The 144,179-nt window shown below is 39.5% G+C and overlaps 1 protein-coding gene across 1 annotated transcript; it reads right to left on the reverse strand.

The window, feature by feature from the left end:
* Nucleotides 1-2,840: 2,840 nt before the first annotated feature.
* Nucleotides 2,841-102,453, reverse strand: Homer1 (homer scaffold protein 1). Its single transcript, XM_075976305.1, has 10 exons — nt 101,617-102,453; nt 63,389-63,545; nt 56,199-56,330; nt 55,094-55,186; nt 46,165-46,304; nt 18,769-18,804; nt 17,339-17,495; nt 13,701-13,811; nt 12,906-12,986; nt 2,841-5,722 (listed from the first exon to the last, which is right to left on the reverse strand). Exons 1-10 carry the CDS (start codon nt 101,619-101,621, stop codon nt 5,534-5,536), a joined length of 1,101 nt encoding a protein of 366 aa, XP_075832420.1. The 5' UTR covers nt 101,622-102,453; the 3' UTR covers nt 2,841-5,533.
* Between the last annotated feature and the right edge of the window lie 41,726 nt (nt 102,454-144,179).

Consider the following 144,179-nt stretch of genomic DNA (forward strand, 5'->3'; position numbering starts at 1 on the left):
CACACCTTTAATCCCAGCACTTGGAAGGCAGAGGCAGGCGGATCTCTGTTGAGTTCTGGGGCAGCCTGCCTGGTCATGCAGTGAGGGCCAGGCTAGTCAGGGCTACACAGAGAGACCCTGTCTCAAAACAAACAAACAAACAACAGAAAAACCCCAACGAAAACAAAATCAAAGCAGCATCAAAACAGGGATTAAGGTTGGGGGAGGACTTTGTGTCTGGCCATCCTGATATGCCTCAGGTAAACACTGGTTCTGATGCTCCTGGTTGCTAGATCAGGATTCATGATAGGGACAATTCTCCATCCCTTTTATTTATTTTTATAGAGACAGGATCTGTATTGGCCCAAGTGGTTCCCAATTCCTGCCTCAAATTATTCTCCAGCCTCGGTCATCTGGACAGCTGGGACTAGGAGCATGGAGAGCTATGCTAAGACTTGAAGTACAAGTGACCAGCAGAAGAGAAAATCCACAGGAAGTCTTCGGGTGTTTTGGTTTTTTATTCTAGTACAGATGCAGTTTTTTTCCCCATGGCTCACATGTCTTTAGTAATGACCTAAAGAAAAAAATTTCTCTTATTTTTCCATTTCTTGTTTTGCTAAGGATTTCATGCATGTCTTAGCATGTGCTTAAGCATGCATTCTATCTGTACACAGCACCTGTGGCTACCTTGAAAGGTGCCTTCTCCAGAGTCCCTTACGCTGCATGCTGCTGGGCTGTGTGTGGGTCTCTGTGCTAATCACTCCTACTGCAAGGAGAAGCTTCTCCAATGAAGGTGAGCAGCAATGCACTCATCAGAGGTCACTTCACTGCCACATTCATCTAGCAGAATAACAGGAGTAGGCTTTCCCTAGGGCCGTGACCCAGCGAGTCCCAGGTTCTTGCTTCCATTAATACTATCTCAGCCCTGATCGGGTGTCTTTATCACACCTCTCCCCTCTAGACTCAGGATCTATGTGAAAGATTTTAAGAGTCAGGGGTGGTGGATGAGTTTAAGGAGAAGGAAGACACATCCTAGACACAACAGGGCTGATGGCCATATGAACTCACAAAGACTGTGACAGTACAGTAAGACCTGCACAAGCTCAAGCAAGACAGAGTCCAAATATTGGGCAGGAGAAGTGGACACAAAGTCCCACCACTCACCGAGAAGCTACTGCAACTGACAGCTGCGGGGAGAGGGACGGTTCTCCATTGCAGTGACAGAGTACATCAGCTCAAGTGCAAGGCAGGCCTCATGCTCAGGAGTAACTTAACTGGCCAACACGAATCAGATTCCATGTTTTCAGGGGCTTCTCCTCTTCTTCTGTCTACCCCATTCTTTTCTCTCATTCAAAACAAAGAACATGAGGTAGGGTAGCTAGGGAGGGGGAAGATCTGGGAGGCGCTGGGGAACATGAATGAAATTCTCAGAGAATTAGGGCGGCAGAGATGCTCAGTGGTTAAGAACAGTTGTTGCTTTTGCAGAGGCCCTGGGTTCAGTTCCCAGCACCCACATGACAGCTCTGTACTCCAGTTGCAGAAAATCCGATGCTCTCTTTGGATCTCTGAGAGCACCCGACATACACTTGGTAGATACATATGTATGCAAAACACTTATATGTATTCCTTTGTTTGTTTGTTTGTTTTAAAGCCACCCTTTACCTGGTGGCCTAACGGATTGTCAGGCAGTGTGGTGCTGACTCGGAATTTCTTGGGTGAAACTGTCAGTGATTTGGACTCCCTCTGCTTATTAGGTGTAAACTTATTTTTCCTTTTTTTTGAGACAAAGTCTTACTATATATAGCCCAGGATAACTCCAGCTCTCAATCCTCCTGCCTCAGCCTTCTCAATGCTGGGATTAAAAGAACGATGCTTCCCAGTTTAAAACAGTTTTTGTTGTCTTTAGGACAATGGAATGAGTGAGTCTAAAATTATATATATATATTCTTAGCAATACTTATTATTACTAACCATATGGTGTGGTATTCTATTAGAGATGTTTAAAAAAACATGTGTCAAAGTCAACTACTTCTTACCTGGAGTTTTCTTCTTTGTGATTTTATATAGGGCTGGAAGTAGCTCAGTGACACAGAACTTGCCTAGCATGTGCTAGGTCCTGGGGTTGACCCCCAGCACCATGAAAGAAAAAGAAATTATGTCAGTTTACCTCATGAATGCTAAAAGATTATGCTAAAAGGTTCAATGAAGTCTGTTTTAAGTCTTTAGGCACAAATTTTCAAATGCTAAAATTATTTGGTATCAAATAAATGAAAGGCTCAAGACAATAACCCACAGGTTTTCCCCAGGTCCTGCCTTCTATTCCAGTTCCAGAGACAGTAGGGGTCAGGAGGCAGCAACCCAAGCCCACACTCCAGAGGCAGACAAAGACATTGACGGCAGAGACACACCTGCTAAAGGATACATTTAATTTGAACAGAGCAAAGACATGGCTTTTTAAAGGTATGTGGTAGCTTACCATTTCAGTGCCACCTGAAAAGATAAGGGACAAGTTCTTCTCTAACTGCTCCAACAGTTCAAAGACAACAGAGCATCAGAGTTTGGATGGTGCTGCAAACTTCATTTAGGGACAAGAAATAATACAATATCATGAATGTTCGTTTTTAGTCTAGAGAGGCAGAGCGAGAGGAGGGAATGAGGACAGAAGAATAAAAACTAATTTTCCAGGCAGGGAAATACTTATAAAACCTTTTATGTCAAAGTTAGGATTTTAAAACATCACATACTAATGCAAAATCCAGTAGCACCTGTAGGATTGAAGGAAATGCTGCCATTGCTTAAATGCTTTAAATATCCTTAAAAGACTGAGAAAAAAAGAGGAAGTACATTCTCCAGAGAACAACTGTATTTCAAAATAAAAACTGTATTTTTGTTTTTTTTCCAGTTTTTGCTTTTGTACAAGATTTCATAGTTGTAATAACTTACACACAAATGAGAAAGACCTCTGCTCTCCTCCTGGGTCGCTGCAAGTCCGCATGTTCAGGCTATCATCCCCAATATTAGTTCTGATCAATATATTACCACAGTCTGATCTAAATATAGATACATTATATAATATTTATCTCTGGGAAAAATCAAATTTTAATATGCAAATGTTTATATAATACAGCAATGGAAAAAGCTACAGTAGGCACACAATCTATGACTTAGAGGCGATGAGTTCTAGATGCTCCTCTAGTGTAGTGAATGTTTAAAATAGTCAATAGGAAGGCTTATTTATATGTGCACTTGTGTCCACCTCATCCCAAGTACTGTACATGTCTACTGACAAGCTGGGAAGTTATAGGTGCAGCCCTCAAGAAAGTGTTAAGTTACTAAAAAAAGAAACAATTAGGCTCTATTGGACATGGAAAACACTCACAAAATTTCCAATTTTAAATTTCACAGCAGTAGGAAAATATTAAAAATAATTTCTGTATATACATATAGGTATATGTATATATTGAATTACACATATGCCTCACATTATCAGTACAATTCAAGTGGAGACATTTTGGTGAGTTATTTTCCCATTAAATGATCACTATGCCAAAATTTAAAAATATTTTATTACATCATTAAAATAATTCCCTTACCATATTAACAGCTTACACTGTTTTTTTTTCTTTTTTTTAAGATTTTTTTTAAACTCTTCATAACTAAATTCCCTGATCCCTAGTATTAAGCCTCTACTTAAATTAAAACCTGGTATTCTTTGATATTCAGAAACTCATAGATAAAATCATATCTGTTTTCAAAATTCTGTCCATCAAATAAATTTTATTACCTGATTTATCAGAGAAATATCTCAGCTCTGAGCATGTGTACCTAAATTATTCTCTCTATAATAAACAGATAAGGAAAATACCCTAAAATAGATGGGGGTGACTGACGTGATGTTATAGGACATATAATACATGATGATTATATGTGTGTCTGATACAGATTTTTTCAGAGATACCTCACTGTAGAAACTAACTTTAGAAATAAACCATTTATTTTTCACTCTAATATAAATTGATATATATGTATGTATTTACATACATACACATAAGTATAAAACAAAACTAGTACTAAGAATCTGTTTATGAGTGAAAAAATGGGTTAATCTGCTTGATTTGTACTTAACAATTCAATCATTTGGGGTAGAAACAAAACCTAGTGCATTCATTGACTCCGGAGTCAGGTACTCAAGCATCCACTGAAAAGAACTCTCTTCAAAATCACAGGCATTGTACAGCAAGAATATATGTATTCTGATGCAATCCCTACTCGGGCAGAACAGACAGCACTTGGCTTGCTATTAAAATAGCTCTGTAAAAGAAGTGTATCATATAAAGAAATGCATGTTTGCTAAATGTCTTAAAATTACATCAAAACAACACTAAAACTAGCTCTCCGAGAAGAGACTGTTGAAGGTATTTCCCGTTTTGAAACGCCTAGTTAACAGTTCAAAATATTGCCTTGTGAAGTGTGAATAAAGACATGGTTTCGGTGAAGACCCATCTGCCACAGTCACAATTTAGACACAGTCCTCTGATTGGCTGCTAGGTGGAAGTGGACCTCCTTGAAATCAGCTATTTACCTTAAAGTTATCTATAATAAACAGTGCCCCCATAGCCATTATTTCTCATAAATTGAAATTCACTGAACACTCAGAAAAGATTTCTTGCCAAATATATAAATAAGTGTACCTGCATATTTTCTGTAAAGATACTTAACATTGCTAGCCTACACCGCCAAGGACGGACTGCTGCATTTCAGTTCTGTGTGTCAAATTTACTATAAATTTAAAAAGAAAAATATCCGAGGGACTCAGCTGCCTTTGTTTAATTGGCTTTAAAGTGTGTAATATAATGGGAGACAGTATCTTCTCATAAATACACGAATCAATATGGAAAAGTAAACTATACAGCAGACAAGATTGGAGAACAGTAGAGTGTACCAGAGTAGTCACGAGAGTGAAAACACTCCCAGTAAAAAAAGGAAGAACTCCAGACACCCATTTCTGGTGATTTTCAATTGAAGATGTACCTCTCTCCCACACCTGGCAAGAATTAATTGGTAATGGCCCTGCTTCTCAGCAGTGCAAAAATATCCTGAGAAATTATTCAGATAACAACAAAAGACAGGGCTTTCATTACTAAATTTTTGCACAAAACACAGCTGTAGATATCATTAATAAATTAATTTAAAAAGCAGATAATCTTCACTGTGTTGAACAAAAAAAAAGAAGAAAGGACCCAGACATTGTTAATTCTCCCATTAGCTAACATCAGGGGAAGATTGCAGTAAGTGTCTACTTAGAACTTTCCAGTTAACTATGGCCAATATACATGGAGGTAATTTGTAGTTCAAGTTTTTCATGTCTTTTTTTCCCCAACTAACTACAGGCTAAATTCTAAAATTTACTGAAATATACAATTCCAATTTTCAAAACACCTCCTCCTGGAGGGATGATATTCAAAAAAATTTGTGCAATCTTGGTGCAAAGCCCAAACAGTCCTACGAAGACAGACAGTATCTTTTCCTCATTTGGCACTGAAATTTACTCTCCTTAGCTGCATTCTAGTAGTTTGGCCAGATTATCTCGTAATTCTGTTAGTTCAAATATCTTTCCATCCAGGATTTCTAAGAGTGTCTTCAGGTTACTGCGGAAAGCTTCCTGCTCACTCTGGCTCTTCTCCAGGCGCTGCTCCAGGTCAGACAGCTGCCCCTCCAGGTCTTTATTCCGAATTTCAACTTCCTTCAGAAACAAAAGTTAACACGCACGTCCATGTTAGTTCATTTTTAGATAACAATACAACTTTCTGCTGTCCCTCATATCTTCTAGTAAGCCTGACGTTCAAGTTCACACAACTTACGGAGATTTGGAGTCAGCCACCCCAGAGAGCCAGGCTTGACTAAGAACAGATCTATCCTTCCAACAAGAAAGGGCCGCTAGTCACTGCTTCACTCCAGGCAAGGCTTCCGGACTTCTCAGGGCAGGCAGAACACCCACCAATGCTTTATTTACATCTCACTTTTATTGCTGCTCCTTTGTAACTGACAGTAGGCGTTCCCCTGACCCGTAACTCTAAAGAAAGAGTTCAAAGAAAAGCAACAACTCCCTAAAATGAGATGGTAAGACTGTCTGATACTGACCCTGTATTCGGGATTGAAGGAACATGTGCATAAAAACATACAATTGCTCAGATCTAGAAGCTTATACTGAAGATACAGTAACTGCATGTATCAGAAGAATAAAGATGACAAATTCAGGCTGAAAATCCAGGAAGGAACAAAAAACAAAAAGAAAGAAAGAAGGAAGGAAGGAAGGAAGGAAGGAAGGAAAGAAGGAAAGAAGGAAAGAAGGAAAGAAAACAAAACTTTAATACAATACAAAAATATTTAAAATTTTTATGTGGTCTAAATGCCAGCACATTAAGAATTATGGCTTTTAACAATGTTTCTAAGGATGACAAATATTTCTAAACATTATATAATGAGCCAAGTGCAAAAACCCAAAATTACATGACTAATGATTTAAATTTAGTTTTAAAGGTCAAATTTAAAGCTGGAAAGATGGTTCTGTGGTTAAGAACGCTGGCTGCTCTTCTAGAGGACCTGGATTCAATTCTCAGCACCAACAAGGCAGCTCACGTCGATCTCAACGTGAGATCTGATGCCCTCTTCTGGCTTCCACAGGCACTGCGTGCATGTATTGCACAGGCATACATACATGCAGACAAAACATCCATACACATAAAAATAAAGATCTTTTTTTTAAAAAAAGGATTCTTGGTTTTGAATTATGAATATTTTTCTCCACATTAATTTTTCTCAAGAATAGAAGTTTTTAGGGTCAAAAAGATAGCTCAACAGGTAAAGACACTTGCTTCCAAAACTCACAATTTAAGCTGGTATAATGGTGCACTCCTTTAATCCCAGTCTACGGAGGTCAAGACAGGCAGATCACTGTGAGTTCATGGCCAGCCTGGTCTACACAGTGAGACCCTGACACAACAACAGTAACGATTCCCAACCTGAGTTCAATCCCTGGACACACATGGTGGAAGGAGAGGACAGACTCCCAAGTTATCCTCTGACATCCACACACCTGTGGCACATACACATAATAAATACATAAATCTAATAAAAACACTGAAGTTCTGAGAAAAAGATGTGGGTAAATTGACTTGAGAAGATGAAGGAGAGTAACTGTTTATAATTCTGAATATAATCACATGATTTGACAGTGATAATTCTGAATAATACTGAAGCCACATTATAATACTCCCCAGATAAGCTGCAATGTGTGGGAGGACTAAGAGAAACAGTACAATTCATAAATGAAGAGTGTAAAGACCACATCTAATCTCAAAGCATTTTCTAATTGGTATTGGCCACTTCTATGTTAGCCACATATGTTTTTAATCATTCTTTGAATAATCTGTGAAGTGAAGATAACTAATAAAATAATCAGAAATTGGTATTTATAAATTCAGAAGCTAAATCCACGGAGGCTGTAAACTATTAGGGAGGAACAGATCCTGTGGTCAAATGCAACAATCCCACTCATGACTGCACAGAGCGCTCTCTTGCACTTGGGCAACAAGCTTAAGGACAGAATGTTTCCAGCTACAGAAATAGACCAAGTGTCATTCGGCATCATGCCCACTTCACAGCCGAAGCCCAGTCTGCCCTCTGCAGTCTTCCTCAGACATGAAAGGCTCCCTCGTTCTTCTCGCCAACTAATGAAGCACCCAAACATTTGAAGTGGAGCCACACAGTTGTGAAAATAGCATCATATTCTCTATAATCAATGTCCAGCTCCGACATGTGTCTCTGTAAGACTTTTACTAGTTAAATAACCAAACAGCACTAGCACAACACAGAACTGGTCTATTCTCAGGTGGGGAGAATAGACAATCTAGAGAACAGGGGCCGACTAGGTGTGACCAGAGCCTCAGCCAGCACCGCTCCCGGCAAGCTTGCCGATTCCCTTTCTGGCCTTTGCTTCTCTCTGCAAGCATGTCTTCAACCATCATTGCTGTCTATTAATTTCCTAGTCTTTTAAGGCATGTGAGGGGCACCCATCTCATGGTGTAGATTTAAAAAAAAAAAAGAAGCACTTTATAGGTCAGAATTTCAAATTCCTTTCAGAGTACTGTAATGGCCAAAACCTGAAAGTACAATCTCTGCAGGCCTGTTTCTCAAGCTGTCACTTTAACCTTTCCAGAGGGACTGTAGGGCTGTGCAGCGGACAACACTGTGAGACAGGAAGACCTCCATGGAAGCCCACACCTGGAAACAGTGGCTTGGTAGAACAGAACAGACTGTACATTTGAGGGACTTGACTGCATGTGAAACCTGAAGAGGCAGTCTTGGCAAGGCAACACTGTTTCAGAAAAGAGCAAGAGGCAAGGAGCCTTTAGGAACAGCAAAGGGGAAATCAAGACAAAAAGCTTTAAGCTCTTGTTATATAAAGAAAAATTAAAACACTGAAGCATACACATTGTCCCTGTCTATTATTGTCCCTCAAAAGAGGGTGTTTGAACTATGAATTTAATCACCTTAAACTGCCCTTTTGTCCACAAAAATGCAGAGGTATTTTAAAATAAATATGTTCATTTATAAAACAATCAATAGAAAATACTAAAAAGAATTCAGTTAAAAAACAAAAACAAAAAAACCAAAACATTTCCCCAACCAATTACAAAGCAGAATTTTTTTTTAACATGATATCCCATGCTGAGTTAAGGTTTACATAAAAGTATGCAAAAAGGAGCTTGAATTAGGCCCCCATATTAAGGATACTGGGCTGGAGACGGCTCAGTGATTAAGAGCACTGGCTGCTCTTCCAGAGGACCTGGGTTTGGCTCCCAATACCCACACAGCAGCGGACAACAGTCTACAACTCCAGTTCCAGAGTATTCAATGCCCTCTTTAAGAGTACTGCAAACATGCAATACACAGGCGCAACATACAGGCAAAACACCCATAAATAAAATAAAAACAAATGAATCAAAAGACACAACAGAAAGTCCCAGAAAACTAAACATGCTACACTGAAAAGCGGGAGTCGATTAAATTGTTGAAAGAAACAGGAAACAACAACAACAACAAAAAAACCATAAGAAATTAAGTATAAGGTCCTTATAAAAATAAAAAACAAAACAAAAACAGCTTTTATGAACACTTTTAAATTCATTCATTATTCCTTAATTATATAAAAAAATTAAAGAGAATAAAAGCAAATTAAGTAAGGAAAACAAGAAAAAGATTGGAATAGAAGACAAAAAAATTCAATTACATATTAGATATGCTGCAGAAGAAAAATAACATATAAGGACAAATTTTTAATTTTATATGTGAAGCATTTCATAACCTTTTTGGCACTGGGGATGTCTAGAGAAATCTACGTGAGGCTCTTTCTGCTGCTCACGATTCAGATACTACAAGAATCAAGAGATAAAGTACTTGGATATACACTATTATTGCTGTTGATATTATCTGACGCAGGGTCTCAGTATGTAGCCCTAGATGGCCTGTAATTTGTGACATAGATCAGGCTAGACTTGAGTTCACAGAAATGTGCTGGACTCAGGATTAAGGGTGTATGTCATGCCCAGCTGGATAAGGAAATTAAAATGGCCCACTAATACTTGAGAAAAATGACTTCCAACAATCACTTTATGAAATATCTTGATAAACATTGTTTTTTGAAAATAAAACAAAAATCCTCATAGCACTTGAGTAAACCAAGCCCAAAACTTATTAAGGCAAGAGAATCAGAATTAGAACAAGACTTCTCAAAAGTGACATCTAGGGATTGAACAGTTAAGAGCAGTTAAAAGCACAGGCTGGTCTTCCAAGGACGTAGGTTTGATTCCAGCGCACACTCAGTAGCTCACAACCATTTCTAACTCCAGTCCCCTTTATGGACCCCACGGACACCTGGTGTGTACATGTGGTGCACAGATATATACACAGGCAAACACCAACATATCTACACTAAAATGTAAAAAAATAAATAAATAAAAATTTTAAAGCGACATAAAAAGCCGTAATAGAGTCTAGATTGGTGAGTACTATGATTTGATTTTTTTTTTTAAATATTTATTTAATATGTATACAATATTCTTTCTGCGTGTATATCTGAAGGCCAGAAGAGGGCACCAGACCCCATTACAGATGGTTGTGAGCCACCATGTGGTTGCTGGGAATTGAACTCAGGACCTTTGGAAGAGCAGGCAATGCTCTTAACCGCTGAGCCATCTCTCCAGCCCCGAGTACTATGGTTTGAATTTGCTTCTCTAAAATTCAGGTACCAAAGCTTCACAGCCAATGTGATGATAGCTGAGTACTGAGAGATCTAGAAAGAAGGGCTGGAGAGATGGCTCAGCAATTAAGAGCGAAGTTCCATTCCCAGTACCCACATCAGGTGGCTCAAAATCTCCTGTAACTCAAGCTCCAAAGGACCTGAATTCCTCTTTTGGATTCCATGGGAATCTGCACATATGTGGTGTGTACACACAAAGACACACATACACACATCTTTAAAATAAAGAGAAAAAAGGGTGATGGGTGGGGGAGGAATCTAGGGAGATTATTAGCTCCATAGTCACTAAAAGGCCATTAACAAAATTCAACATTTACTCCTCATAAAAACAAAATAAACAAACAAAATACTTTCAAGAAAATAAGAATTAAAAATAAGTGAAAAACACGAGAGGCATCTTCACTAAGAACAGAAATGCTGAATGAAAGAAAGACTCAAGAGTACTGATACTTTTGATACTAGATGTCCTATGTAGAGTGTTTTCACCACCATATTTGAAATTAAACTAAAGAAGAGTTAACAGCTGATAAAATTTTAGGGGCCTGCTGTAAAATTAAACTATTACTCAATAGTAATAAAATACAATTAGAAATATCAACATAGATGTTTAATGTGAGTTCAATATGCTAAGAAGATTAAATAAACATCTCCACTTTTATTTGGAAGTGGATCAATGTCAATATGAGAAAAATTTACACTGACAGACATTTTGAAAAGAATCATTATGGAGGTACTGTAAGCACTGTGACAGTCTGAATGAGAATGGCCACAGGCTAATTTCTGTGATTGCTGGTCCCAGCTGGTGGAACTGTTCTGGGAGGGGTTAGGAGGTGTGGCCTTGCTGGAGGCAGTTCATCACTGAGGGTGGGGTTCCACTGCCTGTGAATAAGATAAAAGTTCCAGCATTTTGCTTGCCGGCTGGCTGCCCACGTTCCTTACTGCGATGGTCATGGATTCACCTCCTGAAACTGTAAGCCCTCAATTAAATGCTTCCTTTCGTAAACTGCATTGGTCATAGAGCAACTACAACACACATAAAGAGCAAACTAGAATCAAACAAAGTGAGGCTTCAGCACTTGGTAGCTATGTGTCTTGATTAAACACGTTAACACTTCTGAACTTAAAATGGATACCCAACCTGTCAACATGAAATGTGTGTCAGTGGGTAGCTTAGCCAGCAAGTGTTAAGGTACCACAAAGTACTCAAAAACCAAAATAAACAGGAGGGAAACTAGCTTGAACTACCCATTCTCTTCCCTCTAGTCCCAATTATATGTATCATACACAGCCATACCAGCCTGACATTAAGGGTCAGATGACCAAGCCCATTAAGAAGCGCCACTGCCTTGACTACTAAGAGATGGTGACACTCTCCTAGTGATGAAGATATAAAATGCCTTCACACATTAGTAAGTGATCTTTACGATACAAAACTGCCAGCTGAGAACCAGTACTCTACACAGAGAGTTAAAATCTAGAAATAACATTTACCAGGATAGACCAAAACAAGTAATCTTGCCTCTTAGACTGATGAGGGATGTAACAAGAGAAGCAAGGGGGCAGGGATGGGGCTATACCATGTAAAGAACCTATTTTCTTGTTCTCCTTTTCCTTGAGACAAGGTCTCTCTGTGTTCCAGCTATCTTGGAATTCATATGTAGAGTTTGAAGCTGGCCTCAAGCTCACAGAAATCCTTCTGCTCTGCCTCCTGAGAGTTGGGACTACAGGTGTACAAAATTATGCCTGGCCAAAAGTCTGTTTTCTTTCTGAAGAGTCACCGCAGTTGCAGAGTTTTGTGGTCAAGGACAGAGGCATTAGAGTTTGTCTTGATCTAAACATAGGTTGGTCAAGTTACTTTTCTTCAGGCTCTGGGTTCCTCTGCATTGTACTGTGATATTCCGATAGAATATGAAGAGTGCTTGGCACAGTGTCTGTACGCAGCAAGCACTGAATAAGCAGTGCTGAGTCTTCTTATCAACTGGTCCTCCTTCTACTCCCTGGCTCCCAGGCTCCTCTTCAGAGGCCTCTGCAGACTCCTCACTTTAGGAACATTCTTGTTTCCCTTCTTGAGACAGCTAGCTTAAGCTGGCAAAAGGCAACTTAGTAATACATTTTGAAAAATTTTTTCACATTTGACTCCCAGCAACACAGGATGTATGTATGTCAACTAGAATCAGGAAGTATGTTAGCTATGCAGGAAAAAGTTGACAAATTTGCTTAAGACTGACAAAAGGGAAAAGGCATTTCCCTCTGTTCCGCTAGGGCTCAAGGAATGCCAGATTTCAAACAGTAACTTGGCACACAAAACACCAGCAGGTCCTTACACTAAATGAAATCCATTTGAGATATTTTCCCTGAAGTTTAGGGTACCCTTTAATGATAAAAGCAGAAATTTCCAAATTACTGCGCAACAACCCTTTCTAAATGGCCATCGAGGATTACACACTACCTAAAGGAAGTCATCAAGGAAAGTCTACAACACTGGGCAGTAGGCATGAATCAGAAAAAAGAAAAAAAATAAAAGTGAAAGCTTAAAAAGTCACTATGATGTGAAAGAATGACTAGTACTTTCTGTATAGAACCAGTAAAGTTTTACTTAGCTTACCTGTAGTTTTTGAGTCAAAGAGTCCCTCTGTTCTTGGAGTTCTCTGGCATTATCGATTTCTTGTTTCAATCTTTCTATTTCCTGGAAAAGGTAAAGTAATGTCTTTAACAACATTTAACTTATTATAAGGAGAGGGAAGAACTAATTTTCCTCCGAAACTATTTCCTAGTTCGGAGGAAACAGTAATTAAAAGCATCCCTTATTGACTTTCAGTGGGATATGAGTCCTGTAGAGGCCTGCTCCCTGGAAGAGTCAGGTTTCCTTCTTTCTTTCCTGGAGATGGGGCAGGGTCTTTTACTCCATTCCTTTAACTCATTATATAGCAAAGTTGGCTTCAATGCAGGATCTTCCTGCCTCGGCTCCTAGTCCTGGGACTACAGGCACAATAGCACATGCCAATTCAGAATGATTTCTAACAAAAGTATAATCTGATGGCTTCAGCATAGCGCTAAATAGCTTCAAGTTTGAGATACAGTTCTTCCCTTGGTATATGAAATAGCCCTTTTTGACTAAAAATCAAAGAAAGCAACAACTTGCAAAAATTCATTTAATCTCTAACTGTTTCCTATTGCTTATATAAGAACAACTCTCACACAAAAGGCAGCCATAGTCGAACAAAGTTAATAATAACAGAAACATGAGGGGGAAAACATGAACAAGCTTTATAATATTCCATAAAAGTTTTATCTTTAAAACAGAAGCTCACAATCTCACTTTACCGCAGACGGTAGTCCAGACCTCCTATGCTGTACATAATGCTATCTGGATATTAGAGGGCTATAGAGTGGGGCCTACCTCTTCCTTCACTTTCAGTGTCTCTTCCAGTTCTTGTACCGTCTGATTTAGCTCAGCCTTGTGGGTGTGCACAGCATTTGCTTGACTACTAACACATTCAAGCTCAGTGACCTGCAATTAAATGAGAACACAGGTTAAATTAAGTGGCAGTTTCAAAGAGTTTCTTGAAGCCCCTGAGAAGTTAATGAATTTTGAAATACTATATGAAAGGTTATTTAGATTCTTGGCATAAAATAAATTCTTTAAACATAAATATTTTAGGCAATGGCAAAAACCAAAGGATTACTAGATAGTTTGGGGACAATGAATTTTCAAATGCTGGTCAGAGTCGGATTATGGAAATCAAGTGATTAATCACTACAAAAAATTCCAATAAGGAAAGTTCCTTAAAATTCATACAAGTATAGCTAATGACTGTCTGCTTCCCCCATTTGGAGCATTCTGGTAAATATGGGTTCTGAGAACTGACCTTCCATAAGTAAGGATTCCCCCCAACAAATACGAGAAAATCTGAAATAAAAGATATGCTTAAGAACCACCTTAAAAACTTAGAGATTACAATGGCTTCACATCAACTGTGCCTCTTACGGGAAGGACAATAGTTTTTCAGTCACTAATAATTTACCAAGAGCCAACAAATAATATTATTTTTTAATGAGTGCCTGACACCTTTTAAAGATAATAGGGAAAGTTCAGTGTCCTTAAAAGTTATCCACCCCAGTTAATCCAAGAAGAAATCATGCAAACATTTACAGACACCCTCCACAACTTTTCATATGCCACACTCTCAAAGTCCTGCTGACAAAGTAAGGATAAAGCAAACCTGAACTTTCAATAGCAAATCACCCTCTATTCTTCAAGTGTTTCTTTCACACCCTAGCTTCGTTTCTACTTAGTTACTAATATGCTTCTTTGCACAGACCTTTATTACTTAGGTCTGAACAATGCAATGCTCCTATAGAAGATTTAATCACAATTGTGGTCTCTCTTCTTATGTATTTTGGAACCGCTCACAAATGAGTCTTTCATTGTATGATGCTCAAAGTCTTCCAATTGCTTTTTATAATATATAATATTTTCTTCTTCTTTCCACTAATGAGGATGAATCCAGGGCCTGAGTGTGAAGCAAGCACTGCACCACTGGGCTGCAACCCCAGACCACACTGGTAAAGTCAATCTAACTAACCCTAACCCAGTGTCTTTCAGTCACTGGCTGCAACCTATATAAATCATCTATTTGGCCAAGATGTACACTTCTAACAGTAACCTAAGAATAAATGGTGTTCGTGTCCAACTTTTTTTTTTTTGTTGTTTCCTTGACTGAACTAGAATGTCCCTCTGAAGATCATTCTGATCTTAACGGGTAGTAAACTCAGCACCTATCTTCTGAAAGCCGATCCCCTCTGCTGGAACCCTCAAAGCTCTCTTCTCCCTTGTTCATAATGCGGAGCATCTAATAAAAACTACTGGGAATGGGCTGGAGACATAGCTCAGCAGGAAAAGCAAGTACCACACAAATATGAAAATCTGAGTTCAGTTCCCAAAACCTCAACAAGGGAAGTCACGGCACACATTCGCCCACAATCACATGCAGATATTTTACACAAACACATGCACACACTCTTGCAAATGCACATATACACATTAAAAAAATCTTTGGAATCATTGTTTAATATACACCAGTTGTCTTTGTTTGATTAACTAAAAATGTTCTAAAAGGAATTTGAATGTTGATAACAATGCAACGGGTTTATTGGACTACTTTCTCACAGATCAAAAAACAGTAAATAGCCTGTAGCAAAATGAACAAAAAATAACAAAAACAACAAAACCCCAAAACAACCAACTGTAGAAAAGCAGTCACTAGCCGGGTGGTGGCGCATGCCTTTAATCCCAGCACTCAGGAGGCAGATCTCTGTGAGTTCGAGGCCAGTCTGGGGTCTACAAGAATTAGTTCCAGGACTGGTTCAAATCAACACAGAGAAACCCTGTCTCGAAAAACCAGAAAAAAAAAAAAGAAAAAGGAAAATCAGTCACATAGGTGTCAGTGACTCACACATCTCTGTCTAAAGGTACCTGCTGATATAGTTGGACAGCTTGATGGATTCAAACTGAAACATTTAGCTTTATTTTCCTGAAGAGTTCAAGAACTTTTAGATTCCTCAGAATAGATGGAAGAGCTAGAAACTGGGATAATTAAATGAAAGGCAAACAGACCTCCCACAGGTCTTTAGTGGACTCCATAGCTGAGTGTACACATAAATGGTCAGGGAGTATGGGGAAGGGGGTGGGAGTAGGTGTAGGCACAGAAAACGCTGACCTTGGAAGGACTGAGCTGTGGTGGCATTGGCCATAGAGAAGACATTGTGAAATCTTCTCAGATGAACAAGACCGTAAAAACACTTCAGGCTTTCCAGTGACACCTCAAGAGGGCTACATCGTAGGGGAAGAGACTGCCTGGACTACACTAGGTGATTTTTCCCAAGGATAAGTGAAAATTGAAATAAACCAAATCTACCAGTATATAAATTCAAGAGATGTATTGCCTATTGCTGCTGCTGATAATAATAATAATAATAATAATAATAATAATAATAATAATAGTGACAGATAATAATAATAATAAATAAATAAATTGTAGACAGACCACCGGGTTCCATAGCCATTCAGTTCCAAAGAAATACACAGGGGTTTATATTAATTATAAACTGTTGAACCTATTAGCTCAAGCTTATTATTAACTAGTTCTTACAACTTAAATTAACCCATTCTTATCTATGTTTAGCCACATGGCTTGGTGCCTATTCTCAGTGAGGCATTCTCATCTTGCTTTCTCTGCCTTTCCTCTTCCCAGAATTCTCTTAGTCTGGTTGTCCCACCTATACTTCCTGCCTAGCTACTGGCCAATCAGCATTTTACTAAACCAATACAAGTGACAAATCTTTAGAGTGTACAAAGCATTATCCCACAGCAAATAATGATCACTCTTCAAAGGAACTAGAAGACTTTACAAAATCTCACTTATAATGTCCAATATGTGTCTAAAAAGGACCGTGAATGTGGAAGACAGGAAATGGAACCAGTAGTCAGATAAAGGAGAGCTAACTTGTTGCTAGCATCCCCACAGCATAAACAATCTTAAAGGAACCAGATTACACAGTAAGAGAACAAAATATATTGTCAATAGATATTTAACACCAGTGATTTGTCATAAGTTAGGTTTCTATTGTGATAAAAAAAATAAAAACTATCTTACTAATAATTAAGTATATTCATATATTATAAACGGAGCTCCACAATTTTTCACCTTTCAAATTGAAAGATAACTTTTATATACAGGAGAGTATAGTATCTGTTCTGTTCTAACCTTGTCCCCTTTTCTCTTCCTTTCCTATTTACATCTTTGCCATTTTGGCACACAGCTAATTGGCACAGCTGAAACTACAATCAGTTCATTTGCTTTCAAAAGCTATATAGTCTTCATTGCCATGCAACTGTGAGAAATATTTTTCTTTAGCCAGTATATTAAGAAACTTAGCTCATATACATTCCTGACAACTAAAGAGTATCCCAGAAGATTCCATGTGCTCCCCCCACAGAAACCTTTATTCCCTGTGCTGGCACAGCCCTGTCCTTACCCGCTTGTGCAGCCGCTCTGCTTCTTCCTGATATGCGGCAAGTTGTTGCTTCCATTGTTTCACATTGGCAGTGGACTCCAGCAGGGCTGCGGTGAGTTTGGCATTATTTCCTTTGAGCGTAGCTAGTTCAGCCTCCCAGTGTTTGCTGATTGCTGAACTAAAACAAAATAAGGAGAAAATTTTATCATTTCACTGAGTATTGTTTCTGAATGGACAACAATATTTAATTCTATTATCAGATGTATAGTCAAAGACAACCCCAAACAATAAAAACAAAAAAGTATGTTTAGAATGGAATACTTGTTTACAGGAAAGTGTGATACACATATATATTAGTATATATTATGCACATATAATATACCCAGTCAAAAGTATTAACAATGCAGTATATTGTTTAAGGACACAAAAGTCTACTACAGTTTCACTCCCCAGTGGGAACATATGAGGATTCTTACACGACAGTAAGGTTGTGTAATGGGTGGTGTAGTATTTTTTTAATTACTATTTTTATCTTTATATTCAGAATTTTCCAATGCTCCAATATAATTATTACAGTAACTATAATAAAATGATATGATAAGCTAGATTAAGAAATTGATTCTAATAACTTCTATTACAGAAGAAATTCTATTCTTTGGGAAGACCCTTCTCTTGATAATTACTTTGTTAACTTTCCAATGGAGAACTATCTGTGGCTTCTCTTTTTCATTACTGAACTTTATTTCAATTAATGAAATTCTACTAATTCTGTCCCATTAACCAGTGATGCCTATAGCTTTCTTTAATCAATGGTTGCATATGTAGTATCAGTTTGTATCACAAGGCATCTTTTTATAGACTGATATTTTATAGTAATTATAATATATTAAAGAAGGCAGTTTCCATCATCAAAATTTCTAAAGCTTAATACCAGTTTTAAAATATATCCACACTGGGGTTGGACAGATGGCTCAGCAGTTAAGAGCACTGGCTGTTCTTCTGGAGGTCCTGAGTTCAATTCCAGCACCCACATCCACAGCCATCTCTAGTGGGATGATGCCCTCTGCTGGCATAAAAGTTGTTCAAGCAGAGAGAGCACCCATACACATAAAATAAACAGATTTTTTTTTTTAAAGATACATCCACACTATAACCCCCTAGCAGGAAGACAGAGAAGGGTAGCAGATCATTTCCAATGACAGTTTTAAGAGAAGCACACAAATTCAAAATTTTAATCAAACAAATAAAAAAAATCAAAATCATATAAACCCAAATTTAAGGACATTCTTAAAAATAATTAATCAAAATACTTTTAAAATATGAAGAAAAGACCAAGGACCAGAACAGAGACTGGAGATAACAATGAAATACACTGAAGAATCCTTGGATATGTTCCCAAAACAGAAAAAAACACTGAGGTCGCAGGTATAGTTTAGAGGTAAAGCACTTGCCTCGCATGGGAGAGGCCCTGGGTTCGATCCCCAGCACTGCCAAAGAAACAACAAAAAGAAGGATCATTAGTGAAAGACCGAGACTTAGTTGGTATTACTACATAGTGCTGATTCCCAAGGTTTGACAATCATACTGCAATCATATAAGACATTAATTAAGAGATATCAGGAAAGGGGTATAGGACACTGCAGTTTTTATAACTTTGCTGTAAATTTAAAATTAGTTCTAAGAGTTCCTAAAGTTTCCCAGTGAACAGCATCTCATCAAAACACTAAAGGACAGAATGAAGCAATAAAGGAAGCTATCAGTTTAACAAACTATTTTTAGTCTCAAAAAAAACCTTTTTTCAAATTCTTCTTTTGTGGAATGACTTTTTAGATTTAGACTTTAGAAGAAAAACGTTAGACTATTCACCTGCTCTAAACGAATTAGTTTTTATTAAAACTCTCTACTAGTATGGACTCCAATCTGGTAACTGAAAACTTACTGAACTAATTTGAACATCTGTTATATGCAATTATCAAAACTCTTTAAAATTAAAAATGAAAATGACTTTAAAGACTTATTCTCAAATCTACCTGTCAAAAATCAATACCATTCTAAAGACGAACTACATCTTTATAAAGAAAGAATGAGGACATTTTAGTGCATTATTATCTCAATGTTATTTTATAATCTATTGGTAGAAACTCCATTAAGAATTTGGTAATTTATTGGGCAGTAGTAGCACATGTCTTTAATTTCAGCACTCGGGAGGCAGAGGCAGGAGGATCTCTGTGAGTTCGAGACCAGCCTGGTCTACAAGAGCTAGTTCCAGGACAGGCTCCAAAGCTACAGAGAAACCCTATCTCAAAAATCAAAACAAAACAAAACAACAAAATTTGGTAACTCAATATGTCTATTTATTTAAATTATTATGACTGTGGTACTGAACCCATATTTTAACTATAGTGCTCCTCCATCTTTGCATGTTAAATAGATTGGTCAAGCATTAAAATGTTAGCCACTGTTGCATATGGTTATTTACATTTCTTAATATTCATAATATTCATAAAATTAAAAATTCGCTTTTCAGTCTCATTAGGCACAACATACATACAGTCAGTAGCCACAAGCTTCACATGACTATTGTTTATCAAAGACACAGAACATTTAATTGTACCAGAAGGCTCTGCTGGACATTGTCATCCTGCAAGATATGTACATTTGAACTAGGTTTTCAGTGTATTTTATTACAGGTTCAATGGTAACCCAACAACCTAAATTTATATACTGAAGTCCTAACTTGTAAGAGTATCACAGTATGACTGTATTTAGAGATAGGCTTTTAGAGAAGCAGGGTTAAATGAGTTCTTTAGGATGAACCTAATTCATATGACCAAAGTACTTATTAGAAAAGATAGGATCATCTAAGTATATATTTAAAGTAGGTTAGCAACGTTTTCCAATTTACCCTAGGATTTTCCAGTGTCTTAGTTATGGTTTCTATTGCTACAATGAAGAACCATAACCAAAAGCAAGTTGGGAAGGAAAGGGTTTATTTGGCTTCCACTTTTATGTCACAGTCCATCAGTGAAGGAAGTCAGGGCAAGAACTCAAGCAGGGCTGTAACCTGGAGGTGGGAGCTGATGCAGAGGCCATGGAGGGGTGCTGCTTACTGGCCTGTTCCCCATGGATTGCTTAGTCTGCTTTCTTATAGAACCCAGGACCACCAGCCCAGGGATGGCACCACCCACAGTGCTGCCCCACCTTTAATTATTAATTAAGAAAAATGCTCTACAAGCTTGCCTATAGTCTGATCTCATAGATGCATTTTCTCAATTGAGGTTCCTCCCTTCAGATGACTCCAGTATACATCCAGCTGACATAAAACTATTCAGCACATCCAGTATCTTCAGATTTGCTGACTGTTTAGATTAAGGAGGCTTGGGTTTAATATATAGCCATAAATGTTCAGTATACTATGATTAAACCCAGGTAAATGTATTTATTCTCTACGTCAACAAAGTAAGTATAAAACTTCACACATGGAATGATACTTGTTTGTGAGCAAGAAAGCTATTACAAAGTATTTCTAAGATCCTTGGAAGGCACACACACACTCTCCTGCAAGCTCTTTACCACAATCTTCGGCTGCGTAGGTGAACGCTGTAGAATATTATTTTAAGGTGTGTTACTTTTGTTTATGCTGTGGAACATTTGTTTAGCAATGTAAAGATGTGTTGCTGTTTAACTCGGTGAGGCTGTGATTCTTAGCCTGTCTAAAATACCTGATGGTCTAGTAAAGGGCTGAACGAATAGCCAATAACGAGGCACAAGATACCAGAAGTAGGTGAAAGGATAAACAGAATCAAACTCTAGTTTAATCCCTAAGCAGAATGACCCAACTCCTAAGCTAACATAAGAAAGATTCATGCCCAAGTATAGGAGGAAATACAGAGGCTGGCTTTCCATATCTATGTACTCAATCAACTACTGGCTGGAAACAGTAGGAAAAACTTATTTTGTCTATACTGAACATAAACATACTTTTCATTATCATTACTTCCTAAATAACAAAGTGTTAACTACTTATATAGCATATGTACTGCAACAGTCTACTTCACCTACAAGTTAAGTGTATAGTAGGATACATATGTAAACACCACGCCACTTGACATAAAGGACTTGACCCACAGATCTGGGTCTTGACAAGGGATCCTAGAACCAATCTTAAGAGACAACTACTCTAAATTGCTGTTTTTTATGTAATAATTGATATTCAATACCTTATGTGTACCAAAGTGCAATAAATGAAGCCAATGTCAAAAGAGAAAGCAACTCAGGGGTTCTTACTCAGAGATGCAGGGCACACTAAGCAAGGATGGCGAATAGCCTTCTGAGGCTTTACTTGGAAAAGGAGACATCAGGCTAGATCAGATTGTGAATTTCAGCAGAGAAATGAAAACTACAAGCAAGAATCAAGTGATAGTGTCAAATAAAATAGAATGGTTCTGACAGAGTCAGGGAATTTGACATAACTGTAGAAATTTTAGAAACCAGTTTCACTGAAACACAAGTAGAAAAAGGAAAACCACAAAACATGAAGGTTAATATTGAACTACCTAACAAAATATGCTACCGTACTAGTAAAACAGGGTTAAAGAAGTATTTTAAGATATAAAGGCTGGAAAATAAAATACCCACTCTCACAACAGGGTTAGTCATAGTAGCCAAACGGCAGAAGCAGCCCTGTGTCCTTCAGTGGTTGGCTGACCAACAAAATGAAGTATGTAGGTACATATAACAGAAGGAAATTCTGAATGTACTGCAAGGACATCATGTTACGTACAAATGGCCAACACCCCAAAAACAAATACTGTATGTCTCCACTCATATTTGAGGCACATAGTCAAGACCAAGGAACACAAAAATGTTGTCAGGGAGTATGGAGTTACTTTTTAGTGAGTATTGTATATAAGATTTGCAAAATAAAAAATAAATTACAAAAAGCCAGTGGGGTTGACTGCAAAAGAGCACACACAACTATAGAACAGATAACCTAGTGTTTGTTTACAAATGTATAAACTACTAAAATATATACAAATTTATACGTTAGAAAGGGGAAATGCCACTGTAACGAAGTTATGCTACTATCAAAAATAGAATGAAAAGTTTTCTATGTGCTTTTGTATGTCCTTTCTGTGACCGTATGATGATATAATTGGAGGAACTGGTAGGACTTTCTTCAGCTTGGTAGACTTGTCTCAGAACTGTTCTGCAAGCCCTGCTTTCCTGGCATGGGAAAAGACTAGGTGGGTAGGAAGCAGACCAGCTGTGCTACCGGATAAGAAAAGGAGGTGTACAAACCACTGGAGACGGTGGTAAGAAATAGAATGGGGAGAAGGATTCAAGCAGCAGGGATATGCAAAAGGAAAGTGACACAGACAAGGCACAAGGAGCAAGTGGCTGGGGTGGGAAGATACTGAAGTTAAGTCACAGAAATAGGAGAGAAAAAGTTAAAGGCACCCAGTCTCTTAATGTGCTTCTATTTCCAAGAGTGTGTTCCAATGTACTGAGTGGTGAGCCGCGACACAGTCGCGCTGTCTCGGGGATTTTCGTTAATCTTTTCTTACTCTTCAGAGCCCCCAAACACTGCACAGTGCACAAGGCCACAGACTCGGGTAGCCTGGAATGAGCACTATAGGGAAACAGTTCAGTATTTAGTTCTGTTTTTACGTTTTCTTCCTTACTGTCTTATGTGTCTAATACATGTATATCTGTGCACCACTTACAGGAAGTGCCCAAGGAAGCCAGAGGAGGTACCGGGTCCCATGGACCTGGAAGAACTTAGCTAGGATGCTAAGAATCAAACTAGGGTCCTCTGAAGAGCAGTTAGTGCTCTTAAGTGTCGAGCCATCGCTCCAGCCCCCAGTGACTACATTTTCTTATGCTGATCAAAAGGTAAATGAATGCATGATCTATAAGTTATTATCACACGGCAAGCCTGACTTGTTCAGAGAACATTCCTATTTCCCCCAGCTGCTCCGTGGGTCACTGCATTTCTAAGAAACAGTGAAATACAATTTAGTGTGTGCTTATCGATCTTCTTTGTTTTCCTCCTGCGGCTATGCACACATTCCTTTGGCTACCAAGTATGTAAATGCCTCTGTTATAATGACTTACATAATTTCAACTTCTATAAATGCCAAAGATGTCCTACCAAAGGGAGTTCTACAAGTAAGCTATCTCAGATTCTTATATGCATTTATGTTTTAATATTCTTTCCAATTTTAAAAAAAAGTATGTTCCTTTATCTTCAACCCTAAGATACTGGTTTCCTACCTATTCGATTGATATTTAGTAGTAATTGATATCTTTGGGTTAACTTTATAGTGTAATTTTAAGTTGGCATTTTACATTTTAGATAAAAAAGTGTTGGGGAGGTAGCTCCCCACTTGCATGTGCAGGGTCCTATGTCTGATTTCCACCAATACAAAAACACTGTGGGTGTTCTTGAGGGTGAATCTGTCTTTTATCATCAACACAGCTTTGAAGGTTACACCTTAACTACTCAGGAAGAAAGCCAATGTGTTCAGTGATTCAGAGACAACTGAAACACTATGAGTGCTGGGAGAAGGCAAAATAATCCTTCATTCTTGTGCGTGTGTTTGAGTGTTCAGTAAACTCTCCCTTCAGAAAGGACCAGTTCGTTTTCTCTTGGCTTCTAATCTACAAGGCATTCAGAACACTTCAAAACCATCACCAGAGTTTCCTTATGCTGGATTTCAAATTCAGTGTCCCTTTATTTCAACTCAAAGTTTTGTGAGGAAAGTAAAGTATTCAAAACAAGAGTCTGATGCATGAGAAGAAGCCACCATGAGTGGTTACTTACATGCTCTAAGATAGGTTGCCAGGCTCTGGGTCTGTTATCAGAGTCTCTAAAATGGTCACCCCTTCTTTGTACTCCATACATATTAAATAATGTAGCACTAAGAAAAACATTTAGATAACCTTTTTTCAAATACTTAAAAATAGGGTAAAAACAGTCTTTTTTTTTTTCTTTAGTGTTTCTTTGTATCAAGAATGAAGCCAATCCCCAAGTGGAAACAATCCATAGCACTACCTGATTTTAAGTCTGCCTGTTTCACACCCCACCCCAAATGGAAATAGAAGTCACCAATACTGATCCAAACATGCTTGTGTTCTTTCTCGGTTAGGTTTGTTAGGTTATTGGTGCAAGCTAGTTCCACTTAAAAACAACAAAAATGCATTCAACAGTTTAGGGTTAGGATTTTCATTTTATTCATTCTTCATTCCTTTCTTCTTTTCTTAATTTTAGACAAAGTCTCTCTACACAGCCCTACTAAACCAGGCTGGCCTTGAATTTAAAAGAGCTCTGCCTGCCTCTGTCTCCAGAGTGCTGGGATTAAAGGTGTGTGCATGCATGGCAAATTATTGTTTCCCCCTTTACCTCCTTTCCTCCCTCCCTCTCTTCTCTCTTTTTCTTTTCAAGACAAGGTTTCTCTGTGTAGTCCTAGCTGTCCTGAAACTTATTAAAGATTAGATCAGGCTGGCCTGAACTCACAGAAATCTGCCTTCCTAAACCTTCTGAGTGCTGGAATTAAAGGCATGCACCACCACCGCCCAGCAAATTTTTGTTTCTCTGTGTTTGTTTGTTTTGAGACAGGGTTTCTCTGTGTAGCTTTGGTGTCTCCAGGAACTTGCTCCGTAGACCAGGCTGGCCTCGAACACAGAGATCCACCTGACTCTGCATTCCAAGTGCTGGGACTAACGGTGTGTGCCACCACTGCCCAGCAAATTTTTGTTTATTAATAAAAATTGTTTTTTTTAAAAAAAAGGACAGAAATTCCTACTTAATGAAAGCATAGTGATCTTCTTTATAAGTAAGTAATACATCTGCCAAAAGGAAGTGCACGAGTAAGGGTTTTGGGGTTTGACAGGTAAATAGGCTGAGATGTGAAGGGAATTTCCTACTACTTTCAACCCAGTAACCCGTCTCGTACTGTTTACTATTATTAAGCAAGGCACTTCTTTGGAGGCTCTTCCTCCAACCTCAGGGCAGGGGTGTCAAACTCTTGCTATGTAGCCCCAACTGACATTAAGCTTGTGATCCTCTGCCCCAATCCTAGTACACCAAGGCTGAATCAGAAAGATTCCCACAAGCCTGAAGCTGGCCTGGGCTAGAGTGAGTTTCCAGCCTGCTTAAGCTATGTAATGAGCTGCCTCCAAGTAAACAGATAGGTAGGTAATTGATAGACAGATGATGGATGGATGGAAAGAAAAAATGAATGAATGAATGATGACATCAAAAAGTGAATCAGAAGACAAAAGAACAGGACTCTGCACATGATAAAGTCCTAAGAATTCCTAAAACCATTTAATATATCTCACATGTGTACAGAAGTAGCTAGCATGTACTGGGGATATTGCTCAGTACTTGACATGAGGATCTAAATTTGGATCCTTAGTAGCAATGTGAAAAGCTGGGCACAGCTATGCATGCCTGCAATCCCCAAGTTGAGGAAGCAGATCTTGGTGACTAGTCTAGAAAAATGGGGAGTTCCTGGTTCAGTAAAAGACCCTGTCAAAAATTGAGCTGGAAAGCAAAACAGGAAGACAAACAATATAGATGTCTGGCCTCTGTACTCCCACATATGCATGTACCTCCACCACCACAGGTATGCATAAACCACACACAAATTTAATTTTTAAAAGTAGCTTGATTTAATGTCTTTATTTATCTAATAGAGCTATCATGTTAAACATTTTAAAAAGACTCTTTTTGATCTGTGATGTAAATGACCAAAATAGACATAATTTAAGTCAAATCAACACCAGGCATTCACTGAATGATTTAAGCTTTCTTCCTTGGTACTGTAGATATATTATTTATGACAAGTCTAAGCCTTTGGTGCAGAACTCAGTAACTTCAGCAAGTTAATGAAGAAGAAAATAAGTAAACAGAACTCAGTGTGGGAAGTGCTGCCTGTGATTGAGTTTTGATGGCAAAAGGGGAGACAGAGTGAAACCTGAATCTGAATCACATGTGTTCAGCTCATAAAACATTCAGCACTACTGTGCTGTTTCCCACTAGCTTTTGGAGAACACAAAAATATCTAGTTCTTGCTCACTTTGACCAAGATGAAGAGAGTCATGGTGGCTCTCAGAAATGCCCTGGATCCCACAACTGTGCTCTGTGGAGTGTAAACAATGTTTCCACATAGCTCTCTTGAGACATGTACTTCAGATGAGTGCCACATCTGTACACTCCCGGCCTGGCCTGTGGTTGGAGCTTTCTGTCCTAATGTAGCTGTGGTTGAGGGAAGATGTTAAGCTAAAGGACCACAGAAAGTCCCAATTTTATGGTCTCTCTAGTCTCACTGCTGGCTCCTAATATGAGGAGTTAAATTCCACAGAGATTCCTACTGAAAATTTACAACAGCCTATTTTCTGTCCGGAGCTAGATGAGAACACTAAACTCTTTCTCAACCATATTTACTTGTAAAAGACCCACTTTTTAATTAAGTATTTTAAACACCTTCACATAAAAATAGTTTTCCTGTATCAGTGGATTTAGAGGGCTGAAGAGCCCTGCAGAAGAAGGCACTAACTACTCACTTGCAACAGAGCCCGAGAGACTTGGCCCAAGCTGGTACTAGAAATTACAAGTCTATCATAGTAATATAAGTCAGTGCTTATGTTGATTTATCTTTTGAAAACAACAAAAATAACTAAGAGCTTTCTTTAGGAACTTTCCCCCAGAATTCTCTACTGAGGAGGTCTCCAAGACATGAGCTTTATTTATTAAATGAAAAATGATGTTTCTTTCAACTCTTTTGAACATGTATTTACTTTTTGCAAAAGTGAGGTTTATCTACTAAGTTCAAGCTTGTCCTCCATTTGCTAGACTATAACTTATAGTCATAACTTATTCAAGATAAAATAGTTTAACTATATGCTGACTTAGTTTCCAAAGGACATGAAAATAAATATCCTTGCAAAGCAAGTCCTTCAGAAAAATCCACTGTAAAAACTGCTTGGTGGGACTGGAAAGATTAACAGAGATTAACTGGAGAGTTAACAGCACTGGCTGCTCTTACAGAGGACCTGAGCTCAAGTTCCAGCACCCACAAGGCAACTTACAACCATCTGCAACTTAATTCCATAAAATCCAACACTCTCTCACAGACAAACAAGCAGGCAAAACACAAGTGCAGCCCCCAAAGCCATACATTCCAAGCCTATGACAGCCTTCTTCATACGCTGTATTCACCCATATAAACACCTGCTGGAACAAACACCCTGTGATAACTGACTACCTACTTCTCCACCAGGTTAACTGTACCTCTCTAATTGCCAGTGATTTGGAGAAGACTTCAGGGGGAACTATGTGATCAGAGATCTGGATGTCTAACTGCCTTGCTGGTCCTTCAAGAATCATGCAACTGAACGTCATTAATCTTAAGTTTGCTGGGGACTGAACCCAGGGGCTCATGTATACTGGGCAGATGCTCTGGCACTGAACTCTACTCCCACACCATAAAAGCATTTATCTTTTGAAAGAAAAACGACACTTTCAGATACATTTTTATGAAAGAAAATAAAGAAATGCAAGAAGATAAACTTATTTTATATTGTACTTACTGATACTACTTATAGAATACCCACAGAAGACCTCAGTAGTGCTAAATGATTTTCATGCTTAATGTAATCAGAAATGCCTCTCCTTCACAAAGTTTCAGAAACTTAGAACTGTCTGACAAATTTGATGAAATTTGGGCATTTATGTATTTTGGCTTCTGAGTTTTATATGAAAATGCACACTATCTAAAGAGATTTAGCTCAGTTAGTATCTACATTGAAGATTTGCATCTGAGAAGGAAAAGAGCATGCTGCCAAAATCTGCTGGGAGCCAAGATGCTATTATCAGAAGCTGCAATGGTTTGATGGGGAGCTGCAGAATTTGATATTTGCCCTGCTGGTTTTGGTCTGCCTGGGTAGAATAGGAACGTTTACGCCACTGTAGGAGCCTAGCAGGTAACTTGTTTTTTATTTTACAGGAGCTCACAGCTAAGAGTCTGCTTTAAGTCTCAGCAGAGATTGTGTGGACGATGGCACATGTTGGAATTGTAAGAGTACAGAAACTTCACAACTTGAACTGAATGCATTTTGCATTAGGAGACGGTCCTGAGCCAGGTGTGGAATGCTATGGCTTGAACTTGCACTGTTCCCCATGGGCTCAAGTATTCTAATACTCAAGCTGGTTTTCTGCTTTGGGGACCTTTGGAGGTAGGGCACAGCTGGAGAAAGTAGACTGTTGGGAAGGGCACATCTGGGGTTAGAGCCAGGCTATACTTTTATCCTGTGCTCCCTCCACCTCACCCCCACCTGCTGAAGTGCTGTAACCAGCAGCCCTTAGGTTCCCTCCCACTTCCAGTGTCCTGAGCTGCTTCTGCAGTTGTGCTGTCTCTGCCATGGTAGGCTGTACACTGTCACGTGGTGAGTAAGCACAAATGCTTTTCCTTTCAGTTATTTTCATGTAGCCACGAGAAGGGTATGTCAGCCAAGCACCCTGCCTTTCCTTTCCTCCTACCCGACTCCTTTCATCTCTTTCCTCCCTTTCCTGCCCCTCACTTTGATAATGGCAATGCAAGTTGAAGTTGTACACTGATTTAGACTTAGACTTGTAAAGTATGGGAGGAAAATAAAAATGATTAATACAACAGATTATATTACTCTGTACCTGAAAACAAAAGGCAAAATGAATGCTTTTATCCCTGCAAGTACATTTCCTTAGCATGTATAATTCAGTTAAAAAGATGGATTAAAATGGAAGTTTCTGATTGCAATTTCCAGGACAACTCTGGGTAAATGACTTATACTCTGTTCTGCAATTTCTCCTGTTTGTAAAGTGGAAACTATACTTATTACAAACTACAATTCCTACTTATGCTGTAAGGATTAAAACTAATGATTTAAAGTTTAGATAACTGCAACTACTCAATATGCATTTGAGTGCCATTGTCACACAATGACTTATGTTTTATTTTATTGATCTATGATGTTACATTTTGATGATTACCATGTAGTCAGTCTACCAGTACATATATTTTACAAATTTAATTCAAGCCATCAATGTATTAAATGTGGTAAGTCAATAGGATTTTCTGATATTTTTCAGGTGGAGGTATCCTTAACAACAGGGGAGGGAAAAGAGGTCTGATAATGAAGAAATAACTGGCCACCTGCTCAGCAGATGTTTATTAAGCCTTGACAGTGTTTCAGGCACTGTAACAGTGAGATTCAAGGATGAATAAGCATGGCAAATCCTCAAAACACTTAAGAGGATAGAAAACTTAAAAATACATCTTTCCTCCTACTCTTTTACTCTTAAAGCTAAGTAGGAAAGAATTCTTACTTCTTCCAAGTTTTAGCTTTCCAGATGTCATTTCTATGATCTCAAGATGAGGGCGAAACTACCTTGAACCTACACAAACATCATACACTGGTCAAGTCCAGTCAGGCAGTATGCATTCATCAGCCCATCTCAGTACTCATTTGATAGAAATCATGTATCAAGCATCTATAAAGGTGGATGAGATTGTTCTTAGGAGCACCATGAGGGCAGGAGAATATGTAAGCCATATGGATGACGACTTTGCACTTACAATGTGTCAAATGACATCCAATGCATGAGGTTATATATGCAAGTGAACATGCACACACGCATGAGCACACACCACACACACACACACGCTATATACCACACAGACATAACTGTGCCTTCCAAATACCCCTAACTTCTAGAAATACTCATTTTGCATAATATCTTTGCAGCTATGTTGGAAGATTCAACTTCTTATGATGTTTCTCTAGATGCACATGGGTTGCAATATGCTTACACAAAAATCTGAGAACTCTCAGGACATGAGTACCAATGTTTGCCGATCCTATGATTTAAGGTATGAATTGCTTAGTTCTAAGCTAAGATCTAAGATCAACAGCTAGCTACTTGGTAAATATGCAGAATGTAATCTTAGTATTACATTACCTAATAATAGAGCAAAGGAATCATGTGTAAGGACATTATACTGTGGCCTACACTCATACATTATGCAAACAAAGATCCCCTATAATTCTTTGAAAATATAATCTATCAGATACTCAAGACTATTATGACTACAAACACCTAAGAATATGCACTAGACTCTATGACATAAGTCAATTATAACATGAATACAAAGGCAAGCCATCTTCTAAAATATTTATTTATACCCAGAAATTAATGGTGTTCTCAACCTGATACTAGACCAATTTTTTTTTCAGTGGGCAGTGGTTAAGGCAGAACCTTCTATCTGGTCATGGTGCCGAGGGTGACTGCTCAGTGTTCAGCTCAAAATGGGACCTCTTTGCACCACCCTTCCACTAAGGGTCAGTTAACATTAAAGAAGGCAATAGAAACAATTCAAGAGACAGAAGATGGAGAGAAATATTGTGTCTTCTGGACATGGCATGGCCACTGCCTTGTAAGTGCAAAGGCAGTTATGGGTTATCTGTACAAATCGAGCCTGACGAATTCCAGGGGCTGTCATATGAGGCAGCCCCCAGGTAATGAGTCAATGACCGCCAGGGAAGGACGAGACATTTTCCCTCAGGGGTGCAGCCACTGGTAAGCTACCCATGATCCAGTAAATAACTCTATACCCATGTGCAAATACTCTTTATTAAATTTTGTAGGTTATTGGAGGAAAGACAAACCCCTGAAAGCAGGGGGACAGTACTGGGAAGAAGTGCTCCAGAGAGACTGGGAATAGGGCTAAGAGAAAGGGATGAAGGTGAATATGATCAAATACATTAATTGTCAAGAATAAAAAAAAGACTAAATAAATGAACATGATCATATGGGTCTAGTCTAAATTCATTTCATGTCCTCAAATGAATACATGTCTACAGGCTCAATACTCACTGCATTTCAATTGTACCTTTTAGGCAATCCTATTTTGTCCCACATAATGACTAAATTCTGTTAATTATTTGTTTTTCAAGTCTGGTGTCCTTTAGAGACTTAAAATTTCTTCACAGCAGACCAAGGAAAAGACTGCAGAGGATCAGCCAAGTTCTAATTCTTATTCCTTTAGATTTGTAAAAGTTCCTTAGCCTGGGTATGGCTACCGGTATGTTGCCCAATCTGCTATGAATGGCCTTGCAGCCATGCTCAGGGAAATGAGCTTAGTGGTTGGGAAGGGGAGAGAGGGAGGAAGGGAGGGATGTAGACAGACAGACGGATAGAAGGTATAAAGGGGAAATTGTGGATTGATATGACTAAGATATATTATATACATGTATGAAATTTTCTAAGAATAAAAAAAGAATAGCTTTTCTTTTTTAAATCCCTAACACTTCTATGCTTCAGATTTTTTCCCTCTGGGGGAAAAGTAGGTAATGGTGCCTGTTCTATTTCTGATGAAACAACAGAAAACAAAAATTTACAAAAACGGGATAAATATAAACCCGAGCAACTTCCACATACCCCACTATTACTTTAGTTCTTTAAAAGGACTAAGAATACTGCATGTGATTTGGCATTCAGACTCTGAAACTAACATTCATAAATAAGTCATTACAAAATATCTCCCCAGAAAAAAAATTAAAAAATAACAAAAATGCATTTCATTTGATATTATTGAATTTCAATAAATTAAACACAAAGGGTGACCTTTGTTGGCCCCTGTATAAAATACTTTACTTCTCTAAACTAGTATAGAACTTGTGCGGCACAGGTAAGGTGTGGCTCACATGTAAAGCATCAACTGGCACTATTTAGGGTGCTAGATGTCCATACTGCTTTTCCAGATACAGTATTCTATCATTCACTAAAGGTTCACAACTTGCTTGCCCAAAGAATCTGATGCTATCATATTCCATAAATTTGTAAAATGATGCTAAGAAAGCCACTTTAGAGAACAAATTTATTTTCAGCTGGCCAGTTAATATTTGTGTGTGTGCACGTGCACAAGTGTGTGTGCGTGTGTTTGTGTGTGTGAACATGCGTAGGATAAGCCCACCTAGTCAGGACTTCACTGAACTATATTCCCAGGCTATTATTAATACTGCTAAACTCGGGCTGGAGAGATGGCCCAGTGGGTAGGAGCACTGGCCGCTCTTCCAGAGGACCTGGGTTCAATTCCCAGCGCCCACTTAAGCTCAAAACTATAACTTTAAGCTATCTATAACTCCTGGGGATCAGATACCCCACAGACATGTAGGCAAAACACTAATGCACACAAAGTAAAAATAAATCATTTTTAAAATTAGTGCTAAACTCCAAATTTTCAAGTATAAGAGATTTAATTCAACCTATAACCTATTTTATCAACCTGTTTCCAATCTTTAAGTCTAGTTACCAGATAAACGATATGCTTCTGAAACTTATCTCATTATAATAATCCATTCCAAGAGCTTATGAATTCATCTGATATCTTAGGAGAGTGCTCTAATTTTACATGAATCTATTGTTGAAAAGTAGTAACTGATATACACTTTGAATCTGTAGTGCCATCTGGAAGGAATTTAAATAATTTCAATTATGTGTGCACATTATGCCAAAGCATAGGATACTCCTTTTCCTAATGTTCTATTTAAAGGCAGAGCTAGCTAATTTGCTGTATGAAAAGGGTTCCTTTATATAGCACAGTAACATTACATGTCTTAGCAATTACAAAGCCAATACTGACTCTCAGATGCAGCCACCGAAGACAGAGGATATATTTACTCATTTCTTTTTTTTTTAAAGATTTATTTATTTATTATGTATACAGTATTCTGCCTGCATGTATGCCTGCAGGCCGGAAGAGGGTATCAGATGTCCTAACAGATGGCTGTGAGCCACCACGTGGTTGCTGGGGATTGAACTCAGGACCTCTGGAAGGGTAATCAGTGCTCTTAACCTCTGAGCCATCTCTCCAATCCTATTTACTCATTTCTTGACTGAAGACAGGGTCACATTAAGGAAATCAAATCTCACTTACTTAGAAATCACATCCTAGCCTTTCTCTTTTCCTAACAGCTGAAGACAACATTTGCTGAAGTGATAGTACTGAAGGCAGAAGAACCCAAGTGCAATCCCTATATTCTTGTTAAGAACATTCTGTACTTTTAGAGACCAAAATGATGACAAAACCATTTCACTACATTATCCTTATTTAAAATACATGGAACTAGAAGTGTTCCAGATTTAAAAAAATTTTCATATCATAATGAGGTATCTTGGGTGTGAAATTCATGTATGTTTTATATACATCTCACATATACAGTCTGAAGATTATTTTATACAGGATTTTCGGTTTGTCTGAACGAACGTTGACTATAAGTTACCACCTGTGGTCAGATGAATAATTTTCCATTTGTGGCATCATACTGAAGTTTCAGAGTTCAAAGTATTTTATATTCCAAAATTCTTAATCAAATTCGTATCTCCCATAAAATTTATTTCTTGAATTAAATTAGGCTCAAGATGAATCCTATAAATTATTCACACAATAAAACTGGTTGAAGAAAGCATTGTTTTAAACATTAGAGAAATCAACACCGCTAAGGTACCATTGTATGTCTCCACTGTTTCCGAAGCACATGTTCATAAGCTTTTAACACTTGTTTCCATAACACCTCAGCCAGAAAAGCAATATGGGGGATACTTTTTTTCCCAAATACAGTTTTCTTAAAAAAAATATTTACTTATTATATATTCAGTGTTCTGCTGCATGTTTGCCTGCACAAAAGAAGAAGGCATCAGAACTCATCATAGATGGTTATGAGCCACCACGAGGTCGCTGAGGATTGAACTCAGAACCTCTGGAAGAACAAGCAATGCTCTTAACCATCTCTCCAGCACTGGGATACTTTTAAATAAATATCTTAAAGCAATAACTGATGTCTTAAAATTAAAATTACATTTTTGGTATATAAAAAAATATTCAGATTAATTTTGAGGGGCTTTATTAATTCTTATATAGTTTTATTTATTATTTAATGATTGCTATCAAATTCATTGCATTGCTCACTGTTGATATAATTTTTAATAAGAGAAAAAAATTCCCCCTAATATGTTTGTTGAGTATTCAAGTGTGGATAGTACAGTGGAATTGGAAAACTACAGTATGGACCACTTACGCCTACTGAGAGCAACAGATATACACAAAATGTTTAAATGACTGTGGATCACAAAACTATTACATGAGCAATCAGGTTGTGAATAACCCTCACTAGTAACAAGCTTGCTTAATATGTAAAGATCCTAGTTTGGTTCTCAGCACTGCAAAAACAAAGCAAACAAAGAAACACGCACATGCACACACAGGTTGTGGGAGAGAATGGAACAGGAGGGAAGGAAATTCATTATAGTAATTTATTAAAGATGCCTTCTTTAGCTCCCATTCCTACACGTTTATCCTCTGAGTAATCTAGGGTATATAGGATGGTGAGGTAGTGAAGTTTGTAAAGTTTATTAAAAGGTATTATGTACAAGGGTATGTCTCAGTGTTAGGAGTGTCTGCCTAGCACATGTTACCTACTGGATCCTACATCCCCAGCACTGCACAACCAGCCAACAACCAGACCAACACATGCAACTAAAAGCAGTGGTTCTCAATCCCCTTGTGCTGTTACCCTTTTATACAGCTCCTCATGCTGCGGTAATCCCCAACCATTAAATTATTTTTGTTGCTATTTCATAACTATAATTTTGCTATTGTTATAATTGTAATGTAAATCCAATGGTCTTAGGTTACTCCTATAAAAGGGTCATTGGATCCCAAGGAGTCATGACCCACAGGTTAAGAATCACTGTCCTTTCCCCCTTTTTTATAGTACATAAGATTTAGTCATCAAATAATATTTCAACGATATAACTGTACAGGAAAGAATTTTTATTTGTTTGTAAGTATCAGTGTATAAGCTTGAATCCTTCAATTCACTTCCTTATTTTCTAATTAAAAGATACAAATTTTCTTTCAATATATTATGAAGTATTCATCAAATCTTTATTTGTATAGTAAGAGCAATTAAATAAAAGGAAAACCCAGACATTTTTACCATAGCTTTTATTATTATTGTCTAAAGCTCATTAGTAAAAGAATCACTTTAACACCTTATGTAACCAAATTATTCTTTGTACAGGATGCTCACTGATGGATCAAACACAATGCAATTATCTTTCAAAAGGTTACCTAATATTCATTTATAGATATAATATGGCAGTTAATAGATTTTTAAATAAACAGAAACTATCAACAAAGAAATAGGCATGAATTACCATTTATAGACATTTTTTGAGAATTTAAACTTTGCCTCACAACATCCCTGTGAGGTAGGGAGGTGAATACATGACAACATATGTGCTTGAGCAATGTTACATGTGTCAAGATTACATGGGAAAAGTTGCTATATTAGCTAAATTTCAAAAGAAATAACATCTGTACACCAGTTCTGTTTAGAAGTCCAAGAAAACCAGGTTGCTTGGTTCTTTTTTTTTTTACTATCTTCATCAGGAAGTTATTTTGATTTTCAACAAAGTTTTCCTCCTCCATCAAGGGCTTTTCAGTCTTCTGAAGCAAATATTATGTCATTTCCCAAAGTTCTAAAATAGGAAATGTTTTCTCAAGTGTCTCTTCTTTCTCTAGATGGCCACACAGGATCCAGGCAGGTGTCTTCTTTAACAGAACTACTCTCTTTTCATTCTTCAATGCTAACAGTGTATGACTGGGTCTTTTAAAGCTGTCGTGTTTCTCCGAGGAGCTTCTCTCAGTCAGGGATCATTTTATCTTTTCCACTAGAATATGCTGCAGATCCTCTTCTTCCAAGGGAAATAGTGACTTCACTCAGTTAAAAAAATAACCAAGGCCAGAGAAGTTCTCCAGTAAGGAAAACTGGCTGTCTTCACAGTAGGGGGAAAAAAATCCATCTTGGAGAACTGATTTTTTTTTTTAAGTTGAGAAAATCACTATCCAATAAGTATAGGATAAAAGGGAATAAAGAGTTCAACTTTTCCATAAAAAGAAAAAATCTTCAAGTAGAATTTAAAAAAAAAGTAGTGGGGAAAAGGATAGGAATCTCTTTAGGTATGTAATGTTTTGTATTTATTTCTCTCTACCCAATATATCTTTCTCCAGCAAAACTCAAACATTCTCCTCTGTCTAGTCTGAGTTCAGGGTTTGACTACTAGCAGGCCCTATATGTGATAAGGCTCCTAAAATCCCATTAAAGATCGTTCTTTCTTTGTCATGGAACCTAAGACTTTGTGGCCACTTGTAATGGTGACAAAACAGTTAATACCTCTTGAAAGAGGCATGACTACCAGCTGGGTATGGTGGTAAGCACCTGCTAAGACAAGAAGAAAGTTCAAGGCCAGTCTGAGCTACAGAACCAGATCCCACCTCACAAAACAAAACAAAACAAGGCAAGGCAAAGCAAAGCAAAGCAAAGGGCATACACACCAGCAGTGAGCTTGGAATTAGACATCACACATCATCTATTTCACTGCATAATTAAAAAAATTAATACTACTCATTCTCTGTAATGGTTGGGGGAGTGCTATATTTTGTAGAACATAAGAAAGTCCTTAGGTGGTCTCTTTAATAGTAATTTAGCTTACAAATAAGCATATCCTAGAAAAACTTAGTTACAAAAATGTATTAAGCCGTAGGATCAAGTAAGTTTTTTAAAAACATATTTTCTAACAGGCCATGTCATTAACTTCACATTTATAGACACTAAAGCTGTGACTCTGTATTAAGAAAAAAAGCATCTTGCAGAACTGTCCAAGGTTACAGTTCAAGAATGTCATTGGGGGCTGGAGAGATGGCTCAGAGGTTAAAAACACTGACTGCTCTTCTAGAAGTTCTGAGTTCAGTTCCCAGCAACCACATGGTGGCTCACAAGCATCAGAAGTGAGATCTAATGCCCTCTTCTGGCCTGCAGGTATACATGCAGACAGAACACAGTATACACAATAAATTAATCTTTTTTTTTTTTAAAGAGTGTCATGGACTACTTTTATGTTGAAAGTTTAAACAAATGCCTTTGGTGTCTCAGGTATACGGAAGTAAAAGTTTTTTAACATTAATTTCTTTAGGACTTCTACTATGCATGCAAAGTTTTAAAAATGTCCTATGAGATAACCACAACATTCTTGCATTCCTTGAAAATAAATGCAGAAGTTTACTAAACTCTTAAAATGCCTATGCTCCAAAACACAAAACCATCCAAAGTAAACCTGGTGGAACACTGTCAAAATAAGTAATCATTTAAGTGATCACTTAAAATAACCAGCTGACGTCGTACCATAAGGAAAAAAATACTGATCATATAAGTGATCATTTAAATCAACCAGCTGACATACTGCAATAACAAAAAAAGCCATTGGTAGAGCATTAATTATATGACAAATCAATAACTTTAATATTCAAAATAACAATAGACCTTAAAGATCAGGTAGCAAGTGAACTTTATTCATATTCTCCTGTATAAGAATTACTTCCTGGGGGCTGGAGAGATGGCTCAGTGGTTAAGAGTATCGCCTGCTCTTCCAAAGGTCCTGAGTTCAATTCCCAGCAACCACATGGTGGCTCACAACCATCTGTAATGAGGTCTGGTGCCCTCTTCTGGCCTGGAGACATACACGCAAACAGAATATTGTATACATAATAAATAAATAAATATTTTTAAAAAAATTACTTCCTATATGATGGAGAGAGAAAAAGAAAACAAAAATCTTCACATTTGAATATAATAAAAGTGATGACCATGTGACCATATTATATTCTTTAACAATATTAGTATTTTTATAAGATTTTTTCTTATCAAGTTTCTTTTTTTCCTTTGAAATAATCCATAAATATTGTTGAATTTGAAAATACATAAAGTAGTAAATCTATCACACTGTAGAGGCATAAGAGAAGAAATCACTAACAGGAATTAGTATGATGAAAAAAATGCTAAAAAATCTAGGGATACAAGAGAACTTGTATTTATCTACAAAACCTGCACAGCTGACATTTGATGGAAGACCCTGAATGTTTTGCCTAAGATCAGAAGCAAGGTAAGGGCTTGCATGTTCTTAGTACTTACTACTGTAAGTACTACTCTAAGCTAGGGCTATTAGGCAGAAAAGTGAAATGCAAGGCACCTAGATGAAAAGTAATACAGTAAAGATATATCAATTTGCAGAAAATTAAATTTTATCCACAGAAAATCCTAAGGAATCCACTTTAAAACTACTAAAGTTAACACATTAATTTTAATAAATCCTTATCAGAATTCCAAACAGTTTCGCTGTAGGAATCTAAAGGGATTTTCTGTAGGATAAACTTTGCTTAGAGATTTTAGAGACTCAAAAATCAAACCAAAGGGCCGGGTAGTGGTGGCACACACCTTTAACCCCAGCACTCGCGAGGCAGAGGGCAGGCGGATCTCTGAGTTTAGGGCCAGCCTGGTCTACAAGAGCTAGTTCCAGGATAGGCTCCAAAGCTACAGAGAAACCCTGTCTTGAAAAAAAAAAACAATAAATAAATAAACAAATGAAAGGAAAAAAGGAAGGAGGGAGGGAGGGAAGGAGGAAAAAAACGGAAGGGAGGGAGGGAGGAGGAAAAAATGGAAGGGAGGGAGGGAGGGAAAAAAGGAAGGGAGGAAGGGAAGGAGGAAGGGAGGGAGGAAGGGAAAGAAAAGACTATACAAACATATATCCCAATTTTAAAGATTAAAATCTTTAAAGATTAAAAAGCTAAAACTATGAAGGCAATGTAGTACTGGTATAAGGATAGGACTTATCAATAGGCAAGAAGAAAATTCTATTTTTATGGTCTTTGTTTAGAATGTTAAGGTATTTTCAATGGAGAAGGAATAGCCTTGAAAAAAATAGTGCTAGAAAAACTAGATAATCATTTAAAAGAATGAAGGCAAGTCTCTACTTCATATCTACATGCAAAAAAATGGATCAGAGATTAAAATTGAAGAGCTGAAACTTAGAAGAAAGTGTGCTGCAAATCTTTTGACCTCAGACAATGATGCTAAAACTGTAAAGCACATCAAAATAAGAGACAACCTACTAAATTAGAGAAACCATTTGCAACTCATTTATAAAAGTTTAATATCTAGAGTATATAGAGGACTCTCACAAATCAAAAATAAAGAGACAAATCTTAACTGAAAGTGGGTAAAGGATCTGAGTAGCATTTCTCTGAAGATATACAAGTGGTCTACAAGCGTATCTAAAGATTTCCATTAGGAAAATCAAAATCACAATAAAATACAAATTCATCCAAGAAGATGTCACTCATAGGAAAGATGAGGGGAGGGAGAAGGGTGTTGCTCAGTGCAGAATGCTGACTCAACACACTGGGGGCTCTAGGTTCAATGCCAGTACCAGGAAGGTTGAAGGAGACAAACAAAAAGAAGTCCTGGTGCTACTTATACTCTGGTGAAGGAAGTGCAAATTGGTGCAGCTGCTTGCCACAACAGTCTGGCGATTCTTTTAAATAGTTACCACTGAATGAACGTATGACTCAGTGCATATTATAGAGTTCTTATACATGAAATGTAAGTAAAGAAACCCACATAGGCAGAGTAGATTCCTGATTGTTTAGTGTTGGAAATGAGAGTATGTAAGCATAGGCAAACGGGGTAATTTCTGATGGGTAGAGATTTGTTTTCATCTTGGACAAGGGACAGGAGAGTGGTAAAAATTCATTATAGTTAAGGCTGTAGTACTGTGTAAATATATTTAAACTGCTGTATTGTACATTTAAATCGTAAATATTAAATAGCACATTAAACATTGTTTAGCATGTCAATTACTGCTATAAAAAGTTGCCAATAAAAATAGTAAACGGAGTCCAGCAGCGGTGGCACACACCTTTAATCCCAGCACACAGGAGGCAGAGGCAGGGGGATTTCTTTGATTTCAAGGCCAGCCAGGTCTACAGAGTAAGTTCCAAAACAGCCAGAGCTACACGGGAACTCTGCCTCAAAAAAACAAACAAATAAGTAAACAAATGGGCAAACAAAAAAATGAATAGCAACGGGACTATTAACAGTCTTTTGCTGGAATTATGACATTAATCCTCAAATATGTATCTTTGCTAGTTCTACTAAATATGTGTCTGTTAATGAACAAGTTGAATCAACTTGATGTACCTTGTTCTATTATCTCAGTTACCAATAGGAACAGCAAAGAGCCATTTATTGGTTCAAAAAACTATTCATTATTTACTGTTTGTCTGAAATAAGTAGAAATATATGACAGATAGTTAGAAATTCAAGTCAATGAGGCCTACTTGGAAAGCTGAGAATTTCTGAACAGGGAGTTACACATGAAGAGGCAAGCATGTCAAGCGATAATAAAAATGAGGAGGGTGAGTGTTTAAAAAGAGACACTTTCTTATGTTAGACTCTAATGAACCAAATTTCTGGAGGTCTCTCTGATGATCTTAGCAGATAAGGTTACTCTGATTCTGTTCCCATGCTTGTAAAATGAAATGGCTTCTAACTACATAATGGCCAAAGTTCCTTCTACTGGTCAACAAGCTAAATTGCAAACAGAAAAATGGCAAAGTGATATAAACATATACAATGTATGGTCATTTCAATAGCTTTTGCTTCTATACTTCCTATATTCCATAAGAAAGGAAGTCACTGGAGCACACTTTCAACATACTTTAGCAAATTGTCATTGTATTTTCATGGGAAGTGCGAGTCTAATGGAAGAAACAAGCATTTATCTGTTACAGGTTGGTGAGGTCTAGATGAGAGATCAGCTGATCACTAGATAACATCCCTCTGCTTTCACTTCTAAAACCTTCAATATCTTGCACACTCCACTTAACCAGAGCTCATCATTCTTTACCATCACCCATATCACAAATTTCACCTATGCATGCAGCATGCCTGCTTCTCCCTAGGTTTGTTTTATCTTGGTCTTAATCTTTAATTCTCTAAAAAGTAAAGTCAAATAGAAATAAAAGCATTTTCCCTTATGTGCCAGAGCAGACCTCTCTCCAATGGAATCCATGCAATGGTTTGCTAAGAACAGAAAGAGAAAGGAGGAATTTTTAAAAGTCCTCCAAGGGAAGGGATCATAATCTACATCAATCTCATCTATGGCCAGTTACCACATAGCTAACTCCAATCAGACAGCTGCAAAAAGAAGCTGACAGCATAAGAGATGAACTAGCAATATCTTTCCTCACTAACAGTAACAGCAGGGAAGGGAAGGGAAGAGGAAGGAACTAATCATACACTGGAAGTAGCTTGGAAATGTCTGGATCTCACAGAAACATTTCTTCTTATAAATAACCTATACAGAGTGATGATGCCTTACAAAAGGCTTTAGCAAATTTTAACATTTCCACAAAATCTTAGATGACTTCAGAAGAAAATGAAAAGTAGTTTTCCAAAAATTTAAGACAGAAAATTAGGTGTATCCACTCAGAAAACTACTTAACAATCTTGGTGATAAAACTATATTCTTTGTTGCATTTTATTTTAAAAGACATAAATTGCTTCTCAGTTCCCAGAGAACGCAGCTCAGTATTAAGTAGCGAATTAACAAGACAGCACTTGTTATAAAATGCTACCCTTTTACAATTATGGTAAAGTAAATTCTGTATCTCTAAATTGCTGAGTTATGATCTCAAGTTATCTTAGCTTTCATATTAACCTTAAAAAATCTAGTATAATTTTTAAAGTTTGACAATGCAAAGTCAAACTGTAGCAGATAAGGGAATTGTACAATGTAAAATTTTTGCCTATAATTTTATCGGTGATAAAAAATCACTTCTTATAAAATTAAACTCCAGTTTTATAGATTTATCCAAACAAAAATTACCTACAGCAATTATTTTTACTTTAGTCCATACATATAATCTTCTAGGTTCTCTTTACTACTAGAAAAGGAGAGAGATACACGCCTGGATATACACAGTAAGTGGTAAATTAGACCCGTTTTTGAGACAAGGTCCCCTTGTATAATCCTGGCTGACCTGGAACTCATGAAATCTACTCGCCCTTGCCTCCAGGGAGCTAGGGTTAAAGGCAGGTGTCAGCACAAAAGGCAGAACTTAGGCCTATGAACAGCACTCACTTTTTTTCTATTTGTAACATCTGCAAATAACTACAAACTGTATTTAATTTATAAAAAGTACACTTTGGTATACTTTAGCTCATTTAAATATAAATACTTTAATTTTTAAAAAATTGGTTAAAATGTTCCTTAAGACAGACAATGAAATTTAGCTTTTAAAACTGCACAAAAACGTCTAGATGTAACTTTAATCTAGTCCCTTTCTGAAGCTTAGATAATAGATAAAAATGGAGCGGATCAACCCAGGTTTACTATTATATTGTTTTATAGTAAAAAGCAATATACTAGAAAATATTTCTGTATATACCTTTTAATGGGTTATTGCAAACACACAAGAAATGGCAAAAAAATCTCTAACAGAATAGAAGATACATGCAGTACCTCCAAAATGCAAAAGTCCAGCAGCACCATAAGAATGTACTATCCAAACATTAGAAGAATCCAAATATAATCAATCCTTAAAAGAACCTATTTTCCATTATGGTAGCCAAACCTATTAAAATGTCAGTACAAAAATAGCTTCACAAACTGCTGATCTGTGTTCTGAACTCTTAAAAAGATAGCAGTTATTTATCAATATAAATACTGCATCTGAGAATCAAAGTTATAATTAACAAAATAAAATTTCTTTTCAGTAATATATTTCAATATCACATTCCAGCAGCACTACAATAATATAAAACTAATTACTTCTAAGAGAATTAGGTTGTCTTAAATCTTAATTTAAAAACTCCAACCACTTATTGTAAGAGATAACACATTCCAAAATTCCACACAAATGACACCAGGAAGCAAACAATTACCTTGTATGAGATAGGAAAACGTTTTTACACACATACATACAGGTTGGTCTATTAGGGTATAACTACATTTTAGTTAGCTAGTTTAAGACTATGGTCTCAAATTACACCCTAAAAAGTCACTTCAGCTGTCAATGCATTTTTGTTCAACCCCAAAAGGATAAACAATAAAGTTAAAAACAATTTTAAAGAAAAAAGTAATTTAGAAAAGATTTAATAACATATCCTCACAGAAATTAGCCAACATTTACCCTTGTGGTCTTCCTGTTTTACATTTCTGAAGTTTTTGAAAGCACTTATGGAAGTAGACTAAAGAGTGTTCATTCCTCAAAACATATTTGATTAGACTATTATTGCATAGTTTATGTCAGGGACATAAAACAGTACTATAGCACTTAACTAAAGAGTACTTAAGAGCCCATTTAGCAGTATACTTTCTAAAAACCAAAGAAAGTAGTAAATGATCAAGGTATGGCATTATGACACTGAATTAGGTAAAATAAAAACTGTCCTAGCTTAGTCATATTCCCTTAAAAGTTCAAGAAACTATTGTAGATGAAATTATGTATCTAGAATTTGCTTTTAAAATAACACAATGAAGGAAGGCTTGAGAGTTGGCTCAGTGCTTAAGAGCACTTGCTGCTCTTGTAGAAGACCAAGGTTGAGATACCAGCACCTGCATGGTGGCTCACAACCATCTAGAACTCCAATTCTAGGGCACCTTACAACCTCTTTTGGCTTCTATGGGTACCAGGCATGGACATGCCTGCATTTAAAACACTCATACACATAAAAATTTTTAAAAGTTATTATGTATGTATTATGATATGTGTATATACATACATACATACACATATATACTAGGGCAGAGTCAGAAGAACTGAGCCATCGAATCACAGTAATTATTAATGAGCAATTGGACTTAGGACATATAAACTAAATTTTAGGATTTAGTTTTCTCTAAGTCAAAGGCATGTGCTTTCAAACTGTGATGCTTTACACTGTAATTCAGCATGCACATATATATGCATAACGCTGACACTACAATGAGTTTAACTGATGTTTTCTGCTTGCCTTCTTTTTCAGAAGCCATGGAAAACCTACTAAGTTGATCTGAAACTACCATAGTTTAGGAAATCTTGAATAATACCATCTTCTATCTTTTTGAAAAGTAGAAATTCTTGCAGTACCTGTAAATAATCCATCTCCCATGAAAATCTTTCAGTCAAGAAAGTAGATGAATGCTGAATCATATACCATTGAATTCAAAGGAATACTTTTTTATAAAATCCTATACTGAGAATTCTTAACATATTAAGAAAAACTGTCTGATTATAAAATGCCTTCAACATAGACTAAGATGAAATTAATCTCCCAGGTTTCCTATTCAGAACACTGTCAAATCCTTCATGACAAATCATGGAAGTCACAGAAGCAGTATCTTTAAGGTAAAAGTGACTCCTCACAGACACTCATGAAAACAGGAAAAAAAAATCATTAGTGAGGACCTATTCTAGGGAAGCAATGGCAATATTAAGGATTAGCAAAACAGTGGACATTGTGAAAATTTAAGTGTATAAACTAGAAGTAGCTTCTATAGATGTTAAATTTAAAAGTTGTTATTTCTAAATGCCACAGTATTCAGTACAGAGAACTCAGCTGAGGTGTTAAGTATATAATTACCATCGCTACAGTTCAGTCTTTTAAATGCAAATGTTAAATATAACATAATAGAAAGGAAAATTTTCCTTTCCTTAATATAGTTAAAAATTTTTAAATTCTATCCTACAATACCATTTTTATAATTAAATAATGTAATTTTTGTAATGGTATCAAAGAACTGCAGTCTTTTTAAAAGACTGCTCACTAAATCGACGTGAATGTCTAGAAGTCAGATTGAGGGAATGAAGGTTTTCCCGAGTTCAGCTCTCTGTATACTCCAGTAACTCAAATCAGGAACAACTTACTTCAAAAAGTCTTACTATCTTATGTAAAATTTGTATTAGAGCAACCTTACATTCAAAATTTCCAATTTTTTTCTAAAAAATCATTCCTGACTTCCTCCTTAGCCTAATGAGATTCCTTACTACTTGTCTAGTATGTTTAGTCCTATGCCCCATTACTTAATTCAGCTCAATCAAAATTAGAATTCACTTAAGACAGCTTGAAATATCTCACTTTGCAACTTTTAATCTGTCAAAGAATTTAATTTTTTAAAGCTTGGTCCCTCCAAAACAATGTGCAGTAAAAAAACAAAACAAAACTATTTTCTTAATTTTACATAAGCTATTTAGTAAAAAGCATTCAAATAAGGGTAAAAATTAATGCTAAGGCAGATTACAGATAGGGTTTAAAAAAATAATTTCAATAGTGCCTTTTCACATTCTTCATTACAGTCTAATAATACCATTTGGTCAATAATTAATGTAACTAGTTTATAATACATTAAGAACATACTGTATCTTTTAGAATACAGAATTCTTTTAAAAATTCAGAAGCAATTCAAGCTTTTTCTCCTGTTGGCAGACAAAGCAACCTGCTATTACTATTCACAGGCTTATGCCTGGTATCTACTGTCTTCTGTGAAATCAAACTATAACACCTCTAGGACAATGGAGAAGCTTGACTTCAGAGTAGGAACCCTATTGCTTCTAATTACAATGTGTGAGTCTTAGGTTACATACATGAAAACAGCAAACTGGTTAACAAAAGGGGTCTTTAAAAATTAGAAGGGATTTATGCTTTGTTCCATTGAAAAAGTTTCTCCTATAATTAACTCAATACCTCCTTTTCCACAAAGATAAGGGAAATATTCACTTAGTCAATTTAAGCAACCAAAAACAATAAATTAATTAAAGAAGTCTGACCTGAGATTTTCACTCAAAGGTTGTCTCTGAAACCAAATAAGCTTCCACATTTATTCAACTTATTTAATCATGATTGCTGAATTGAATGTGTACCTATGTGAAAATGGCAATGCATTCTGAGCTGGCTCAGCCCTGGGCTCTGAGTTCTGTGTCACATCAGGTGTTCTTTCATCATCTGTCCCATTGATGCTTTCTGGTGTTAAAGGAGACTGAAGATCTCCTCCTGCTGACTCCTTTAAAAAAAGAAGAAGAAAGAGAAAAAATAGAGTAAGAGATTTTTTAAAAAAGTGTTTTACTTTTGTTCAGTCACACAATGTCATCTAAATGAATTCCTTGTGATAAATCAAATAGCAATTGAAATCTGAATTAGATTAAAAATATTTTTTTCAAGAAAGCAACTCATAAGAAAATGAATAAACTATAATATAATTTAAAATTATCAAGATAACAATTTAGAAATGTAATTTTAAAAACCTAAAGAATATTTGTGTTAATAAAAGAAACCAAACAGAGTAAATGGTATTCACAAAATTACTTCAGAATGAAAAATGGGCAGGATAGTGTTTGCCTACAATCCCAGCACTCAAGAGGACAAGGCAGGAGAATAGTGTGCTTCAAGGCCAACCTGAGCAGCACAATGAGACACTGTCTCAGAAAAACAGAAGACTATTACCACCTACAGTGTGGTAAGCAGGGTGGGGGGCACTACCAGCTCCACCCTTTCTCACCAGACTCTGTACTAATTCTAATAAGGCACGAAGAGTTCCTTATTTTCATCCTTTTCAGCTGAACTAAAACAGGCCCTTTATTATTTAATAAACATCCACTAAAGACTCACCCACCTCATTCTTTCATACTTCTGCAAAACTGTAAATACCTACTTTTCTGTGCAGAAGTTTGAAGGGAAAATCTGGGTAGAAACTTCATGATTCTGATACATAAAGAAGATGGAGTTGAGGCAAGTATCCTGTCATCTTCCAGTGTGAATTAGTCCCTAGTCTGCCACCATTCAGAGCCACCATCTCTGAAATCCCAGCTTCTGACAACTTAACATTCTTAGACAGACACAGTGTGGGCCCAGCATATGGCAAGGCCACGGGTTCCCTCTGCTCCTATCTGACTTTAAAGATACTGCTTCTGTGACTGCTGAAAGTCATGGACTTTTCATGGAAGTTTTTCAGAGTTCTAAATATAAGGTCAAGCATATTAACAGACTTTTAATTATGTTAAAGGCATTTTACAATTTAATGTCAACACTAAGGATCAGAAAAATAGTAAACATTTAGAACCTCCCTACACACACACACACACACACACACACAAATTGGAAAAAAGAGGACTAGAAAGGAAAGGAAAAGAAAAGAAAATCTGAGTCTGAACCAACCCATACTATTATATTTTTATGTGCTAGTGTGTGTTTGTGTGAGTGTATGCATGCACCCACAGAAGACAGAAGAGAGTGTTAGATCCTCCAGAGCTGAGGTGACTTGGGGTTGTAAGCTCCCTGACATAGGTGCTGGGAACTGAACTCTGGTCCTCTGTAAGAACAACCAACCCCTAAGTAACATTGTAAGATGCACTAAATGACTGAGGTTCATGACTAACAGGTCACTCTTCACTCTGCTTACATATTTTGTACCCAGTAACTGCATTAGACAGTAACTGTCTAATGGAGCCAGCTGTATTTGTCTTCAAGATTGTTTATGCCAACTATACTTACAATATTAATAACTGGATTAAATATTATGCTAATTAATGAAATCTGAATGCAAAGCTAGAAGTTATTTTAATTAAAACCAAATGAAATGCTTTAAAATGTCTGAAAAATAAATGGCTATAAAGTAAAATAAAACTCACAGATGAATTGATCATATATAATACACTATATTTATCATACCATATATCAGAGAAATGATATAAAAATAGAATATTCAGGTATGTTTGCAAGTGCCAAGGTTTAGCTCTATTTAACAACTTCAAATTCATCTCTCTCTGCTTCCTGACTTCAGATGTAATGTGACCAGCAGCTTCATCTTCTCTGCCATAATGAATATATATCCCTTCAAATTGCAAGTCAAAATAAACCTATTCTCAAAAACAACAAAACAAAGCAAAAAAAACCCCTCAAAATTCAAGAAAACGTGTAAAGGGCAAAAAGGTTGTTTGTTGTGCACACAGAGAAGCACTAGAGAAGGCAGGAAAATTAAACACACTGCTAATCTCTCCAAAGGGAGAAGATATTTGGCCGTTCTCCCAGAATGTTGGGAGAAAATATAGCTTACAACTTGGTAATCCTTTGCTACCTGTTGAACTAGACTCTGTCCATATCATTCACAATACTATGTTTGTTAATTCCAGGCCTTTTCCCACTAAAAACCCTGAGTACTGCTTCTAGGCCATAAAACTCATCCTTGGGAGAGAAGTCACTTGTATTTTACAACAGCCTAATTGACTTCTATGTTACCTTAGGGCCAGGCCAAACCCTGACTCCCACAGGGATTATGTTTACGTTAGTTGTCCTCCCTAGACCTTCTTTTGAGTACTGTTTCTAAATCAACAGAATCCATTTTAGGGATGAAGTCATACACACTTTGTAACATTTCTTAAGGTTTGTTGTACTCAAGGGAATGGGTTAATTGTTATCTGAAAACTTTTTCCAAAATTGTGCAGTGCTTAAATATGGCAAAAAATATATAAGCTGACGTCAGACTCTCAGAATCTTGGCCCAGCACCAGCCACCTAAATCGGTGAGTGGAGTTTCACTCTTCCCTCACCAGGATCATTTCCCTGCTGGTTTCACATCCTGCAGAGACCTCCCGTAACAACTAACTCTTGGTATTGTAAATCTGTTAGAATCAAACACAGAAGATAAAGGTAGGATTCAAGTCAACAACCTATTTTAAGGTTTGAGATTAAAATATTGAAGAATAAAATTATTGAATGATAATATAACAATTTTAAGAATGTTTTAAAACATTTTCCTCACATTTTCCACCACTAAGAAGATTGAATCTAGGGCCTTCCGCACATTAAGCAAGCACTGTACCGATGCGCTCAACCCTGTTTCTCACTTACTGTTATGTTAAGACAGAATCTTATCAGTGTGTAGCCCAGGCATACTTTACAATCCTCCTGCCTCAACCAGGATATTTGAGATTACAGATCTGTTCTTCAAGCCTTAGTTCTTTCTTGATTAATTCATCAACTATTGGTTTCGATTCCAACAGACAAAGAGTGTGTACCCCACAATCTCCGGCTCTCCCGATCTGTTCCACTTCCTTTCTACTGTTCTAGACTTCACCTAACTTCCTGCAGCCCGTACAGACTTGACTTAATAACTACAGTGCTCATGCTAGCTTTAACTCTCTCCCTACTAAGCCAGGAGTACATACAGCCTTAGCTCAAGAGGGTAAGACTATGAAACGGCTAACTTCTGTTTAAATGCCAGACTCCTTTCATTTCAGGGATTGAAGGTGGATGGAATGACATGTTTATTTATAAAATTCCTTACCTACAACCAATTTCACCAGTAGCTCTTGAAAACGGATCAGAAATACAAATTTCTGGGCTCCATCTTAGACCTATTAAGTATGAAAACTATACTGTGCTTTAGTAAGTCTTCCAGAGAATTCTGACGCATGCTGTGCTGGTTGTTTTTCGTCAACTCAACACAAACTAGTCATCTGAGAAGAGATCTCAATTAACAAACCACCTCTGTTAGGCGGCCTGCTGGGAAGCCTGTGAGGCATTTTCTTGACTAATAAACCCTCTGTGGGCAGTGCCACCTCTAAGCAGGTGGTCCTGGGTTATTTAAGAAGCTCGTTGAGCAAACCAAACAGCAGAGTTCTCCCATTGCTTCTGCTTCAGTTCCTAACTCCAGGTTCCAACTTTGGCTTTCCTCAAGGGTCTGTGACATAGGATATAAAAACTAAATAAACCTTTACCTCCCCAAGTTCTTTTAAGTCATGGTTTTATCAAAGCAATAGAAACCCTAAAACACACGGCATCTATGTTTTCCTAACAACTATTACATGTCAGGTACCGTTTAAAGACTTCGGTGGTCTTATTCCTAATTTCACGCACAGCCCTCCCACACCCACCTTCTGGTCTAACTCATAAAGCTAATAAAGAATAGTGCCAAAATTCAAGCCTGGCTCTAGAGTACACATTATTCACTAACCATGAGTTGCCATTACCTTTATCATACTCAACTCTCTCAATAAAGTGATATAAAACTCATGCTAAAATGTGCAAACACTCTTGAGTTAAGCAATTTCTCCAGCCACAAAAAAAAAAAAAAAAACCACTTAAGTTCATCTGACTTGAAAATGTGTACGCTTTCTTTTGTGTTTTACTGTTTGTTGTGTATTTTTTGGGGTAAATGGGAAATGAAAGTTCGGAGGGAGAGAGGGACAGAGAAGCAGGGGGGGGGAAAAAGGAAGAGAAGGGGCACTTGAGTGTTACAGCATGAGGCAGTAGTCAGGAGTTGGGTCTCTCCTTCCACCATGTGGTTCTAGGGATCACACAAACTAGGTTATGAGGCTTGTACACCAAGAGATTGTACATGCTGAACCATCTTGAGCTCCCCATCTCATTTCGTTTTGCTTTTTAGTGCTGGGCATCCATTCTAGAATCTGATAAGCAAGGGGTCTCTCTCTATATGTATCACTGAGCTATATCCCATCCCACACACTCAAATATTCTTTTATTTATTTATTTGTTTGTTTGTTTGTTTATTATGTATACAATATTCTGTCTGTGTATATGCCTACAGGCAGAAGAGGGCACCAGACCCCATTACAGATGGTTGTGAGCCACCATGTGGTTGCTAGGAATTGAACTCAGGACCTTTGGAAGAGCAGGCAATGCTCTTAACCTCTGAGCCATCTCTGCAGCCCACTCAAATATTCTTAACTAATATGGTATAACTCCTCAAATAAAAATAAGGGTTTTGACCATCTACTATCACAAGTTATTGCATTAAAATTATTCCATTCAAACAAAACAGAAGCATTAGATTGTCATAAATGCAAGGAAGAGGAGGAAGAAAAAATTACTATTTTTTTTTACTTTTTCTCTGGCTCCTAAAAAGTAAGTTAACAGACTTCTAATATTTGATTAATTAAGGCCTATATCTAAAATGCTGAACAAATTAACATATTATTCATTTTTTTCTTTACTTTTTTTTTTTTGAGACAGGGTTTCTCTGTGTAGCTTTGGAGCCCGTCCTGGAACTCATTCTGTAGATCAGGCTGGCCTAGAACTCACAGAGATTCACCTGCCTCTGCCTCCAGAGTGCTGGGAATAAGGCATGCGCTACCACTGCCCGGCCCATTCTTTTTATAACATGATTTTTTTTCCAAATATGATCATCTTTTCTACATATGTTTGACCAAAGCAAAAGCTTCAAGACATTTCTTCCACCAAAGACAAGAAATTAGCTTACTAACCTGTAATAGTTTACAATCAATTATAACACAGCAAGTTATAACTGGAGAAACAGTAACTAAATACATTGACAATGTATCAACTACATTAATTTTTTTATTAATATTTTTCTGTATTTACTAACTGAATGTGCTTTTTGTTGCAGCTTTTGGTAACAACAAAATCATTCACCTGAAAGAATCAGAACTCCCGATACACAGTGGCACATAATTTTAAATGGCTTTTATGCTTAAAGGAATCGCTGGAGTAGCAAAGCATTTGAAAAAGAAATTCAACAGAGTTTCACAAAGATAACCCAAATTATACCAGGTTGCTGCAAGTATGGAAGAATGGACTTTGTTTCCAATTCGCAGTAAACGTTTAGTCTATGAGGAAAGCACATTTAGCACAACTCTTCTAAGTAAAACAAAAATGAACTCTTTATACTTAGTGAGGCTTGCCAAATAGTTAGATGTAAGCAGATTCTAACATCAGGAAGAACCAACCATATGCCTTATATTTTACAATGTTTTATATTTTGCAATTTTTTATTTTTAAAATGATTATTATGGTGGGGAGATGCACAAGCTATGGCAGGCATGTGGGGTACAGAGGGCATGGATGTTGGTTCTCTCCTGCCATCTTGTGAGTTCTCGGGGGAGAACTCTGCTTGTCAAGCTTGCACATAAGCAATTCTACTCACCACAATTATCCAATATCTTGCAATATTCTGACTAGATAAATTACTCCTCTCCCCTAGAACTATTCAATACTTTAAGAAAGTAGGAGCCTAGTGAGGAACAGAACTCTGACGCCAAACTAACCACGCTAGTATCAAACAAACCAGTTTCTTTATCTGGCCTAGTACTGCAGAAACATATTCCTTTGTCTTAATCACTCCAGAGCCAGATTAGAGCCAACAGAAACCGAGAGCCAATAAAATAGCTCAAACTAACCAATCCTAAATTATTTTATCATTTCTCCACTTTTCCATGAAATCCCAAGACAAAGTCTGGCATAGATTTCCATTGCTGTTTCTGCCTCTTAACTACTTCCTTTGGGCTTTCCCAAGTGGCTCTGCATGGTGTGTCACACCTACCTTCTAGGAATGAGTGCTCTCCTTTAGTTCCACTAAGTGAGCAAATTTGTCTTACCACTGCCTGTACAAAAGACCATGGTCAAAAACAAAGGTTGATCATCTTGGACTTTTGCTCTTCTGTTGTTAGGTATCATAGTGGTTTAAAAGAAAATGGCCCCAAAGGGAATCACATTATTAGGAGATGTAGCCTTCTTGGAGGAAGTGTGTCACTTTGGGAGCGGGCTTAAGTCTTCTCTTGCTCAAGCTACCCTCAGTATGACTTTAAGTCAACTTCCAGATGCCTGCAAGATATAGCACTCTCAGCTCCAGCACCAGGTCTGCCTGCACGCCACCATGCTGATAATGGACTGAATCTCTGAAACTGTAAGTGAGCTCCCTCAATTTAATGTTCTACTTTTAAGTGTTGCCATCGTCATGGTGTCTTTTCATAGCAAGAAAAACTTAAACTAATACAAAAGTTGGTATCAAGCGTGGTTTGATAGTCCTGACCATGTGTTTATTAGGAGGAATTTAGAATTTGGTACTCTGGGTTAGGAAAGTAGTAGAATGCTTTAAGCACTGCATAATGGGCCATACTAATAGGAGCAAAGAAGACAGTGGTACTAAGAGTATTTAAACTGTTGGGAGCTCATTCAAAAGGTTTCAGAGAAGAATTTTAGTATGTTGTTCAGACACTGATCTTGTAATATTTTGGTGAAAAAAGGTGGTTGCTTTTTGCCCTTGTCTTAAAAGTCTGCTTAAAGCTAAAGTGAAGAATTTTGTATTAATTTCATTAGCAGAAGAAATCTCAAAACAGCCATGTGATTTTTAGTGGTAACTCTAATGAAGACATATAATGAAAAGGAGCAAGTTGAGCAGGGTCAATAAGAAAATAAAAACTTTGAAGAGAAAAAGAACACCAGAAAGTGTAACAGAGCTAAATTCTGTGTTCAAGGAGATAAACAGATTAAGGAATAGAATAAAGGGAGTGGTGACCTCAGGGTAAGATCCCAACCAGTTAAATTTCCAATTTGTGAAAAGGAACTAAAGAAAAGCTTAAAGCTGGTATGGTGAGGCAAGCCTTTAATCCTAGAACTGGGAAGGTATAGGCTGGTGGATCTGAGTCTGAGGTCAGCCAAGCTTAGGCAGTGAAGGGCAGAAAGCTGGTAAAGATGTAATTAAACAAGAGGGCCAAAGTTGAAAGCTTTGGTCCTGTGGTTCTGGCTTTTGAGTTAAGAATAGAAGAAAAGTTATGAAATAAAGCCGTTGAGGCCAGGCACGTGTCATGGGTGTCCCTGCATGGAGGCCATTGCATGAAGCTGTGAAGTTGAAACTTGGGTTGCCTTGCAGACCCCAAGATGTTGGAGATGCCAGAGCCATGGGATACCTGCTGAGGAGAGCTGCTAACAGGGAGTGGAACCAATAAAAAAGAAGTGTGTTGCAGTCAACAAAGCTGAAAGGAGCTAGACATGTGAAGTGTTCTGACATCTGACATGGAGACGCAGAGTTTGGAGTTTGCCCAGCTGGTTTTCGGTCTTGCTTTGCTCCAGTATTTTCTCACTATGTTTCTTTCCCTATGTTTTGGAACAGTAATGTATATCCTGTGCCATTATATGTTGGAAGTATTTGATCTGCTTTTTGATTTTTGTTTGTTTTGTTTTTCAAGACAGGGTTTACATGTGTAGCTTTGGTGCTTGTCCTGGAACTCATTTTGTATGTAGACCAGGCTGGCCTCGAACTCACAGAGATCCACCTGCCTCTGCCTCCCAAATGCTGGGATTAAAGGCATGTACCAACACTGCCCAGCTGATTTTGATTTTATAAGGGATTACAGTTAAGAGATTACATGAATCTCTGAAGAGACTTTGAATTTTAGACTAGTAAATAAGTTTGAGATTGTTATAGATTATGGGGACTTTTGAAGTTGAACTAAATGCATTTATTTATTACTATTATTATTTTTGCATTATGATAAGGCTATAAGCCTTTGGGGGCCAGGGAACGGAATGTGGTTGTTTGAAAGAAAATGACCCCCTCAAAGGGAGTGGCACTATTAGAAGGTGTGGGCTTGTTGGAGGAAGTTAGTCACTATGGGGGCAGGCTTTGAGGTCTCCTTTGCACAAGCTTCCCACAGTGTGGCCTTCAGTTAACTTCCTTTTGCCTGAAAGATGTAGGGCTCTCAGCTCCAGCACCATATTCCCCACCATGATGAGAAGGGCCTGAACCTTTAAAACTATAAGGGAGTCCACTCAATTAAACGTTTTACTTTTTAAGAGTTGCTGCAGTCATGGTCTTTTCACAGCAATAAAAACTCAAACTAAGATAGATAGGTACATAAAAGTTATCTGGATTAAAAATATTCTTGTAGACACTGATATATTCTTTGTAGTAGAGATTAATTGACCAGCACACTTCTATATATACTTTCTTCCAAATTCCAAATTTCACTCTGGCACAAAGGGTATGATGATCTTAAGAGAGCAAGCTCACACATGAAAACAGATCCATGACACATACCTGTGAAGGTGTACTGGTCAGTTCCATCTTCTCCTGTGACTTCTCCTTTGCAAGTCGAGCAGCTTCTTTAAATTCCTGAAACTTTTCTGCAAACTGAACGCAGAGACTGTATGCGTTAACCAAGTAGTAGTATGCCACAGAACTCATTTTTCCTTGGGTTTCTATTAGTTTCTGAAGTGACTCCTACATAAGGGCAAACCCTTTAAACAGAATAGTTTTAGCATAAATCTTTATGTCTTGTGGGCACAGAATCCAGAGAGCAAGGTGAGTACTATTCATCCTACCTTCCTAGTATCTTGTGGCTATTCTTCCCTGTGCACTTTTCCACTCTCTATTTTCATTCTTTCTGTGTAATTTCCACAAGAACTCAAGATGCCCAGTGTAAGCATGGCGTGGCTTTCTTTACAGACAGGACAACTGCTTGTTCCCAGCATTCAGTCTGTTGACACTCTGCATTTTATAAGTATTTCATGCCACTGTAATTCCTTTAGTCAACATTATCCAAGAAATTCCTCTTGGGGCTGATTGGATCTCAGTCTGTACTGCAGACAGTTCAAAGACTCTATATTCAAGCAAATCAAGAGTTTTCTCAACAAATAATAACATATGACTGCTGTCATATTAAGGAACAAACAAGAAAATTCACGTGAAATCTATATTTTCGTCAACTGTAATTTTCATAATTTGGAAGAGTTTGTGTTTGCTTATCTTTAAGACCATCTCCAAATAAAGGATGTTATTTTTTTTTTTTTAATCAAAATCCCTTCTGGAGAGGTAGTTCCCACCTTTTACTTCCTCCCACAAAGCTAATTCACTACAAGAAGCCCTAATAACCAGTGGTGACTATTCTGAATGTGTATTATAAATCTTCATGTAAAATTAGGAAGAATCCAATTATATTTTTATATTATGTTTATATTTATATAATATTTAATATATTAATATTCTTATTTTAAAGTCACTATAGTTGTTTCATTATAGAAATTAAACAAATTTCTCCTGTATTTTGTATTCTCCACTTACTATTGTGTTGCAAGGAGTGAGGATTGTATGTTAGGACATGTAAATTATGATGATTTTCTCAGAAATCTACTTAAATACTTACTTTTGAAAGATGATGCTCGGAGGAGAATCCCAATCCATAAACAGTGTTTGCCCGGCTATCAGCCCACTGGCCGAACTTCTGAGATGTTTTAGTAAATGTCATGTTTGGAGTGATGGTGCTATTTATTATTGCCTGAAAAATAAAATAAGAGTAGCCCGCCAAAAATAAGCAAATAGGCTTTTAAATATAAGACCATTTCAGCTACATAAAAATAGGTTCACTTGTAGCTCACAAAGTTAAATGTATAATTGTAGTGGTGGTGATGTGGAAATATGCAACTAGTAGAACTACAGATATATTTTTTAATGATCAAAAAAACTTTAAAGGTTTTGTGTGTATGTGTGAGGGGAAGGGCATGCACACAGATACCTGTGTAGGCTAAACAACTTCAAATGTTGTTCCTCAAAAGCTGTCCAACTTGGTTTTTGAGATAAGGTTTCCCACTAGGACTTGGGACTTGCTGATTAGGCTAAATTGCTTGACTAGAAGGCCAAGGAATTCACCTGTCTCAACCTCCCCAGAGCAAGATTACATACAGATCCCATGTAGTCCAGCTTTTTTACAACTCAGATCCTCACCTTTGCACAAGTAAACACTTTACTGACTGAGGTAGCACCCAAGCCCCAAAGATGTACCTTGTAAATCAACTTTTACAAGTTGATAATGGACAAATGTAAGCAGTTTCTTTAATCTTGGTTTTAGGCAATTGCCCCTTTTTGGTAGAGTGGCCATCAAACTCAGGATCTTGCATATACAAGGCAAGTGTTCAACCACTGAGCCTTCAAACAGTTTTGAAACTTCTTTCCTAGGAATGTTGAGGATCAATATTCACTAATTCTAGATGCTATTCTCTAGAAACAAATATGCTTTAATTGTAACAGAATCATTCAAAAATAAATGTATAAGGGGCTAAAGAAATATCTCAGTGGTTAAGAGGGTAAAGAGAACTGGCTACTCTTCCAAAGACCTGAGTTCAATTTCTAGCACTTACACAGCAGTTTACAACCATCTGTAACTTCAGTTCCAGGGGATCTGACATCAAGCAACCAGCATGAATATGGTGCACTGGCATGCATGCAGGCATAACACCCACATACATAAAATTAAACCAAAATAAAATAATGTATGATATTTTGATATTTTAATACATAATCAAGCTTTATACAATCTAATTTACACAAAATATATTTTCATACAAAAAAAGAATTTCAATCATTTAGAAGACATTTTCTCTATTCAAGGGAAAAACAAACTCCAAAAAAATATATTTTTACTTCTTTTCTTATTGAAAAAAAACAGGCTGGTGGCAATATTTTGATTTCACACATAATTTCTTAGAAAACATAGCATTTTTAGCATGTTAATAAAGATTAACTCTGGAGATCTTAATACATTTCAGGTATTATAACATTAATTCATGTTCTCTGCGAGTGCTGGAAAGGGAAGGGACATTTATAGGTGGGTAGTCTAGTGCTCCCTAAAATTAAGAAATATAATTACACTAACAACAAAAACATTTATGTTGTCAAATTTGAATTGGCATCTAGCAAACTAGTAAATGTGCAATGAAAATCCAGCATTTTCTAAAAAAAAATTGAAATTTGTTTACCAAGTAAAACACTACAAATGTAAATGTTTATGTGCTATTCGGAACTGATGAAGTTGCAGTGAGGATATACAGACATAGTTGTTCTGCTAAAGAAAAGGAAGATGGCACAATATAAACTGGATCCCTTCTTTCTCAGAGAAAATATGTTATCTATTGTTATGAGAGCTTTAGCTTCATATAAAATGTCTATATTTATATTTATAAAGCTTCCTCACCATTTAGTTCAAAACAGCTTCCACTAGCACACACCATTTCAGGAATGTAAAACATGCTGACAATTATTTTAACTTGTGGAGTAGTCATCAAATAAAAGTCTAGGGGCTAGAGAGGTTGGTAAGCAATTTGGAGCATTTGTTGCTCTTGCAGAGGACCCAAGTTTGATACCCAGCACCCACATGGTAGCTTACAACTACCTGTAATTCCAGTTACAGGGGGTCTGATGCTCTTTTCTGTTCTCTTCAGACACCAGGCACATGGTGCACATACACAAATACAGACCAAACACTCATACATATAACATAAATTAAAATAACCTAAAAAAAATTTAAAGGACTAAGTAGAAAGAAGACTATAAACAAACAACGAAAGATGATTGATTTGTTTGATGTTCTCTGAGTGCCTATTAGCTACCAAGTACAATTCTAGAAATTTGAAACACAACAACAAGAGAGGAAATGCAGTTATGAATTTAATACTATAAGAGTTGGTTAGAGCAAAGAAATATTAACAATGGAATTTCAACGCCTGCAATAGCTGTGAAATCCCTAGAAGGCTATAACAGAGAGTAAAGGGAAGCAGATAAAGACCAGCAAGCATTGTCTAGATTTGGTGGTCCTTCAGTGTTCTCCATGAAATGGTTAAGGAGGAACCTAAGTGTTAACCAATATCAAAAGAGCATTTTGGCATCAGACCCCAATAACTCTAAAAGGTGGGGTGATAATACATTTAATAAGCAACAAGAAAAACTGACCAATGTGCTGGTTGGACACCAGGGTTCATTTCAACCATTTCAAATTAACTTCATTATGTCTTGTTAAAGGGGTTCATTCTAATCTCCATCCTGAACCTCTCCTTGTTTCTGTATTTCTAGTCCTTGAATCATGGAAGAAAAACTTTAAATGAACCTATGCCTGAAAATCTATTTCTTAGATTTTTTATTTTACTAGAACACAATTTAAATTTTTTTTTTAGTTTTTTGAAATAGGGTTTCTCTGTGTATTCCTGGTTGTCCTGGAATGCACACTGTAAACCAGGCTAGCGTCAAATTTAGAGATCGATCTGCCTCTGCCTGCCAAGTGCTGAGATTAAAAGTGTGTGCATCACACAATACAGTCTCTCTTTTTTGAGTAGAATTAAGAAATTTAAAAAAAAAATCTAGTGTTTTAAAATAAAGAATTCTCAAACCTCAAGTTTTTGTCCTTTTAAGGTGAACATGTAGAAAAGTGTGTCATTTCACACCAGGAATGCTTTGGACCTGGCTAGGGTGAGCTAGGGTCTCTAGACCATGATCAGATAACTAGAGCAATATGATGTTGCTATAAACCTTTAATCCTGGCATTTGGGAGGCAGAAACAGGTGAACTTTTGAGTTCCAGGCCAGCCAGAGTATAGAGGCCCAAAAATGTGAGCCTGTTCCCACCTTGACCAGGGGTCAGAGAATTGGCTCCCTTCCTTCAAGGTTATTGTGTTTCTACCTCAAACAAAGGTCTCACTTAGATTTAGGTGACCAGGGAGTTCCTCTCTCAAGGTTACTGTGATTAATAGTCTACCTTCAACTCCCCCAGAATAGAGAAGTAGATATGTTTCTACCTCAAACAAAAGTCTAAGGATCCAATTAAGGCTCCAGTTCCCTTAAGGAGATAACACTGGATTTCAACCTGGGAGTGATTTGCCTACAAAATGTTTTGGTCTAGGATGTGAGTGTGACTTAGTTTGTCCTAGCAACAGAATGTTTAACTATGGATGTAGCCCACAATCTTCAACTGGTTCTATTCATTTCCTTGTATCATGTTAATGCAGTTTTTTATCTTACTCCTACCTCTTAGGGTCGGGGTATTTTAAGCAATGGGAAGTTAAACGCGGGAGATTTCAGTATTCACTGAAACTCCCTCCCGATACTATTCTATAGTTTCTACTATTGTTTTTGCATTTTTGTACTCTTTCTTAAAAATTTTTATCAATTTTTATTGAGCTCTACATTTTTCTCTGCTCCCCTCCCTGCCTCTCCTCTCCCCTTCATTCCTCTCCCAAGGTTCCCATGCTTCCAATTTACTCAGGAGATCTTATCTTTTTCTACTTCCCATGTAGATTAGATCCATGTATGTCTCTCTTAGGGTTCTCACTGTTGTCTAGTTTCTCTGGGATTGTGGTTTGTAGGGTGGTTTTCTTTGCTTTATGTTTAAAAACCACTTATGAGTAAGTCCATGTGATAACTGTCTTTATGAGTCTGGGTTACCTCACTCAAAATGATGTTTTCTAGCTCCATCCATTTTCCTGAAAAATTCAAGATGTTGTTACTTTTTTCTACTGTGTAATATGCCATTGTATAAATGTACCACATTTTTCTTATCCATTCTTTGGTCAAGGGCATTTAGGTTGTTTCCAGGTTCTGGCTATGACAAATAAAGCTGAGCACATGTCCTTGTGGCACGGTTGAGCATCCTTTGTACTCTTTACTTATATTTCTAATCCTCACACCCTTACCCTGGCAATTAGTATTTTTGTTGAGGCTGGTCCCCGACACCAGAGCTAAAGAGTGAAAGCCTGTCTCAAAAAGAAAAAAGGAAGAAAGAAAAAAAACAAAAACAAAAGAAAATCAACTGTTTCATATGTTCCGTTCAAGCACCAAGAACAAATGAACATTTTCTACTTAGGGTACTCTGGGCTTTTAAGGCAATCATGAAACAGAGAGATGGAGTTGAGACAGTAGAAAAAATATTAAAAGAACTGAAGTGTATTTAATTATTTCAGTGTAATTTTCCTTCCTAGACATGGACTACTTCAGTTGACCTTTATTTCCATTTAACCCCTTTTAAAGCCCATCTAATAAAAGCACAATATACTTGTACTTTTTAGGTCAAGTGACATAAGAGATTACAGAAACTGAGAGTTCAAATAGGGAAAATAAATTAAAGCCTGAGATAGTATTTAATATCTGTTTACTTCACTAAACAGTTATGAGCAGTTACTCATTAACATTTCACAGAAACTTACTATTATCATCTCAACTTTAAGTCATTCACGTGAAAGTGGAAAGACAAGGAACTATCTGGAGAAACACAGTTTAATCACTTATGTAAGACACAAAGTCTATATAGCCCTGAAGTCCTATAATCTAGTAAGACTTTAACACAAGGTCTGCTCCTAAAATAAATCTACTATCCCTGCCTGCCTTCTTTTTTCTTTGTGGGAATGGTAGTGACTAACACTGAACCAAAGGCTTTATACATATATACCTCCAGCCCTCCTTGTAGGACAGTTAAAAAAGACAAGGAGTGAGCATAATGAAAACATCAGACTACAAGTTTAGCATTAAATTAATTTTTTTTAGTCCTCAAACCATACTAGGTCATATGCAAAATTATTATCCCAGTAATATTAAGTATATGTAGGACAAATGCCATAAATACTGTACACTGTTGTGGTGTTGCTACTCTAAAAATGTGTTTACATTATGTGTATTTGCACATGCATGCCCTGTAAGTCTGGGGACAATGTGTGGGTCCCACTGTTGTCAGGCTAGGTGACAAGCACCTTCACCCAGAGTCAACACATTGTGCTTTTTAGAATGTATTTATTCTTCACAGCAATGCCCTGGTGGAACAGTGCATTATTACTCTTAAGATCTTTTCTACACGAGAGAAAACAGATGCACAGAACTTGAACACCTTGTCAAGGTCACAGGGTAGAAAATTCCAATGAGGTGGCTTCTATTCTGTGTTCCTAACTTCTACATTAAACTGATGGAAAGTTGGAAAGACTTTTCAAAAAAACTTGAAGGAAACCTCAGAATCTGATGTTTGGAACCTGATAGTTATACAAAATTCTCCCTTATGAACAGCATACTATCCACAAAGGATGAAATGTGTTTTTTGCCGATATAAACTTACTTAATCTTTATGACTATTTACGCTGGTATGAAAAAAGGAAAGCGTTTTCTTCAAAGTCAAAACAGTAAATGACAAAGTTGAGGGTGGAACCCAATGGTCCTTGATCATAAATTTTACACCATCTACCTCTCCAATAAGCAAAGATTTTAAGATTTCTGTCTTCACACTTCTGTTACTTTAGTTTTGAAGTCGGCAGGCTTCATGGTTCAAGTGTACAGAAGTTGTTAAGGTTAGTTAAGCATTAACTGTGTTCTCCTAAAGGATCTTGGTTGCTGCTGTTTTATTTAATTTAATGTTTGTGAGTATTTTGCCTGCTTGTATGTATATAGTACACCACGTGTGTGCCTGGTGCCTGGAGAGGTCAGAATGGGTGTCAAATCCTCCAGAAGTAGTTACAGATAGCTATGAGCCTCTGTATGGGTGTTGGGACCCAAACCCAGATTCTCAGGCCTATATGCCACCCCAAGAAGTGATCTGAAGGAGGTGTTGTTAAACATTCAAGTGTTTTACAGGTAGGTCATCATCAGGTCACTGAGAATGTGCTCTAGAAAAATAATTTAAAGAACTTCAATTCTCCTGAATGGGCTATCATAAAGGGATCATGCCTGGCCCCATTAAGCTCCACCGTGGCTCAAAATGTAATCACTTGATCATCCATAGAGAATCATCATTACCAAACTATACAGCACTGTTGTAGGAAGGAGCCAACCTGGAGTCTGCCTGGTTGACTCAAAGGTCCTGTCTGTGCCTAGCCAATAAAGAGATGCCAAGCGGTGTCTTCCGAGTGCCTAGACACAGGCGCTGTCAGAGGTCCTGATCGTGTTTAGCCAATGAGAGGCAAGCATGAGATATTAACTATCAATGGATTAGAATGCCTGGGTGCTGGGAGGATGTTAAACAAGTTTTTCCCCATTGTTAAATAAACAAGTCTGCTATAAGCCTTCTATCTGACTCCCGACATCTGAGTTTGTTGTCATTGCGCCTTTTCACTCCCTCCCCTGAGGAAGACTTTAGGACCCAGCAACACACTACAACCAAGGAGAAAGGGCTAGTCCCCCTTGGATTAGCTTCAAAACTGTAAACTAAATAAAGCCTTTTCTCCCAGGTAGTCAAAAGCTGGTGTTGTAAGAATAAAAAGTGACTAATATGGAAATTCACAGTTCACCAGTATTTTCTTACCATTCAACATCGATACAAAACAGAAATACAAGAAATGTTCATTAAACAAACTAATCTACCATAAATTTGAAAAGTATGTTTTCTCATAAAAATATAATAAGAGAGTAAGTTTATTCAAAAAACTTGATGGACAAAAAATGTTGCTACTCTAAGAATGACCACTTTTTGTTTCTTAAAGTCAGGCTTAATAATTCAAAAAGGAGTATTCTAATAAAAATTAAAATATGAATGAAATTGAAGTTCTATGCTGAGGAGAGCAAGAGAGTAAGATTATTTGAAGTAACTGTGACCTACCTTTGAGCCATCTAAACTGATTATCCTATAGACATTTCTTGTGCTGTCATAGAAATAAGATACAGTGACTGCATGCTTGCTGGTGGGAACCCAGTTCTTCTTTGTGTTTGGGTCAATCTGGAAGACATGAGCTCGAGTGCTGAAGATAGGTTGTTCCCTGAGGGAAGAAGACAGAGAAGACATAAAACCATAAAGGTGACGACTGGCTGCATTACTAGGAACTTACACATACCCACAAATAAAAGAATCTTTCTTTCCAATATGAAAAGTGCAAGTATTCCATTTTAAACTTCTTTAAAACAATTACAGCCGCCAGGCAGTGGTGGCACATGCCTTTAATCCCAGCACTTGGGAGGCAGAGGCAGGCGGATCTCTGTGAGTTCGAGGCCAGCCTGATCTACACAGGTAGTTCCAGGACAGTCTCCAAAGCTACAGAGAAATTCTGTCTCCAAAAAATAAAATAAAATAAAATAAAAAAATTTTTAAAAAGCCAATTCTTGCTACTCAGAGACTCTGTACACATGAATTCAGCTACTCACTAAAAGACATCAGTAACTCTGCGAGGTTTTGCCAACTTGACACACTAGAGTCATCTGGAATGAGAGAACCTCAACTGAGGAATTGCATCCATCAGAATGGCCTTTGGACTGTCTCTGAGGAACTGATTAATGACTGATGGAGTGGGGGGAGGAGCGCTCGGCTCCAGAGTGATCCTGGGTTGTATAAGAGAGCGAGCTGGGCAAGCCAGTAAGCAGTATTCCTCTGTGAATTCTGCTTCAGTTCCTGCCCCGGCTTTTCTCAATAATGGACTGGAAGCTGTAAGCCAAATAAACAATTTTCTACCTCAAGCTTTTGGTTATTGTTTTATCACAGCAATAGAGAACCAAATTAATAGTCTTCAAGTAAGTACTTGTGACTCCCCCCAACCCCGTCTTATGGAGCTGTGGAAAAATGAGTCACCTAACATATGACTAACTTTTCCACCTGAAGACGAACAAGACAATACTGTCGTCTTGTTTCAACACTCAGACGATACAAGCAGGTGTCTTTTCAGTGGTCTGTTTAGTACCACGGTTTTTGCACTGCTGTGCTATTATAGATTCACTGCTTAAAATGGCCTCTCGGCATAATGCTGACGTGTTCCTAAGTTTTATATATTCATAGATGCAAGTTAATGTGTCTTATGAAGAAAAATGTGTTAGATAAGCTTAACTCAGGCACAAGTCATACTATAATTGGTCACATGTTCAATGTTAAGATACTGATAATGGAATCACACATTAACTGGGTGTAGTGCGGTATACCTACAATCCTAGCATTTGGGAAGCATGGATTATCTTGTAAATTCAAGGCCAAACTGAGCTGCAAACATTATGAGAGCATGCCTATAAATAAACACATGAAAGAAATGCGCATGAAACAATGGCATGTCCTAACTGCTTTATAAACATGTGACCAGAGGCTTTAGGAACATGGTATCATATTCCCTAGGAGCAAAGCTTCAGTGCTTTTTAATTAATTATTTCTAGGACTTAGGTCCCTAGGTGACAAGTAGGATATACTATAGAGAACAGACTATAAAAATAAAAGACCCTGACTCAGACATTTTATGAACTTACAACTACATCAATCTGTAATAACTGAAAGATTCCATTCAATATACTATCCTTCCATGAGCTATACCAAAAGGTATATGGAGAAGGTACTCAAAACCATAAACAATATTTTCTTAAATCAAGTAGGATCTGAAAAATGTACAAGAAGGTTTTACAAATAGAAAGAACAAAACTAGTCAATACTCAAAACAATATTACATGTTGGAAAAGAAGGCACAAGGCAATCTGCACATAACAGGAGCACTATAGTCCAACGTTTCCAAGTTTTGAGTAAACTTGCTTTGGAAACAACATTCACTAGGTTGTCTTTGCTACTCACCCCAGTTAGTTTAAACAACATTATTTATTTATTTACTTAATGAGAAAGTCTTGCTACGTAGCCCAGGCTATTCTTGAAGTCAATATCCTCCTGCCCCTGCTTCCTGAGTGCTGAGATTGTAGGAGGTAAGCCACTAAGCTTGGTCAGAATGTTAACCTTTTAACTGGGGATATTTAATGTTTAAATCTAAATAAATCAAATTTATTTTAAATAATTTAAAACATCTTTACAAGAGTAAGTTTTTTAAAAAAAGTATAGGAAAAAGAAAACCAAGACAAAGAAGTGACCAGAGCAGGGACAGTAAACCTGTTCTGTGGTGAATGGCTCTTCAGATTAAGCCTCATGGATGGGACTCCCATGACTTCAGCATGTCTTAAATACTCTCCACACATTAACTTCCTCAATTTATATCAATTCCTTCAGTAACATCTGCTAACTAGTTATTTCATAAACAAATGACATTTGAATATTAACTAAGTATACAGCTTTGTTCAATGAACAAATGGTTTCTTGATTAAAATTGAACTTAAGATTTCTGTGGTCAAAAGCTAACTGTTCAAAGTCTGGATGATAGGGGCTGAAGAGATGGCTCAGCGGTTAAGAGCATTGCCTGTTCTTCCAAAGGTCCTGAGTTCAATTCCCAGCAACCACATGGTGGCTCACAACCATATGTAATAAGGTCTGGTGCCCTCTTCTGGCCTGCAGGCATACACACAGATATAATATTGTATACATAACAAATAAATAAATATTTTAAAAAAAACAAAGTCTGGATGATAAAGACTAGGGACATAATATCACTAATGAGACCACTATAACATCTGATACAACATATGAACACAAGATTAAAAAATATCTACTACATGCCAAGAACTGGGCTAAAGGCTGGAGATGTAGCTGGGGCATAGATTCTTTAAAAACATTCAAGCCAGGCAGTGGTGGCAGAGGCAGGTGGATCTCTGTGAGTTCAAGGCCAGCCTGGTCTACAAGAGCTGGTTCCAGGACAGCCAGGGCTACACAAAGAAATCCTGTCTCAGAACTCATCCCCACCCCCGATTAAAAAAAAAAAAGAATTTTAGTGAGTATACAAAATACAAGAATGAAGAAATAGAAAAGCCAGTTCTTGGGGATCTCCATTGGAAGCAAGTGAAATCAGGCAGGAAATAATTGTGCAGTTTAGGAAGATAAAGTTGATAGTAGTATGCTTGCCTATCAGGCAGGAAATGCATAAAACTTTAGGTTTAGTTCTTAGAGCTGGGGATGAGGGAGGGAAAGGGGAAGAATGCTGCTGCTATGCAACGGGTAACAGGAAGGATGCTATTAAACACCGACAACGTATAAGACAGCAAAGACATGATGTGACTTGAATTCTGATGAAGGAGAAATCCGAGTTTCCTGGATTTTTAAATTTTGGGCAACTGAAAAGATATAAGTGTTGTTAGCCAGGATAGTAAATAGAACACAGGATTTGAGACTGGAGGATTAGAAGCAGAGCTCAATCTTGACCAAATTCAGATGACTAAGAATTGGCATGCAGATCTGTCAGATTAGAAAATCAACATCTGTTTAGACCTCAGAAGAGAAAAACATGAGAAACTCAAAGTTTAGGGAAATCATCAGTTTATAACCGTGCAATTTAAAATATGTTTGAACATTATCCATGTTAATAAGTTTCTTTACAGAAAAGCTATGGAAGAAGCAGCAGAGAGGGTACAAACAAAATATTATGTGTCTTCTTTAGGAAGACTTAAAATGCATCTCAAACTGACAAGTATCCAATTGATAAACACTACTTTTTCCTAGTAAAAGTTCATCGTTTTACTTGCTCCACAATAATTCACAAAAATACTAACTGAATTAAATAGTGTTTTTCTAACTATTTTGAGACTGAGAAGCAGGAGCTCCATCTTAAAATATGTTTTGCAAATACTGTGTCATATCCAGTTCTAAAGTATCTACTACGAACATTTGAAGAATAAAGATCCTAACAAGTTCTGTAATAAAGAAATGCATATAACTTTAAATAATCCAGTAATAGATAATTATTTTTTTTTGAATTTTCGAGACAGGGTTTCTCCGTAGCCTTTTGGTTCCTGTCCTGGAGCTAGCTCTTGTAGACCAGGCTGGCCTCGAACTCACAGAGATCCGCCTGCCTCTGCCTCCCGAGTGCTGGGATTAAAGGCGTGCGCCACCACCGCCCGTCATAGATAAATATTTTATCTCTGATCTCGTCTTCATGCTAGGAATTGTATTTATATATACATCATAAAAAAACAAACCACAAATTTTGAGTTATGTATTACCTCACTGAAAACTGGCCTTGGTATTTGACATTGCTATTAATGTTATACTTATATTAATGATCACTAGAAAATACGTATATATACAGAAAATACAAAATTGAGGGTTTACTTAATAATGACTACAGTATTATTTAAGTTAATTGCTAAAAAAAAGCTCAAAGCAACCATTCTAAGAAACAGCATCAACCTCAAATTAAATAGCAAACAGACTCACTATGAAATGTTTTAAACTAGCTTAGAAAAGCAAAACTATATATACACACAGATTCACACACATACATACACAAAATTTCAATCCTAGAAATAAGCCTAGGGTTCTTGATAATTTTCTATACTCTGTAATCAGACAGCAAGGGGCTGAAAGCACTGTATATGTTATACTTATATTAATAAGAACAGCTTACTGGGGTGTTTTTCTGTTGGTTCACTAAATTACTTTAGGAAACTAGTATAAAATAATTTTAAAATTCTATATAATATTGTTACAGAGCTAAAATTCCGTCACACTTCTTTCTAATGTAATTTTATGATTTATTTTTATTTCTTATGCATTGGTGTTTGCCTGTATGTCTGTATGAGAGCATAAGATCCCCTGGAACTAGAGTTACAGACAGTAGTGAGCTGCCATGTGGGTGCAGGAAACGGAACCTGGATCCTCTGGAAGAGCAGTCAGTGCTCTTAACCACTAGTTACACTTCTATATTCAGTGACAGATTCTCAAACTTTAAATACAAACATGGGAACCTGGAAGTAGAAGACAACTAAGGGGGAGAAAGTTTTTAAAAAATAAGAATTCTGTTAGAAAAACGAGTCTTATTCAAATTCACTAGAGTTGACAATTATTATATCTAGATCTCAAACATCTGTGCAATAAGAAAGGAGCACATAAAAGAATTAACGAAACAGCACTATCCAGGGGCTACTGAAATTTAGATTTAGAAAAAGTCCACATTTGTCATTTGACTAGCCTTATTTTAAAATGAACCAATGATAATGCTCTTTAAGATGAATACTGAAATCTATACTTTTGCAAATATTGTACTTACTCGATAAAGCTTTGCTCCAAGGAAGTACAAAAGTGTAGGCTCAATAATTACAATCAAACTGAAGAGAAATGGTGTTTCTTAGTCCACCTTTAGTGCCTACATTACAAACATCCTTTTCAGATATTTAAAGTACTAATGGACACTCAAAGATATAAAGATTTTTAACTTCAAATAACTCCCTTTCTACTATATTTTTCAAAAGAAAGTGGCCTGGTTACTGGAAATACCGTTGCTAATACTTTCCACTGAGAATCTGACCCTTAAGACACTATTGGCTGACTATCCACTATCCTTCTAGTTCCTCCCTAACGAACCTCAGATATTATCTACCTCTACAATTCCATTCTTGCCATAAGTTCATCTATAAATGGATCTCTGAAGCAATGATTCTGGCCAATGAAATTGCTCAGTAATTTGCTAGAGGTTTCTATGAGTATGCACCAAGAGATAACATATAAGAAAGAATCTTGTCTTAAACACTGCACATAACAACTATACCTGAAGAAGCCATCCTAACATTCTAATGGAGATACAACTGAACATAGGGGCAACATTCTTAGTTAATATTACATGGGAAATCAAAGAATCTAGTTCCTTGATTGTGAACTAAAGAAATGAGTCAGCCTAGCTGCAGGCTTCTGCTGTGATCAAATAGATTTCCTAAGTGAAATAGCTGCTACTTAAAATACCACACAAATAGGAATGGAAGAGGTTAATGTACAAATGAGCTACCGGAACTTGTTTTCACCTGTCTGCCCAATATTACTGGTCCTGCACAACTCCAGCCTAGCTAGCTACAGACTAACAGTTGTTCATTATCTTCTTAAGCACTCCACAGTACACACGATTTGCCCTGTTTAAAATTGTAGTAGAACTCGATAGCTCAAGTTATAACTGTACTGAGATTAGTGGAGAGGAAGGAGGAAGGAGTAGAAAGGAGAATGTGGAGTGCTGCCACAGTCTACTCCCAGTTCCTTTTCTATCACAGAGATTTAACATTAAAACTATTAACCAGAACACAGTCGAATAAGAGCTGTGCAAAAGCAGCTGTCCCTTGCAATGGGGCTGGATGAGGAGGGTGTGGCAGAGAGAACTGACGATTTTTATTTATAATCCTTTAACTACTATTGAATTTTTTTTTTTTACCTTGCAGAAGTACTTTTAAAATGTCATTGTAGGGGCTGGAGAGATGGCTCAGCGGTTAAGAGCGTTGCCTGCTCTTCCAAAGGTCCTGAGTTCAATTCCCAGCAACCACATGGCTCACAACCATCTGTAATGAGGTCTGGTGCCCTCTTCTGGCCTTCAGGCATACACACAGATACATAATAAATAAATAAATAAGTTAAAAATGTCATTGTAGAAAAGCTACATTTATGTAACTTGAGAAAATGCTGCTTTAGGGAACATTTTCAAAGACTCCCAAAGAGCGAGTGACTGACAATTTTTAGGACCTTTAGAGTTGGATGGACGTAGAGGATGTGACACAGAGAAGGTAAAGGAAGAGTAAAGGAGCAGACATGTAGAGCAGCTGACGGCATGACTGAAGCACAGAAGGCACACACAACTCCTGATTGTAGTAAAATAACAAAACAAGATTTCTAGTTTGGACTTCATCTGATGTGGCAAGAGAGGAACGGTACTTGGTGAGATTAAAACTTAGAACACATGCAGGTACACCAAGAAGCGGGCAGATGCTAGTGTGCATTAGAACAGGTGCAGGCACACCAAGGAGCGGGCAGATGCTAGTGTGCATTAGAACAGGTGCAGGCACACCAAGGAGCGGGCAGATGCTAGTGTGCATTAGAACAGGTGCAGGTACACCAAGGAGCGGGCAGATGCTAGTGTGCATTAGAACAGGTGCAGGGCACACCAAGGAGCGGGCAGATGCTAGTGTGCATTAGAACAGGTGCAGGCACACCAAGGAGCGGGCAGATGCTAGTGTGCATTAGAACACGTGCAGGCACACCAAGGAGCGGGCAGATGCTAGTGTGCATTAGAACACGTGCAGGCACACCAAGGAGCGGGCAGATGCTAGTGTGCATTAGAACACGTGCAGGTACACCAAGGAGCGGGCAGATGCTAGTGTGCATTAGAACAGGTGCAGGCACACCAAGGAGCGGGCAGATGCTAGTGTGCATTAGAACAGGTGCAGGCACACCAAGGAGCGGGCAGATGCTAGTGTGCATTAGAACAGGTGCAGGTACACCAAGGAGCGGGCAGATGCTAGTGTGCATTAGAACAGGTGCAGGTACACCAAGGAGCGGGCAGATGCTAGTGTGCATTAGAACAGGTGCAGGGCACACCAAGGAGCGGGCAGATGCTAGTGTGCATTACTCGCTCACAGGTCTGAAGAACGAACTGTGTACCACTGAAGTAGCGCTGCATGCCTCGGTCAAGCAGGAGCACAAGCACTGACACTTCTAAAAAGATTTATCTTTCCAAATTTCATAATATAAACTGCTTAGCTATAGCACTAAATCTCAATTCCTTCCCCTCCCCTACCCCAACACGCCTAACCAAAATATTGACTAAAATATTTGGTGTTTCTTGTACAAATCAAGAAAAAAGTACCACCTAAAAACTCCTATTACTATGTTATGCATTCAACTGTGGTTTATTTAAAGAACGTTCTCTTAAAAAAAAATTCTACTTAGAGGAAAGCAATTCTACCAATGCCTACCCAACACATAGTTACACTCTAAGAATTTCATTGTCATCTAGTGATGAACCAAACACACAGCAGGTGGTGCATTATAAAACCTGTAAGTCACTTTGTGGCAAATACAAAATTATAACATGACCTTGCTATACAAGAGGGAGATATACACACTTAAGATGTGGCACTGCCAACTGATGTCTCTGCTACTCCACTTTCTTAAAATCTTCTCTACTTAGAAACAATTAAAATACTATAGGTTTAGGATGCATCAGGAGTAATAACATTTAGAGCTATGTATAAAATTTGTATTATCAGTTTTATTATACTTTATGTGTTATTTTCTGGCCTAATGATTTCCTCTAAATAAAGCTAAATTCAGAGAACTAACGGTATGCACTAGAGAAATCTGAGGAAGAGTTTTCAGTAAAATCCAGTCCTTTAAACTTTCAAAATGACTAAAATATTAAAAGGCCATTTAAGGTTTAAAAGCACCTTCAAAGAACAAGATAATTCTTAATAATGTTAAATTGATCAGTGGAGATACAGGTGTTGTGCACATACAGTCAAATAAAAGGTATTTTAAATTTTCTCAAACAATAAAATTCCTCACCATTTCTCTAGTTTTATTTATACTGCAAATCTGATTATATTTTATTTTATTTTATACATATACAATTTAACTGTCATATAACAGTATACCTACTATGATCAGAACTGCACTATCTAACATGGTAGACACTAGTCACATTACTACTGAGCACCTGGAGAACAGAACTACTGAGGGAAATAAATTTAAACTCTGATATTCATTTCAGTTATCAGAAAAAAAATTTAAGGAACAACTCTGGTAGGGGAATCTTTCCCCAAAAATATATTACATGAAATTTAAATTCAGATGAAGTACTTCCAATGACAACCTAACAGCTGAGTAGAAATGTGTACTAAATGTACATAATCCATTTCAAAATACTTGTTTTTACACTAATTACATGTTTAATGTACTATCTCAAAATACACTAAAATTGGTTTAGTTATGAACCTCAAAAGTATATTAAAGTGACATAATCAACAACATAAAGCTACCTATACTAGAATGCTGTACTAGACAATGCTATATGTAGTCATTTCCTTACTAATAAGACATACCGGTTGCTTTAATATTTTCACTATTATGAACCATGCTTCCCTATGTTTTCTTGTGTATGTATCATACCAGAAGCAGTGTTCCTGGCATGTGATATGCACTTTAGCAGACATCCAAATTACTCTTCACAGTGCTTGTACCAATGTTTTTATATTGATTGGTCCTTATTGCACTCTACCAACATTTGATAATGTCCAAGAAACATCTTTAACTTTTGCCAATTTGATGGGCATGAAATGGCATTTCAAAGTTGCTTTAAGTTTCCATGTCCCTGGTGACAGTGAAGCTAAACAGCTCTTCATGTACTTATGGGCCAAGGGCCAATGGATTTCTCTACTCATTTCTAAACTTGTTTGGACTCCTATTTTAAACTTGAGAATCTAAAATGACATCAGACCATACTTACGGAAATATCTCATATCTCCATTATTAACTATATTTATTATAAAGACAGTAAGATCAATACTCACCAGAGTAGGGCTGAATCACTCATTTTCCTAATTCGACGGAATTTATTTTAAAAAAGCAGTGTAGCAGTGGTTCTCAATCTTCCTAATGCTGTAATCCTTAATCAAAGTTCCTCATTCTGCAGTGACCCCCATAAAATTATTTCATTGCCACTTCCTAACTGTAATTTTGCTACTGTTACGAATTGCAATGTAAATGTCTGATATGCATGATATCTAATTTGCCACTCCCAAAGGGGTTCCGACCCACAGGCTGAGAACTACTGCAATATAGGGTAGATACAACAGATATACTCTGATCTTTTCCCAAGAAAGATAAATTGTTTCTTCAACATAAAACATAGTTTTTATTTTTATATAGTACACTTTGTAACATTTCTCTAAATTTTTTCAAATGTGGAACAGTGGGAGAGTGGCAAATGCCTGAAGTTTTTATCTTAGCCATTTAAAATGTTCACCATCTGTAATGAGATCTGGTGCCCTCTTCCTGACTGTAGGCATCCAAGCAGATAGAATATTGTATACATAATAAATAAATAAATCTTTAAAAAAATGTTCAAGCTATTCAGTCTAAGAAAATTCTTTTAGGCAAAACATACTTAACCTACATATCAAGAGTAAAAATACGCTTGTACTACTGATTAGGGATACTACCAAGTAGTTTTCAAATAATGCCCACCACTACTCCATCCTCATTCACTGCAAGTCCACAGTGAACATCTGGTACTTTATATAAGGCAGCCACACATCCTTAACTTCCTACTTCCTGGTGTGGGAGAATGGTCTGTATTCTGCCAATTATATTTTAAATAAACGTTGATTGGCCAGTAGCCAGGCATGAAGTATAGGCAGAACAACCAGACAGGAAGTAGAGGTGGGTCAATGAGAACAGGAGATTTCTGGGAAGAGGATGCAGTTGTGGGCCCAGCCACAGAAGAAGCAAGATGTGACTACCTCGCTGAAAAAGGTACTGAGTCATGCGGCTAACATATACTAGAATAATGGCCTAATGTAAGTTATAAGAGTTAGTAAGATGCTTGAGCTAATGGGCCAATCAGTTTATAGTTAGTGTATAGCTCTGTGTGATTTCTTTGGGACCTAACATCTGCAGAAAACAGGGCAGGACAGAAACCCCAACAACAACTTCCTATATTACACAGTTCTCATTCTTTTTTCTCTGCTTAAAGGGGGCTATATTAAAACCAAATGTTGTTTATCATTTTGTTATATTTTAAAGTAACAAAACCATAGGTGCAATTCCTTTATTAATGATATTTCTCAGTTATGGAGTCTGCAGATATAATTCCTGTACTGTGTTATTTCTACTCAAATATAGTATATCTCCCAACAGTCATGTGAATGGCTCAGTTAGTACCGCATCGCAGAGACTCAAACGTATATAGCAAGGCGGGTCTGGAGCCTTGTCCCTGTTCAGCTTTACTGCCCTAAAGGGGAGCTGAATTCTGAGGTACTGGGGTGATCCCAATGGATAAAGACCCAGGAGGACATAACTTAGAGCACTGATTTGCAAACTCTAGGCCACAACCAGAAGGTTATGATCAATAACAGTCAGTAAAGCATTTATTAAAATGAATATGAACATAAACTCTCAAAATAATTCAGACTTCATAAAGGGATATGTGTTGTTCCATGAAACTCTGGTTACAAAAAACTATGAATCGTGGGCAAAAAAAGCTTAAGATTCTCAATTTTAAAAATGCTTTTAATATTCATGAGTAGCTTATGAAGCAAGTGTACAAGATAAAAACAAAGGTCCTAAGTGACTTAAAGTCACACAGCCAGCAACTAATATTATTTTTAATATATGTAAGAGAAAATTCAAGTCTATCTCAAGTTACCTTTACACCTATCAAAACAGGATTTAAAAACAAATAAACATGGAACAAAAGTCAATGTCCATGAGAGTTAAGGGAAACTGACCCTTTCAGAAGCAGTCAGTGGGTGTAGAGTCTATATATTTCAAAGCCTTTAGATTCTCAGGTGGTAGTGGCACATGCCTTTAAACCCAGTACTCAGGAGGCAGAGACAAGCAGATCTCTGTGATTTCAAGGCCAGCGTGGTCTACAAAAGATTTCTATATGCACCCTTTGACAAAGTAATTTTATTCAGGTAGTTTATATTATGTAACTAATCATAGAGATATGCACAGACGTATTTAAGAGATCTGTGGAAGTTAGTTTTAGTTTTATGCCAACTTGACACAAGTTAGTCATTTGAGAAAAGGAAACCTCAACTGAGAAAATGTCCGCCAGACAGGCCTAAGGGCAAGCCTGTGGTAGACTTTAATGATGGATGTGGGAAGGCTCAGCTCATTGTAGGTGCTGCTCCCCACCCCCTGGGCTGGTAGTCCTGTGTGCTTTAAGCAATCAAGCTGATTAAGTAATTGAAAGGAAGCCCTGCTTCATTTCTTGCCTCCAGATTCCTGCCCTAACTTCCCTGGATAATGGACTACAAGCTCTAACATGAAATAAACTCTTTCTTCCCCAAGTTGCTTTTGGTCAAGTATTAATAAAATACAGCAATAGAACTCCTAGGACATGGTCTATCACCATGGCTTAATACAAAAGGGTATGAGTTAAAAATGTTTCATAGTTTAAGAATAACTTAGGCACATCCTAATGGAGTAGTATTTAACTATAAAAATGAGGTTCAGAGTAGTCAATGATATAAATGTTCAATATAATAAATAAAAATAGGTCATAATGCGTGGATATAGCATGTTGTGTCTGCATGACCGGAAGGAAAGGAGGGAGGGAGGGAAGGAGGACTTTTTAAGCCTTGTCTGTCTCTTATTTCTCTTAGCCCAGAAACCAGAATGATCCTTCTAAAAGCCAAACAAGCATTAAAATATTATAGAGAAAAAAGGTTGGGAGAAGGGACAAAATAAAGTCAGCAAATATGGTAACATGCAGCTGGCTATTGAAAGAGAGTTAGTAGCTACTTTTCTATGTCTGGGAAATTTCCTAATACATATAGTTTTAAAACAAGAACAGGCTCCAAAGCCACAGCGAAACCCTGTCTCGAAAAAACAAACAAACAAAAAAACAAGAAAAATTCCTCCGAACTCTTCATCAGCTTCAACATCTCTTTCCTTAATGTAGCCTAGTGATGTTTTGCTACTATTTCTCAACTCTGGCTGCACAATAGAAACCAGCCTCCCTTCAGTACACCACCAGTGAATGATTTGTAAGTTTCCAAGGTGATTCTCATATGCTGCTAGGAGAAAGAACCCTCACTGGATGTGGCTCCAGCTCCTACTTTGTCTTGGTTACTGTTCTATTGTTGTAAAGAGACATCATAACGAAGACAACATATAAAAGAAAGCATTTAATTGGGATGCTTACAGTTTCAGAGGGTGAGCTTCCATCATGGTGAAAAGCACAGCAATAGCCAGGCAGGCAGGCATGGCCCTGGAGCAGTAGGCTAAGAGCTTGCATCTGACTCACAAGAAAACAGACAGAGAGCTTGCTTTCTTTTAAAAGCTCAAAGCCCACCTCAAATGACACATCTCTTCCAAGGTCATACCTCCCAGGCCTTCCCAAACTACCATACCCTTCAACTTCATTTGCTCCTTGTCCTCTTTGGCTTTAGTAACATTTGCCCTCTTGATGTTTTAGACACATAGACACACCAACCCCATCCTTCAATGCACAGACACACACACCCCCCCACCACCCACCTATCTAAAAGACTTTGCTTAAAGTGCTCTTTTTCCTCAGGTCCTCCCAGCATCTTCTTATGTCTCCTCGAGGTCTTTGCTAAGATATGACCTTTCAAGATCTATATTAAAAAATCATAACTCCTCCATCTTTCTCAAAAAAGAGGATTTTGTTAGTTTTAATTACTGTGCTCCCAGAAACTTAAATACTGATATATCAGGCATATGGAAAATACTAGTAAGTGAATAAAATAAGTCCAAAATGCTTAAGACTTCTCGGTGGTGAGATTACAAGTAATTTGACTCATCAAATCAAAACACGGTTCAGCAAACCATTTCAATCCAATTTATTCATCTGTGTTTAAAAACCGTGAATGATATTTTTGTGATCATGTATATGTATACATATGCATACATATTCATACACATGTACATATATACACGTATATACATTCACACAAACATAAAAGTAAATCTGAGCTATTAGACTTTAGGCTTGACAGAATATGAAACACCTTAATTTTTAAAATTAGTACCAGTTAAAAAATACTATATAGTTCTAGGATATTTGATTCATCAAGAAAATAGACTTGAAGACACTCTTACCTATAAAATGCTTTTTTCTTTTCAAAAGAAACAAGTCCCCAAATCTCCATTGATGTAAGCCTTTCCAATCAATTTTATCAGTTCAGAATTATATTCATCGTATATAACAAAGCTAGCACTAGACTACCCCACAATAAGTCTACAGCTACTTTTGTAGCTAACTATAAACCTGCAAGCTCACCCTAAGAGATGCCATAAGCAGCAAGAAAACCAACTATCTAAGAAGAAAGCAAGGCAATCATTTATAACCAGAGAGGGTTTTCAGACTAGCTCTCAAGTGAACACAGTGTAGAAGATGATCATTTAACTAAGTGCAGACACTTGTTTAACCAATTTATAAGGAAAAGCATCAATTCTACTAAAGCCTGTGTGCCTGGGAGGTATTCTAGAACATTTAAATAAATATTATCCAAACCCCAACTGATGTTATCTCATCCAACCATTTAAGCTATTTTTAGATACATAAAAGCCATACTCTGGAGACTAAATAAAGTGGCAATATCTACACTTAAATTACCTTGTGACAAAATTATTCAAAAAGAACTCTTAAGTCTCAGTTCAGTGTCCTTTTGGAACACTTGAGAAAAGTAAATTATTAAAATGAGGAAGGCGTAATTAAACAATGAAGGTGCTCTGAACAACAGCACAACATCACAGCATGCTACAACAATCACACACTGCGACACATTAAAGACTCCATTATAAAGGGGACAGGATATGGTGAAGAACGCAGTCTACAAAATGACACCATGCTATTTCCAGTATTAAATGTATTCACTCTTCTGCTATTAAAGTTGTCTCTCTGTATCCACAGAAGACTGACTCCAGGACCCTCGTGGGTGAAAAATCCAGAGTCCTGTATATAAAGTGGTATAATATTTGCATCCAGCCCCAACACAACCCTCCCAAGTACCTTATCTTTAGATTGCTTATAATATGGACTACAAATGAAACATAATTAAAATGTTGTATAGTTATCATTCTGACAAGAACTATACATGTTCAGTACAAACTTTCTTTTTACAAATGTTTAACTCATTCTTGATTATCAGATGCAGAATTTTGAGGTGTTTATTTATAGCATGCAAACTGTTCAAAGTTTTTGAAAACTTAAGTTCTTTACCACTACAGAATAGAAATGGATAAGAACCATTCACTAAATTAAGACCTTTAGTTCTCAGGAGGGCATGGGAGTACTGACCTATAAATCCAGCACTCAAAGGGCTAAGGCAGCCTCCTGGATATTTAAGGCCATTCTGAGGTTACAAACAAGACCCTATACTTAATAAGAAAGTTCCAGAAAGGGGCCACAAGAAGGGGGTTAAACAGGAAAATAGTAGAATACAGTGTAGTAATAGGAGCGGCGGGGCTGCGTCCCCAGCACCCCAGCCGCCTGGCTAGCTTATACCCCGAGATAATTACACGGACACTGTATTCTTTTAAACAATGCTTGGCCCTTTAGCTCTAGCCCTTACTGGCTAATTCTGATGACCATCTCTAATAATCTGTGAGCACCTGTCTTACCGGGAAGATTCTAGCCTACGTCCATCCTAGGTTGGAGCTTCATCGTGTGTGTCTGCCCGGGAGCGGGGCATGGCGTCTCTCTTCCAGAGAGCAGAGCTGTCGAGTCTGAGCTCACTTCCTCTTCCTCCCAGCATTCTGTTTACTCCACCCACCTATGTTTTAACCTATGAGGGCCAAGCAGTTTCTTTATTGCTTAACCAATGAAATCAACAGATTGATATATGACACTCCCACATCAATACAGCACTATGGAAGCAAAGTAGGAAATACTCAGGAAGGTTTAAGTGGGAATGGGCTTGGGGAAAGAAGGGAGTAAAGTGTGTGTGTGTGTGTGTGTGTGTAATGTGAGTTAACCTAACTAAAGATATATGAAAAAGCCACATGGAAACCTAATATTCTGTAAGCTAGTGAAAAAAAAATTAAGATTATGGATTTAATTATCATGCACAGATGAATAATGTTGTTCCCAGAAGACATATTATTAAAGAAAAAATCCAAGTGCCAAGTATAGAATATCCTCCCATAAGTGGTAGGCCAAGGACCCCAGGGACCCCAACAATGCACACTACTGTACTGTATGACACTGCACCTGACTGCCAACTATAACTGAGTGGTATGACCCTACAGCTGAAGAGCACACCTTTGGGCTGCAGACACAGAGAAATAAAGCTTCATTCCTGCGGGTTGGCTTTCATCGTCCAGGAAGGTGCTATGAAGTTTCTCTGACCAAGGCTGAGAACAGCACTAATTTTTGAGTATGAACAATAATATTTAAAAGACAATTTGATAACACATCTGTTTAGCAGCACAGCAATGGTAAATTTCATCTCAAAGCCTATGACCTGCTAGCCATGGACTTTCGACCAGGTTTGCAGGGCCAGACATTAATTCCTTTCCCTGAGCAGACCTCAAATCCAAAAAATAGTTGGTTACCCCCTGATATAGATATGAATAATTTGCATTGGTGTGGATTTTAAGGTCAATTTTGTTATATATAGAGATATATTTCAGTTAGATAGGCATTCTTCATATCTTTCAAAGACTGCAGGATATGGCATTTAATGTTTTAATAACTTAGGGCTTTTCATGACAATGAGACATGTCTGCTCCTGGCAGCGCAGCACCAATCTACTTCAAGAGGAAGATGGGCATCGAAGAGGCTTGTTATGGAGTTTGATAGCCATTTGGGCAAGAAACTGTTCTTGCCTGGACTGTTGCATAAACTGGACACAGAGAACCCTCAGAGAGAGGTCTGCTGAACTTGCCTAAGGGTGAGATGGTCTTTCGGGGTTCCTGACTCATGAAAGAGTCTGCAAGACATTCTGCAAGACACAGCAGAAAATGACTGAAGTGTCTTTGAAATTTCCTGCTTCATGGAAAAGTCTGCTGGATACTATGGGCCTGAAGGCTGAAGATGGATGCCCCAACGGTACAGAGGAACTTTGGGTGACTGTCCAGGCAGTGAGATGTCTCTGTCATTTCTAGAGTTTTGGACTTCTTGTTTGCTTAGGTAATATTATATCCTTCTGGAGTCTTTGATGGAGTTGAAGAATGGATAGTTATAGTTTTCCTTAGTTATGATAAAGATAAAGTAGATATAAATATTGTAACTGTAATTCTTGCTTGATAACTGTTTTGTTATATGTAATTTTACTATGTTAAAGTTAAAGCCTTTCTTTAAAGTTAAAGGGGAAATGATGGAGGTGGGTCTTGTATCTTATCTGTTGCTTTCATTGGTTAATTAATAAAGAAACTGCTTGGCCCTCTGATAGGGTAGAATTTAGATAGGCGGAGTAAACAGAACAGAATGCTGGGAGAAAGAAGCCGAGTGAGAGTCGCCATGATTCTCCCACTCCAGACAGACGCAGGTTAAGATCTTTCCTGGTAAGCCAGCTCGTGGTGCTACACAGAATATTAGAAATGGGTTAGATCAATATGTAAGAGCTAGCCAATAAGAGGTTAAAACTAATGGGTCAAGCAGTGTTTAAAAGAATACAGTTTCCATGTAATTATTTCGGATAAAGCTAGCAATGCGGGCAGCCAGGTGCCGGGGACACAGCCTGCCGCTCCTATCACAACAACCCCCAACAATAGTCATGCCACTATTACACCAGGAGGTACATCTTGTCTGAAAAGTCAGTATTGTAGCTTCTTTTTCCACGGGGTAGGAGTTAATGAAGAAATAGTAACGAGGCCAAGAATGAGTGACTACTGAACGCTGACTTACCAAAGTGGAAAGAATGTGAAGAGCCCAGGACAGGGAAGAGATGTTATGAAGTGTCTTTTGGATGACACTGCCATGCATTTCATGCCATCATGAAATCACAGCAGTTATCTATGAGTACTTGCATAAGAAAGGACCCATAAACTTCCATCATGGATGCAGCCACTAGTATGCTGCCATGTCCCAGGGTTATACTGAAGATGACCTAGAACTCCCCATCATCTTGCCTCTACTTCAAGTACTGGCACAACACCCAGACTCAACACCCTGCTTTCAACTCTCCAGTTTTGTAGTACTTGTTTAAAAAAACATCAAAAATTTTCTGCAGAAACTAATTCTGTGTGATAAAGGTCAAAGATCTAATATAATAAAAACTGAAGGGCTTAAGTACCAGACAGTGAACCAAAAAGGTTAATAGTTACAGGAAAACCTTGATAGTTTTAACCTTTTGCAGTTGGAATTAAGTGGCATCTCAACACTATTCATCTTATAAATCAAGATGCGCATAAGACACTGTTCAGTAACTTCAATCATTTATGCCAGAGGGAAGTCACAAGTCAGACAATGCAAGCTGAAATATTTAAATATGCTGCTCTGAAGCCTAAAGACAAAAGCCTATATTTAAAAGATGTGGTAAAATCTGTGGTCACAATGAACAGTTTCCAGAGTCTGCCCCCTGAACACACATGATTCTGAACACCATCTGCAATAATCTTCTCAACCTTTGTGAACAGCTACTACCTCCCCCCCCCATCTGAAGATGAGGAACCTATGGATGAAGAGAGTATGTAATTAGCTGGGCATACTGAATCACCAATATTCACACACAGTCTGGTTCTAGAGCCATATACTGAATCACTGAGTGGAAGAATTATAGTAGAATCCTGAGTTCACTGCTATCACCAAACCTATGCCTTGCCCAGGGGGAGGTGGTGGTAGTCAATAAATGCTGGAAGGGTAAATTGTTGGTGTTTTTGCCAGGAAGAAATAAAATCAAAGTAGGAAAAAGCGATGGGAAAATTAGAAAGTATTACCACATATATAAAGCCTATTTTTAGTCAAATATGCATATTCCTCCTGTCATGTTATGAAATCCAACCAACAGCTGAAGCAGATATGGGACACTTTGGACTAAATATCAAACTTTGCATTTCAAAGATCAACATATAGAAATCTCAATAAGATTAGACTCCTGTTCTTAACACAGATCTTATGAAACTTAAGTAACTTTTAAAAAGCCTACACAGTGACTGAAGTTATATTTTTGGGCAATCACATGTCTACCAACAACATTCCAGCAAAGACAATTATGAACTGAGTAAGTAAATCTTTATGAGGCCCTTTCCCAGCAGTTTCAACCATCCCAATGAGAATGAACTTTCCTAGGTGATAATCTTTAAATATGAAACATGGAAGCATCTTATTCATTCCTCCATACACATTTATTAACATCTACTACTGCTGGCACTGTTAGTCCCAATGACAAGCTTTTCTGTCTAGAATTACTTCCCAAGCTCTCTCTGGCTTTATGTGGATGCAGTTGTCCACATGAGCATCATTTGTTGCCCAAGAGAAAGAAGTGTGTTGCAGTCAGCAAAACTAGAAGGGCATTTGCCATTAAACATGAAATTACAGGAACTGGAGTTTGCCCTGTTGGATTTTCATCTTGCTTTAGTCTGGTATTTCCTCATTATGCCCTCATTTCTTTATTTTGGCATGATGATATATATGTGCCACTGTATATCAGAAGTATATATTTTTCTTTTGGGTTTACAGTTGAGAGATTGTCGTGATTCTCATTGAAACTTTGGACCTATTTTTATTTTTTGGGTGTTCAAGATAGGGTTTCTCTGTGTAGCCATGGCTGTCCTGAACACTCTGTAGACCAGGGAGGCCTCAAACTCAGAGATCCACCTGCCTCTGCCTCCAAGTACTGGGATTAAGTTGTGCATAACCATGTCCAGTTGAGAAGTTCAAACTTTTAAACAGTATTGGGACTGGGGAAGACTACATGGACTTTTGAAGTTAGACTACATGCATTTTGTATTATGATATAGCTATAAAGCCTATGAGGGCCAGGGAATGGAATATGATGGTTTGAATGAAAATGCCCCATAGGCTTATATGTTCAAATGCTTACTTCCTAGTTGGTGAATGATTTGGGAAGGATTAAAAGGTATGGCTTTGTTGGAGGAGGTGTGTCACTGGTGGAAGGTTTTGAGGTTTCTTTCCAGTTGGCTTTTCTTCTCTCTGTCTCATGGTCGTTATCTCAACATGGACGCTCTCAGCTGCTGCTCCTGCTCCAGTGCCATGCCTGTTGGCCACCATGCTTTCCACCATGACAGTCATGGACTAACTGAAACTGTAAACAAACTGATAAACTCTTTTGTAAGTTATGTTGCTTCACAGCAAAAGAAAAGTAACTAAGATATGTGAAATTTTTTTTATTTTTAAATCTCTTTAAAAGATAACTGCTGAAGTAAAAATAACAATGCTAATGTAGGGTTCGTAACACTAATAGAGGTAAAACATACAATATTAGCACAAACTAATTCCCTAGACTCTAGTGACTAGAATTTAACAGTCAAAGAGGCCAAGCTCTGCTTACAGAAGGATCTCATATATTTAGAACAGTGTCTGACACAATATAGGTTAGATGAACCAGTAAACAAATTGAAAAAAAGGAGTCGATCAACTAAAAAGCCCAAGTGCCACCTGTCCTTCAGGGTACAAACAATACAGTCATGCCTTCCATCTCTTTTACTGCTAACCACTTCACCTATGTGCCACATCACATTCTGCCCCACCTTTTTTCAACAATTATCCGTTTATTATTTTAAAAATAACTCCTGTTAGTTATTCCTCCTCACGGAATGTTTGTTCATATTTTTGTGGACAAAATTCAACTTCCTGAACTTAGAGAATTTTGAAGCTACATATTTCACAGATATTCTTGTGAGGGAGAGAGAATGTGTGTTTGGCATGTGTTCTGCTCTTTCATGTTCTGCTTTGCTTGAGAAGGGTCTCTCACTGAACCTGGAACCAGCTGTTAGCCAGCAAGCCCAGGGACCCTCCTAACTTCAGCTAGTGAGGTTACAAGTCTCTAACCACTCCGGGTTTTTCACATGGTGTCAAGGTTCTGAACTCGGGCCCTTGTGTGAGTGCCCTTATCACAACTATGTTACTAGCCCCAAAATACCTTCCTTTCAAGTAGACGTCTACGTTTCTAATCTGCTTCATCCTGCTCCCTCCCTCACTCTGCAACAATTTGGTTTCCAATGTAGGCTGCTCAGAGTGGAAAACCTGCCAGACCAAATTCACCAACACCCCTTACCTCACCCGGTCACTCTACTCATCTGGTCCCAGGTATTCCTTTCTTCAAGCTCATTTTCTTAATCTGTGTGACATGTGCTTTTACCTGACGTTCTCTCAGTTCTTCTGCCTACTCCTAAAATGATTCCCAGAGAAGCCTAGCCTGTTCTTTTCTATAAATACCCTGAATGAGCTCATCCACATTCACAGCATCAACCAATACTTATATATTCTAATGATTCCCAAAACTCAGTCCCTAGCCAAGTTCTGCTTTTACTAAATATCAGATCTAAATACCCAATTGTAAGATATCCCCAATGCAGATGACCATAATACATCAACTTTCAGTCAATCACCACCTCTTTCCAATGTAAACTTGCCTCACTCAATTCATGGTTACAAAAGTCAACTTCTTTATTACCCTATCCTCCAAATCTATCTAGTTTATGTCAACTCTAAAAGACAAGAACTACTTAAATCTCTTGAGTCCATGCCCTAGGGAAGTGTTTTAATTCAAACAATTATTCCTGACTAAACTGTGGCAATGAACCTACTTTGGAATTAAATTCAAGTATCTTTTGGTCCCAGTTACTTCTTATACACACACCCTCCCTCAAATATAACACTTCCCCACAATGTAGTCTGAATGGCAAATTTAAAATGCAAGGCTGGTAATAACTAGTTGGAAATTGTTCTACTGGTCACCATTACTCAGAGCAATAGCTTTAGTTTTCCTCTTCTTTCATGTCTACTTTTGTATTTTATTATATATAAATATGCCTATTACAAAAATTATGTGCCTATTACACAAAATGTGCTTATATAAATATACACACACATAGGACATATAATTTATAAATATATATGTATGAAGAAAAATGCTTCAAATCTTTTATGGATATGGGCTCATAAAAATACATGAAAACCACTAGCCTAAGGGAAATGTACAATCCTCTAACATGACAGTCAGAAAGTGGCCCCAGATAGCCTGCTGCTCACATCTCTCTTGCCTACCTTTCCTCTCTAACAAGCATCCTTATACTCTGAAACTACCCACACTATCTTCCCACCTGAAATGTCCTAACCATCTTACTCACATCTTCCTCCAATTTACGTTTGTGTTATAAGTCTCAACTCAAACTTAGCTGGCTATATGAATCACCTGACCATCCAAGAAACTTCCTGTTCTGCATGCCCAAACTCAGTGTATACCTCTTACAGCTTTTAAATCACAGAAATAAGAGCTTCATGCCTATCTACTCATTTTTGTATTGCCAATGCCTAGCATGGCTCATGATATAAACTAAGTGCTTTTTGTTTTTTTAACAAGCACTCAGGAAGGGGCTAGAGAGATGGCTCAGGCACTGACTGCTTTTCCAGAGGTCCTGAGTTCAATTCCCAGAAACCGCATGGTGGCTCACAACCATCTGTAATGAGATCTGGTGCCCTCTTCTGGCCTGCAGGCATACATGCAGACAGAACACTGCATACATAATAAATAAATAAAGCTTAAAAAAAAAGCGCTCAGGGAGCACAGTGTAGAGGGCAACCTGAACTTCGGTTTGTCTAGCACAATAAGGAGAACAAGTATGCTGAGGGCTGTTTTTAGTTTTTTGTTTTGTTTTAAATAGTCAAGCATGGTGGTGTACGTTCTTTCTCTCTCTAAATTATTTTTATTTTACTTATTGTGTTTTGTCTTCAAATATGTCCATGCACCATGTGGATCTGGTACTCAAGGAGGCCAGAAAAGGGCACTGGATCCCCTATACTTGCTGGGGAGTTGTAGCTGGTTGTGAGCCACCATGTAGGTGCTGTGAATCTAACCCAGGTCCACTGAAGGAGAACCTCTGAAAGATCAATGATGTGGGAGTGTCATATATCAATCTGTTGATTTCTTTGGCTAAGCAATAAAGAAACTGCTAGGCCCATTTGATAGGCTCACCCTTAGGTGGGTGGAGTAAACAGAACAGAACGCTGGGAGGAAGAGGAAGTGAGGTCAGACTCCACAGCTCCCTTCTCTGGAGCAGACGCCTCAGGAGAGACGCCATGCTACCTGCTCCAGGGAAGACGCACGCTATGAAGCTCCGACCCAGGATGGACTTAGGCTAGAATCTTCCCGGTAAGCGCACCTAGGGGCGCTACACAGATGATTAGAAATGGGCCAGAGCAGTGTTAAAAGAATACAGTGTCCGTGTAATTATTTGGGGCATAAGCTAGCCGGGCAGGGCAGGCGGCTGGGGTGTTTGGGGACGCAGTCCCACCGCCGCCCTTATTACTACAAATGACGCCCAGACGAGGAGCCGACTGAATCCACAGAAAGCCTGAAAAAGCTTGGGAAAGAGTAAAGCATGTTTTATGGGTCTTGGGTCTACTCTGCTTGCTAGAGGCAAGCAAGCACTCTCATCTAAGAGAGGCTTCCTGACTCAGCTTCAGCTGCAAAACCTGCAGCTCATTAAGAGGTCCTGCCACGAAACACTTAAATGGTGTTGACGAAAAGCTGAACGCATGCTTTTCGGTTTTCAGCCGTAGCAGGAAAAAAGCTGCGCTGTTTAAAAATGCCGGCTTTCTGGGCCATCCTGCCAGGGCAAACTCTGACTGTTTGAGGCAGGAGGGCCGGCTACAGAGAGAGGACTTGAGTGTTGTCTGTTGTAGCTTGCTGGCTGGCAGGGACCTTGAAATGCTATAAACATGGCTACAGCCAGTACCTCAGCCAAGAGGCTGAAAAGCTAAGGAATGGACTGGATCTAGCTGGCAAAGCCACGCCTTTAGTCCTACTGATATTGCTTGGTAAATTAAAGACTCATGTGGTCAGAAAAAGAGAGATATACAGTAAAGAGAGATTCAAATTTCTAAATTTCTAAATGGTTTACTGTGTGTTAAAAATATATGCAAGCTGAAAGTTAAAGTTCTTAAAGCAAAAAACAAAAAAAGGAAGAGAGTTGTTGTGTGTCGTAGTACACACCTTTAATCCCAACACTTGGGAGGCAGAGGGAGATAGACCTCTGTGACTTCAAGGTGTGGTAGCACACGCCTTTAATCCCAGTGCCTAGAAGGCAGAGACGAACAGATCTCTGTGAGTTCAAGGTGTAGTAGCAAACACCTTTAATCCCAATGCCTGGGAGGCAGAGACAGGCGGATCTCTGAGAGTTCAAAGACAGCCTGGTCCACAGATATACGCTCAAAAAGCAAAAAGTTAACTTAGGAATGTCTCAGCTTAGATTCTTAAGCGCCTAATGATTTAAAGGCGCAAATCAAAAGTGCTCCTGGATAGTAAAAAATTGCAGATTCACAATAGGACAGATTCAGACCACTGAATGAGTCACACTGTTGGATGAATGTACGTAGGCTTGGGAGAGAGAAGAAAAATATAGAGAATAAAGTTAATGGTTAAAAAAAAAAAGTAAAAGTAAAGTCTTTAAAGAGACAGAATAAAGTAAAGTGATAGAGTAAAACTAAGCCGCGTAAAGATGGAAAATTCACAGAGAGTCTGGATTATGTACATTGTGTTTTCTTTAAAATTTTTGACTGTGAAGGAGCTAAGTACAGAGAGACATTTCATTATATGGGCTGCCAAGTGGAACCAGAACGGATATCATGAGGGTATGACTTCAGAATTTGGGTCTAAGGATATGATGCTTTGGAGAGAGTCTTCTTTTGTTTTCACAGAGGATGAGACCCTGTTCATTTCTTCTATTCCGATTTGGTATGATGGACCACGTCCTCCTGAAGGGTTGCTGTGAACATCTTCAGAAAATTGCTTCGCTCAACTGCCAACTGAGATGAACCTGGCACACAGGTTATACCATGAAAGACCTAATTAACGACGCCCCCATTCAGCAGGAAGCAGTTTGGAGAGAAAAAACTGCGCCCATGTTCCCAAGTATAGTTTATAAATGTTCTTTTACATTTAAAAAGGGAAATGATATAGGTATGAATAATTTGTATTGATAGAGATTTACGGTCAATTTTGTTACATGTATAAATGTTTCTGATGTAATTTTTACTTGATAACTGTTTTGTTATATGTAATTTTGCTATGTTAAGGTTAAAGCCTTCCTTTTTTTTGTTTAAACAGAAAAAGGGGAAGTGATGTGGGAGTGTCATATATCAATCTGTTGATTTCTTTGGCTAAGCAATAAAGAAACTGCTAGGCCCATTTGATAGGCTCACCCTTAGGTGGGTGGAGTAAACAGAACAGAACGCTGGGAGGAAGAGGAAGTGAGGTCAGACTCCACAGCTCCCTTCTCTGGAGCAGACGCCTCAGGAGAGACGCCATGCTACCTGCTCCAGGGAAGACGCACGCTATGAAGCTCCGACCCAGGATGGACTTAGGCTAGAATCTTCCCGGTAAGCGCACCTAGGGGCGCTACACAGATGATTAGAAATGGGCCAGAGCAGTGTTAAAAGAATACAGTGTCCGTGTAATTATTTGGGGCATAAGCTAGCCGGGCAGGGCAGGCGGCTGGGGTGTTTGGGGACGCAGTCCCACCGCCGCCCTTATTACTACAGATCAACAAGTGCTTTGAACCACAAAGCCATCACTCCACCCCCCAATTTTAAGTTTTTAATTTTAAAATGTACTTAAATTAGGCTTGAGTTTTCAAATGTTAGTCAGAGATTTTTAGGAAGTATTTTTGTCATCTATCAAACTCCAGACAATTAATTAATACTATCAACACATTCTGAAAGATGCCTTATATATATGTTCAAGACCCAAAGGCTGATCAAAGATGGTAAATTAATGGCACACATTTATCTTCCTTTTTTTTTAAAAATCCATTCAAGTCAAAGTGAAGGAAAAAGAAGGTATAAGTCTATAATATCAAAGAACAGAAAGTAAAATTTTCAAGTATGGAAAACAAATTATTTAGTACATGAGTTGGCAAAACAAGGAAGTGTGAAAGTATCAGCAAAGAGAGAGTTAAGTGAGCAACTGCTGGTCAGAACAGAAGCAAGGTGAATGCAGAGTGAACGGTGTGGGACTTAGAACTGGGGTTGGCTGAAAGTTTAATGGGGAGCAATGGGATCTTTACCTCAGCCCTAACATCAACTACCTTTCCCACAAACAGGAGCAGTACTTGAAATGGGTGCATTAAGAAAAAAGGCTACAAATGGAACCAGGTCCCCTAAAAACAATACAAAAACCCTATCCCCATGAATGTAAAGGGAAATACACTTACCTTATCTCAGAATGCTAAGCGTTATGTGTGTGCAATTAATCTTCTTTAAAGAAATTAAAATAACATGCAAGAATGAAGTCTATCATCCAACAAACAGGCAGTTCATAAAGAGCAGAGAGAAAATGGTCAAGAAAATATTTCTAGTCAGGCATGGCAGCACATAGCTACAATCCCAGAACTCAGAAAGCTGAGGCAGGATAGTTTAAAGCATTGGCTACATAGTAAGACCTTGGCTTGGAAAGTAAGGAGAAAGGGAGGGAAATTATTCCTTAAAAATATAAGGAACTCAGCCGGGCGGTGGTGGCGCACACCTTTAATCCCAACACTCGGGAGGCAGAGGCAGGCGGATCTCTGGGAGTTCGAGGCCAGCCTGGTCTACAAGAGCTAGTTCCAGGACAGGCACCAAAGCTACAGAGAAACCCTGTCTCGAAAAATCAAAAAAAAAAAAAAAAAAAGGAACTCTGCAAATTTAGGGAGGTGAGTTGCCCACTAAAATACTGAAGAACAGGTGATTAAAAAGTAAAACCAAACAGCAGAGCTGGGCATACAGCTCAGGGGCAGAGCACTTGCCTAGCCTGTGGGAGGCCCTGGGTTAATCCACAGCACTGCAAAAAAAAAAAAAAAACCGGATGAATAAACAACAGCATTCAGGAAAAACGCCCCATGAAATATCATCACGAAAGCCCCGAGCATCAGCACCACACATCAAGAAACAAGAAGAGAAACAATCAAGTTTCAACAGCACTGAAAACTGGATAGAATGGAGTAAGTGCGGGACTTGAGAAAAGAGGAGGTTGTTTTTCTACAAGACTCTCAACAACTAGGAGAGAACAATTTCACACATATAATATAGCATCTGAAAAAATTTATATTCTATCTAGCCCTTCACAGGAAATTATATTGGAGAAGGATGTGTTGTTAAAATACAAAAGGCATAGTACCCAGCATTAAATAAAATAAAATTGTAAGGGAAGATCTGGGATGTATAGAGGACCAGTCCATATAGGAGTAGAAATACAGAAGGCTATTCTTAAATGTTAAAGACTTGGAAAAAGGAACCACGGGTACTTGGTATGATGTGCCAATTTTAAGATGGCCTCTAAGGCCATTCCCTGATGGACACTTTCTCCATAAACCTGGGGGGGGTGTTAAAGGACCCTTTCACAGGGGTTGCCTAAGACCACTGTAAAACACAGATATTTACATTATGATTCATAAGCAAAATTACAGTTATGAAGTAGCAACAAAAGTAATTTTATGGTTGGGGGGGGGTCTCCACAACATGAAGAACTGTATTAAAGGGAAGGTTGAGAACCACTGCTTTAGAGAGTGGGTGAACCTGAATAGGGGGTGCACACAAATAATAAACACAAATTTGCTGACCATGAATTAATCAAAAAGAAGATTATTATCCTAAGTGATCTGGATCTATGCAGGTAAATGACCAATCAAAAGATTCTCCCTGACTGGTCTGAGAGACGAGCAAGCAAAGAAATTAATTCTGTTGAAAACTACAGGAATACAAGAGAAAATGTCTATAATCCCAAGCCTAGCTTCCACCTGGATTGCCTTATGAGGAAGATTCAGTTAATTGCCAATGCCTAGACTCTTGGCCCACAGAAATTCTAGAAAACAAATAGGTGTTGTTTTAAGCCAGTAAAATCTTGCTATTAGTCACACAACAATAAGCCTAATATTTATGTCACACGATTTAAAACTAAGCAAAATCAGTAATTTATAATGAAATCATATTTCATACTAAAACAGAAAACTTCAGAAGTCAATGCCATCTCAAGTAGTTTTAAAAACAATACATTAAAAATGCCAGAAAGCAGAAACCTTGAATAGGAAATTGTCATACCTGGTTAGGGTGGCTAAAAACAATCAGGTTCATAGGGATCAGCTTCCGGCTGTCCTGGATCTTCTAGCTTATAAAGAATAGGTTGGCAGCTAAACCAGGTGTTCCTGCCCCCAGTTTGTATCATGGTTTTTCTAACTTTAAAGCCATGCCTAAGGAAGGAGCCTGGGAGGGACTGGGAGACAGAGGCACTTTAGGAATCAGGTAAGCTTTCTGAATAGACAAAGTTTTCACTTTTGTGAGTTTCACTGGTGCAATGCAGCATCCCTCAGTAAGGTCCCTACACCAGCAGCAGCCTCACTGCAAACTCATTAGAACAATTAGTGAGCCACTCAGACCCACTGAATAAAAATCTGAGGGTAAAGGAAACCCAGCAATCTGTGTTTTCTTTTTAACAAGCTCTCTAGGTGTTGCTGATATGAGCTTACAATTGAGAACAACTAATCTTTATTAATTTCTCCCAGCATCATACTATGATCTAGTCTTCTTCCTGTTGTAGCCAAGAGGCAATGCATTTCAAAACTGTGTATGACCTAGCTAACATATCACAAGCTTTAATAAAAAGGGGGGGGGGCTTGCAGAATAAATAAAAAAAATCAGGCTACAGATATCTTTCCTTGACTAGAAGATTTTAAAAACAATGTGTTTAGGAAGCATATGTTCTCTTCCCTTTCTCACAGTCCTTGCTAAGCTCTACTCCTTTTACCTTACACCATGACATGTTGTTCTGAAGAACTAATGACTGTATTAGAGTTTAGGAGGTAATTCCAAAGCAAACCTGGGGGCTAGAGAGATGGCTCAGCACTTAAGAACATGTGTTGCTCTTAGAAGACCTGAGGATTTGTTTACCAAAACCCACATGGCAGCTCACAACAGTCTGTACCAAGGGATCCCTCTTCTGGCCTCCACAGGCACCAGGTTAAGTGTGTGGTGTGCATGCATACATGAAGCCAGGCATTCATACATATGAAATAAAAGGTTTTTTTTTAAAGAATAATGACAAATTTTAATCTGGTACAGTATAGGCCAGCTTTTCCTTACAAGCTAGAAAATCAAGTAACATAGAGACCACTTCTTTCAGGAGCGGCAATATGCTATACCCTGGCCCTCCACATGTAGGTCTGTACTTTTAAGCATGTTCCAAAATGACATCACAAGTGTCCCTCCTTTCCCCACCAGACTGAGATCTTCAGAGACACAGATTCTTTCTGTCTAAGTATTCCAGAGACTGAAGTGCCCAATAACTAAAAGGAGGGTTAGCTTATAAAAATTTCAATTAAAAGTTAACAGTGTAAATTCTATAGCAAACATGTAATGATGTCAAAACTTATCAGATTTAAATACATTAAAAGTAAAATGCAGGGTTTTCATCATCTTAAAGGAAGACAAAAGACATGCATAAGGAACCCACCAATAACCAAGCTTGTACTAAATTTGAATGCTTTAAAAAAAAACTATGAAGGATTAAAAACAGTTTTCCAAGTAATCACTGAGCATCCATTTAGGTTCCCTGAACTAAGAGTTCTCAGCGGCTCCAAGTTCAACACATGCTCTATCATTTCACAGTTGTAGAACGTTCCATTAGTCAAATATTCCTTTAGACCTTTTCCCCATAAAGATGCAGATAGCATTAAGATTCTGATAACTGCCAATAATCCTCACATTTAAAACAGTTTTTGCTGGACAAGTACAGTAACTACTCTTTTAGTCAATCTTGAAAATAATGAACTAAGATTTTACATGTAGAAGCCAAAACTGATACAAATGCATATAAAACTATATGTATGAATAGTTACTGGGTGTGGTAGTATTATACTATAGCTATTTACATTGTTTAAATACCTTCATTCTTAAATCTCAAGAGAAAACATTAAAACTTAAATGTACTCATTTTAGAGAAACTAAGCAATTCAGAAAGACAACAACTTTCACAACTGGTCTTCCCAGAAACATGGCAGCGCTTTAAAGCCTCTTTCTCATCTTTTCCTTTTTGTACACACACACACACACACACACACACACACACACACACACACACACACACACTTTATGTATGTGATCCCCAAAATAAACTTGTATATTTTGTATTTTGTTATGTGTTTGCCTGCATGCCTGTTTGTGTACTACGTGCATGCCTGGTGCCCAGAGACCAGAAGAAAACATCAGATCCCCTGAACTGGAGTTATAGGTGGCTATGAGCTGCCATGTAGGTGCTGGGAATAGAACCCAGACCCTCTTGGAAGAGCAGTTAATGCTCTTGACCACTGAATCACCTCTCCAGCTCTATTATATACTTTTGCATCATGGCAAACTCCACCATCTTGAAAAATATTCTTTGGACTAGCTTTCTGCCACATTGGTATTATGATTCATAACAGTAGCAAAATTAAAATTATGAAATAGCAACAAAAATAATTTTATGGTTGCGGGGTCACCACACATATAACAGCATTAGAAAGGTTGAGAATCACCGTGTAGGATAGGAGTCCTACAAAATGCTGCTTCCTAGATATGACAAGGGCAATCTCATCAAGAATGAACACACAGCAGCAATGACTACCGGCATGCTTTTATGTGCAGGAACACACACACAAATAACACATGAAAGCAGAAGGACATTAGCTGGGAAAGAAGGATACAGGAGAGGGCAATGGGGTGAATATATTCAGAATACATAGATACATGCCCGAACTTGTCAAAGATTTAACAAAATAATATCTATTATTATCAGCGGAGAAGATAAATCGGCATCCTGCAAGATCTAGAACTATTTTTGCTTTTTTAATCAACAAAGCATCTTAAGAAAGTTGGGTTAAAGGGTAACGAGAGTCTTTTCACTCAGTTTTTTGTTATTGTTTTGAGTAAAGGTTTCTCTTTGTACTCCTGGAACTTGCTCTATAGACCAGGCTGGCCTTGAACTCAGAAATCTGCCTCTTTATTGTTGGGGCTAAAGGTGTGTAAGACCATGCCTACCTCTTCTCAGTTGAACCTGTACAGTGATCCCTGGTAATACTTAGAGTAGGTAGAGTCCTTATTAAGTATGATGGAAGCTGGCAGGACAATTAAGCAAACCACACACATTTCAATGTTAAAATTCAAAAGACAGACATTTGAAACAGCAGAGTCAGATAGGAAACAACAGCATTTTACAAGAGAACACACAAGAAAGCAGCACACAAAAAGCAAAGGGATGGTAGGTCAAAGTAACTGTCCTAAGTTTAGGAATATTGGAGGACACGGAAACATTTTCTAAGTAGAAATATTGAGATCTTTGGTAGTTAATTCCATTCAAGATAATTTACTAGTGATCATCATTAAGAGCCTAACAGGAAAAACTGAAAGTACCAGAGATGAAAACTCCAAATCATAGAGATACCTTACAGAATAACCCTGAGACTTCTCACAAACATTTATGAAAAACAGGAAAGCAGTAATAAGTTCTCAAGTAAACCTGAGGCATACTTAAGCACAAAAAAGAATCTAACAATCTACCTACATTAAAAAAAAAAATAACTGACATATCCAAATTACTAGAAATCTGGATTTTTCTGTATACTAAACATGGAACTTAATTCACTTAATTCTTTCAGCTGATTTTACAATATGGTGCGGTGTCACAAACTCACTGTGGAGCACAGAGCACTTTTAGTCATGAAAATACCTGTCAGAGCTAAGGCTCCCGTCACCCTCTCTCCTGAGTCCAGGACTCAGCACTCCACCACTGAGCTATACTCCCAGGGCGTTTGAGCACTACTTTATTAAGACTCAACAACTAAAAACAATGTGGAACTAGGAACAAGTCCTTCTACGATAAAGTCAAGGACAATCTCTTTCACGGGCTTTTTGACTCTGCAGTGAGTGACCACGTGGATCCAGATATGCCATTAGACTGAAGACATGGTGACAATGACTTTAACTCTATACAGTAATGAAAACTACTTTTTTCTATACAGTAATGAAATCACACCTTTTGATTTCACTTCCATTCTAATTCTTGTTTGGCAGTTTTACAAAAAGCTGTCAATTCTCACAACCTTTCTGTTTTAGGACTTAGTACTAACCCTTTCATTTCAAACAATGTGAAAGAGCTCTTCATGTTTTACAGAAAATGAAAGAAAATATCCAGAGCTAGGGAGATGGCTCCGTGGGTTAAAGGCTTGCCTAGCAAATGTGAAGCCCAGTGTGATGTTGAGTTCCCCAGAACCCACGTAAAAACCAGGTGGGTGGGATAATCCCAGAACCTGAGAAGGAACAAGTAGACAGAGAATCCCCAAAGCAAGCGGGCTAGCGAGACTATAAGCTCCAGGTTCAGCAAGGGACCCTGCTGCAGTCTAAGGTGGAGAGCTATCGAGGAAGACACTGATATCAATCTCAGGCCTCCACAAACACACTAGCACACAACTACCTGCTCCCAGACCTTTCCTAAATATGTGCAAACATACAAACACACACACATTCAGAGTTAATTTTATAGTAATATTAGTTTTCACAGAGATTAAGATGACTTTTCAAAAGCTGGAAAAACTGCAAGGGTTGATCGTATTATAAGGATAAAACAATGATTAGACATTTTCTAGATTTCACAATCTTAATTTTTAATAAAAAACAATGAGAAAAAATTGATCAGCCTACATTAAAGAGAAAAGTATAAATAAAATTCAGTTTTATGAGTTAAAAATTATTTTGCTATACAAAGGCCATAATGGATTTAAGATCCATTCTTATAGATGTCTGGAAAGTTTAAAAACAAGATAAAAAAATAAAATGAAAGTAAAAGAAAAAGTCAGAGAATTAAAAAGATATATATGCGAATTACTCCATCCTCTTTTCTCAAAACTATTTAAGAAACAAAAACAAGGAACAAGAGTTAGTCCCGTGCCCTCCTCCCTCCTTCCTTGGACACTTGGGAACACAAAATTGACCACCACGCGTGATTTACAAGGACAGGGAAGGCTATCGATAAGCATGAACTGCTAAATTAAGAACATAAAGTCAAGTGAGGGCAGTAGCACACTCCTAACACTCAACGTAGAGATCACGAGTTCCAGGCCACATGATAAACCTCTCTCATACAGAAGGAGGCTTGAGAAGAGAGAGAGGGAGGGGAGAGGAAGGAAAGGAGGAGGGTGTTGAAGTAAGGAGAAAATGTACTGTAAATTTTAAGATTTTTTTGACCTAAAAGAAAGATTCTAGATACACAATTTTTTTTTTTATTTTCAAGACAGGGTTTCTCAGTAGCTTTTTGGTTCCTGTCCTGGCTCTTGTAGACCAGGCTTGCCTCGAACTCACAGAGATTCGCCTGCCTCTGCCTCCCGAGTGCTGGGATTAAAGGCGTGCGCCACCACCGCCCGGCTTAGATACACAATTTTATTCATATACTGTTGACTGGGTTTTTGCTGTTGAGTTTCATCTATACTCCTATAACACCATTCAGGAAGGGTTAAAGGTGTTATGGGATGTGGTTTTACACACCTGTAATGCCAGTACCCTGGGATAGCCAATCAGAGCTACTTAGCAAGGTCTTATGTCTCAAGGAAAAACGGATCTCATTTTTTTGTTTCGTTCTCAATTCTTGTACACAGATTAAGCCTACCTAAAATTACCTTATTACATACAAATTCTTCTGTAATTAACTTGAACTCTTACAATACCTTAAAATCACTCATTTAAAAAAAAAAAGTCTTCTGACCTCCAGGAAAATCTTGTTTCTTCAACAACATAATGTATCTTGTAAATTGCACTGTCACCACGAAGTGTGTGAGCAAATGGTAAGATATTAAAAACAAGCGACACAAACAGAAGCCCGCACATTACATCTCACTAGGCAGGTCCTAACCGAACATACGAGGGCTACTTAAAACAGTCACTTAAACCTTATAGTAGGAACTGACGATTCCAGATAATACGAAATATCTGGGATTCATTTTCCTGTTCTTCTATTCCATTAGCAATATCCAAGACAAAGAGAAAACTCAAATGGCAGAACAGAGACCTGATCTTTTGAGATGTGAATGCCTTTTAATCTTGACTGTCAGTAACAGAAGCCAGCAAGGTAAGAACAAGGACAGTTCTCTTGTTAACGCTCCAACTCATTCATCCACAGCTCCCCTGAGTATGAGTGCCTACTCCTCTCTGAGCACACCATGCAGGTTCCCACATTACTACCTCCGTACTTGAAAACTCCCAGTTCCACAGCCTGACTCTTGGCCATGACACATTTCTCAGCCACTCCCTCTCCACGCTGGAACTTCCCGGGCTGTTCCATTATTCACTTCCTTTACCCAGCAGAGTTCATTGTTTTACCTTAGTGTTTCTACAGTCCCGAAATGGTTCCTATCACACCACCAAGAACAATGTTTTTTCAAACTGCCAGTTGCTACCACAGGCTTGTTAAATCTAAGTAGTTGATCTTCACTATCACTTCTTGAAAACTAAATGGAATATAATTGAATAGAAACTATCAGACTGCATCAAATAAAGTAAGAATATTATTTTGTGTTTTTTATCATTTTAAATATGAGAGTATTTCATCACAGCATAAAAATGTATGCTGCCAGGCTATATTTTTAAATTTGTCTGGCTTTTTTGTTTTGTCTTGTTTTTTAGGCAGGTTCTTCCTATAGCCAAGGCTGGCCTCCAACTCCAGATCCTCCTGCCTCAGCTTTCCAAGGACTAGATGTGTACCGCATGCCACATCAGGCTGGGTCACATCTCTTGAGTTTTCAAGCCCAGTATTGCACAGCCCAGCTTTCATTGGCTCACATGATTCTGGATAAAGTTCTGGAGACTCACTCTATATCCAAAGGAGTCCATGCGAGCAAGGCTTTTATGCAGTGGTTCTGTCCAGCACTGTTCTATCTAAATGCTCTCTCATTTATCTACAAAGCCTACCTGAACTCACCTTTTAGTATTTAATATCACCGGCTCCAAAGTCGTGTTATCCTTCCTACAGCAGCAAATGTTCCCTCACATACATACTGTTAACTGCTCTTTCATCACCTCACATCTACTTTAACCAGGCTTCCCCACTTCTAAACTCTCAACTCCTTTAGGGAAGAAACACATTTCACTGACTCTTCAACAGTACTCAGCTGAGTACATGCCATATAATCGGTGCTGAACGTTTGGAAGAATTAACAAAAACTAAGTTAGGACAGGTCAGATGGTTGCCTTCACAAAGTGCACTGCTATAGTGACAGGCAGATCAACATCTCCACATGTCTGCTACCACCCCTAGAGCCGTAAGTAAAACAAGAGGCAGTTTCTCATCCTTCAGCAAAGAAAGACTCCAGGTAACAATGTAGCAGCACCCACTTCCATTCTTTTGAGTTCAAGGCAAAAAGAAAAGGCTTAAAGTTTGCAAAGTAGGGTAGATACCAGAAAAACAAACAGAAATCTCATCACCCATTAGTAGGGAATGGGAAACTCTCATTCTGTACATAACTATCTCTTAATAAAGTCAGGCATTACTGCACTAAGTAAAAACAAAAAGTAGCTCAAGATAACTGGCTGGAGTGGCTTGCTATCGGTTGCCTTCTCCAGTGTTCTGAAAGAGTTCCAGACTCACTAAGAACATTATGGTATGCTCCTGGGTGCACAACCTTACAGGTATTCCTCATTGAGACTCAACCTTCTCATGGGCTTCATTTCACACATACAATTGTCTTTATTTGTAAGGTGTCTGCCATACCTATTTTTACACAGCCATCCTTGAGCTGACCTCACTCCAATTAAAAACAGTGCGCGCAACTTTGACAGACTCTGCCAACTGTTGGTTTCAGCTGTTCTTTGCCTTTTCCACAGTTCATAAACTAGTATTACAGGAGTCATTTTTTCCTGCCTAATCATTTATTTTAGTTTAAGAAAATAATTCCTTTACTCCTTAATTGTAACCCACAATTAAAACTATGTAAACTATATTATAACATTCATCAAAAATCCATCTGTAATACATAAACTTCCTTAACCACATGAAATTTTGGATATTCGTCTAAGTAAGGTAATTTAGGACTGCCTGGGAAAACTTTAAAGGTCATATAATACTAACTTCTGTTTCAAAGAGGCCCAGATGGCTATGCTTATTCACTTACAAAGGATAGAAGCTTCGGCAGATGCCTTTGCTGTAGGACACTCTTGTCTACTTCCACCAAATCACCCTCAATAAGAAAGGGCCATATTCCCAAATACAGATTGTGGGGAAAATAAAAGTATGTGCTCTTAACTGCTGAGCCGTATCTCCATCCCTTCTTTCTAGGTCTCTTAATACTAGTTATCATCACATTGGCCATGAAGTTTTGGCACCTAAAAAATTTTGGAGGCACAAACTCAAATTATATTACTCACCAATCAGGACTCTACTACAGTCATTTTTAAAATTTTGTTTTACTCCTTTTTTAAATATTATTTTATGTGTTTCAGTGTTTTGCCTGTGTATGTATGTATGTGCACCACTTGCAAGCCTGGCACCTGCAGTGGTCAAAGATCGGTATCAGATCTGGGAACTGGAGTTACAGAGAGTTGTGAACCACCATGTGGGTGCTGGGAATTGAACCCAGGTCCTCTGAAAGAGCACAAGTGCTCTTAACCCCTGAGCCATCCCTCCAGCCCCTTAAAATACTTCTAACAAAAAGGTTAGTGAGTTGTTTATAAACAAATTATGCTGAGCGTCTAAATGTGTTTCATGTAAGTAGCTTAGATTCATATTTAAAACACTAATCTCCTTTAGTATTAAATTGATCTCAGTCTTCACTTGGTAAAACAGTGGACATTCATGTAATATGAGAGACACAGAAAACTGATTCTCTTCATGCCGCTGCCACTCCAGTCTGGAGAATTCAGTCTTCCTGATGAAAAACTGCACTTGATTTTGTGTGCAGCTACGAGTGCACGTGACACTCCAACATGAATTTACAACACATTTTAAACGTGGAGCTACACATAATCAAGGGAAGCCAATATTAATATTCTTTTTAGTATTTTCTCATTTAAAATTGGTGCAAATGATTCAAAACATTTTCAAACACCATTATTTTCTAGCTTAAGTGCTTTAACAGTTTAGAAGAAAAAAGTCAACAATTGACTATTAAATAAGGAGAAAAAAACCACTTTTACAGGTTGACTTATACTCCTTATTTTACAGATAAGAATACAGTCCATAAAGGTTAAGCAATTTAAGCTATTAACAGCACCAGAAATAGAGTAAGGTATTTTAATTACATTCTTATCCTTGTCATTTAAGTATTAAACGTAATTACCAACCCATAATTAATATCTGAGGAAGGACTCCTGTGACACGTGTTCTACATTTTCAAAGTTGTATAAGCTAATAAACTTCAAATTTCAATTGCCAGAACAAAACGAAACTACAAGAACTTTAAAGTGTGTGCTCCTAATAAGCCATCACAATGAATTCCAAAAATCCATCATTCCAAACCTTGTCCCTCAACTACATATTTATTGGTATTAATTCGACCACGGGAAGAATTCAGAGACATCACTAACAATTCCCTAAAGAAATCAATAGATCATCACTCCCGTAACACGGGTTTCCAGCTTAAATAAAGAGGAGCTCCTCGCATTTTATTAAGCTGCAGTATTTAGAATTAAAAGTTTGGAAAAGGCACTCTCAGCTGGCTTATGTTGAGGATGTAAATCTAACACTGCTGACACAAGCCAAAGGTCTGAGCTTAAAAGAGAAAAGCAGAAAAAGTGAACAAGTCCCTTTAATCAAAAGCTTGCTCTCTCCAGCGACCACACCGTGGAGACCGCAATAGTGAGACGCGGAGATTTTCGTTTAAATCCCCAGTAAGCTAAAGCTGTACACTCAGCTTCGGGTGTTCAAGGATAAAACACCGGGCACAGCGAGGGCAACAACTTACGAGGGATCGGTTTCAAGGACTGCAGTCTAACTACTCATTACAATCGTCCCTTTGTGCAACTGATTATTTCTACAAAGTCCTGGAAGAATGCAACTCTTCTCTTCGAACGATACCAGGTCAACCAAACCTAAGATGGCAAGATTTTGGTAACCTACACAGCGGTTTGACCAATGAAGAGGCACAGGGTAGACCAGCGCATTCTCTTCACACAAATCATTAATAAGACTGTAACAAACAACATTACACGTTCTAATTAGGACCTCTGGTGTCGCTCTACAACAACACAAATATAATCCCTATTTTAAAGTAGTACCCGTTGAGCAAGGGGAAGTATTTAAAAGCAGCCACCCCCACCGCTCAGCAGCACACACTCACAAACAGATTTAAAGCTGTGATAAGCACAAAATCCTTACCCCATTTTGCCCAATGAAAACTTGCTCTGAAGTTTCTACAAAAATAACGTCCAAGGAATTTTCTCCGTCTGTTATTTTGCAGTTGCTTTTCAACCCCCGAGATCTTTTCCGGAGGTAACTCAACGATGCTGACTGTTCAGTTAGTTCTTGTCGGCAAAAGGATTTCACTCGCGCCGATACCAAAACGTTCAAACATTTGCTTATTTGGAATTTGAAAAGGTTGCGCGGAGAATACGGCACTCAACTATTCCACAAAATCCGTGTGTGCATGAAGGAAAACGCAAAACCCAGCTTCACCGAGTCTTATAAAAAACGAGTTCGCTGGTCATTTCGCTCACGTCCCCCTCGCCACTCCAGGGAGCCAGGTAACTTGGCCTTCTCAGGGCTAAGGCGGTGGGTTCAAATTTCACCACACCAGGTCCCTAGGGGTGGAGCGTGCAACCCAACGCGACGTGCACTTTAATAAAAAATCCTACAGGCAGCAATGCCCCTGTCTCCCGTCGCTGACATTAAAAAAAAAATTATATAGAAAAAATCTCGAAGTGCAAAGCCCGGCCGCTCGCGATGTGCACGGCACACCACATCGGAATCCGTCCTTTCAATGTTCGTCCTCCTAAGACTCGGAGCAGAGAGGAGGTGGAGAGCAGGCAGAGAAGGCTGGGAAGGATCGATTCGTTCTCTCGAAGAGCATCAGCGGAGCCATTTCCAGGCTGGCGCTTAGCTGGGGGCGCAGCGGCCGCCGGGGAGCAGCGCAGGGGGCCCAAGCCCACCTCCCTCGGCTTCCCGGCCCCCGCCGAGCACAATGGAGCCCCGCTCGCGGCCGCCCCCTCTTCCCGCCTCTCCTCGCAGCACCGGCGGCCTCGGGCTCCAGACGGCGGAGAATGAATGAATCAGAGAACCCAGCCCCGCGCGGTTCCCGGCACCCAGCCCCCAGCTCCTGGCGGCCGCGCGCTGAGGCGAGAGAGGCACGCGGCTCGTCCGAGGCACGGCAGCCGCGGCTCGCGCTCCCACCCCGGCTTGTCTCTCCCGCTCCGTGCCGCCTCACATTCCCCGGGCCGCCGCTGCCTCTTCACGCTCCCCTCAGCGGCCGCCTCCGCCGGCCCCGGGGCGGCCTGGCGCCCGTCGCTGCCACAGCCTCCACAGAGCGCCTCCGAACCGAGCGCAGCCGAGGGCGCCGCTTCCCGGTCCGCGCCGCCGGCGTGAGGCGAGCACGGCGGGCGAGCGGGAGAGGGGGCGGGGCGGGGCGGGGCCGGGAGCGCGGCCCTCCCGGCTCGAGGGGCGGAGCGCCGCCGCCGCCGCAGGCCGGCGGAGGAGGTGGGGCGCGGCGGAGGCGGGGCCCGGGCTCGGAGCAGGGCGGGGAAGAGACAAGCCCGGAGAGGATTAGCCTGCCGGTCCGTCGGTCCGTCCCTTATTCCTTCCCCTCCCCTAGCGGCCAGCGGCGGGCCGGCAGCGCGCTCGGCTCCTACGCTGGCTCGGGAGCGCCACGGCCTCTTCCGCTCCGCAAGCCGGGTTCTCGCGCTGTGTCTCCATCCTCCCCGCAGGAGGACCTTTAAATAGCAACGTCAGCGCGCTCCTCGCCGCACACACGTCACCCTCCGCTCACGTCACCCTGTGCGGGGGATGATGTCACGCGGCCGGAAGTACTGCTAAATTAGGGAAAGGAGCAGGGGGTGGAGGGCTGGGCGAGCGGCTGTGTGCCCACCTGCTCTCGCTTCTCCTTAAAGGCTAACGCGCTGGAGAAAGTCGGAGGAGAGCTCAGAGAAGGCGGCGGAAGGAGGTTTCCTTGGCACAAATGTGCCAAACGCGAGTGAATCACTCATAGCAACCGTGCCGAAGTGTCGCCGGTAATGTCCTGTCTTCCACTCCCAGTGGGTTCGCCGCAGCATCCCCAGGCTGCTCACACCCCAACCTGCAGGGAAACGTGGGAGGGAGAGTGGTAGACTTGGGGAACATCGCCGTTAATTTTAGGAGTCATAAATAACCATTCTGAACTTCCCGCCTCCTGATGGCATGAACTTCTTTTTTTTTAAAAAAAAAAGTGGAGTTAGGAACAAACCTCTTGTTACAAAGGATAGTAATTAAAGCTGAGGAGAGCTCCCAAATGTTCTAAATGTTGCCGTTCGCAACCTAGCCATGGTTCTGCGTGGCATAATGAATCAAATTCATTAAAGTAAAACTTAGATTCCCTCAGATAATTATCATTCTGCAGTTTCGCAAATGCCAATGAATCCCTTCAGTTCTGACCTACCGAGAATATCAATTACAGTCTGGAAACAAAGGCTTGTCACCCAATCCTTTTTAATTAACATAAATATACATTAGCACGGTAACTCTCAAGTACGTTTTCATTTTCTATATGGCAAGGATGATTAGCCATCCATAGCTTTATAGCTATATATGTGAAAACCGTGTTTTTAAAATCATAAAGTTAAAATGGCCTCATTATCCTAAGATACCCTTTGATTAGGTAGATTCACAGGCTGAACTTAACTTTTATTTGATTTAACTCGGCAATCATGGCCCAGAAATAGAATTGCTACACACTGCTAAAGGCCTTTTACTTTTATGACAGTAACTCTATAAATACAGTGACCATATTTTACAAACTAAAGTCATTTGACATTAAACAGAATATTCAAAACCTGAAGTGACCTGGAAAATTCAGGACATAATAGTATTTTCAAACCATGAAGCTGTGCTTAGAAAAATTATAAATCAATACCAATGCAGTTCAAAATAAAATCAGCTAAAGTTCTATAGACTCTGCCGGGAGTAGTGGTTTTTGTTTTGATTGAGACAGGGTCTCAGTATTTAGCCCAGGCTGACCTTGAACTCCCAATCCCCTCTGAGCAACGCAATTACAGGAGTGTCACTGCTTTCCTACTACACGTGGTTTTTAATACGTGTTTTTAATGTTTACACATGATTCTGAATTAAGGAACAACAATTTTGGTTTGTTTTTTTTTTTGTTATCATTTTGTTTGTTCTGCATTGGCAATTGACATTTTCTTGCTTGAGTTTGGAACCCAAGATTTAAAAACACCAGCAAAAACTGTTAGGACCAATTTGTAACTTATCAGACTATGTGATCACTTCTCTTCTCATTATAAAATTATGATCTTGCTTTAAGTTTGAAATATTAAAGCGCTGTTTTTTTCACACAAGTATATATTTGTTATGTGTGTGTCTGCAAGTGTATGTATGTGTGTGCTAGCACATGTATGCATGACAAGAGTGGAGGCCATAGGTTAATGTCGGGGGTCTTCCTCGATTGCTGTCCACCTTACTGATTGAGGGAGGGTCTCTCTCAGTTGAACTCAGAGCTCATCAGTAGGGCTAATCTAAGTAGCCAGCATACTCTTGAGTGTCCAGTCTCTGCCTTTCTGGTACTGGAATTACAGGTAGGATGCCATCCCCCTCAGCAGTTATGTGGATGCTGGGGATCTCAACTCTCTTTGTCATCATCACTTGTGTGGTGACAAAGGGTTATTGGTTTCTTAAACATTATGATAAAAGGTTAATGAAAAACAAATATCTGCTTGCCAGTTTGTCTGATATGTATTATCATCATACTGATAGAAACTGGTACATTTCAGACAAATTGAGTTTTTTACTTAAAGATAAAATACTAAAGAAATGATACTGCCATTTTTCAAATACCGTCATCACTGATCCCTGCAAGTTAGAATGCAAATTGTTACTACTTTCTAAAATGCTGAAACAACAACAAAACCTTTAAAAACCATTTCCTTCTGAACTAAATTTCCCTTTCCGGGTCTTTCTCTCTCTGTTAATTAACTCTTATTTTGCCATTTTCAGCACCTCATTTAAGCTTATGAGCACAACTTCCTCCTGTTTGTATTCTTTACCAAACCGATTGTTGCCACCTGCTGAGATGGCATTCAGCTGCTTCTGTGCTTTTAGCACACGGGCCCTTCCTCAGTGTCTGTTTCTCACAGGGGCGGGGTGTCCTCACAGCTGCCTCTTGTCAGCTGATAGAGAGCAACTTTTTTGTAAATCTGAGGGTTCACTGTGCTATAATTACTCAAAATGTATGTGATCATTTCAGCTTCTTCTGGTCAATTCTAACTACAGTTGGCCAATTCTTTTCTTTCCCATTTGTGTGTGATTCACATACCAAGAAGTACTTGTATGTATATAATAGTATGTATGTAACCAAAGCTGTAAGTAAAACCTTGAAACATGTGATATGAAACATGTCCTTAGAAAAATAAATGCCTTTCCCCCCTACTTTGGTACAATTCCTGTACACTTTTGCGAGGCATCGGAGAACCGTTTTAGGGCTTTTCATCTATTAGTAACTATCTTTTCCCCTAAATGAGCTGTTGTGCCATGAATTCCAATTCTAATTTACGGATTTGTTAAGGAAGTACTGAACTTCCTAGAAAGGAATGCGTTTCTCTCACCGGAAGAGGAAGAAAGTACTTCAGTAACATTTCAGTTTTTAACAGTTCCTGTTTCCCACTCTGCTCTCAGATTTGTGGGGCGGTTTATGAATACCCTCCGATTTTAGAATCTGTGGGCGAAGGCATCTGTTTCAGTTTCTGAGTTTACTTCCATGCCCTTAGCAGGAGATGGTAGCCTCCAATGGGAGGTTCATAGATGTGTCATGAAATGGGTCTTTTTAAATGAAAAGTCATTCATGAGCTAGAAAAAAATTGCAGAAAAAGGAGTTAAAGCCAGAATTTGTTTTTAATTGACTAACATTAGGTAATAGCAAATCCCTTTGGAGTATCCTATTTTTAATCACAAAGCACCACTGCCACTTCAAATAAAGTCATAAGCAGGCATAATACACAGACAGTACATAGAAATCCCACTAGCTTGAGACAAATGATTATTGAGAAACTAACCAGCAAAGGCTACAAGTAATGTTAAGAAAAGAATAAAAAATTGGAAATGTTTTTCTAGTGGATGCTAAAAGTCTCAGTCCACATGCTCCATGATTTAGCAAGGCCATCATTAAATCGATTTGGCTTGTGTAAAGCCATCTTTTATTATTGTTACCAGTCTCGTTCTCAACAGAACTAGGGTAGTTGAAAAGTCTTTTCAAAGGACTCTCAATTAAATTAGTATAAAGCAGCTCAAGAGTGGGAATATAGGTGTTTCCCTTTTCCTCCAAGGCGAAGTCTTCAGACAGAGTTATTCATCTGAGAGCGTCCATACTTGGTTTTTGTTCTTTAGAGCAGTTTGTGAGTTGTTGAGGGAGAGAGGGTTAAGAATTATCCACACCGGAAAGCTATGTTGTAGAGCATGGCAAATAATCTCATGGCATTCCCCTTGCTTTGATTTTATTGTAATCTCATTGCTGATTTTCCAACTATGGTCAGAGAAGTACAATCCTAGGCTTGAAAAGGAAGGTTCCAGAAGGTTTTCAGTTAGGTGCCTAACTACAATAGGGGAATTGATCATAATAACCCCACAATTACAGGAAATTGATGTGCAGTCTGTTTTGTTTTGTTTTTTAACATTCATGCCTTTCAAAAACGATCAGGCTTGACTTTGTTTTGTTGGACATTTTAAGCAGCAGCCACAGAGAGCAGGCTGGGAAACCATGCCGATCTTCAGGGACCTACAGTAAGGAATGTAGAGTAAAGCTGCACCTGTGTAGTTACTTAGCATGGAATGCTGTGGAAGCTGATTGCCATGGTAACCAATAATCTTTTTCCTGAATGGGGAAACAGAACAACCATGAGGAAAATATTCTAAATGAGCTACCTCATTTCGTGACTCTTGGTGGGTGCCAGCTAGGATAAAAACAGCACCCAAGGTATTCGGGACAGCCACGCTTGTAAAAGGAAATTGCCTTCTTTTCAGAGAAATTAGGCTGAAGCTACTTGGAATTGGGGAAGACTCTGACGTGCCTGGAGCTGACAGAAACAATATCTAGAGCTATGTTAAAGGCTCTCTCCCCCAATCTGGGTGGTGGTGGCTCAGGCCTTTAATCCCAGCACTCGGGAGGCAGAGGCAGGCGAATCTCTGTGAGTTCAAGGCCAGTCTGGGTCTACAAGACCTAGTTCCTGGACAGGCTCCGAAGATACAGAGGTAACCCTGCCTCGAAAAAACAAAAACAAAACAACAAAAAAAGCTCTCTTCCTCACAAATGGTCCAAAAAACTCTCCCCATTTGAAGATTTCAAGAGTTAATACTTTGTTTTAATCTGGTTCAGATAGTAATTGCTCTAAATATTACAGTGCAATTAGTGTTCTCTAGAGAAGCAGAATCAATAGGGTATATACACACGTGCAGACAGATGATGGATGACCCAGAGACACTTGTTATAGGATTTGGCTCATAGTTCATTGAAACCATAAAGTCCCAATCTGCGCATTGGAGAACCAAGGGTCTGATGTAATGATTCATTTTCAACCGAAAAGACCTGAGAACCAGAGACGCCAATAGCGCCACTCATGCCGGATTTAAACTCCTGAGAAACGGTCATCCTGATGTCTCCAGGCAGGGGATGATTGTCCAGACTCCAGTGTAGATGAGCATTCTTCCCTCTGTCTTCCTCTTCTACTCAGACCATACACATATTAGATGATGCCTGGTGGTTGGGGCTGCATCCTGAGACCTTGGTGATGTCCGGCAGCCACACGACTGCCAGAACCATTCCCACCTGAGTGCCCATTCCTTCCACCCAGAGCCAGGATGTCCTCCCAGCCTAGGCTGCTGCTAAGGACCATGTCTGGGTCCATGGTCAAGCCACAGCTGGGGTCTATGTTAATATTTATGGCCCACCCATGTCACCTCAGGAGGCCTTAGGAATCATGACAGGTGAAATCAGAGGACTATGCTGAGCCAGCCCTGTCCTTCGCTGTCCTGGGAAAGCTGGCCTTGTCTCTCACTGGCCACTACAGCAAGAGCTGCCCCCTGCACTCGGGAGAGAGGGCCCCCACCCCTCAGTACAGGAGAGGATGAACCTACCCTGAGGGCATGCATGTAGGAGAGCTGACTGCACCACCACCACACTGAAGTCAAGTGTCCCCAGTGACTCTCTGACCTGCCTGGCTAACACCCAGACTCACAACTGATCCTTGGGTTGACCCACCTAACATCTACCCCATCTGGGTCCTGCTGGAGGTTGTGAAGGGACTGGTCCTGTGGAACAATACCCGCAAGATCTCCAAGATTCCGGTGGCCACGGGATATCCCAGAGGAGCTCTGATGAGGACCCAGTGAGGATGGTGTACCAAAAACTGGAGGCCTTGAACAAGACCAGTGGCTCATTGCAATGAACATCCTTCAGTTAAGCTGATGGGACAAAGGTATATGACACACTGAAGCCTCCAGAGCCACCAGGACAAGTGAAGTGATGAAGAGGCAGGAGAGGAATGCAGAGATTTTTCTGTTCCTGGTGTGGTTTTTTTCTGTTTTGGTTTATTGGGGTTTTTTGTTGTTGTTTTTGTTTGCTTGCTTGGTTACCTTGTTTTGTTTTCTTTTGTGGGAGGCGGCACACCAGGGATGAGGGAAGAAATGGGGGATTGGTAGGTGAACATAATTGGGATGCATAATGTGAAACCTCCAAAAATTCAATAAAGAATTTTGTAAAAAAAGATGGTGCCTGGTGGTTTTAGTAAGACCACTAATTTAAATATAAGTCTCTCTCTCTCTCTCTCTCTCTCTCTCTCTCTCTCTCTCTCTCGCCATATATATATATATATATACACATATATATATACATATATGTTATAAATAATGATTTACCAGTTCTCTAGGTATCCCTTAACCCATCAAGTTTACACCTAACATTGACCATCATAACATTTGTTATTTTAATGATAAATTATGTTTCTATCATGTTTTTATTTGATTAAAGCATATTTCCTCTGTTCATCAAATATCTACTAATATCACTTAATACTTAGAAGGACAACTGGATTTCATGTCTTAGCTGAAGAGAAAGTTCATGACTATGGTCCCTGTTTTCCTCTGTTAAGTTGAAGACCACTTCCCAGTATGTGGACTGATTTATCAACTGCAAGAAACACAAAGTCCAGAGCCGGGCAGTGGTGGCGCACGCCTTTAATCCCAGCACTCGGGAGGCAGAGGCAGGTGGATCTCTGTGAGTTCAAGACCAGCCTGGTCTACAAGAGCTAGTTCCAGGACAGGCTCAAAAGCCACAGAGAAACCCTGTCTCGAAAAACCAAAAAACAAAAAAACAAAAACAAAAACCCCACAAAGTCCAAATAATGGTGATGCACTAGAAACGCATTGTGTTTGGTTTTATTTGTTTGCATATGGGAGATCTAGGGTAGGTCACCCTGCAGTAGATATGAAAGGTCCACGGTGTCGTTGGTATCTTTACCGTCCCTCACATTGCTGTCTTCCCATGTTGTCTTCTAAATCTGGCTTATTATCTCCTATTTGTCAGATTGGTGCATTTCCAGACAAGGAGCATACAAGGAGAGAAAGGAGGAGGGAGAAAGAAAGAAAAGAAAGAAAGGAGGGAAAATTACCTTTCACGGTGTTGCCGCCAAATTCTCTTTTATGTCTTCTTAGTCAGAACTGCCTGTTTTGACGAATTGGAACAGGATTTTCATGACTAGGTTAGATATGTTTCTTTCATCCCTGGATCTGTGTATCGTATGAACAAAATTAGACATCTTGCAGTGAAGCAGAGGGTCAGTGCCTGTTGAACAAGCCAACCACACGTTTATAAGAAACACCTAGGAATAAAACAAGCTAATGATAAGAAAAACTTGCAGAATGAAAACGTCACCATCTCTTATGAATTTGTTAGGTGCATGATGTATGCACACGTGTGTGTTGGGAGTGCACATGTGTGCATGTGAGGAGACTGTCTCACTGAACCTGCAGCTCATCATTTGGACCATCATCTGACTTCAGGCATGAATGGCATCCCCAGCTTTTACTTGGGGCCTAGAAATTTGACTTGGGCCTTCTTGTTTTCACGGCAAATGCTCTTACCCACTGAGTTATCTCTCCAGTCTCACAATGAAAACTTCAAAACACAAGAAAAAAATGAATAAATGATACTAAAACTGGAAAGACCTCTTTCATTTGTGGAGTTGCAGAATTAATATTGTGAAAGTAGCCTTATTACCAAAATGCACATCCAATGCAATCCCCATCAAAATTCCAAAGACATTCTTTACAGAACTGGAAGAATCAATCCCACTGGGCAGTGGCAGTGCATGCATTTAATCCCAACACTTGGGAAACAGAGGCCAGCCTGGTTTACAAGAGCTAGTTCCAGGACAGGCTGCAAAGCTACAGAGAAGCCCTGTCTCGACAAACCAAAAAAAGAAAAAAAAAAAAGAAACAGCAATCCTAAGTTTCACTACAGAGCACTCACTAAAGACCCCATATAGTCAAAGGATTCCTGAGAAAGAAATATCAATGTTGGAGGTATTAAAATAATGAATTTTAAATTATAATGCAGATCCACAAAAGAAGCATGGTATTGAAACAAAAACACATAGACCGATGAAATAGAATAGGGTGCCCCAAAGTAAATCTATACAACTACAGCCAACCAATTTTGGACAGAATTGCCAAAAACACACATTGATTGGAGAAAAGACAGTGGTTCTAGAAAAACGATATCCACGTGTAGAAGAATGAAGCTATATTCCTATCTCTCACCTGTAAAACATAAGCTCAAGATGTGTTAAAGACCTAGTGCAAGGCCTGAAAGTGCAGCTAGGAAGGATCCTCAGGATGCAGGCACAGCCAGGGCTTCCCAAAGATAGCTCTGACAGCTCAGGACACAATAGCAATAACTGATAAATGGGATTGCACAAACTTGGAAACAAGCACGCGCTCGAAGAAGCAGCTAGAGAGCCTGCTATACATCTGATAGCTTAATAGCTAGAATCTGGAAAGACACATCGAAAAATAGACCAAGAAACTAATGATCCAATCAATAAATGGGCAAATGAAATGAACATCTTGAGATGAAAACAGGGCTGGGGAGATGGTTCAGCCAGTAAAATGCTTACTGCACAAGCTTGAGGGCTTGAGTTTGGATACCCAGCATGGATGTAAATCAGGGTTGGCAATGTGACCCTGTAATCCTAGCACGGGGAAGCAGAGACAGGCATATGTCAGGGACTCACCGGTCAGGGACTCATAGTCCATCCAATTGGTTGAGTTTCAGATTAAGTGAGAGACCCTGCCTTAAAAATAAACAAACAAACATATGGGGTTGGCTCGAGAGATGACTCAGGAGTTCAGAGCACTGACTGCTTTCTCACAGGACTCTCTAGTTATGGCAGCTCACAACTGTCTGTAACTCCAGTTCTAGGGGATCCACCCTTCTTCTGACCTCTGCAGGCACCAGGCAAGCACACACATGGTGCATAGACATACATGCAGACAAAATACCCATATGCATAAAATTAATAATTTTTTAAATATGGAGTGATAGAAGAAGGTATCTCATGTCAACCTCTGCCCTCCACATACACATGTATGGGCACCAGAAACACATTCAACACACACACACACTCTAACCACACTCCTAACTCTGAGGATCCCTGCCATCTCCTCTTCAGAGCCTAGAACAAGACAATGTCTAGCACATAGTGGGGGTTCAGTATGTTCTTATATGCTGAATGAATGATTTTCTGCTATCCTTAAGAAGAACATAATTGTAACAGGTCTCTCAACCATTCAGAGAAGCAACAGAATCTGGAGGAGCTAGAGCCCAGGAGTTAGGAGAGTGGTCATCCATAGCTGAGGGAAAGATAGGAGACGAAAGGTCCAGGAATCAGAGAGCGAAAATTGGGTACTTTGAGGAGAGCTTGCAAAGGACACTGCCCTTTTCAAAGATGGAATAGGTGATTAAAAAAAACAAAAACCAAAAAACAGAGAGGGCAGGACCTTGCCCAGCAAGACAGACCACCGTCTCTGCCCAAAAGGTCAGGGAAGGAAAGCAGTGCCTAAGACGCAGAGACAAAGAAGGCTTCCTGAGCAGCTGTTTATGTGTGCCTAGGGGTCACAGCCATCACATAGTGAGCTGGTAAGTGGTCAGTCCACCTCATTACCCAGTTCTCTCTTTGTTTCCTCTTAAAGCTGGCAGGCAGGAAGCTACAGGCAGCGCCTGTGATTGTTATCCTGGGTAAGAAAGGTACAGGGTGAATCTGGAGGGAAAGATAGAAGACAGTCAGACCACATTATATTCCATTTGCCAGTCATAAGAAAACGGTTATTTTCTAGTTCAGCACATGGGAAGACAAGCTCATCCACACAGTAGGAACATAAATTGATATGCCTTTGAAGATAGGTAAAGCTTGACACAGCGGGTCTACTTCAAGGAATTTATTTTACAGATGTATTTTCTTCAGTGTTCAAAGCAACATGCGCAAAGATTTTCTTGTACTGCTTTAAAATGAAAAAGGATTAACTGTTTCTTTATCTATATAGAACTGGCTAAATAAATAACGCCACTATCCAAAAAAGTAAGGTAGATCCTGAGTGCAGATATGAAAAGATGCCTAATATGGAAGGAAATTCTGGATGGACAGCAAATCGTGGTTACCTTTGGGTTGTGTGAATATAAATTTAAGAGTTAGAAATTAAATTTCTTGTTTTGCTTTTCTGTGCTTTCCTTAGTGCTATTTTATTGCTTGAATTTTTTACAGTGAGCTTGTATTACTTTAGTAATCTAAAACTGGACCAACTTGTTTTAAATGTTATTAAAGATACGTGTGATATAAGCCTGGAAAGATAGCCCAATGGGTAAAGTGCATAATTTGGGACCTTCGTTTAATCCCCATCATCCATATCAAACATTGAGCAAGTCGGCCTGTGCTTACGGTCCCAGTGCTGGGGAGGCAAAGGTGGAAGGGTCTTTTGGATTTCTTTGGCCAGACTGTGCACTCTCCAGGAACAGTGGAAGACCCTGTCTTAAAGAATAAGGAAGAAAACTGGGAATGATGACATGTGCCTATACTACCAGCACTTGCAAGGCAGAGGCAGGGAGATCTCTGTGAGTTCAAGGCCAGCATGGTCTACATAGAGAGTCCCAGGCAACCAGGGCTACACAATGATTCCCTGTCTCAAGAAACAAGAAACAGACAGAGGCGGAGCGGCGGCGCCCAGACGCACAGAGGCGGAGCGGCGGCGCCCAGACGCACAGAGGCGGAGCGGCGGCGCCCAGACGCACAGAGGCGGAGCGGCGGCGCCCAGACGCACAGAGGCGGAGCGGCGGCGCCCAGACGCACAGAGGCGGAGCGGCGGCGCCCAGACGCACAGAGGCGGAGCGGCGGCGCCCAGACGCACAGAGGCGGAGCGGCGGCGCCCAGACGCACAGAGGCGGAGCGGCGGCGCCCAGACGCACAGAGGCGGAGCGGCGGCGCCCAGACGCACAGAGGCGGAGCGGCGGCGCCCAGACGCACAGAGGCGGAGCGGCGGCGCCCAGACGCACAGAGGCGGAGCGGCGGCGCCCAGACGCACAGAGGCGGAGCGGCGGCGCCCAGACGCACAGAGGCGGAGCGGCGGCGCCCAGACGCACAGAGGCGGAGCGGCGGCGCCCAGACGCACAGAGGCGGAGCGGCGGCGCCCAGACGCACAGAGGCGGAGCGGCGGCGCCCAGACGCACAGAGGCGGAGCGGCGGCGCCCAGACGCACAGAGGCGGAGCGGCGGCGCCCAGACGCACAGAGGCGGAGCGGCGGCGCCCAGACGCACAGAGGCGGAGCGGCGGCGCCCAGACGCACAGAGGCGGAGCGGCGGCGCCCAGACGCACAGAGGCGGAGCGGCGGCGCCCAGACGCACAGAGGCGGAGCGGCGGCGCCCAGACGCACAGAGGCGGAGCGGCGGCGCCCAGACGCACAGAGGCGGAGCGGCGGCGCCCAGACGCACAGAGGCGGAGCGGCGGCGCCCAGACGCACAGAGGCGGAGCGGCGGCGCCCAGACGCGGCGGAGCGGCGGCGCCCAGACGCGGCGGAGCGGCGGCGCCCAGACGCGGCGGAGCGGCGGCGCCCAGACGCGGCGGAGCGGCGGCGCCCAGACGCGGCGGAGCGGCGGCGCCCAGACGCGGCGGAGCGGCGGCGCCCAGACGCGGCGGAGCGGCGGCGCCCAGACGCGGCGGAGCGGCGGCGCCCAGACGCGGCGGAGCGGCGGCGCCCAGACGCGGCGGAGCGGCGGCGCCCAGACGCGGCGGAGCGACACCGCATTCAGGAAGAGGCTTTGGGAGACCAGCGCGGCAGCAGACGCAAGCGGCAGGGTCAGGCGGGCATTAAGGAGAGCAGATCGCCCTACTACAATCAAATCAAAGAGGTAGGCCTTTGTTTGGCCAGGTCACTGGCAAACGGGGAGCCTGGTCCTGTCCGGAAGACCCTTCGGAGGGGTGAGAGGGTTCTTGGCCTGTGGCAGGAACCAGGAAACAGAGCGAGGGCATTTTGTAAGCAGAGCCCTGGGCCAGCAGGGAAACCTGATCCGGTTTTTAAAAGACCCATTAGATAGGATTAATAGGAGGAGATGGGCAGACGCCAAGGCAAGAACTCACCCAATAATCTGAAAAACAACATGAAAACACCAGAACCCAAGGATCTTACAACAGAAGTATTTGAACAATCTAACACAGAAGAAGTGGAAAAAATTGACTTTATGAACGCAATAGAGTCCCTTAAACAACATGTAAAAAATGCCCTTATAGAAATGGAGGAGAAGTATAACAAAAAGTTTGAAGAAATGAGTAAATATGTACAGGATACCCTGGGAAACCAAGATAAAACGATCAAACAGGTAATGGAAACAGTTCAAGAATTGAAAACTGAAATGAAGGCAAGGAAGAAAATACAAACTGAGGACCAGCCGGATATGGAAAATCTAGGTCAACGAGCAGAGTCTACAGAAACAAGCATAATCAATAGAATACAAGAGATAGAAGAAAGAATCTCAGATGCTGAGGACACCATAGAGAAAATAAATGAACAGATCAAAGAAAACAGCAAAACCAACAAATTCTCAACACAAAACATTCAGGAAATATGGGACACAATAAAAAAACCAAACTTAAGAATAATAGGTATTGATGAAGGAGAAGAGTCACAGCTCAAAGGCCCAGAAAATATATTCAACAAAATTATGGAAGAAAACTTTCCCAGCTTAAAGAAAGATATTCACTTAAATATTCAAGAAGCATACAGAACACCAAACAGACTGGATCAAAGAAAAACATCTCCTCGCCATATAATAATCAAAACACAAAATATACAGGTTAAAGAAAGAATATTAAGAGCTGCAAAGGAAAAAGGGCAAGTAACTTATAAAGGTAAACCGATCAGACTTACACCTGACTTCTCTATGGAAACTATGAAAGCCAGAAGGTCCTGGATAGATGTTCTGCAGAAGCTAAGAGACCATGGATGCAAGCCCAGACTACTATACCCAGCCAAGCTTTCGTTCACTATAAATGGAGAAATCAAGACATTCCAGGATAAGAATAAATTTAAACAATACGTAGCCACAAATCCAGCCCTACAGAAAGTAATAGAAGGAAAATCACAACCCAAGGAATTCAACACTGCCAACACTGCCTACAATAACCCAGGCATCTAGTGACCCTTCACCAGCACATCTCAAAGAAGGGAGACACACAATCTCTACGACCAAAAGCAATAAGAATAACCGGAGTAAACAACCACTGGTCATTAATATCACTTAATATTAATGGGCTCAATTCACCTATAAAAAGGCACAGGCTAAAAGATTGGATACGAAAACAGGATCCAACATTCTGCTGTTTGCAAGAAACACATCTCAACCACAAAGACAGGCACCTACTCAGAGTAAAGGGTTGGGAAAAGGTGTTTCAAGCAAATGGTCCTAAGAAAAAAGCAGGTGTGGCCATATTAATTTCTAACAAAACTGACTTCAAACTAAAATCAATCAGAAGAGACCGAGATGGTCACTTTATACTCATAACGGGAACAATTCATCAGGATGACGTCTCAATTCTGAATATCTACGCCCCCAATATAAAAGCACCTACTTATGTAAAAGAAATATTACTAGAACTCAAAGCAGACATCAAACCACACACACTAGTAGTAGGAGACTTCAACACACCTCTCTCTACAAGGGACAGGTCAATCAGACAGAAACCTAATAGAGAATTAAGAGAATTATTGGAGGTAATGAAGCAAATGGACTTAACAGACATATATAGAACATTCCACCCAAATAGGAAAGAATATACCTTCTTCTCTGCAGCTCATGGAACCTTCTCAAAAATTGACCACATACTTGGAAACAAAGGAAACCTCCACAGATACAAAAAAATATCAGTGTCCACCTGTGTCCTATCTGATCACCACGGATTAAAGTTAGAAGGCAACAACAATGCTACCCACAGAAAGCCGACAAACTCATGGAAACTGAACTGTCAACTACTGAACCACACCTGGGTCAAGGAAGAAATTAAGAAAGAAATTAAAGTCTTCCTTGAATTTAATGAAAATAAAGAGACAACATACTCAAACCTATGGGACACAATGAAAGCAGTGATAAGAGGAAAGTTCATAGCACTAAGTGCCCACTTAAAGAAAACGGAAAATGCATACATTGGGGACTTAACAACACACCTGAAAGCTCTAGAAAAAAAAGAAGCAGACGCGCCCAGGAGAAGTAGAAGATTGGAAATAATAAAACTGAGGGCTGAAATCAACAAAATAGAAACACAGAAAACAGTCCAAAGAATCAATGAAACAAAAAGCTGGTTCTTGGAGAAAGTCAACAAGATCGACAAACCCCTATCCAAACTAATTAAACGACAGAGAGAGAACACACAAATAAATAAGATCAGAAATGAAAAGGGAAACATAACCACAGACACAGAGGAAATTCAGAGAATCATTAGATCTTACTACAAAAGCCTGTATGCCACAAAACTGGAAAATGTAAAAGAAATGGACACTTTTTTAGATAAATACCATATACCAAAGTTAAACCAGGACCAGGTGAACAATCTAAACAGACCTGTTAGTCGCGAAGAATTAGAAGAGGTTATCAAAAACCTCCCTACCAAAAAAAGCCCAGGACCAGATGGTTTCAATGCAGAATTCTACCAGAACTTCCAAGAAGACCTAATACCTATACTCCTTAATGTATTCCACAGTATAGAAACAGAAGGGACATTACCAAACTCCTTCTATGAAGCTACAGTTACTTTGATACCAAAACCACACAAAGACTCAACCAGGAAGGAGAATTACAGGCCAATCTCACTCATGAACATCGACGCAAAAATCCTCAACAAAATACTGGCAAACCGAATCCAAGAACACATTAGAAAAATTATCCATTATGATCAAGTAGGCTTCATCCCAGAGATGCAGGGCTGGTTCAACATACGAAAATCTATCAATGTAATCCACCATATAAATAAACTGAAAGAAAAAAATCATATGATCATTTCATTAGATGCTGAAAAAGCATTCGACAAAGTTCAACACCCCTTCATGATAAAGGTCTTGGAGAGAATAGGGACACAAGGATCCTACCTAAATATAATAAAAGCTATTTACAGCAAGCCAACAGCTAACATTAAATTGAACGGAGAAAAACTCAAAGCCATCCCACTAAAATCAGGAACACGACAAGGATGTCCACTCTCTCCATACCTCTTCAATATAGTGCTTGAAGTTCTAGCAATAGCAATAAGACAACATAAGGAGATCAAGGGGATTTGTATTGGAAAGGAAGAAGTTAAGCTTTCGTTATTTGCAGATGATATGATAGTATACATAAGTGACCCCAAAAATTCTACCAAAGAACTCCTACAGCTGATAAACACCTTTAGTAATGTGGCAGGATACAAGATCAACTCCAAAAAATCAGTAGCCTTCCTTTACACTAAGGATAAGGAAACAGAGAGGGAAATCAGAGAAGCATCACCTTTCACGATTGCCACAAATAGCATAAAATATCTAGGGGTAACCCTGACCAAGGAAGTGAAAGACCTATTCGACAAGAACTATAAGTCTTTGAAGAAAGAAATTGAAGAAGACACCAGAAAATGGAAGGACCTCCCTTGCTCTTGGATTGGGAGGATCAACATAGTAAAAATGGCAATTCTACCAAAAGCAATCTATAGATTCAATGCAATCCCCATCAAAATCCCATCAAAATTCTTCACAGATCTGGAGAAGACAATAATCAACTTTATATGGAGGAACAAAAAACCCAGGATAGCCAGAACAATCTTATACAATAAAGGATTGTCTGGAGGCATTACCATCCCTGACTTCAAACTCTATTATAGAGCTACAGTATTGAAAACAGCCTGGTATTGGCATAAAAACAGAGAAGTCGACCAATGGAATCGAATAGAAGACCCTGACTTTAACCCACAAACCTATGAGCACCTGATTTTCGATAAAGGAGCTAAAAGTATACAATGGAAAAAAGACAGCATTTTCAACAAATTGTGCTGGCAAAACTGGATCTCAATCTGTAAAAGAATGAAAATAGATCCATATCTATCACCATGCACAAAACTCAAGTCCAAATGGATTAAAGACCTCAATATCAGTCCGAACACACTGAACCTAATAGAAGAGAAAGTGGGAAGTACTCTACAACACATGGGCACAGGAGACCACTTCCTACGTATAACCCCAGCAGCACAGACACTAAGGGCATCATTGAATAAATGGGACCTCCTGAGGCTGAGAAGCTTCTGTAAAGCAAAGGACACTGTCACTAAGACAAAAAGGCAACCCACTTACTGGGAGAAGATTTTCACCAACCCCGCAACTGACAAAGGTCTGATCTCCAAAATATATAAAGAAATCAAGAAACTAGACCGTAAAAGGCTAATCAATCCAATTATAAAATGGGGCACGGAGCTGAACAGAGAATTCTCAACAGAAGAACTTCAAATGGCCAAAAGACACTTAAGGTCATGCTCAACTTCCCTAGCGATCAGGGAAATGCAAATCAAGACAACGTTAAGATACCATCTTACACCTGTCAGAATGGCTAAAATAAAAAACACCAATGATAGCCTTTGCTGGAGAGGTTGTGGAGAAAGGGGGACACTCACCCATTGCTGGTGGGAATGCAAACTTGTGCAACCACTCTGGAAAGCAGTGTTTCGGTTTCTCAGGAAATTCGGAATCAACCTACCCCTGGATCCAGCAATACCACTCTTGGGAATATACCCAAGAGAGGCCCTATCATACAACAAAAGTATATGCTCAACTATGTTCATGGCAGCATTGTTTGTAATAGCCAGAACCTGGAAACAACCTAGATGCCCTTCAACGGAAGAATGGATGAAGAAAGTATGGAATATATACATATTAGAGTATTACTCAGCAGTAAAAAACAAGGACTTCTTGAATTTTGCATACAAATGGATGGAAATAGAAAACACTATCCTGAGTGAGGTAAGCCAGACCCAAAAAGAGGAACATGGGATGTACTCACTCATATTTGGTTTCTAGCCACAAATAAAGGACATTGGGCTTATAATGCATGTTCCTAGAGAAGCTAAGTAAGAAGGTGAACCCAAAGACAAACACATAGGCATCCTCATGAATATTAACCTTCATCAGGCGATGAAAGGAGACAGAGACAGAGGAGCACGGGACAGAAATCTCAAGGTCCAAATCAGGAGCAGAAGGAGATGGAGCACGAGCAAGGAACTCAGGACCGCGAGGGGTGCACCCACTCACTGAGACAATGGGGATGTTCTATCGGGAACTCACCAAGGCCAGCTGGCCTGGGTCTGAAAAAGCATGGACAAATCCGGACTAGCTGAACATAGAGGACAATGAGGAATACTGAGAACTCAAGAACAATCGCAGTGGGTTTTTGATCCTACTGCACGTACTGGCTTTGGGGGAGCCTAGGCAGTTTGGATGCTCACCTTAGGAGACCTGGATAGAGGTGGGCGGTCCTTGGGCTTCCCACAGGTCAGGGAACCCTTATTGCTCTTAGAGCAGATGAGGGAGGGTGACTTGATTGGGGGAGGGGGAGGGAAATGGGAGGCGGTTGCGGGGAGGAGGCAGAAATCCTTAATAAATAAATAAATAAATAAATAAATAAACAAAAAATAATAAAATAAAAATAAATAAAAAAAAAGAAAAAAAAAAAAAAAGAAACAAGAAACAAACAAAATAATAATAAGGTGGAAGTGATTGAGGGAAAATTCAGCTTCTGAATTTCATATGCATATATATACACATGCACTATGACCTACACACATGTAAAAATAACAACAGTGCGCAGGCACACACACACACACACACACACAGGAAAAAGAAAAATGCGTATACAGAATTTGAGAGGCAGAAAGATTACAAGTTTGAGGCCATGCTGAATACTGAAATCCAGATTCCAACTCAAATAGATGTTCAAAATTCAATTATACTACAATAGAATGAGACATTAATATGCATTCCAATTTCCTTTCTCCCTCATACCATTGTCTGAAGAAAACATTGTAAGTTTACAAAATACATTTATAAAAGGAAGAAAATGATATAACCTATTTTATTAGAAGCAATAATCTCATTGTGCTCCTCACTGATGAAATTGGAGCTGTATATTCTGTTTTATGAGAGATGATGATGAGATAGCAGAATGAAGTGGCGCGTACCAAGGCGAGGCCGTGTGAGCATGGATGAAATCAGGTGTTTAATTGGTTGACTTCACAGAAGGTCTGTCACAAAGCATAGCTAACAGCTGTGTGAATACATACGCCATGAAATGGTGACAGATCAATAGCAAAGATTATTAGAAGGCATGCTTCAACTCAATATGAGAAAGGACGCAAAAAATGATTATATCAATAGAATTGGCTGACTTGGAATGACTGGCTATCTCTTCCATTCTAGATTCATTGAAGCAGCAACTAGTAAGACTTTGTTGGGGTGACATAGGAGAGATACTTTCATCATAGAAGAAGCTGAATATAACACCCCTAAAATCATTTTTATTAAGAGATGTGTGACAAGTCTGAACAAACACAACGGTCCCTTCTTATTAGCTTCTCTGTATTTTATCCTTCCAAGAAACCATCCTTTCCAAGAGTGTTATTCGCCATAGCCAATATACAACGTACTTCTGCCACTTTCGTCCATATTTGTGTTTCATATGTAGCCTGCTGAAGAGGTACATTTGCATGGTTTTTGTTTATTATGTATCTCCTTGACTTTATGTTTTAGTTTTTTTTGAGACAGAGTAACCCATGCTAGCCTAGAACTTACTATAGGAGCCTCAGCTGGCCTCAAACTTGTAATCTTTATGTTTTATCCTCCTAATATCTGGGATTCATAAGCGTGTGCCCCTAAAAGTCAAATTTCTAAGACAAAGTGAAGGATTTAATTTCCCTCACTTGTCCCTTTGAAATTTTTCTTATTTCTATACATGACAAGCCAAGAAAGGCCAATGTATTTGGCTGATTGAGAAACAATAAACCCTTCTAAAGCCTCAAACAATTTTTTTTATTTATAGAGTTAACAAAAGAAAGCACAGCAAAGTTGTCATGTCCCTTGTCCTATTGGACTGTACAGAAACAAAAGGGACTCAGTGACAATGCCCTGTTGCTAAGGAGCCAATTCCATGCTGCAACTGAGCAGTTTAATAGACTACAATTATAGCTAACAGTGAGAGAAAATATCATTTAATATAGAGTTTGGCTGGCCTTTGTTCCTGGCTCCTGGAAGGGAAACAAAATCTCTAGAATTCCCAAGATGTAGAAGTGCCTTTATTATTTTTGATGATTGTTGTGGTTTGAATGTGAATTGTCCCCCATACGCTCATTTACTTGAACATTTATTTCCTTGCTGGTTTGGGAAGTTTGTTGAACCTTTAGAAAGTTAAGCCTCGCTGAAGTAAGTGGGTCATGGAGCCACCTTGTAGCCCACCTCTATGTGCTGTCCTTTAACCCCTAATCCACCCAGATGTGAACAGGAGCCGTCTTAAGCTTCCTGTTGTTGTGGAATATTGCTTTAACTATGTGAAGGTGTGCTGTATTTGTTTATGCTGCATTTGCTTAACTATGTAAAGATGCGTTGCTGTTTCCTTGCCTGCCTAAGGCACCTGATTGGTCTAATAAAAAGCTGAATGGCCAGCCAATAGCTAGGCAGAAGAGGAATAGGCAGGGCAGAGAGAATAAGTAGTAGGAGGAATCTAGGCTTGAGAGAGAATGAGGGAGAAAGAAAGGGAGACACATGGGGCCAGACAACTGCCGGGCAGACAGACACAGAAGAAGCAGGAAAGTAGGACATACAGAAGGAAAGAAAGGTTAAAAAAAACCTGAGGAAAAACATAAATGAAAAGAAAGAGGTTATATTAAGTTAAAAGAGTTGTGGGGCAAACCTAAACTAAGGCCGAGCATTCATAATTAATAATAAGTCATGATTTGGGGGCTGACAGTCCAAGAAAGCCTGCTACACCCTATGCCACAGAGTTGCCATCCCTTCCCTATCATAAACTGTATCCCTTCAAACTGTGAGCAACAGTAAATCCTTCTTCCATTAGGTTGGCCCTTCCCAGATATTTGGTCCTTCCAAAGAAAAGTAATGACAATATAAATGTGATGCCAACAATAGGGTTATTGCTATGGTAAACTTGACCATGGGGCTTTATGCCTCCAGAAATGGTTTGTAGGAAGGATGTGAGTTTGAAGGTGCAGCCTCCATGCCGTAAGCAGAGCTTAATGGGCAATTCTGATATGGAAGACCAGAATGTTAATGAGGATGTGGACAGTAAAAATTGGGCTCCTCAGATTTTAAACAGGAACAAGCTCTTCGCCTGGAATTGAGCTGGTGGCTCTTTACGTTGTATGCTGGCAAAGAAGCTGGCTGAATTCTACTGATGCCTTGAAATTCTGAGTGAGGTTGAATTAAAGAGTAATGGACTACATTGTTCATTAGAGGAAATTTCAGAACAGCATAACATTCAGGCTGTGGCATTGTTATGGCTCACTGCTTTTACCCAGATTTACAGTGAAACAGCAGAAAGAACAGAAAAATATGAAAAACATAGTTTGGCAAGGAGATTGAATGTGATTATAGTTACAGACAGAATGGACACAGGGCCAGACAAAGCACAAGTAATTATTAAAGGGAGTAGTGCAACTAAGAAGAAGCCTCAAACTGAACACCTGGACCATAGAAAACATGGCTGAGGATAACACCCTAACCTCTGAGAACTCCTAGACATAACAGTACAAATACATTTGGAAATTTTTCACTTGAAAACAGACTCAGTGTTTTCTGATTTATCTGGGCCTCCTAGGGAAGTAATTTCACAGACTCAGCCTTGTAGGCCGTTATGAGTGACCATCCTCTGAGCTAAACAACTGCCATCTTAGAGCATTCAGCTGTGCCCCTTGCAAAAAATCATACCAGCTGGACTTGTTGAAAGTTTAAACTGCCACATAGAGAGAGGGGCCTACTCAAGTTTTACTTGAGTATCCAGCTGCTCCTACAACCTGGCAACTCTGCATGTGGCCTGGGGGAGATGCTGGAGCGTACAGAGGCTGGGCAAGACTAGCATAGGGAAGACACGCTCTGTCTATGCAATATGAGGAATTCCTCATCTCTGCTACATAAAGCTTTTCAGATGTGGCTGGTTGGGGGAGGACCACTCACACCCCTAAGTAACCTCTCTACTATGCTTTCTAGGGAGGTCCAATAAACTTAGAAAGCCCAGAGTGAACTTTGGTGGAATCATGTCTTGGTTTGTTGTTGTGACCTTAGGAAAAGAGGAAGACACTGTTTATATCTTCCCCTGGAAAGGAATTTTGGCAAAAAGGCACAGAGAGGCCTCTGTAGCTGCAATCCAGTAGAGCTAGGCTACAACCCAGCAGCAGTATTTGGCACTATCCACATATGCTGGTTGTGCAATCATGCAAGATGCAAGAGTAGAGAGATCATGGAGTCTTTACCAAGACCACAGAAAACCACTGCAGCCCAACAATTATGTAGCAGGTTTGGGTTCCTTATAAGGAGCTCCTGAGTGTGAAGCTGTGGAGGTCGAACCCCAGTTGTAACTGAGATCCAGAGCACTGGAAATTTCAAAACGCCCAGGCATTCTAAGAGAGAGGCCACATGTGCTGCAGCCAACACAACTGGAGAGGGGATACCAAAGCTTGTTGGAGCACAGATATTTCACGATGACATCTGAAGCTGCAGAGTTTGATGACTGTCCTGATGAGGTTGGTCTTGCTTTGGTCTAATTTTCCTTTGCTATATCCACATTTCTTTTGGAATTTGAATAATCTGTGCTAATTTTTATTGAAAGCATGTAACTTTGATTTTACAGGTACTTTGAACTAAGGCTATAATTTGTGTCTAAGAAGGGACTTTAGAACAACATCAGCACTGAAAGACTATAATACTTTTGAAGTTAGACAGAATGAATTTTACATTATGAAATGGCCATGAGGATATAGAGGTCAAGGATGGAGTCTTATTAATTGAATATGAAATGTCCTTTATGTTTAAACCCTGGGTTTCCAAGCAGTGGCACTGTTGTGTGATGTTATGGAACTTTAGAAGGTAAGGTTCAGCTTGAGGATGGATCACTAAGGGACAGGCCTTGAGGTTTTATGTCCCAGGTGCACTCCAGCCTTCTCTCTGCCTCACAGTCCACCCAGATAGGAGTGCACAGCTGCTACACGCTCCTACTGACAGGGAGCTGTCTGCCTCCGTACGTTCCCTGCTGTAATGAATATGCCCCCACAAACCGTGAACTAAAATGATCATTTCCTTCTTTAAGTTGCTTCCCTATCAGGTGTTTGATCACAGTGCCAAGAAGAGTAACTGATACAATGTTTTTTGGGTCATGTGGTCAATCAGTCATCCCTAATGAAGACTCCAGACACTGAGACTCAGGTGAACGTCCTTGATTAGTCATTCATTATTCAATGATGAAGTGTCAAATACTGCAAGAATGTAGACAGTGATGTGCTGGGAGGAGAACACAGGCAGTGATGTGCTGGGATGGAGAACACAGACAGTGATGTGCTGGGAGGAGAACACAGGCAGTGATGTGCTGGGAGGAGAACACAGGCAGTGATGGGAGGAGAACACAGGCAGTGATGGGAGGAGAACACAGGCAGTGATGTGATGGGAGGAGAACACAGACAGTGATGGGAGGAGAACACAGGCAGTGATGGGAGGAGAACACAGGCAGTGATGGGAGGAGAACACAGGCAGTGATGGGAGGAGAACACAGGCAGTGATGGGAGGAGAACACAGGCAGTGATGGGAGGAGAACACAGGCAGTGATGTGCTGGGAGGAGAACACAGGCAGTGATGGGAGGAGAACACAGGCAGTGATGTGCTGGGAGGAGAACACAGGCAGTGATGGGAGGAGAACACAGGCAGTGATGGGAGGAGAACACAGGCAGTGATGTGATGGGAGGAGAACACAGGCAGTGATGGGAGGAGAACACAGGCAGTGATGGGAGGAGAACACAGGCAGTGATGGGAGGAGAACACAGGCAGTGATGGGAGGAGAACACAGGCAGTGATGGGAGGAGAACACAGGCAGTGATGGGAGGAGAACACAGGCAGTGATGTGCTGGGAGGAGAACACAGGCAGTGATGGGAGGAGAACACAGACAGTGATGGGAGGAGAACACAGGCAGTGATGGGAGGAGAACACAGGCAGTGATGGGAGGAGAACACAGGCAGTGATGTGCTGGGAGGAGAACACAGGCAGTGATGGGAGGAGAACACAGGCAGTGATGTGCTGGGAGGAGAACACAGGCAGTGATGGGAGGAGAACACAGGCAGTGATGGGAGGAGAACACAGGCAGTGATGGGAGGAGAACACAGACAGTGATGGGAGGAGAACACAGGCAGTGATGGGAGGAGAACACAGGCAGTGATGGGAGGAGAACACAGGCAGTGATGTGCTGGGAGGAGAACACAGGCAGTGATGGGAGGAGAACACAGGCAGTGATGGGAGGAGAACACAGGCAGTGATGTGATGGGAGGAGAACACAGGCAGTGATGTGCTGGGATGGAGAACACAGGCAGTGATGTGCTGGGATGGAGAACACAGGCAGTGATGTGCTGGGATGGAGAACACAGGCAGTGATGTGCTGGGATGAAGATCACAGACAGTGATGTGCTGGGATGGAGAACACAGGCAGTGATGTGCTGGGATGGAGAACACAGGCAGTGATGTGCTGGGATGGAGAAGTACCACAGTTACACTAACTTGTGTCTTTTGTTTGATTTTTTTCACCTTCACCATTATTGCATAAGTGTGTGTGTGTGTGTGTGTGTGTGTGTGTGTGTGTGTGTGTGTGTGTGTGTTGGCACATGTGTGTCTCAGCACATGCATGACAATTAGAGAGACAACTTTATTGGGTTGGCTTTGTCCTTCCACCTTTACATGGTGTTTTCGATAGAGCATATCCCTGGCCCTGACTTGTATTTTTTAAAATAAAGCTGTAATCTGAGTATAGATGTTCCTGAATTCTCTAAGTCCTTACAGTGAATTGTAAAGTATGCGGACTCCTTAAATTTGTAGCTAGTTAGTCAAAAATGACTTTTGTCTAGGATCCCCTGATCTTGGAGCCAGTACTTGAAATAAGGGAATTCTTGTGGAGGACTCTGCCTTTAGTATGCGAAATTTGACCTAATTCTGGATAGTTCAAATACTTGTTTTGAAGAGTGAAAAGAAAACCCTCAGTAAACCTCCTTGGAATCCAGGAGACAAGAGATGGTCTTATACATTTTCTGAAAACACTGGGAGGCAAATAAGAGATGCCATCAAGGTCTTCACATGTCTTCCGTGGTTTCCTGTTCCCTGAAGATCACATGGCAGTCCACCAAGCTTACTGGCTCCATGGAAACCCTGCCTTAAAAGAGGGTATAAAAGGTGTCTACCAGTATAATGGCAGCTTTTAGCACTGGGTTGTAGAGCCTTTTCAATGCCTTTTTTCCTTTGCAATTCCTAGGGGTAGATTGAGGTAAAAGTGTGGGCTCTGGTGATGCCCTCCCTGGACTTAGATAGCAGCTCTGCTATCTGTTTAGTAACTGCATGTCTCTGATGCTGATTCACCAACATGCCTGTCAGTTCAAGGGCTCATCCTCATTCTCAGTCCACAAGAACATCGTCTGAGGCTATCCTTCTCTTCCCTGAAATACCGGCATCTGTTCATTCTTTGCCCCGCAACTTTCTTTCCAGGACGAAGTTCTAATTAATCATCTTCATTTACCCACTGTTTTAGTCACTGTTCTAATGCTGTGAAGACACACCATGACCAGGGCAACTCTTATAAAAGAAAGCATTTCATTTGGGAGTTTGCTTACATTTTCAGAGGATTAGTCCATCCTCATCATGGCAGGGAACATAATGGCACACATGGCGCTGGAGCAATAGCTGAGAGTTACATCCTGATGTGCAGGCAGGGGTTATGGAAAGATGCTGGTCTTGGGTGGGGTTTTAAAACCTCAAAGTCCACCTTCAGTGACACACTTCCTCCAACAAGGGCACACTTCCTAATCCTTCTAATCCTTTCAAATAACACCACTTCCTGATGACTAAGCATGCAAATATTTGAGCCTGTGGGGGCCATTCTTATTTAAACCATTATAACCATTAAAATAACCCAGTGAACAAACAAAAGCCATCTTAGTTTACAATTATTCTTTGCCTTGGGAAACCAAGCCTCCAATCAAATTAGCCTCTTGAGGTCACATTTTCTTATTTGTTAATGGGGTGATAAATAATAGTCTCTGCCTTATGCCATTGTTGGAAGAAGTTAGTGAGTTAGTAGCAGCAAAATCCTTAGAATAGTGCCTAGCATGTGGAGGCATTCAAAGAATGTCACGTATTTTAAATTTTTTCATATATAATTTGATCATTATGTAGTGACTATTATTGTAAACAAAAATCAAGTTAAGTATACAAATGTTAAAACTTCAATATATAATTCTCAGTGTATTTTCAACTCAATAAATACAGTTTTCCTTGTTATCATAACCTCTCATAATTACTATGTGGAGAACTGCATTAAATTTAATAAAAACACATTTGAAATTTTAACATGAGTATCTTATAGGAATATGTATTTATAATTTATTGAAATTCCTTAGTGATCAGGGAAATGCAAATCAAAACAACTTTGAGATACCATCTTACACCTGTCAGAATGGCTAAAATCAAAAAGACCAATGATAGCCTTTGCTGGAGAGGATGTGGAGTAAGGGGAACACTCATCCATTGCTGGTGGGAATGCAAACTTGTGCAACCACTTTGGAAATCAGTGTGGCACTTTCTCAGGAAATTCGGGATCAACCTACCCCAGGATCCAGCAATACCACTCCTGGGAATATACCCAAGAGATGCCCTATCATACTACAAAAGCATCTGTTCAACTATGTTCATAGCAGCATTATTTGTAATAGTCAGAACCTGGAAACAATCAAGATGCCCCTCAATGGAAGAATGGAAAAAGAAAGTGTGGAATATATACACATTAGAGTACTACTCAGCGGTAAAAAATAATGACATCTTGAAATTTGCATGCAAATGGATGGAAATAGAGAACACTATCCTGAGTGAGGTAACCCAGACCCAAAAAGATGAATATGGTATGTACTCACTCATTAATGGATTCTAGCCATAAATAAAGAATGTTGAGCCTATAATTCATGATCCTAGAGAAGCTAATTAGGAAGGTGAATCAAAAAAAATGTAGTTATCCTCCTGGATATTGGAAATATACAAGATTTCCGGGCAAAAATTGAGAGCTTGGGGGTGGGGGTAGGATGGAGGTAAGGAGAGATGGGGAGAGAAAAGTGAGAAGGGGAGGATGGGGAGAGTGTAGGGATAAGTCCTGCCCCTTGGGGGGGGGGTGTTCGTCTCGGGCTAATGTTTGCTGATAAATTTGGTGAGTGTGCTCCCAGCCATCCCTTCTGCTTTCCTGGTCTCTGCGAGAACGGTGGTTCTGTAAGTCTATTTCGCCATTAAAGCTATATATATTTTTTTACAGTCTGTCTGCATTCGTTTACGCCGTTACATTTTGGCATCCAACATCGGGCTATTTTGCCCCCGACTCAAGCGGGTAGCCCGCTAGCTAACACAGCACCCTCCTGGGTGCTGTTTTTTAGTTCGTGACTCGGGCCCCAGTGCCGAGTCCGAGACACACTCGGCCACACAGGCCCATTCTGCCCCGCCTGCTCGCCAGAACACTTAACCCCTCCCTGCCTGCCTTGGCTAAGTTTGGAGTGGAACCCCACTGCCTGAATTAGCGGAAACTCAAGTACCTGCGGTTTTGCAACAAAAGCTTCCACAGCTGCAGATTTGGTCTGATACAAAGTGACTTGGCTGGGTGGTGGTGGCGCACGCCTTTGATACCAGCACTTGGGAGGCAGAGACAGGCGGATCTCTGCAAGTTCGAGGCCAGCCTGGTCTACAAGAGCTAGTTCTAGGACAGGCTCCAAAAACACAGAGACCACCACTGGCAGGAACCGATCATTGCAGGTAAAAAAATTTTCTTTTATAAAGAAAATGTCTGAACACATTACTGTTCAAGAATTTAACAGTTTTTTTTAGTTGTACCATGTGGGAGATTTTACAAGAGGTGTCTATCACCCCACATCTATGGATCCATCTGAGATTCATAGTTTTCATTGGCACTAAATGGTTTGATAATAGAAATATGATAAAGTCTTTACTAGACTTTATCCAGGATTCTTAAGGCAGAGATTGAACACTTAAAAACAATTGAGAATGACAACAATCTTCTCAAGAATCAGTTTGAAGTTCTCCAAGATGATGTTAAGGAGAAATTCATTACTATGGAAGAGGGAACAGCTGATTTGGATCATAAGCTTCAGTCCGTTTCTGTAGGAACTGAAATATTAGTGGCTGATATTAAGGAGAAATTCATTACTATGGAAGAGGGAACAGCTGATTTAGATCATAAGCTTCAGTCCCTTTCTGTAGGAAATGAAACATTAACTGAGAGAATCAAAACTGCTGAATGCGACAATCGGATTTTGTCTAAAGCTTATGACAGATTGTCGGAAAAATTGTCAATACAAGAAGGCACGGTTTATGCCATAAAAATTATGTCCAAAGATGAGATGTTATCTCTAATGGACAAACTTCATACTTTAGAATACTCAATGAAGGCTTTGGAACATAATTCTGGACAGGAGATTCAGACATTGCAGAAGGCAATGGTGAATAGAATTGAAAAAATTGAGGAATTTCTAAATTCTGATGAAGAAGAGCAAAGGGTAGAAAGGCAAATTTTAACTACATCTGTGGGTAAATCTCTCCGGGACAATTTCCACAAAGCTCTACCTGCCTTTCCAGTAATAACAACAGAGAAGGTGATTGGTTCCAAAAACCCTAGGGTCATCAAGGAAGATACATGGGAGCCTGTCCGTATGAATGATATCAAAGAAATAAAACAGGCTGTCATGACTTTTGGGATGCACACCTCTTTTGTTAAAGAGATGCTAAGAACTTGGGCCACGACAAGCAGAGCAACCCCCTCGGACTGGCTCCAGCTGAGCTCTGCGGTACTTGAGAGTGGACTGCAATTGAAATGGAAATGTTTATTCAGGCAAGAGGCTAGACTCTTAGAACAGCAGGAAAAAGCTAAGGGAATTGACATTTCCCTAGATAAAATTCTAGGTGAAGGGCTCTTTTCCGACCTTCAGGAACAAGCTAATTTGGATGAAAACACACTCTCCATGTGTACTACAGCAGCCTTAAGGGCTTGGGACAGGGTACAAGACCCAGGACAGAGAATGGAATCATTTGTCAGAGTTAAACAGGGTCAATGAGAACCCTTTAGTGATTTTTTACAAAGATTAACTAAGGCTGTACAAATAGGGATATCTGACCCAGAAGCAAAACGTATAATGATTGAGTCTTTGGCTTATGAAAATGCAAATGTGGAATGCAAAAGGATTTTGGGCCCTTTAAAGCTCATATCAGTGCCCGTGGAAGAATGGGTCTTGCATACACTCAATGTTGATACATTTGATTATGGCACTGAAGCATGGGTAGAAGAAGCAATTTCCAATGGTAAAAGGAGACACCAGAATACCAAATGTTTTAATTGTGGAAAAATGGGTCATATGAAAAGGAATTGTAGACAACGGACTTTCAGAAATAATAATAATAATGCATCTTCTAGAAATAACAGAAATAGGAGGACTCGGCCTTCAGGTTTATGTAGAAGATGTGGAAAAGGCAGACATTGGACGAATGAATGCAGGTCTACAAAAGATAGACAAAGCAACCTGATACAGATGGGAAACGTGAGAGGGGGCGCCTCACAGGCCCCCATGGCAAACATGGTTCAGTCATTTCCAGTTTCTGCAGAGAATGTGCCTCGTCAGGACAATTAGGAAGCCCCATGCCTACTGTTACAAGAAATAATGATCAGAAAGATAAGTTACGTGTGTTTTGGCAAACTTCTATAAATGATCAAAGACCTAAACTGAGAGTGTGTTTAAATGGCATTTTTATTACTGGCCTGCTGGACACAGGTGCTGATATAAGTATCATTACCCCAGAATCTTGGCATCCATATTGGCCTCTCCAGAATGTAAATGTTCAGCTCCTGGGAATTGGAACCCTATCTCGAGTAAGGCAGAGCATGAGATGGGTTGAATGTATAGGGCCAGAGGGACAAATAGGAAAATTAAGGCCATATGTAGCCAATATCGCAATGAATTTATGGGGTCGTGACCTATTACAACAATGGAATACCCAAATTAACATTCCTGCTACTTCTAAAGCCTATTATTTCTGAGAATAATATTAAAAGATATTACAAATGGAGAAAACCGGCCATTCGGGCTGTACAAGAACAAGCAATTGATGTTCCTTCAGAGATACCAACAGCCTTGCCTCTAAAATGGTTGGCTGAGAAACCAATATGGACAAAGCAATGGCCTTTAGCTGAGGAAAAGTTACAGGCTTTAGAACAGCTGGTACAATAACAATTAGATGCTGGACATATAGAAGAATCTACCAGCCCTTGGAATTCTCCTGTATTTGTGGTTAAGAAAAAATCAGGTAAATGGAGAATGGTGACAGATCTCAGGGCCATCAACAAGGTTATTCAACCTATGGGCCCTCTGCAATCTGGAATTCCTTTGCCCTCTTTATTACCAAAAGGATGGCCTCTCATAGTTATTGATTTAAAGGACTGTTTTTTCACTATACCTTTGCCAAAAGAAGATAGAGAAAAATTTGCCTTCACAGTGCCTACTTATAACAATTCTCAACCTTCGAGGAGGTACCACTGGACCGTCCTCCCCCAGGGTATGTTAAATAGCCCCTCCTTGTGCCAATATTTTGTGAAACAACCATTGCAAATAATACACAAGAAATTTCCCAAATCTATAGTATACCATTACATGGACGACATTTTGTTATCCGATTCAAACATGGATACCTGGAACAGACTGAAGAAATAAATGGGGATTGCAAATCGCTCCTGAAAAGATTCAGAAGGGAGATTCTGTTAATTATTTAGGTTATAAAATAGGTTTGCAAAAAATTAAAACACAAAAAGCACAAATTAGGAGAGATCTCCTATGGATTCTTAATGACTTTATAAGAGTGTTAGGAGACATTTCCAGTCTACGACCAGCTATTGGAATAACACCTGATCTAATAATTCATTTGAACAAAACCTTGGATGGTGATAAAGATTTAAACAGTCCCAGAGAATTAACAGCTGAAGCAGAAAAGGAACTGACAATGATTGAGGAAAAATTACAACAGGCACATGTGGACAGGGTGAATCCAGAGCTCGATTGTATTCTCGTCATACTACCATCAAAAATTTCTCCTACAGGAATTTTAATGCAGAGAGATGATATTATTTTGGAATGGATCTTTTTACCACATAAACCAAGTAAGAAACTGAAAACTTATGTGAAAAAGTCTCTGAGTTAATTATAAAAGGCAAGCTGAGACTTCGTCAACTAGCAGGCAACACCACTCTATTCCAGAGAGAATGTTGAGCACCAAAGACACTCCACCTGGAGCCTTTCTATTTGGCAGAACTGGCCTTTGGGCAAAGAAATGCCCATACCTCAACCACTGACAGAGATACAGAGCATGCATCAATGGATAAAACAGGACTGTCATCTCCTGCCAAGACAGGGTAAGATAGTTTTGAAGAGTTCCTTGCCTTTAATAATGGTATGTCAGTTATGATAGACCTTAGCCAAAATTGGTTGACTCAACATTGCAAACGAGACTTTGGGTGATTGCCCAGGTAGTCAGTTGTCTCTGTCAATTGTTGCATATTTTGGATATATCTCGTTTGTTGAGTAGTGTTTATTCCCTTCTCAGATCTTTGACGGAGTTGAAGATTATATAATTCTAGTTACTCTCTACATTATTTGGACTCCTTGAGATAGAATGTTTAGCAAAGCTTTTGTTCTCAATATTGTTTGTTATATTTATTATTTGTTGTTATTGTATATAGTTGTATTTGGTTTGGTTCTGTCTTATTTAGGCAAAAAGGGGAGATGTAGGGATAAGTCCCGCCCCTTGGGGGGCGTGTTCGCCTCGGGCTAATGTTTGCCTATAAATTTGGCGAGTGTGCTCCCAGCCATCCCTTCTGCTTTCCTGGTCTCCGCAGGAACGGTGGTTCTGTAAGTCTATTTCGCCATTAAAGCTGTATATATATTTTTACAATCTGTCTGCATTCATTTACGCCGTTACAGGAGAGCATGGGGAAATGGGACAGTTGGGATGGAGGAGGAGTGGATATGGAGGCAGGGAAGTATATATCTTAATTAAGGGAGCCATTTGAGGGTTGGCAAGAGACTGGACTCAAGAGGGGTTCCTAGGTGTTGAAAGAGATGTCCCCAGCTTGTTCCTTAAGCAGCTGAGGAGAGGGCGCCTGAACTGGCCCTATACTATAGCCACACTGATGAATATCTTGCATATCACCATAGAACCTTCATCTGGCGATGGATGGAGATAGAGACAGAGACCTACATTGGAGTACGGACTGAACTCCCAAGGTCCAAATGAGGAGCAGAAGGAGAGAACATGAGCAAGGAAGTCAGGGCCGCAAGGGGTGTGCCCATCCACTGTGATGGTTGGGCCGATCTAATGGGAACTCACCAAGGCCAGCTGTACTGGGACTGATAGGGCATGTGATCAAACCGGACTCTCTGAACGTGGCTGACATAGAGGGCTGACTGAGAAGCCAAGGACAATGGCACTGGGTTTTATTTTTTATTTTTTATTTTTTGGCACTGGGTTTTGATTCTACTCCATGTACTAGCTTTGTGGGAACCTAGTCTGTTTGGATCCTCACCTTCCTAGACCTAGATGGAGGGGGGAGGACCTTGGACTTCCCACAGGGCAGAGAACCCTGACTGCTCTTTGGACTGGAGCGGGAGGGGGAGGGGGAATGAGGGGAGTGGGAAGGGGAATGGGAGGAGGGGAGGAGGTGAAAATTTGTAATAATAGTAATAAACAAAAAAAGGAAAAAAAGAAATTCCTTTACCACACTTTAAAACAAAGCAGTCAACATTTTTTATGTTTTTAAATTTTATGTGGGGCTGGAGAGATGGCTCAGTGGTTTGGAGAATTGCCTGCTCTTCCAAAGGTCCTGAGTTCAATTCCCAGCAACCACATGGTGGCTCACGACCATCTGGAATGAGGTCTGGTGCCCTCTTCTGGCCTGCAGACATACACACAGACAGAATATTGTATATATAATAAATAAATAACTATTAAAATAAATAAATAAATAAATTTTATGTGTATTGATATACTCCTGGGGAGGGTGTCAGGTCCCCTGAAGCTGGAGTTGCAGATGACTGTGAGCTGCCATTTGGGTGCTGGGAATTCAACTCAGGTTCTCTGGAAGAGCAGTCAGTGCTCTTAACCACTGAGCCATCTCTCCAGCCCCCAGGGTTAACATTTTTGTTGCATACATTTAAAGGAAGAAAGTTTTTTTTTTTTTGGTTTTTCGAGACAGGGTTTCTTTGTAGCTTTGGAGCCTGTCCTGGAACTCTCTTGGTAGACCAGGCTGGCCTCAAACTCACAGAGATCCGCCTGTCTCTGCCTCCCAAGTGCTGGGATTACAGGCGTGTGCTACCACGGCCCGGCGAAGGAAGAAAGTTAAAGTGTTCATCATATTTTATCTTGAGATAATGGAATTTTGGATTTTTCTTTATATCTTTATGTTTAAATTTTTTCAAGTGATGATGTCTTATTTTTTTAATTAGTAAGACAATGATCTTTAAAGGTAAAAAGTACTTTTTATCAGAATCTTTTCTGTACTGGGCAAGGAGAGAGAAAAAAAGAAAGGATTTGAAACTTCTGCGGCATGAGCTATTGCTTTAGAAACATCCTTAAATTATATTTTTATTGGTTTTAACTAGATTTATAACCTACTCAAAAATGCAATCGAGTGGGCACCACAAGCAAATTTCTTTGAAATCATGAGCCCCAACACATGAACAGTCATGACATTGAGCAGCATGTCCCTGTAGGAAAGAATTCTTATAATCTGTAATAGTGGATGTTGTACTAACTAGGCCAAGGTGTGCTGTGTGAAGAATAAGATAAAACATTTCTAAAGTAGAGATGAAGATTGATGATGAAGATGAAAAGGTGTTTCATTGAAGCTGCCTTTTGTTATGTTAGTAACATCAACATCAAATATCATCATGAACTCTCAGAATGGTTTCACCATACAGGGACAGGAAGAGCCGTGGTGACCCATGCCTTTTCCCAGAACTTGGGAGGGAGACAGGTGGCTCTCTGTGGGTTCGAGACCAGCCTGATCTACAGAGCAAGTTCCTGTTTAGCAAGAGCTGATTTACAGAGAAACAAAAAACCCCCCAAAAACTAATGAACATGGAAGGTGAAGACTGGCAGATTTTTTGAGTTTGAATTCACCTAGTACAGCCAGGTAACCTGAACACATTATTTAATATCCGTGCCCCCCCCTTCCCAGATCCTAATATGTGCTTAATAACGATGGCACCTGAGGGGCTCACTATAATAATTAAGTGAAGTGAAAACCCTGGGTATTTATGCACTTGCTCTTTGTATTTGAAAATTAACTGTCGTTTTCTGGTGAGGTTTTGTGTTTTTACTGTTGTGAAACAGGTCTCCATGCACTCCTGTTAGCTTTACCTCAGTCACCGGCTTTAGAACAATTGTCAGGGTAGAGAAAGTAACCCAGAGGTCTAGAACTTGCCTAGCATGTGAGGTGACCTAGGCTCCGGCCCCAGGACTTCTAAAGCAAGAGGGATGGTTAAAGAGGCAGGAAACAGACTTTATAAATGCTTCCAAAACACATTCTTTTCCTGTGAGGCCTCCAGGCCTTGTGAGCTTTTTACTGAGCACGGAAGGAGAGCACAAAAGGCCCCCGTAACATCCCAGCGGGAAATCTTTCACACTTCTCCCTTAGTGATCTGAGTTCTCCACACCACCACAGTCTAGCCTCTTGTATCTGTGCTGAATTCCCTTGACCTTGTATTTATTTATCGCACAGGTGCTGAGGCAAATTCCTGGCCTGTTAAGAATTCACTTCCTCGCTCACAAGCTGTATCATCTTTCAGAGATCTTTGCAGAACTCAAAATTAGCTTCAAAGATTGCCCAGGGGTTAAGAGGCTGCTTAAGAGTACATTAGGAGGTAGCCTGTAGTCCCAGCAGTCGGGGCAAAGGCTGGTGGACGGTGAGTTTAAAGTTAGTCTGGGCTGTCTATCAAACTTGTGGTTAGTACGAGCTACATAGCAAGACCCTTTCTCAAAATGCAAAACTAAGTTGACTAGGTCACCCAAGGTGTTTAGCCAATCCTCACAAAACAGCCACCCTCAAGGAGAAAGTCTATATTCATAGTTCTGCCCACCCGACTCCTACAGGAAGACTTCTTTAGAATGATGAAACACCCTCCAGTATAGATCCAGTGAGAAACTGGGCCACTTCTATCCTTAGCCCTCTGCTACCTAGTTTAAAACGAACCAACGTTGAGGCTTCAACTACATGGAGCCTTCTACTCTGCTGTGGTTTCCCTATAGCTAACAGCATCTTTCTGAGGTCTTCTCACCTGAAGAGAAGCTCAACCCTCCTGAGCCCAAATGATTTCCCGCCTCATTGCTGTTGCTGGCATTTTCTATTGGGAAGAACTCAAGACCATTTGTAAACTTGGTGAATTAGTTTCTTTTCTTGTTGCTAAGACAAAGTACATGCCAAGAATTATGTTCAGAAAGGGAGGATTTATTTTGCTCAGTGTCCAAGGACGTAGCCCATCCTGGCAGGGAAGTCCTGGCATGCAGCTGCTCACATCCCATTCATAGTCAGGAGCCAATGAAGAGGAATGCCAGTGTTCAGCTCATTTCGTCCTTTTTATTCCATCCAGGACCCCAGTCGGTAGAGTGGCACCACCCACAGTTAAGGTGGGTCCTCCCACCTCAGTTAACCTAGATAGTCTTCACAGGGATACCCAGATGTTGACAGCCAGCACTAAACAGAGTACCTGGTGTTCTGTCTCCCAGATTACATGCAAAAGTTTTAAATCCATATGTCCCAGCAGAGAGGGACCGCTGAACCCTGTTTTCCACAGTTCTTCAAATTAAGCTTTTTTTTATTTGTATACTTTATATCTTTCCTCTTAATCCAGTTTCCTCTCCATATTGTTTAAATCTTGTCACTTCAATAATGACACAGTCTCTAAAATATTGTATTTAGCAGGAGGAAATACCTTTACATATGAGGTCTTATTTCATTTTGTTTGATACAGGGTTTCAGGTAACCCAGGCTGACCTTGAATTTACTATGTAGCTAAAGATGCTCTTGACTTTCCTGCTTCCACTTCCCAAGTATTGGAGTTGGGACGGTCTTTCATTCATGAATTCATCCACTGGCTCTTCCTTTGCCGGTCATTATTTCCCCAAGTGCTCATGGTATTTCTGTATAAACTTCTCTCACCTGCTAAGGTCCCTTCCCCCTGTAGCCTGTTTACATATTTTTCTGTGACCCTGCCCTTTGATTACAGGTTCAGTTATCTGCCCAGGGTTCTGCAATGCTATCTGCGAGCCTCCACAGCCATCCCTGCATGTCTTCTCTTAGAATTCAGATCGGTAATCTCTCAGCCCACTAGAGAGTTTCCCCAACAGCTTGTACATGCATTTGCTGTTTTGTCTTTGAAATATACATATTTAACCCTAGATATATCAAGTTACACGACTCCTCTCTTTCTGGAATATTAAATAGGTCGTGAGTACCTCTTCCTATTCAATCATAAGAAGTAGAATCCTTTAACACTCTAAAGTGCTTTGTGATTTTCAGATAGTTTCAACTTTTTATTGGCTACAATAATATCCATTTCTGTGAATCAAATGGAAATTTATGTGTAAAACTGCAGGAAAATCTATTAATTTTATGAAGTGTGTAATTTGAAAGTAAAAACTACACATCTTTAGTGAAGACGGGGAGAGAACAGCTGCTTTGCCCTGCTAGTCCCCTGCGCCTTTCCTTTACCCTGCCAGCTCCGTGCACCCTTTCCTCCTTCTCTTTCCCGTAGCTTCCCCCACTTTCTGCTTTGCCTCTTTGCTTTACATAAAGGTGCTTGTCTCGGCTTGATGGTCCCTGCATCGCGCTTCTCTAATACATTTCATTAAGCATCTTCCATGACGAATATTTTTCTAAGAGAAAAGTAAGACGATATTGTAATCAGCATGTAATACCTTGTATTTACTGGATGGCTACTACATGCCAAACATTATGCTAAATATTTTATGTGTATTTTCCTAACAGGATAGATGTTATATAATCACCCGTATTTAATTTTGTTTATTTTAAAGTTTCTTACCCACAGGTAAACATGGTCTACTTTCTGTCTCTGTAGATTAAACTGTATTCTCTAGAGTTTTGTGCAGGTAGAATCATACCAAATATCCTTCGTAGAGTTTGCTTCACTCGGCATAGTTGCTAGGATCCATTCATGCTGCTGCACGGTCGGTCATTACCTTTTCTATTGTATGGATTTGCCCTGATTTCTCTCTGTGTCAATCTGTTGGTGAGCAGCTCGTGACCCTGAGTTTGGAATTATCATAGACAATGCTGCTGTGAACATTCACGTATGCATTTTTGGAGGGATATGCATTTCATTGTCTCTTGTGTAATGAATGCTACAAGTGAAATGGCAGATCACGTGTAGAGGTGTGCTCAGCATTTCAAGAAACTGCCAAGCTGTTGAACAAAGTAGTTGGACATTTCGGATTCCCCCCTACAGGGTCATCATTCCTGTGTGTAAGGGAAGAAAGGGAGGATCAGCGGGAAATTGTCCTTTGCCTAAGGGTCAGCTAGATTTGAGCCTCCATCTGCCTAATTGCAAAACTTTGACTTTAACCGCTCTGCTACTTAGTAAGAAATAGACCAGGCATTTCTAGATGTCTGGGTAACTGAGTTTGGATGCTGAGTTTTCTGGTGTTGCTCTGCCATAGCTAGCTCACAGACAAAGAAAACTTACCTGTGAGGGCCTGTTAATTTATTTGTTCAAGAACACAGCAGATCACAAGACCTTCATGTCCTTTACTTCTGTGATTCTATTTCTGTAAATATTTGCTGCCCCTACATAGTCACCAATGGCACGAAGCTATAGTACAAATGTTTGAATTATTTATTAAATTAATAAAATTTATAAATTAATAAAATTATTTATTAAAATAATAAAATTATTGAATAAATATTTATAGAGCCCGAACTAAAAAAATTAAAACAAAAACAAACTTAAAATGGAGATGCTCAGTAGGTGGGGTAGCCCCCACATCTGGGGCTACAACTATGTCCATCAACAGATCTCATTCATTGTGTTGAGTGATGGATATGAATATTCATTCCCAGGCTTAATGCTAAAAAAACAAAATCATTGACCAAAACAGAACATTCATTCTCTAAATTCAGGGAGATTTAGTGAAGAAAATTAACACCATGTCGAGATCTAAACTCGCTTAGATTTTAGTTAACTCACTTGATTTGGGTTTCCTGGCATATCCTGGTCCTTAGTGATTCAGCCCTTTGCTCTTGGTCTCCATTTATAACGGACACTGTGCTAGCTACTGTTCCAGCCCTGCCCAGCCCTACCAGTGTCCTCCCTACTTCTATTCCCCTCCATCTTGTCTTCCGTGCTCCCCACATGTCCTCCCCACTCCTATTCCCTCCACCTTGTCTTCTGTGCTCCCCACATACCCTCCCTACTCCTATCCCCCCACCTTGTTTTCTGTGCCCCCACGTGTCCTCCCTACTCCTATTCCCTCCACCTTGTCTTCCGTGTTCCCCAAATGTCCTCCCTACTCCTATCCCCTCCACCTTGTTTTCCATTCCCATACATGTCCTCCCCACTCCTATTCCCTCAACTGTGTCATCTGTGCTCCCCACATGTCCTCCCTATTCCTATTCCCTCCACCTTGTCTTCTGTGCTCCTCCCGTGTCCTCCCTACTCCTATTCCCTCCATTTTGTTTTCTGTGCTCCCCACATGTCTTCCTACTCCTATTCCCTACACCTTATCTTCTGTGCTCCCCATATGTCCTCCCTACTCCTATTCCCTCCACCTTGTCTTCTGTGCCCCCATGTGTCCTCCCTACTCCTATTCCCCCCACCTTGTCTTCTGTGCCCCCATGTGTCCTCCCTACTCCTATTCCCTCCACCTTGTCTTCTGTGCCCCCATGTGTCCTCCCTACTCCTATTCCCTCCACCTTGTCTTCCGTGCTCCCCACATGTCCTCCCCACTCCTATTCCCCCCACCTTGTCTTCCATACTCCCCACCACCACCACCACGTCCTAATGCTGAAATTTGCTGGCTCATTCTCTAGGGCTGTTTTTGAGCAGGAGCACATGGGTGATCTAAAGGTGCAGATGAGAATCTCTCATGCTTGGGCTTCGGCTCCTCATTTGTCCCAGTAGCCATACCTTTCTTCCATTCCACTTCCTGCTACTCCTTACTGGGTTTTTCTGACTCCATTGTCTTTTGTTCTTCCTTTCATTCTATCTGTTTTTTTTTAATTTCACTGGAGTTTTGTTGTTTTCTATTTTTAATACAGGGTCTCTGGCCTGGAACTCATAATGTAAGCCACAAAGCTGTCCGTCTCCTAGGGGCTATGCCCATAGGTGTGCACCATTGTGCCCCCTTGGGTTCTATTTTCTTTCTTTTTCCTTAACCCCAGGTGAAATTAGGGTTCTCCTTTTATGGTTTGCACTTGGGTAACTTACCATGGATTTTCTGTTTTCTTAACCTTGCAGAGGCATATTTATTTGTGTGACTATTTCATTTAAGTCTCTTCTTTCAAACTACATAGAATGGATTTTATTTCTTTCTGTAAAATTCCATTGATTCACCATTTCTTAAAACCTATTGAACTGGAACTCAAAAACTCCTTTTGGAAGACAACTGTAACATCAACCAGTGAATACATATTTAGCATCTTGTGCTATACCACGAATTATACTAAGAGCCATGAGAGGTGCAAGCCACTTTCATCATGCTCTACCCCATGAGGTTTATGATCAACACGTTAAACATTAACATGGAACGTGAAACCTCAAATGTTAAGTTAGATAAGGTGGGCCATGGAATGAGCCAGGTGTGGTGTGAGATAAACTTGTCACAGGAAATGCTCGCTCTCAAGATATGACATACTTCTTGTAATGGGGGGGGGGGGGTTGAGACAGAGTTTCCTGATAGCCCTGGATATCCTGGAACTCACTTGGTAGATCAGGTTGACCTTGAATGCACAAAGATCAGCCTGCCTCTGCCTCCTTACTGGTATTAAAGGTGTGTGCCACCACCGTCCACCTACGGCTACTTCTTGTCATTTTAAAAGAGCTTCTTGAATCAGAAGTGGGTTTGCTTATTGGACTTGCTAATTAGATCATTCTGAACTAGACAGTACTGGTGAAGTTTCCTCCATGCGTACTGACCCTGGGAAGTGTGTCCAGTAGTACACAAATGTCATGGGAACTATCTACCATTCCCATGTACTGATAGAGCAGGAACCCAGGCAACTGCTGCTGACTTTTCTGTCAGCGGTGTTCTGTAGACTTGGTGTGCAGTAAATAAAACCCAGCTTCACTAAGTTGTACATTTCCCCACGTGGTGTGGTTCAGAGGCAAAGCTCTAGGGAGGGCAGCATGGGAAAAACATGAACTAACTTATGCCTACTGTGATTGTCTCAACTCAATAGAGTCACTATATTAAAAGCTCGATTCTCAAGTGGGCACGGTGGCACATGACTTTAATCCCAGCACTCTGGAGGCAGAGGCAAGTGAATCTCTGTGAGTTTGAGACCAGCCTGGTCTACAGAGTGAGTTCCAGGAGAGCTAGGGCTACACAGAGAGAAGCCCTATCTCAAAAACCAAACCAGTCCAATCCAAACCAAACCAAAACAAAAGAAGAAGATTTAAAAAGCTTGATACTCAAGCTTACTCCTTTGATGATTCAACCACAATTCGAAAAGGAAAGACATTAGGATGTGAGGAGAGGGTTGCTCTCTGCAGACATACATACAGCACGGATATCATATGCAGGAAGGCTTTTGTGCTATTTGAGGGCCCGTTCTTCAAACTTGATTAGAATTCAGATGTGCAAGAGGAGGGCTTAAGGAGGGGGAGCAACGATATAGTGAAAAGGAGTTAGCAATTACACAGGTTAAGGAAGGGCAAGCAGGACGAGGGCAGATCACAGTAGTGGTGTTTTGTTTTTTAACTCTTTGAGGCCTGCCACCCAGCTTCCAAATAAAAACATGGAGACTTATTCTTACTTATGAATGCCTTGGCTGTTTCTAGCCAACTTTTCTAACTTAAATTATCCCATTTCTCTTTATTTACATTTTGTCTCTGGGCTTTTTACCTTTCCTTATTCTATATATCGTTCTTTCTTTCTAACTTGTGGTTGGCTGAGTGACTGGATGACTGGTACCTGGTGTCCTCCTCTCCTCCTTTTCTCGCTTCTTGATTTTTCTGTTCTCTCTCTCTCTCTCCCTTTCTCTCTTTCTCTCTTTCTCTCTCTCCTTCTCTCTCTCTCACCTAGACTTCTATGTATTCTCTCTGCCTGATAGCTCCACTTATCCCTTTATCCTGCCTGTCTATTGGCTGTTCTGCTTTTTATTAGACCAATCAGGTGTTTTAGACAGATAAAGTAACACAACTTCACGAGTTAAACAAATACAACATAAGGATGCAGCACATCTTTACACCGTTAAGCAAACATCCCACAGCACAAACAAATGTAACACATCTTAAACTAGTATTCCCCAACAGACCACCCTCCTGTAGCCATGCTGACAGAACTCTAGAGTTTCATGCTTTGTTTTAAGCATTAATGAAGCCACTCAGCAAAGTCATAGTTGACTAAAAATTATAGACATATTTAACATACAGCGCTTCGACAGGAGACAGGACCCTGTGGAATTTCAGAGCTGATTTTTGAGGCCCTTGTTGCTGCAATACATGTATGAAAGAGGAAGTTCCGAAGTATATTCTCAGTGTAAATCAAGGACGTGGTACGTCTGATAATGAGCCAACTGAAGGTTGCAGTTATGGCAACAATCGTATCATTCAGATGTTTCCTTTCCCCA

Source organism: Microtus pennsylvanicus, chromosome 6 (genome assembly GCF_037038515.1).
Source record: "Microtus pennsylvanicus isolate mMicPen1 chromosome 6, mMicPen1.hap1, whole genome shotgun sequence".
In the NCBI taxonomy this organism is placed as follows: Eukaryota; Metazoa; Chordata; class Mammalia; order Rodentia; family Cricetidae; genus Microtus; species Microtus pennsylvanicus.

What these genes read in the sequence shown, in the direction of transcription:
- Homer1 (XM_075976305.1), bottom strand. An exon ending in TGACCAGTACACCTTCACAG is followed by an intron (nt 46,305 to 55,093) that starts GTATGTGTCATG and finishes CTTTTTTTAAAG; the next exon opens with GAGTCAGCAGGAGGAGATCT. An exon ending in CACTGAAAGTGAAGGAAGAG is followed by an intron (nt 12,987 to 13,700) that starts GTAGGCCCCACT and finishes TACCTTTTCCAG; the next exon opens with GAAATAGAAAGATTGAAACA.